Source organism: Cyprinus carpio, chromosome A13, assembly GCF_018340385.1.
Source record: "Cyprinus carpio isolate SPL01 chromosome A13, ASM1834038v1, whole genome shotgun sequence".
Classification (NCBI taxonomy): Eukaryota; Metazoa; Chordata; class Actinopteri; order Cypriniformes; family Cyprinidae; genus Cyprinus; species Cyprinus carpio.
Window position 1 is genome coordinate 1,073,612 of NC_056584.1, and position 141,766 is coordinate 1,215,377.

Genomic DNA, 141,766 nt, shown 5'->3' on the forward strand with positions numbered 1-141,766 from the left:
TTGAACATCATGACAGGTATAAGTAGCATTTCAAGGAAGAGTTTTCACTGTGTCAGCCAAGAGGGCATCCTTTTTGATTGTGTAGTCCAGCAATGAAAGGAAAAGGCCACTGCCTCCTGCAGACATGTTGTCAAAAACATCCAATTTCCCCTGTAAAGGTAGCTGATTTTCCACAAGAAAGCCAATAAAGTCTATTATGGAGGACATGTAGTACCTGTTCTTTTGCAGTTTGTCTGCATTTAGAAGAGTGGAGATCTCTTTTCCACTGCTTACATATCTCTCTCTCTCCTTCCACATTGTCTATGAAGAAAGGTGTTCTTTAGAAGTTTCGTGTTTGTGATCACTGGCATTCTTCCAGTTACGATAGCCAGCATTCACAAATGCATCAACACGGCTCTTGCCAACATTAAATTTACAACAGCAAAACGCAGAATTACTTTTTACGCTATACTCAAGCCAGTCTTGGTTAGTATACTAACTAGACACAAAAGCATGTTTTTTGCCAACGATTGTGTGCAAGGTACTGTTTTAATATTACTTGATTAGACTGATTGATCCCGAGATCATCCACGGCCCGTAGATTTGAAAATTCTGTCTCGGCCTCATTAGCCCTAATCTCCGAGTTTGAGCCAACCGGTGTTTGCGTGATGTCAGATGGAGTAGGCGGTGCTGGATGAGAAGGCAGGGTGCTAGTACGTTCTAAATGTGGAGAAGACCTTGGAGAAGCAGAAGGACATGTAGTACCTGTTCTTTTGCAGTTGGTCTGCATTTAGAAGAGTGGAGATTTAGAAGAGTGCAGAACCGATGAGCCATTTTCTAATATCCATATTTTACACAATCCATAAAATGCCATAAAAAAATACGTTGCTAGCATCAAGTCACATAAATATGCTAAAGACGTAAGGATGCATGAGTTGCCGCAATGCAACCAATCAGAGAAACAGGTCTATTTTAATAATAATAATAATAATAAAAAAAACAGATATGAACTATATATTTCTCATTTTATTACATTAAAATCATGGAATCATTTATTTAAATTATTCTTGATATATATTAAATTAATTAAAAACTGTGTAGGGGGCCACGGCCCGCAAGTGCCCCCTCTTGATATTGGCCCTGCGTGCGTCACCCACAGCAAGATGGCGGCAGCAGCCGGGAGGCATTGAGTATACCTCGCGGAGCTCCTCTTATAATAATTAAGTTGTTTTGGATTGCTTGCTGTTTGAACTACTGCTTTGTTTTTGAACTAGACAATTTTTTCCACCTCTCTTTGTAGCCTATTTTTTTTGTTGCTCTTGAATATACATATTTGAATGTAATTCTATGTGTCCTGTTGTGTTGAAAAGGTGATAATTATTATGGGTTTTGTGTAAGACAAATCAGATTGCACAAGATCTTTGTACGTTTTCTCTACTAGAAACTTAATTACTGACATAAATCCTGTCAGGCACCCCAGCAAAATACCCAAACACAAGAGTGGGAAACCGTTACATAAAAGTGGCACCCAAGATGGGACCCCAAAATATTAAACTTGTGAGAAGGAAATTACACTCAAATGAACTTTCACTTTATCATTCAAAAGACTAAAACACAACAACCAATTCTACAAACAAAATGGCTGCACCTCCGATCAAGTCTTTTCATGAAATGGAGGGAGATCAAACTCCAACAGAGGTCTTTAAAGAGGATCTTATGGGCATAATGACTTTGGAACAGGATGGAACTCAATCCATTCTTCCTAGTTCACTGGAAGGATTTCAGGTACCTTCATCTACTTATACTCTGCTGGATATGGACTTATCAGGAAGTTTTGATCTCAGACCCCCTTTATCACCTTCCTCTCAGCCCTCATTGGGAGTAACTGGATTCATGGACACTCTGACATTTCAGCAATTGAGTGAAATGACCAGCAAACAATACCAGAGTCTGAAAGACACCTTTTCCACTGAAATTGGTCAGTTGAAACATGCCATAGATACTTTCACTTTAAACATGAATACTGCATCGGTGAAACAAACAACAGAAATTACACAGCTTATGAGTAATCAGTTTGAACACTTCAGAAAGGAGTTTAATAACATGCAGCACGGGCAATTAAAGAATCAACATACAGAGGTATTGAAGGATTTTAATGCTGTCATGGAACCAATGGCTAACACTCTGGCTTTCATTCAAAAGGCCTCTGATCTATGTACTCAACAAATAAACATTTTTATTTCCCAGACAAGTTCAAATAGCAATTTACAGGATGAACTTCACCAGTGCACACAACATTTTCATAAATTAGCTCTGGACATGGAAGCTTTCAAGTCATCACAGCTGAGTTCAGTGAAAGCAAATGCAAACAATTACATCTTCATCCCTTTCAACTGTGGTGGAAACTCCGGTGGTGAATACCAGATTACAGTGACTCCATTTAACATTTCAAAATGGACTGAGTTTAATCCCATAAATGAATCTGCTACTGCCGAAGGCAGAGGATGTTTTATGGGGAAACAGCCCATTAAAATCAAGTTTCCTTTGGTTAGGTTTAGTTGACTAGAAGACTGTGAGGATCGTCTCAGGTTACGAATGTAACCATGGTTCCCTGAGTAGGGAACGAGACACTGCGTCCTCTAGGGGTCGCTATGGGGAACACCTCGTCGTGACCCGTGTCTGAAGCATACAAATGAAAAAACACCAACGAGTTGGCCGGCGACAGCCTCTGACGTCACTACCGGTGCGACTATAAAACAGGCATCGGGAAAACACGTCATTCACTTCTTTGTCTGAAGCTTGCGTCCGAAGCATGGCAGTGAGCTAGAGGACGCAGTGTCTCGTTCCCTACTCAGGTAACCATGGTTACATTCGTAACCTGAGACGTTCCCTTTCAAGGGAACTTCGAACTGCGTCCTCTAGGGGTCGCTATGGGGAACAGTATACCCACGCCGCCATGCTGAGGGGAGTGCAGGCCAGAATCATGGCGAACACTAAGTACCAACTCTACCATTTCAATGGGAGTTGCCCCCGGGACGTTTAGACGGCTGTCTGTGACAATACGCCTTACGGCCAAAGGCCTAAGCTACATACCCAACTTAATTGTTAGGGCCTCGGCCTGGTGGTAGAGCTAAAGGCTTGGAATCAGGAAAGATTCCTTTAAAGGGATACAGCTAGGAACCTAGCATTTTATACTAAGTCTAGCCTGTCACACAGGGGCTACAGCTTGCTTCCGCAAAAGCTTGCTGAAGGAGCTGTCTCAACAGATCTCCAGTAGCAACACCCTGTTTAGATAGGTATCCGAGGATACATGGGTGGAGTGGCGCCCAAGATGAACGGGGCTTTTACCAGCTCAAGAAAGGGCACGAAAGCAACCGCGCGAAGCCCTCACCATATAGGATTTTATAAAGTACGCAGAGTACTAGCGTGCGAACTTACCACAGTGTGGATTCAGAAAGTGTGCAAAGACTTCACGTGCACGCTTACCATATCATGGATTTTCAAATACTGTTCTAAGGAAGGGCTCTCGTCGGCACTCTGATAGAGCAGCTCATAGATGGAATGGTGCATCTCAAAAAAGTATGTTTGAGAGTCATCAACTCGATCTGTGGAAATAATGCTGGAGTGCTCTGGGAAAAAACAGTGAACTCAGTCTCATATGAGAGGAGAACTCCTGAATACAGAGAAGCACGCTCATAGGCGACCCTTCTTGGAAAAGGGGAGCGCTGTTAAACTACCACGAGAATCGCCCGAATAGCCCCTTCATGTTGAGGGAAGCGATGCTTGAGGTGTATAAACAAATACACACTGGCTGAATGGAGCCCAAGGAACCAAGATCTAATCATCTCAAGAAAGGGAACGAGGCGAGCGCGTAACCCTTACCATACAGGATTTCAGATTTCAGCCGCCTAATACCGGAACATGAAGCCGGATGGCTGGTGCTGACAAGTGTTTAGTAAACACTGTAACTGAGCACTGCAAAGGAAACTCACAGAGTTTATTAGTAGACACATAACAACCAGCAATTTACACATAAGTATATACAGAAAGGGTTATTTTTATACTCCCACCCTCCTGCACTGGAGCCCCGCTCAAGGGGCGCCTCCTTTTAGTCCGGACCATCAGTAAGTTGGTTGCTATGAACATAGAACCAGCCAAAAACATTATAGGTCCAGCATGGGAGACTGTTATGCGTTAGAGGTTTCCACCTAACCTCGATCAGGTGGAGAGCTGGTGGTTACAGGGGAATTAGGAAGGGGAGGATAAAAGCAGAAGTTAAAAATCCCTAAAGGGAACGAGTAGATACCTCAGTATCACTCTGACTCAGACGAGAACGCTGCCTCGTCTGGATCACATCCCTTAGGTTCTGCTTACCCCCTGTGACCCACAATTCCTCTTAACCCTGCCCGCAGGTGGGGGAGGAGCGTGAGTCGCGACACTAGCCTTCTGTGCCCGTCTTTGATCCTCAGATCGAGACAGGCCAGGACCCCTATGTTGTTCGGGCTCAGACCTGGACCTTCGTGGAACGAAGGATCTGAAAGCAGCGGAGTGCGCCTTCGTCTCCCCGAACTTCTCGATCACCGTCTCAACGGAAATACCGAAAAGTTCAGAAGGCGAAACCTGAGCATTGAGAAGAAAGCCTTTTCTTTCCTCCCGATGTCTGCCAGGTTCATCCACAGATGTCTCTCCGCCACCACCCATGGCCGCCATAGTCCTGCACTTGGCAGAGGCGGCCTGCTTGGTAGCCCGGAGAGAGGCCTGTGGTGCGGCGCAGCTCAGCTACCGGATCAGGAAAAAAGGCCTTCGCCTCTATCCAGGTCTCTCAGCAGATCAGTCTGATATGCTTGAAGCATTTATTTTGTAATAAAGCCACAGCCTGACCTGCTGCTGCGTATGCCTTGCCATTTAAAGCAAGATGCATTGCTTGAAGGGGCTTAGATGGCAAGGAGGGAGATTAAGAGAGGATGTCTCCCCCGCAGAATGAAAGCCCTTTCTGCAGGGGGCATCCTCTCATAGCCGTTTTCGCGCATCGCCTCGATGTCGGCAAAACTCTTATGCTGAAACCGATGGGATGCGAAGAAGAAACGGCCTCTTTCATTTCCTTTCGATCTCTGTATGGAGATCAGGCAGAAATGGAAGGCTCACCTGAGCTGGAGGGCTTATGGTCGGAAAGATAACGCTCATCGAGGCGCGATCCATAAACTCCAACAGCTCTACATACGCAGGGCAGGAGAATTGAGAAGGCTCAGCCTCAGCTTCTTCACCATCCTCAAATATCTCCTGCTTTTCCTGGGTAAAAACCCAGCAGAGCACTAACCTCAGTATCAGAAAGTGTTAAAGATATAACATCATCCTCCCGAGGCTCTCTCTCGTCCGCCGCCATTTTGAGCATAGCGAAAGGGAAAGTCCCTCTTTAAACCATTCAGACAGATCCACCTGAAATTCTCACGAGCTCATTCTCCTCCGTGCCTCAGCAACGGCGGGTCCTGAACCGCGGGAAGCAGATGGCTGCCTTTTTTTTTTTTTTTTTTCAGAAAGAGAGACGAACGAGAGCGGAGCTTTTTTTCTTGAAAAAAATGCTCGCAATGCACGCAGTTTGCCTCCTCAAAGACATCGCGTGCGTGCTCTTTACCCAAACAAATCACGTAAAGATCGTGTGTGTCATCAGGTGTCAAATAACGCCGACACGGATGCATACATTGTCTAAACGCTTGCTAGTAGTCGCCATGATAGACAGAGAAAGAGCGCTCTTACCGGTTCTTTCAGATGCACGCTTCAAACAAAACAGTCAGTGAAGACGAAGAAGAGAATGACGTGTTTTTCCGATGCCTGTTTTATAGTCGCACTGGTAGTGACGTCAGAGGCTGTCGCCGTCCAACTCGTTGGTGTGTTTTCATTTGTATGCTTCAGACACGGGTCACGACGAGGTGTTCCCCATAGCGACCCCTAGAGGACGCAGTTCGAAGTTCCCTTGAAAGGGAACCTTTGCTTTTCCTGGAGAAATGTTATGATGTTATGGCTCTCCACCCTCTTTCAGATGAAGAATTTATAGTGTTACATCCTACTCAAGGACGCAACAACAAAAAGGGTTCTAAGTCCCTTCTAAGTTCTAAGTATATTAATAAGAAAATATTTAAGTCCAGGGGTTTAAGTGCCAAAGATAATAAATGAACAGCAATAAAGAAACAAACAATTAACAAAGTGGAGGTCCAGCTTCGGAGCACATCTGCAGGATAAGGATGAAAGCTCCACCTCCAACAAAGACCAGACACCTTAAATAGATTCCCAAATTGGTAACAGGTGTAGATCCTTATCTGGTAACCTATAAAAGAGAAGAAAACGACAACAGAAAAGAAACACAAAACAAAACTGTAACTATAGCGACACTCAGGAATGTGCTCCATGAACTGCTAGAGACTGGTGGGATGTTGCTCAACTTGAAACAACCACTTGGCAGAAGTTTGAATCCAAGTTTCTTGCTGCTTTCTTGTCAGAAGTCTACGAGGATGAGTTAGCGGAGAGAGTAAGAAAACGTGTACAGCAGGAAGGTGAGAGCATAAGAGATTTTGCTTACATGTACCGAGCTCTGTGCAAATGCTGGAAGCCACAAGTTGCAGAGGATAAAGGCATTAAGCTGATTTTAAGGAACATCAATCCTCAGATGGCAAGTCAACTTCGAAGTAAGGGAGTTACTTCTGCTGAAAGTTTAGGAAAACAAAAAAGAACATTTTTAACACTACTGCAACAGAACTGTGATGTTTGTACAGATGTTTAAAACAAGTGTTTTAACTCACCGAATTTGTTAACCAAAATGTTCTTTTAAAATAAAAGCCTTATCGTGTTTCTCCTATGTAACAGAAGATTATCAAACAGCTCATCGATGAGATGTTAGCTGCTGATGTTATTGAACCTTCCTCATCAGCATGGGCCTACCCAGTTGCACTGATTCCCAAGAAAACTGGTGGGTACCGTTTCTGTGTGGACTATCAGAAGGGAAATTCAGTCTCTCAGTCAGATGCCTATCTGCTTCCTACAATCCAAATAATGATTGAGTCCTTGAGTGGTGCTTCCACCCTTGACCTGAACAGTGGATATTGTCAGGTTTGAATGGAAGAGGACAGTCCGGATAAAACTGCCTTCATTTGCAGAGTTGGCTCCGGTTCACAGATGGTGGCCAAAAACATCGGCAAGATGGCTGCCGAGAGCAGGGTTGGTTTTTTAGGCTCCACACCTGCTCTTTTGTACCAGCTTTTTTTGCTAATTCTGTTTAAACAGTTTTTCTGTTTTAATAGTTTTGGAATGTTTTAATAAATTTTGTTCTTGGAAAAAATTTTGTTTTTGGAAGTTATAAGGTTTGGGAAGTTATGTGATTTGAGATGGGATGTGACTGCACATGGCTGTGCATTTGGATTTCTGCTTTACCCTCTGTAACAGCTTTGTATACCAACTCTGGCTGGTTTGGCCTATATTTTTCAACAGTTTTATTCTGAGGAGAAAGAATCAATAATTTTCTGGTAAAAAACACAGAATTTGGAGACAAAGGATATGTTGGCACATGGTTGGCACATGGAGTTGTTTGCGGTTTCTCCAATTGCTTATGGATTATGCATTTAAACTACTACATTTCAACAAAAAGGACAGATACTATTAACAAAATCAAGACCAAAGTGAAAAACCAAACACCAACTTCAGAAATAAAAGGTATGTCTTCATATGGCTACTCTGTATGTGGTTTGTTTGTTTCCCCTTTGGTCATTGCTTGAGCCCGACTGAAGATGAAACATCAAGTATCCCTGTCCACGATTCACCTCTGACTAGTATATCAACACTGAACTTTTATGAGCTTGGATATAATGTTGTCTATTTAAATTTTTGGCAATGTGATCAAGAACTTTACATTACAAACAAGGTTAAACAACGTATAAAAGGCAGAAGGAAAGGACATGCTCTGAAAGTTCTGTTCTTTTTTGCTCTTGCTAAGCGGTGATATACAACTAAACCCAGGCCCTTCAACTAACATCAACTTAGGTTCGTCCATTGATATGTCGTCTGAAGGTCATCTTAATATACGTATAGTGTTTTATCAAAAAAAGAAGTTCAACAATTATTGAGTGAGTCAAAATTGGACTTCTTAGCACTGAATGAAACTTGGAAAAACACTAATATTTCTACAAATGTGATTGATGTCCCTGGTTGTACATGTTACAGGAAAGATAGAATTTCTGGTAAAGGAGGTGGGGTACTGGTTTATATCAGAGATATCTTTAAATGTTCTGTGATTGAACTGGAGACTTTTGGGTTAGAATGTTTAATTTTAAATATAATATTATCAGCGAGAATGAATTTTAATATTATGGTGTTATATAACCCTCCTTCTCATAATGCTTCATTTTACCATGATTTTGATCAACTGTTTAAATTGTTTAATTGTCACACTGAAACAATTTTACTGGAAGATTTTAATATAAATTGGTTGAATAACAGTAAGAAAAAAACAACTTAAAATTATTGCATCTAAATATAAATTGCATCAAATGATAATGAGCCCTAAAAGAATCACTCAAACTAGTAAAACACTGATAGATTTAATTATTAGAAAAAAACAGGGCTTACTAAAATTTATAATTTGTTAACAGGTCTGTCTGATCATTACGTGAACTTGATTGTCAGAAAATTAACAAAACAATGATTTAAGTGCCATTTATTAATGAAAAAGAGGAATCTGGCATTGAAAAAAATATCTACGAAACAACAAACAGAGATATTGATCTTTAAAGTATTAAGAAATAGGTTAGTGAACTTAGAAAAGCAAAGTCATCTTATTTCATGCAGTTGTTTGCTGAATCTCAGGGAAATAGTTCACTTATTTGGAAACACATGAATAAATTAACTAATCACAAATTTAGTCAAAGTAAAGGCATCTCAAAGCTGAATATGAATGGAAAGGTTAGCACTGATGCTTTGGAAATTGCAAATTAATTTAATACTTTTTTGTTAAATCAGTAGAAGAACTAGCAACAAATTTTAATTCTGTTTGTTTATCACATGATGTAGTAAGAAATTCATCATCTTTTTATATTTCACAGGTTGACAAAGATAAAATCTGTAAAATTATTAAAGGGGTCATGATGCGATTTCAATTTTCCTTTCTCTTTGGATTGTTACAAGCTCTTGGTGAATAAAGAAGATCTGTGAAGTTGCAAAGACTAAAGTTTCAAATCCAAAGAGATATTCTTTATAAAAGCTGAGACTCGTCCACACCCCCCCTAAAGAGATTCGTTCTAACACGCCCCCACATATCTACGTCAGTATGTGGTAAGATTTGCATAACGCCACCCAGATGTTCACGCAAAGAAAGAAGGCATACCTTTTTATTCTCGTTGAAGTATTGTTGTTGCTGCCACCGCCATGTCATATAGACGGTGTGTGTTTCACTGTGAGCTGGAGCTGATCCGTGCTGGTCACTCAGGAAATACATCAACTTTGCACTGTGGATCGCGAATCAACTTTCACCGTGAACGAGGCGGCGTCCAGCCCGGGGTCGTTACATGTGGTTGCTGCAAGACCAAGGTACGCTCCTTCGTAGAATCTGCCTGCCGCACCGTTCTCAAGCCGCCCACCTCTGCTCATTCAAGCCGGCGACGGCTCACTCTAGACCGCGGCTCACTCTAGGCCTCCGGCCTCTGCTCACTCAAGGCCGTGGTGTGTGACATTGTTTCCTTGAAAAAGTGAAACTACTTTGTTTTTGTTTTTCTGTGTTTCCCAGTGGCTGCAGGATAACTTTTTAACTTTAGATTATAATAAAACCATTTCATTTTGTTTTTAGGTTAATTTTTGTTGTATGGTTTGCATGTTTGTTTAAAGTTGCAATCAGCACTCACAGTTTTCTCCACAAAGCTGAAACAATGGCTGAAATCTTTACAGAGATGTGAACATTGAATACGTACCTCAGGCTTATTCAGGCTGGTTCAGTTTACATCTTTCTGTATGCAGGTTGATTTACTGTACATTTTATTGTTTTTGACTTGTATAAAGTTTCATATGGGCTTAGGTATGACAACATGTATAACATACACACACACAGTTATCTATATATATATATATATATATATATATATATATATATGTGTATGTGTGTATATACTATGTGTGTGTGTATAAATATACTGTGTGTGTGTGTGTGTATATATATATATATATATATATATATATATATATATATATATATATATATATCAAGTAACAGAGACATTCCCTTTCGACTAACTCAGCGCTGCATCCAATGGCTACGCTATGGTGGGGAACTGAATGTTTGCCATACTGACAAATGCCTGCCTTTGTGTGAATGAGTCTGAGCACAGTTTAGGATGAAAAAACTTGAGACCTTGGTGTGGGGTCTAAATCCAGGCTGTAAAACCTAATAAATGTGTGCTCTCACATGAACAGCAGGCCTCATCCTCTGCATACCATGAAGGAAACGGATTACCAAATGGTGTCTTCCCAAAGAGACATCACATGAAAGCATATTTGGCAACCACATAGACCTTAATAATAATAATAATACATTTTATTTGTAATGCGCTTTTCTTAAACCCAAAGCGCTACAGTAATAAAGTAATAAATAAAATAAAATAAAAACACCAAAGGCAATACAACAATTCATTAGAGAAAGACAGTCTTAAATAAATGTGTCTTAATCAACTTTTTAAAAATAACCCAACGTTGGTGCATTTCTGACGGGCAGAGGAAGGACATTCCATAGCTTAGGGGCTTTGTATGAAAAGGCTCTTTCCCCCATGGTCTTTAGCTTACATGATGGCTGGTGAAGTGAAAGAGAGTTAGTAGAGTGAAGAGAGCGTGATGGAGTATAAGGACTGATGAGATCACAAAGATACTCAGGTGCAGTCCCATGAAGTGCCTTGTAAGTTAAAATAAGAATTAAAATCAATTCTCACATTTACGGGAAGCCAGTGTAATTGTGAAAGAACCGGTGTAATGTGTTCACGAGGAGAAATACAAGTGAGCACACAAGCGGCAGAATTTTGTATATACTGAAGCTTGCTAAACGACTTAGCTGGAAGGCCAGAGAACAAGGCATTACAGTAATCTAACCTAGTTGTTATGAAGGCATGTATAAGCCTTTCTGTGTCTGCAAAAGAGAGAAAAGGTCTAAGTCGAGCTATGTTTCTCAGGTTGAAAAATGCAGTTTTAGAGATGTGTTTTATGTGTGCTTCAAATGATAATTGTGAATCAAAAATGACACCAAGATTTCGCACCTGTGAAGTGGGGATTACTGTACAGGAATCAACAATCAAACTGATGTGCTCGGCCTTACGAGTAGCTGCCACTGTACCAATCTGCATCAGTTCGGTTTTGGAGCCATTCAGCTTCAGGAAGTTGTTATGCATCCAGATACTGATCTCTGCTAAACAACCACGCAAAGCTATTAATGAGCAATGGACATCAGGACTAGTGGTGATGTAAATCTGCGTATCATCCGCATAGCAGTGATACCCAAGACCATGTTTCCTAATGATCTGCCCTAGTGGAAGCATATAAATGTTAAATAATATTGGACCCAATACTGAACCCTGAGGAACTCCATGTCGAACAGGCACGGTATCTGATTTGTAGTTACCCAAGCCAACGAACTGGGCACGATTCGTTAAATAAGACCGAAACCAATTGAGGACAGCTCCAGAAAGACCCAACCAATTTTTCAGCCTGTCAAGCAGAAGAGAGTGACATATAGTGTCAAAAGCAGCACTGAGGTCTAACAAGACCAAAATACTGCATGCACCGGAATCCGCCGCGATAAGAAGATCATTTACGACCCTAATTAAAGCGGTTTCAGTACTATGCCCTCTTCTGAACCCAGATTGAAAAGGTTCAAAGAGACTGTTCAGAGCTAGGTGATTATTTAACTGAACAGCCACAACACGCTCAAGAACTTTAGCCAAGAATGGGAGGTTAGAAATCGGCCTGTAATTGGATAATAAATCAGAAACATCACAACCAGTCTTCTTAGGAACTGGTGTAATGGCAGCTATTTTTAGTTCTGGAGGAACAATTCCAGAAGTCAATGACAAGTTCACAATTGAAGTCGTAAAAGGGCAGATTGATGCAAGGCAGAGTTCATAATGACCGAGCAGGGAACCGGATCTAAAATACTGGTTGTAGAGTTCATGGACTTCACTGTACTTATAATAAAATCATCTCCGACCATTTCAAAGTTTGAAAAGGTAGTAGTTGGGAAGTTTGTAGGCTGGATATTAACTAGCTCAAGAGGAGCGATGGTATTTAAAGTGCTATATATACCCTCAACCTTACCGGGTGAAATAATGAAGAAACTTATTACACTGGTCAACAGAGGAATGAACAACGGCCTTAGTTGGTTTGAGAAGATTGTCAACAGTCTTAAACAGCGATTAGAATTTGTTGCAGCGTTACCAATGATGCTTGAATAGTAGCTCTTACGTGCAGTATTCAAAGCAGAATGGTAAGTAGACTGTTGTTCAGTGTAAAGAAGCCTGTGCACTGTCAGGCCAGATTTTTTGTACTGCCGTTCTAATTGTCTTCTGGCGGCTTTCATTAAACGTAAATCCGGGGTAAACCATGGACAGGGTTTCCTAAAAGTAACAAGCCGTTCTCGCACAGGTGCAAACTCATCCAAAAGTGAGGTAAGCATGGAATTATAGTGCTCCACGGAGTTAGTAAGCATGGAATTATAGTGCTCCACGGAGTTAGTGAGTGAAGTCCATGTGCTTGATGTTACGAAATTTGATAGTGCGCTCAGAAATGGATCGTGAAGACATAACATTTATGTCAAAAGTAATAAGTCTATGGTCACTTATACTCATGTCGATACTATCCAGAGATTGGATACCAACACCAGCAGAACATACCACATCCAATATATGGCCCAGCCTATGTGTCGGAAAAGTAAACATGCTGTTTAAAGTCAAAACCATCCAAAATGTCCAAAAAGGTAGCAGTTTTTGACACAGTTTGGATTATCAATATGGAAATTGACATCACCAGTCAAGACCATAGACGGACAGAGTGGACTAAGAAGTGTCAGCAACTCAGTAAACTCAGAAAAAAAAATAAAGGATTAGGTTTTGGTGGACGATAAATGAGCAGCACAAGAACAGGTGAAGCACCATTGACTTTAAAAACCAAACATTCAAATGATGAAACAGTAGGAGCATCAATAACATCAAGTGATATATTTGATACAAATACTGCAGCCAAGCCACCACCCTTACCAGAAGCTCGAGGCACGTCAATATATTTATATCCAGATGGGGCACACATGTTCAAATTAAGATAGTCATTGTCTTTATGCACAAATTGACGCAACTCCAGGGACCCGCCCGATCCCACACGGAGACAGCAGCAACAGGCAGAGACAGTGCAGGTGAATCACGGCAAACAAATGCGACCAGCAGCAGACAGACCGGGGGGGGGGGACACTCCAAAGCGCTGGCTCAGACAAGGTAAATATGTGGAAGTCCAGCAGCAAGTTAAGACTCAAAAAGTTTAAAATTATTCAGAAGAGTTTAAAATTAATTAAAATAATAAACAACTAAACTACGGCAGGAGAAGTGGCAGCCAAACATGCACCAACGTCCTCTCCGAAGGAAGAGACATCACATGAAAGCATATTTGGCAACCACATAGACCTTAAGCATGGCCACCGTCTGTAAACTAGTTCCTTCCAGTGTTCTCTGCACCATAAAGTAAATACACCTCACTTTAGGGTTTATAGTTTCCTTGTGTAGAGTTTAGGATGGTCTCAACAACCTCAGTTGAGAGACCAGCATTTATGTGTTAAGCCTCTTCAGGGGCGAAACCCTTAGCCTTTTACCTCTCCGGCCTGAGTGGTGATTGTCCCCCTTGGTCTGTGAGATGAGGTCCCTTCTGACGAGAATCACAAGGTCAGCCTGGTAAGTCTAAAGGGCTCCCACAGTGTACAGACATGCACCAGCCTGACCTGCTGCCATATAAGCTTCGGCCACCAAAGCAGATGTTGTCCTGCAGGGTGTGGTGGGCAATGTTGGGGCCTTAAAGATATGATGCAAACTCAGGTGAGAAATATCTGGCTAGCTTCACTTCAGCCTTGGGCATTGCACCATACTCTTATTCCCACGTCCCTGTGACTGAGGTGAAATTTGTGGTGTGATATAACGACAGATACACAACCAACATGTGTGTGTGTATATATATATATAAATAAAAAACAGAATAACTGAGTTGGAAAAAGGATCACCCCTTGTGTCACCTTTTGCTTTAATTACAGGCTTTAGTCTGTTGGGATTTGTTGCATTTAGACTTTGCAATATTTGGCCACTCTTTGCAGAACTGCACAAGTTCAGTTAAATTTGAGCATTTGTGGACTGTAGTCTTCAAGTCATTCCACAGATTTTCAGTGGGGTTTAAGTCTGGACTCTGACTAGGCCATGCAAGGACGTTCACCTTTTTCTCCTTTAACCACTGTGTGCTCAGTTGTGCTGTGTTCTTTGGGTCATTGTAATATTGGAAGGTAAACCTTCTTCCCATTGACAACTTTATGGCATTCCTCAATAATTTGACCATATTTTGCCCCATCCATTTTTCCTTCTATCCTGACAAGTGCTCCAGTTTGTATTTATGTCATTACTTGTTAATTTGATCATATTTTTCCCGGTGATCTTTTGTGTTTTTGGAGAGAGGTGGTTCATTTTTTTGATCTTTGTGGAGAATCTTTTTTTGAAAATGCTGTCCTATTGGCGAAGGATGCAATGGGGCTGTCCCTCCAGCTGAGATAGTGTCTGGGTTTTACAGCCCTTACTTTATCGAGCCCAAGAAAGTGGTGGCCTTCAGCCAATCCTGGATCTGCGAGTCTAGAATTGGGCCCTTCATAAGCTTCCATTCAAGATGTTGATGCAGAAGCACATCATCAGATGCTCCTAGCCATAGGATTGGTTGGCAGTGGTCAACCCGAAGGACGCTTACTTTCATGTCTCGATTCTTTTGTGTTCGAGGGTCGGGCATGGCAGTACAGGGTCCTTCTTTTCAGGATTTCCATGTCCCCCTGTGTCTTTATGAAGGTCGTGGAGGGCGCATTGCCCCATTATGGGAAGTGGGTATCAAGATCCTCAACTCAGGCGTGACTCGAACAGTTGGGACTTCAGGTCAACTGGGAGAAGAGCAAGCTCTCCGCTGTTCAGAGAATCTCTTTTCTCTTTTCTCATCAGCAAGCGTGCCCAGTGAAGTTCCTTCAGAGGCAGGATGGTGGTACCATTGAAATACTTTCAGAGGCTCCTGGCACATATGGCATCCATGGCCGCAGCCTTAGCTTCCCGAGATGGGCATGGCACCGCGGTACAGTTTGCGTGACCTTCATGCTGATGTGTTGCTGATCCTTCAGCCCCTGGACAGACCTTGTCTTTCTACTTGTCTTTTCTCATGTCGTTATCATGATGGTTGCCTCCAGTGCAGGCTGGTGCGCTACATGCAATGGGCAGGCAGCCTCGGGGTTTGACAAGGCTTGACTTATTTGGCACATCAACTGCCTCGAATACTGGCAGTGCTACTAGCCTTGTGGTGGTTCCGGCCACTGCTGCTTTTGAAGCACGTGTTGGTCTGCATGGACAACACTGCGAACGTTTCGTACATTAACCGGCAGGGTTGTCTATGATCGCGTCGCATGCCATAGCTCGCCCGTCATCTCCTCTTATGGGGTTGTTAACTGGCAGGGCTGTCTATGATCACGTCGCATGCCATAGCTCGCCCTTCATGCTTTATTACTCCTTGACCGAGGCCCCCTCTGCATGGATTCACTGGCGCGCAGCTGGCCTCGGGCTTTATGCAAGTATGCATTTCCCCAGTGAGCCTTCTCGTGCAGACACTGTGCAAGGTAAGGGACAACAAGGAGCAGGTCCTGCTGGTTGCGCCGTATGGCCCACCTGGACCTGATTTTCAGAACTCATGATCCTCGTGACGGCCCTCCCTGGTGCATCCCTCTGAGGAAGGAACTCCTTTTTCAGGGTCTCAGCACCATTGGCACCTGCGCACAGATCACGGGACGTGGCAGACCAAGTGTTCTTCTACCGGTGGTGGAAGTCGTTATCACTCAGGCCAGAGCCCTTTTCTCTGGTGAGAAGACCCCCAGAGTTGCACGATTGGAGTAGTGCTTTCTTTCCTGCAAGAAAGGTTGGAGCGTAGGCTGTCACCCTCCACCTTGAAAATGTGTGTGACAGCTAGGTTGGAGCATAGGCTGTCTCAGTCTAATATAGCTTTAGAAAAACATTAGGTTGACTAATTATTTACTGGTTGTGAAGGGATAAATAAACAATAACTTGGAATTTGCTTAGGGCCCAAAAATCACTAAGTCCGCCCGTGCAGGTAAGCCCTACATAGTTGACACTACATTTTGAGACACCCAAAACAGTCTAGGATTACAGAGAGTTTGTGTATCAAGTAATTATTGTAATTTTTTCTATGAATCTGTTCAGAGGTAATCAACTATGTTTTGGTCTAATCTGCTTCTTTCATTTTCAAGCTTTCTTAAATTATGTGAGCTAAAATTTGTGTAATGGAGTTGACCAAAGAGATCATAATGGTATCCCACCAATTTTTTGGAGTTGATCAAAGAGATCATAATGGTATCCCACCAGTAAAAATCCTGTAAGGACAGTCTGTCAGGTATGAGACCTTCTTTAATGAGCTTTAATGAGCTTCCATTCACTTCATCTCATTTATTATCCTCAAAGTAGAAATTCAGCTTTTAAGCCCACCGTTTCTTTGTGGAATATCGAAGGTCTGTATTATAAGAAACAGTCTCAGGCCAGTCAATAGAGGTGTTAAGACTTAAACATTGCTGCAAGCCAGTCGACAGATAAAGAGTGAGACGTCGAGCGTGATGAACCTGGATAAGCGAAATTTAGAGCTTAAATCTGAGCTCAGAGTCAGACAGATCATTACATTTCCACTTGCGTATATGGGAACAGTAGAAGCCCTGCTATTTTAAAACAGCCAAGTTAGTTTAGATTAAACTCTTGCATAGTATACTGTTACGCATGAAGTCATATGTTTATTCTGCTGTGTACTTGTATACTTTGGTGTTTGGATGTTTTGCTCTGTTCTCTTTTCCTCTTTTTGCTATCTTTGCCCGGTTTTGGGGAATCATCTAAATTATCACCAGGAAAATATGGAGTGCCACAAGGATCTGTCCTAGGTCCTCTGCTATTTTCAATATACATGTTGACCATTTGAATTATTATTAGAAAATACAGGATTAGTTTCCACTGTAATGCTGATGATACTCAACTACTGTATATATTTAAACAAGACCAGATGAAACTTCTTATTCGGATAAGACAGAGACATTACAAGGAATCTCACAGAATTTGCAACTAGACGGATGCACTGTTAGTTCTTCTACAGTCAAAAGTCTGGGTGTTATATTAGACAACAACTTGTCTTTTGAAAATCATATTTCCCATGTTACAAAAACTGCATTCTTCCATCTTAGAAACATTGCCAAGCTACGAAACATGTTACCTGTTTCTGATGCAGAAAAGCTAGTTCATGCATTCATGACCTCTAGACTGGACTATTGTAACACACTGCTAGGTGGTTGTCCTGCATCTTCAATAAACAAGCTACAGGTAGTCCAAAAATGCAGCAGCTAAGAAACTTTTTCTGATAAGAAAATATGATCATATTACCCCAATTTTACAGTCTCTGCACTGGCTACCTATTAAGTTCTGTACCAGTTACAAAATATTATTATTTACCTACAAGGCCCTTAACAGTTTAGCTCCTGTGTACCTAACTAGTCTTCTACAATCCATCATGCTACCTAAGGTCACAAAACTCTGGTATTACCTAGGATAGAAAAGTCCACTAAAGGAGGTAGAGCTTTTTCGCATTTGGCTCCCAAACTCTGGAATAGCCTTCCTGATAATGTTCGGGGTTAAGTAAAAATTTCTATGTTTAAATATAAAATGTAATTGATATTTAAAATGAAGCATTCAAATAATGCATCTCATAATCTTGGACTGCAGTTATATTTGATCAAATACATTTTAATGATTTTGGATTGTGGTTATATTTGTTTTGGTCTGCAGTTATATTAGCAGCTACGCTAATTATGTCTCTCTTTGTTTCTCTGTTTCTGCGATTTTCACAAGCTTCAGTCTGAATCCAGAACACCTGAGAAGAGATGATGCCAACACCTCAAAGGACCTCAGATGATGCCAACCCTGAAACAACATACAGAAGTACCAAATTTTACTATAAGTTTGATTGCATCATATAATAATTGCTGTTAATAGCGTTCATCATCTGTTTGATTATGTCTTTAATTGATTTTTCTGTACATTTCTGCCATATGTACATAAACTGACAGTCACCACTGATAAGCTACTACTAAATGTACTTCTCAGGTAGAAACTTAATTTTCTGTAAAGTTGCACTGCAACGATTTGTATCCTAAAAAGCGTTATTCAAATAAACTTGAACTGAATATTGTGTGAATGCAGAATATTTAGTTTTTCAATTATATAAGTTGATTATATCATTTACACTGATTCATGAGAGTGGGTGGTTCTGTTACTGTAGCAACAGCAACTAATTGATTGGTGATTCTGTATTAAGGATTGGGGTAGTGTACTGTAGTTCTTCACTGGGAAGCAAAATAAAAAAAGAAATGAATATGAAATCTTTTTATATAATATAGTAGTAGGCCGTTTGTGTAGCATATATGGAATATGTAAAATATTGTCAAGATTTAAAATATTTAACCACAATTAATCTGATCATTTTTGTTGTATGTAGTTCTTGTATTAACACAATGTACACAGATATAAATAATATTTATAATAATATTATAGCAAAATCATGTATTATTTATATTTATATTGATTTAAATTCAATTATCTTTAATATTTTTTTAAAGTAATTATTGTTATTTGAAGTAATATTGATGAGTGGAGGATGAAATCACTTGGTCAGGTCTGTCGAATCTTTCAGTGAATTCTGAGCTAGATGCACACTTAAGATATACAATAGAAAACTGCCAAAAAGCAATGTTGAAAGATAATTATTTTGTTGTAAATATTGTACGTTTATTACAACAACAGAGCAAATTTTCTTAACTTTGAATCAAGCTTTGTTAATCAAATAAAGACTATGCAGTTCACCTAGCAAAGGTTTTGGCTGCTATGTTATGAAAAGGAAAGGGGACCCAATATAATTAATTCACTGAATTAGGGTGAACCAAAAAATCAGAGATCTGCTTTACATGAAGTTTTAATATTTTCCATTCATGGTGCCTCTCCAAATAAATAATTTGATCCTCCACTCTGCTGCACATTCTAAACCTGAACAGATGAGAGAGGTTTACATGGTGAGTGAGTCACAGGGAAAATATGGAAATCTGTTCACCATAGAAGAAAAAGGAAAGGGATGCATAACCAAATTTGAAAGGTGAATTTATTAAAGTCATGGACTTGTCAAAATGATCTAAGAAATTTTTGCTGAATCGTTACCTTGGATTTTCTATGGCTATATGACCACATCAGTTGAAATCATTAACATCAGCTGAAATGATAAAAGATTTAATAAATGATAATAAATATTTAAAGGGGTCATATGATGCTATATTTTTAAGATCATTATTGTGTGTATTTGGTGTAACAGAATATGTTGACATGCTTTAATGTTCAAAAAACATATTATTTTTTAAAATACTGTACATTATTTTAGGTTCTCTATGCCCCGCCTCTCTTAAACGTGTCATTTTCAACAAAGCCCCTCCTTCGGACAAGCAGCAGTCTGCTCTGATTGACCAGCTGACCCAGAGCATTGTGATTGACCGAACACCACAGGCAGGGGTCGGAAATGTAACGTCCTTTTTTTTTTAGAAATAGCCTTTGTGCACAGCCAGCCTCATACTCTCCTACATTTACAAAACTGTCGTCCATAAAATGCGCTGCACAAATTCAAACATTTGGGTTGTGCTGTTCTGTTGTAAACAGATCTTAACAATAATTCCTAATTGCATCTACTTCTGGAAGGTCAAATAAAGAGCTTTTGCTTTTGCACAGAAACACACAGTGTCTCCCTTAACATGACTGCATCAACACTACTGCGATTCCTGAAACCACGCCTTCTTTCTTTGCATGCATATTTGGGTGGCATTATGCAAATATTTCCACATCGTGACATAGACATGTGGGGCGTGTTTGAACAAGGCATTTTAGCCCGGTCTGGATCAGCCTTCTCTTTTAGATAGAATAAATCCTTTTGTGGGAGACTTTGAGCTTTGTAACTCTGCAGATCATATACATGCACAAACAGCTACACAACACATAAAAAAAGGAAAAATAGAAATCGCATCATATGACTCCTTTAAAGAAAAACTGTTCTTTAAAATAAAAATTTTGTTGCTTTGCAGCCTGAAATGAAGACACAGTTTTTGTTTTATCCAGCTGTATTTATTTCAATTTATTCAACTTCTTTACTTCCAAGATAGATACTATTAGAGAGAAAATTATAACCATGCAGCCGCCAGCCACAGTAGTGCATCAGATCGCACTGTAGTTCCCCTGAGGAACAATTCCACTCATTCTCTGCTATAGGAGAGGAAGAATTGTATAAGCTTGTCAAATCATCAAAACCTACAACATGTATGTTAGACCCTATTTCCATCTAAGCTGCTAAAAGAGGTGTTTTCAAAAGTCATAGATTCTCTTCTGAATATTATTAATTCATCATTGTCATTAGGATATGTCCATAAAACCGTCAAACTGGTTATTAAGCCTCTCATTAAAAAAACACAACTTCCTAGAGAATTAGTTAATTACAGAACAATCTCAAATCTCCCTTTTCTGTCAAAGATATTAGAAAAAGCAGTATTCTCTCAGCTATGTTCCTTCTTAGAGAGAAATGGTCTCTGAAGGTTTCCAGTCAGGATATAGACCGTATCATAGTACTGAGACTGCTCTCATCAGAGTTACAAATGATCTGCTCTTATAATCTGATCGTGGTTGTATTTCTCTATTAGTGTTACTGGAACTTAGCGCTGCATTTGACACTATCAACCACACCATTCTTTTGAGTAGACTACAAAATTATGTTGGAATTAGTGGAATTGAGGCCTACAGCAACTCTGAAGCAGTTACAGGAATTTAAGAGTGGTCATTGTGTGCATGTGACAGCAATATCACATATTCTCCACAAATGTGGTTTGTGTGGGAGGGATACAAGAAAAAAGCCACTCCTCAAGAAAGGCACGACTCAGATTTGCCAAAACGCACCTTGAAGATTCTGAGGCCACATGGAAAAAGTGTTATGGTCAGATGAGACTTAAATTTAATTATTTGGCCCCAACACCAAATGATATGGTGGAAATCCAATACAGCTCACCATCCAAATAACAGCATTCCTACAGTAAAGCATGGAGGTGGTAATATCCTGTTATGGGGTGTTTCTCTGCAGCACGGACTAGAGCACTTGTCAGGATAGAAGGAAAAATGGATGGAGCAAAATACAATCAATTTCTTGAGGAAAATCTGCTGCCCTCTGCCAGAAGGTTGACAATGGGAAGAAGGCTTACCTTCCAACATAACAATGACCCAAAGCACATCAAAACTGAGCACACAGTGGTTAAAGGAGAAAAAGGTGAATGTCCTTGCATGACCTAGTCAGAGCCCAGACTTAAACCCCACTGAAAATCTGCAGTCTTCATCAAATTTAACTGAACTTGTGCAGTTCAAATATTGGGCAAATATTGTGAAAACTAGATGTCCAAAGTTAGTAGAGACATATCCCAACAGACTAAAGGATGTAATTAAAGCAAAAGGTGGTTCAACAAAATATTGACACAAGGGTTGATTTTTTTTTCTAACTCAGTGATTGTGTATTTATTTATTTATTTTAATTTTTCTGACATGTTGGTGTTACATCTTTCACTTGGATGTTATAAGTTGCACTGAGTAAATACAGCTGGATAAAACAAAAACGGTGTCCGTCTTCATTTCAGGCTGCAAAGCAACAAACTGTTATTATTTTAAAGGGGTGGGGTGGGGGGTTTCTTTTCTATACCCACTGTACATTCTACAAAAATGTAAGTTCAGGAACAAGGAACAGAGATAATTGAACTGAGAATATGACATTTCGTAATATTGTAATATAGGATGACGACCACCCACCGTGCAGTATGTCAGAGACCCTGTCCCTGTCTGAACTTACATACAACATAAGCGGCCTGGAGCAATCAGGAGACCCAGAGTTCTCTGCAGTCCCGTGAGTATCAAAAATTGACTTTCAAGCATGTGAATTATTTTATTTTTTTTCTGCAATTGTCATTCCTGAGGTGGAATAAAAAGAGAATTGAACTGAATTGAACTGGTTCGTAATGTCACAAAGGGACCTTTGAATGAGGTTGGACATCCCACAGTACACAGGTGAGAGCAAATTAATCTTGAAGACTGTATCTCTGAGATTTCATATGACCTCAGCACTATTTTTCTTCAGAGCCATCACCTTGAAGATTCCGTTTTATTTTGTCCAAAACAAGCTGTCAAATCAGATTATAAGGTTATCTCTCAAAAACATATATATATAGAGAGAGAGATCTATAACCTTTTATTTTATAGTAGCAAATAACACGTGAGTTGGTGGGTGATGGTGGTGTGATTGTTTGAGTTTTAGTGGTAACACAACCCATGATTCCATTGTATGCGTTGCCATGACATGAAATAAAATTTCATGAAATATTTAAGCCAGTATCTGTTTGTGTGTGCGTTTGTGTTTGATACCAATTCACGTACATATACTATATAGAGAATCTTTAGGCACTGCTGGAAGATTACGTACCAATTGTAGTCTGTTACTGATTATAAATTATGTGACGAAAAATTTTAGATATTAATGTAATCTGTTGGATTACACTTGTATTCTGTAAATGCGTTCAGACAAATTTTTGATTACTTTCAGATTACTTTTTGTCCTAACATGTTTATCGCATAGATTTGAATGGGACTATTGTGTACCATATAGATAGAAAATAATAATAATAAAAATAAAATAAAATAAAATAATTAAAAAGAGAAGGAAAGCATATTTTATTCTTTGCTGTCATTAAGTGCAATAAGCATTCCACTATTCCACGGAATCCAAAATGGGTTTGTGAAAGAAATGTATAGGGTTTGTAGGTTGATTTAAAATAGACTTACTGAATGTGTATAAGCATTAAAATGTGTGTGTGTGTGTGTGTGTGTGTGTATAAGTAAAATTTAATTGAGAATTAGGAATTCAGAATTAATTAATAGTGTGAATCAATAATAATAATAAAAAAATACAATTGTGAAAAATATGAAATCATGCAATCCATAAAAAATAACTGTAATCTGATTATGAACATTTAATAATGTAATTACAAAAACATAATTTTTGGAATGTCATTATATAATCTCAGTTCAACCAGGGATGTACATGTAATCAGTAACCATTTACTGTCCAGTGTCTATGGGTATACTTTAGTCCTAAATATATTTTACTGACAATATAGACACACAGAAAGAGGTTTCAGGTTAATTGCCATAAGTGCCATAATTGATAAAAGCACCTATACATTTATTGATTCAGAAGATGATTTTATCCAAAACAACTTCACACCCATGCATACTGACCTACATGATGCATCTAATTGTTATTAACAGGGTAGGTGTTTGTACTGTCAATATAGTGTTGTAAGGAGTACGTTACATTTGCCATTTGAAATTGAATTAATTAATAACTGGTGGCAAGTGACTACATTGTAATATAAAAATCTACACAATTATAGTATGCCCACAGCTAATGCTAAGATACATTTGAAATGCGACTTGTTTTTGACTTACTGACATAAGCCATTGCATCTGTTGTTAAAATTAATGAAACGTCATACGAAATTTCAAATAAATTTGTCAAAGAATGTCATAAACTTACATACTATTGCACACATATCGTTCACTTTTTACCCAGACAAATTATAACACAGACCAACTCTCTCAGTCTTCAAATACAAACAAAAAAACTTTGCAAACAAAAACGTAAGTATGCCAAATGGCAACAGAGAAACAACACTTAGCTCTTCTAGAATCCATACAGGATAGGCTCAAGAGTGAATACAGCTCAATGAAACTGGCAAACTTAAACAGGACAAAATATCCACCTTATTTTTCACGTAAGCATGGGCACCGCCATTTTCGAGCTATAATGTGTTAGATTTCCGGTAAAGCACTTCTGCTAATCTGAAGTTGTATTGTGATTCAGTAGTTTCGCGGTCACTGTGTAGATTTTACAGGCTAGTTTACTTTTAATATGGGCCATAGAAAGACTGGCATACTTTGTGTAGTTAAGGGTGTCATAATAGCTGGTTCAAGAGTAAAAAACACCTGCATGACATTTGTTTTGACCCTAATCCACGCACCAGAGCTGAATGTGGATGGGGGCACCCTATGATTTGCACGCACCTCCAAAGGGAGATGCTCGTCGGCTTTGGTTAAAACTAAAAGCCTTAAAATTAAAGAAACCACCGAAACTTCCGTACATTTGTTCTTTCCACTTTGTTGATGGCAGACCCACGGAAAATCATCCATTCCCCGAGAAACCATGCTCAAGTGAAGACTACGAGGCGATGTCTCGTAAGGGTATACCCACTAATAGGTATGTTACAGCTTCTTGTAAAGTTACATGCTCTAACAAAAGACATTGTTTAAACTATTTATTTATCGATGACACTTCTATTGGGCATGAATAATATTTAGTGCTAAGATGAAGTTGTTGATAGAAGAAATCTGTTACAAAAAAGTGCATAGAGGGATAGCTAAAATTAAAATTCTGTCATTTACTTACTCTTGAGTTACTCTTTTTGCTGCTGAACACAAAGGAAGATATTTGGAAGAATGTTTGTAACCAAGCAAATCTTGGGTCCCATTCACTTCAATAGTAATAAGAAATAATACTATGGAAGTGAATAGGATCCAAGAATAGTTTGTATATTAACATTATTCCAAATATACTCCTTTGTGTCCAGTAGAACAAAGAAATTTGTACAGGTTTAGAACAAGTCGACGTTGAGTAAATGATGAAAATGTAAATTTTTGGGTGAACTATCACTTAAAGCCAGGTACCGTGATTGTACTGATTAAAAGTACAACTGTACTGGGACTGGAACGCCATGGTGCCATGTACAAAATACTTTTGCTACTTTTTGTAAATATGGGATGGAGAATTTATCAGTTTCTCCTTAGCATCTGACTGACTTCAGTGTTGTGTTTTGCAGATGATGAGCAAGGTGACCATGAGACCGCACGAACAGAGCCATTGCAGCTGCCCCTTCAGTACAGTGATGCCTGAAGTCCAGGCACTGACAGACCACACTTATGCCTCAGGGGATAAAATAATGTTACACAAGGCAACACAGTTCCACAGTGAAGATCCCTTAGCTCTTGCCATTCTCAAGAATGACACTAGCTCTTTATTGTACACTGTTAAATTCTACACTTCCAATTTTAAGATGCACATAATGGATCAAATTCTGATGACCACTATGAAGCTTAGATGGCATTCATCTGTGCAGACACGTTTTGAGCGTGTCGTCAGCCAATTAAGAGATTAACATGAACTTACTTCTGAAAATCCCGATAAATTTGATTGATTATTAGTTTAGTTATTCTTCTTCTACTGCGTGGTTTGTCAGGCCCATATGAGACAATTTTTGTGAGTGTAGAAACAGAGATAAGGCTCAGTCGACGAGATGGACACAGAAGAAGAATTTGCGACATCTTTTCTATGCACTCCGAGTAAAAGTCCACCAGGGAAAAAGGGGAAATTAAAGATGAACATTGATGAGAAAATTGATTCACTCATTAATGCTGTCGCTGAATTTACATCGAAATGTGGCGGTACGTTTCAGAGAGTTGAGTCCATGGAGAAGGTCTTGGAAAATACGGCTTCTTCTATTACCTCTCTTTCTACCACTGTAAGTGAACTGTTACGTGAGAGCATGTCCCAAAAGAGAAGATTCTGAAAATCGATGTTTGGAGAGTGTCTTGGGAAAAAGTGCTTATTGTAAGGAGGTATGTATGGGGTTGCAGAACTACAAAAGAAGATGGGATCTCAGGATTTACGGGGTAAAGGAAAGTAGTTCAGACAAGGAGAGTAACACACAAGATATTGTTATCAAGATCCTCTCCAAAGTGTCTCCAAAGATCGCGCACAAACTTCCAGATGTCGTGGATTCAGTTCATAGACTGGGACAGGGAAGAGGTGATGGTCACCCCAGAGTGATAATTATTCAGTTAGGCATGCGTCTTTATCGAGATAGGTGATGGTATTCAGTTAGGCATGCGTCTTTATCTGAAAGAAAATGGTCTACACATCAAAGAAGATCTGTCTTCGGAGGAACGAGCCGCAAGAAAAAAAGCATGGCCACTGGTGAAATGTGTGAGAGAAGAGGGCAAGAAGGCCGGCTTTTGAGGAGGATTTGCCTACACTGAAGGGGTGTGCATCATTGTTCCTGACATTACCTGAGCGGATGGTGCCCGTCAGCAGTTATGGATACATATTGGGGTCAACGCAAGTGTTGTGATTGACGTAATGTTTCATGCTTTCTCAGTTTTCACTTTCTCCCAAGGTACTTGTTCTATACTGTTTAATTAGTTAATTTCATTAGTCAAGTTCAAATTAATTTCTTTAAATGTTTGAGGCATTTGTGAGGCTGTTAAAAGAAAATCTATATTTCTTTTTGGAAGACATACAGGTGCTGGTCATATAATTAGAATATCATCAAAAAGTTGATTTATTTCACTAATTCCATTCAAAAAGTGAAACTTGTATATTATATTTATTCATTACACACAGACTGATATATTTCAAATGTTTATAGGAGAAGGGAAGGAAAAGATGTGATAGAAAAAAGTGTACAAGCAAAAGGTATAACCACACCCTGGAGAGGATTGTGAAACAAAACCCATTCAAAAATGTGGGGGAGATTCACAAAGAGTGGACTGAAGCTTGAGTCAGTGCTTTAAGAACCACTACACAAAGACGTATGCAAGACATGGGTTTCAGCTGTCGCATTCCTTGTGTCAAGCCACTCTTGAACAACAGACAGCGTCAGAAGCATCTCGCTTTAAAAAGGACTGGACTGCTGCTGAGTAGTCCAAAGTTATGTGCTCTGATGAAAGTAAATTTTGCATTTCCTTTGGATATCAGGGTCCCAGAGTCTGGAGGAAGAGAGGAGAGGCACACAATCCACATTTCTTGAGGTCCAGTGTAAAGTTTCCACAGTCAGTGATGGTTTGCGGTGCCATGTCATCCGCTGGTGTTGGTCCACTGTGTTTTCTGAGGTCCAAGGTCAACACAGCCGTATAACAGGAAGTTTTAGAGCACTTCATGCTTCCTTCTGCTGACCAACTTTATGGAGATGCAGATTTCATTTTCCAACAGGACTTGGCACCTGCACACAGTGCCAAAGTTTCCAGTACCTGGTTTAAGGACCATGGTATCCCTGTTCTTAAATGGCCAGCAAACTCGCCTGACCTTAACCCCATAGAAAATCTATGGGGTATTGGGAAGAGTAAGATGCGATATGCCAGACCCAACAATGCAGAAGAGCTGAAGGCCACTATCACAGCAACCTGGGCTCTCATAACACCTGAGCAGTGCCACAGACTGATCGACTCCATGCCACGCCGCATTGCTGCAGTAAATCAGGCAAAAGGAGCCCCAACTTAGTATTGAGTGCTGTACATGCTCATACTTATCTTTTTTTATACTTTTTAGTTGGCCAAGATTTCTAAAAATCTTTACTTTGTATTGGTCTTAACTTATATTCTAATTTTCTGAGATACTGAATTTGGGATTTTCCTTAGTTGTCAGTTATAATCATAAAAATTAAAAGAAATAAACATTTGAAATATATCAGTCTGTGTGTTATGAATGAATATAATATACAAGTTTCACTTTTTGAATGTAATTAATGAAATAAATCAACTTTTTGATGATATTCTAATTATATGACCAGCACCTGTACAGAAGCTCAAATACTTTTTTTTTTCAAGAAACTCATTCTTGTGACTCTGATTCGAATTGTTGGAAAACCCAATGGGGAGATTATGCAATTTTTAGTCATGGATCCAATCACTCAGCAGGTGTTGCAATTTTCTTTAACAAATTCAAAGGCAATGTTTTGGAGTCTATTCATTCAGATAATGGAAGATGGATTATACTGACTGTTAAACTTGACAATTCCACTTTAATAATCTGCAATGTCTATGGATTTAATGTTCGAGTACACAATTTAGAAATGTTTAAGAAGATTTGTGATACAATAACAGGTTTAAAAAAGAAGTATAAGGATGGATATGTAATTATTGGTGGTGATTTTAACCATGCGCCAGATGATTCTGTTGACCGCTTTCCACCCAAACATAGTTCACGAATTTCAGATTTATTTGATTTTATAACTGACATATTACAAGATTCTGATGTGTGGAGATATTTGAATCCCAATTGCTGTGACTATACTTGGAATAATAGCACTTTTTCTTTAAAATCAAGAATAGATTACTGGTTGATTTCTTATGACATAACTATGTTTCAGAAACAAAAATTACTTGTGCCCCTCTATCAGATCACAAATTGATATCAATCTTTTTTGATGGGTGTAAGAGTAGTATGATTTGTGGATACTGGAAATTTAACAACAGTCTACTTTCTGACAATTGTTTTGTGGAACAAGTTAAATTGATAGCAAATATTTTTGAAAATAATAATTTAAATTTTACTCAAAAGTGGGAGTTATTTATGTTTAAAGTCAGGGTAATTGCTATGAGAAGAGGTAAAGAATTAAAGAAAAATAAACTTAGGAAGATTACAGAGATAACAGAGCAACTTAATACTTTAAACAAAATACTCTATCCGAGGATGACAAGTTTAAATTATATCTTCTTAATTTAGAAATAGATTATCTATATATAGAACTAGCTAAAGGTGCTTATGTGAGATCAAGAGCCAAATGGTTTGAGGAAGGGAAAAATAATACTAGTTATTTCTTTTCTCTTGAAAAAAGAAATTATACAAGAAACTCTATTTCATCTTTGAATATAAATGAAAGAATCTCTAATAATCCTTCAGATATAGCATCTTTTGTGTATTCCTTTTATGAAAAACTTTATACTTCCCATTCTGACAATGAAAAAATCAGCACTTTTTTACAAACAGTTAAACATTTTGTTCCAGCAGTGTCTAATGATTATAGTGAATATTGTGAAGATGATATTTCCAAAGCTGAGATCTCTGAAGTATTTTTTCAATGAAAAAAGGAAAATCCCCTGGATCAGACGGGTTAACAGTTGAATTTGATTGCGCCTTTTGGGATCTGATAGAAAACCCTTTATTTAGCATGTACAAAGAATGTTTAGAACAGAAAGAAATGAGTACAACAATGAAACAAGGTGTTATCAGTTTAATTCCAAAATCAGACAAAGGCCCCTTGATCATTGACAACTGGAGACCAATAACATTATTAAACATTGATTATAAAATTTTAGCCTTAGTTTATGCCACTAGATTAAAGAGTGGTTTGAATAAAAAAAAACTGGTTTTATGCAGAAAAAAAACATATTAGTTCAAATGTTAGGCTTATATTGGACGTGTTAGATTATAACCAATTTGTTAATTCAGATGCACTCATTCTATTCCTCAACTTTTATAAGGCGTTTGACACAATTGATCAGAAACAAATTTGATCGCCAATTTTTGAGTTTACATGCATTTGGTTTTGGAAATAAATTCATTCAGACTGTTAAAATGTTTTACAAAGGCATTAATAGTTCTGTTATATTACAGAATAATACTTCTAGAAGATTCTTCATCAACAGAGGAGTGAGTCAGGGTTGCCCAATTTCCCCATTTTTGTTTTTAATTGTTGTGGAACTATTAGCAATTAGTGTAGTTAAAAATCCAAATTTACATGGTATAACATTATTTAATAGAGAAATAAAAATATCACAATTGGCTGATGATACAACTTTATTTCTAAAAGATAAGAATCAAATTAAGAATGAATCAAATTAGTTCAAACTTTTTCTGATGCCTTGGGTCTCCAGTTAAATATTACAAAGTGTGAAATTCTTCCAGTGTATGATTCTTCTGAACATTCAGTGTTTAACATTCCAGTGAAAGAATATGTTAATTATTTAGGAATTTATATATCAAAAAATTTGACAGTTAGACAGCATCTTAATTTTAATAACAAGATTAAGAAAACAAAAAATATTTTTGACAATTGGTTAAGAATGGATTTATCTATTATAGGCATAATCTTATTAACAAAAGTAGAAGGTTGTCTTTATTTGTTCAAGATTCTACTTGTAAAGAATTGAATAGATTATAAGTTATTTTTTGCTGGAAAAATAAAAAAAAAAGGAAAAAAAATAGTTGGAAAGAAATCTGAAGGAGGTTTTGAAATGCTGGATTATGTAGACATGAACAATACTTTTAAGATTAATTGGATCAAAAGGTGTGTTGTTGATACTGATTCAGTTTTTTTTTTTTATTCCAAATAATATTTTTAAGAAGGTCAGTGGTCTTAAATTTCTTTTAACTTGCAATTTTGTACCATCTAAATTACCTATAAAACTGTCTAAATTCCATGAGCAAGCACTCTTGGCCTGAAAATTGTGCTTTGTGCATAATTTTTCTCCCTTACAGAATGAAATTATGGAACAACAAATTGATAACAGTTAATCAATTCCCTCTGGGCTTATTAATTTAATATGCAGCCACCTGACTTATTATAAAGTTGAAAATAAAGATTACGATCTCCTTATAAATGGTAAATATGTGTTTGATAAAAAATGTACTAACAAAGATATAAGACAAGTATTAATGAACAAAAGAGAGTTACTCCAAGAGGTAAATTTTACTGGAATTCCATCTTAAGAGATGTTAATTGGAGAAAAGAATGGCTGCTTCCTTACAAATTTTGTATTTCAAACAAGGTAAGAGAAATTCACCTGAAGATCTTACACCAAATATATCCAACTAATATGTGGCTTTCTTATTTTATGGATTTTGGGAAAGAATTTTCCATTGAAGTTATTTGTGGATTTATATTTTTATGGTTTTTGGCTTTCTAATTTTATGGATATTGGGAAAGAATGAAGTCTCTTAAAATAGTCAAAAAAAAATAAAAATAAAAATCTTAATCAACTTTGGAGTTTGTTTTTGATGCCTATTTTTTTTCTGTAATATTGTTTACATGTTCTCAATAAAAAAATAAATAAAAAAAATTAAGGTGGATAGGTTGGACAAATTAACTTGATGAGCAGTCCTAACAAGAGCACACAGCAGGTCGTGCCATCTACTGGCTGGGATAGTCATCGCAGCAGGAGTCTTAAATCGTTTCAGGGTGAAATATGAGTCAAAAATTGTTCTTGAAAGGTTTTGAGAGATAGAAAAAAAAACCCTACTGTAATTTGAGAGCCAAATACATTAATTCTCAGCCTACTTTCTTTACATGTTAGTCTGCCTGTTATTAATGATTGGAAATCTTGATTCTCCTTTAAGTCCATGGGAACACAGATAAACAGTCCACAAACATTTAAATAATCTCATTTAGGCAGATGAGTAAGATTATTTTCCATCATCCACACTATTGAAGAAATGCTTGCTGGAACAAGCCCACACAAAACGCGATACAGTTCAGGTGACGTATATTACAGTGTGGGCTGCTTGCATTAAGATTTCCTTTCGGATAGCATTACTCAACTGTGATGCAGCTACCTTAAGGGACAGAAACCCATTGTGAATGTGCTAATGTGCCTAATGTGGCCTGAAAGACTGCAACTGCTTCTGAAATCCTCAAGCCATAGCCAAACAATACAGCCAAATGATATGCCTCTCTCCACTTAGAAAGGCCCCTGGTGAAAGAATGCAAAGAATGCATTTCCTAAGCAAGTATTTTTGACCATTTTGAGTGTTTTTGACTATTTTTGACCATTTCAAAAGAAAAACAAAGAATAGATATGTTAAAAAAAGGTATTTCTTTATGATCTTTGTATTGAGTTGTTTGTATTCTGGTCTTTCTCTTGCATCACATTTGATTATTACAGCAAGCTGATCTCTCAAGACAAAAACCTATTGTAATCAAAGAAAATATCTCAACCAGGGCCGCATCTTGTACTCACAAGCAAAACTGGGTGCTCCAGAAGGTGAACAAAATATCAAAAACAGTAGGTGGATCCTGTTGCAGAACAAGAAAATCCATGTCCAGGCACTCACATAGTTAGAAGGGTAAAAAGCCTTTATTATAAGACAGGGCTACTTCTTAAATAAAAAGCCAATGCATATCAGCCCAAACAGTACTTTGTCAGGGTTCAAAAAACAATTGCTTTTGCTATTGCGCTGGAGATTCAGTAACGCCTTCAAGCAAAAACACTCAACAGCAGTCACAGAAAACAGCATTAGAGTACTACATGTTCTGTCCGAATCGGGAAACAAAACAAAGTTTCATGATTCAGTTATTTTCTTCAGAAATTAAATGGTTCTAAATTCTCAATCCTACAAATGAAACATTACAATACAAAATGCTCACATACAAAAGAGGGTGTATGGGGGTAAACTGACAAAACCGCTCACATGAAACTCCCTGTGTTCCTTCCACACAAAGGACTGTTGAATAAGCAGTGCACCCCACTGAAGTAGAGATGCGATCATTTATGGCAAGCACATGTGTCCCAGAAGCTTTTTGAGAGCTTTCTCTCTGATCTTTGGAGGCCTGGAAATTTGAGGACAACAGAACATAGATAGTAAGGAGCATTTTGATAGACCAAAACGTGCCTCCAAAAATAAATAAATTCATTCATAAAAAAAGATTTCCTCTCAGCAAGACACCAACATTAGCATGCCTTGCCTTCCTACACGCTGAGATTTTGTACAACAAGAAAGAAGTCATTGAAACATTGTGCGTGTCACATTTACAAAACATCACTGCTGTCAGTGAGAAGATGATAGAATCTGGCAGAAATAGAAACTGTCACATTTATCTGAGTGAACTAGGAACTCTCTGAAAGGATAGAGGCACAGGACAAATGATAGAGGGGAAGAGGCGTGTCTTCAGTATGCCAGACAGGTTTACTGCCTCTGGCCAACGAGACGCTCTCATTATTTGCATGTGAAAACTTGAGTTCCCACCCTTCACCAGGTTCTCAGCACTTCTCCTGTTCAGACACATTCAGGTTCAGAGACTAACTAATCTCCTTCATCTTGCAACATAGCTCATCCATACTGGTACAACGCGGAATAAGAATGCTAAGAGACACAGCATAATGATTTCCTCTTAAGTAAGTAACTTTTTTACAAATGGCAAAGACTTGAATGTCATACTCAGTGTTACTGAAGTACTAAATTGTTTGGAGCAAGTGAAAGAAAGCTGCAGAGTATAGATGACAGGTTACTTTGCTATATGTCTGCCTGTATTGATTCTGCATATTGAAAGATACATTTCACAATGTCAGTGCACGACACTGTAACAGATTATTTCTGAGAAAGGTGCTCAGTGAACTAAATAGGGTTCTTACAAACAAACAGTCTTTTGCTAAACATGGATTTTAGTTTTATCTTTGGAATGTGCTGATGTCTTATGATCTCTAAGACAAACACATATTTGAAAAGTTGCCTGGAATCTCTCAAAATTAGTTTTTTTTTAAATTTTATTTTTTTTGTTTTCTTTCTGAATGAAGAGAAATTGCAAGCAAAATAAAGTTGTTTTTAAATACAATATAAATCAGCGAATCATACAGCAATAATAATAATAAAAAAAAATGTTATTGTAGTAACATATAACTCTCATAGAACCACAAAACGAGTTGTTTAACACCTGCATTAAGTTTTAGTTAACTAAAACTGCCTTTGCTATTCAGTCAGTGTATTAATCAGAGCAGGTGGAGCTCTGAATGACTTAAAGTGTTGCATGCCAACCCCTTCAGAATGCTTTAGGCCTGTGGAGATTTCAGCACCTGCTGATCAAGTCAAGTCAAGTTGAATAAATGAATTATGCCTGATAGAATGAATTTGAAATATGATGAACCTTGATGGATTCTGGGAACCAACCTTTTTAATGACATCAAGGTTATGTAGTGTGTGGTTTTGACCTGAATGCATATGTTACAGTTTTGTTCACCTGTAATTAATTGGTAACTTGTAGATATACCATCTATAACTAACTGTCCTGTACCCAGCAAACAGAAAGAGCAAGTATTGTTTTCCAAATGAATGACCCATTTCTTTCTGTAGAACTCTATTAATATGCAAGTGATTGACAGTTGTTGTTGTTGTTTTGTTGTTGTTGTTGTTTTTGTTTTGTTTAGATTTACTCAACAATTCACTATTAAAACCTCAAAGCTTGATTTTTTTTTTTCAGCTTTAATTTGTTTCTTTAAAGATTAACATAACTAACATAATTTCTGTGCCAGGAGATTTTTTTTTTTTTCATCTTAAATATTTCATTACATTATAATAGATGATTTGGCCAATATATATATATATATATATATATATATATATATATATATATATATATATATTTACCGACTAGTTGTTTTTTAGTGAGAGTTATGGCTTATGCAACTGGTTCAAACAGTTGTGTCTGAGTAGCCATTAGCAGGCTTGAAGGGTTCTGCGACTATTGACATGATTGGAATAACTTTATTTTTCTTCGGGGCTTATAGACATACTTAGCGAGCAACATTTAGAGAGTGTTAACTAACTAAACTAAGTGTCCTGCACCCAGAAAACATTAAGTTGGAAGTAATTAAGTTGGAAATGAAATGTTCTGGTTGTTACTTTAGGCCTGACTCAGTAACAAAGCTGGACAGTGCAATAACATCATAACATTTTCTAACATTTTCAGTGGAAGAAAAATAATTACAGGGTAGCTTCTTCATTATAGGAACAGTGAGTCACTCACAGTTTCATCATAAGCAGAACATGTTACATCTGGAAAGTTTGCTCACTGCTGCTGCTCAGTATTTTAAATGTGCACTCATTAAAAAAAAAAAAAAAAGAAAGAAAGAAAGAAATTTTTTACACATAATTTACTACTTCTATATTATGTTTAAAATGATGTAGACTTACATGAGGTAAATACTGTAGTCATTTCATTGACCTAATATAAATTTATTTATTTATTTATTTACATGTTTATTTATTGGCTTTTTGCTTTATAACAAGCAAACTGGTCTTAAAAATATCTGTAGGCATTTGAAATTAGAGGCAACCACTACATCTTAATCATGATCCAAACAAAGATGCTACACACGTTGCATGAGCAGTTATTTTTGAATGATATTTGAATTGCATTGTATAATTTCAGGATTTAAAGCAAAAAAAATATAAAATAAAATAAAAAAATAAAAAAACATTGGTCTGACTTTAGCCTTGTATTTATTTATTTATTTATTTATTTGTTATTTCTTTTGGCTTCATAAATCATCAGCATGAAACAAATCAGAGGAAGGTCTGAATGAGATGCAAATTCACTCTAATGTTGCACTAGCAGTTGTTTTTGGTTAGACATAGAAATAAATTTTAGGATTTAAAACAAAAACAGAATGGTCTGACTTTAGCCTTTTTTGCTACATAAAACACATTTGCATGAAACAAAAACAGCAGGTCTGAATGAGACGCAAATTCACTCTCTGACAGCTGAAGGTGCTGCTTATGAACCAGCCGAGATATAGCATTTCCTTGGTTATGTATGTAAACATAGCAGAGCTGCGCTTTATACAAAGAGAAGAAAATGCCATCATTGCCATCGAAACGTTTCTCAAGACAGTTCCTTTCAGTGATATATTGATATAACCCCATACCCCGAATTCAGTATTTTCTTCATATACTGTATTTTGACCATCGTGAACACAGTGAGCTGTTGTTCTCTGCCTGCTACAGTATTTTCTCCTCTTTGCGCTCATCTTCAGCGTCTCTGGCCTCTGTTCACTGTCCTAGTAGCTCCTGAAAATAACAGAAAAATAAGTACTAAAAATACAGTACAAAGAATGGAGAAGTGTAATGCATTTTTGTACTTATTTTACTGTTATTTTCGGGATCTACTGGGACAGTGATAAAGATCTACCAGTCGATCGCGATTGGTCTAGAGTGATGGCACTGATGCATGGGATCCATCATTCCAAAACAAATGTGTGTGGAGAAGTAACATGTTCAAACAAGCAGTTCCTACAATCATAGCCTGAGCGTTAAGACAAACGGCAGGACCTCAAACTTGTATACAAGCCAGTGATGACTGTTCTTTGAGGTTCGTATTGGAAACATTTTACACAAGCGGCTGAAACCAAAAAGCTAAAACGTGCAAAGCTTGCCAAACCAGGCCTTGGTAGCCAAGAAGAGGCTCCTAACAAGCATTTAATGCTATTCAGGATGCTTTCATGCATGTATCTAGGTGCTTTGTAACAGAATATTGTTGATGTACAGAATTGTCCTAGTTAAACATCATGTGTTTTGTTTCTTAGGTGACAAAGGCTGTACAGTGTTTTGAGGAATCCAAATGAACACCGTTATGGAATCCGAATTTTCACTGCTGTCCTCCTCAAAGGGAGAGTTCAAGGCCGAAAATTACATACAGCCGCATTACAAGGAAGCGTATCGGTTAGCCATTGACTGCCTAGTCAAAGAGGGAGAAGATTCTTATCGAAATTTCATCAAAGAGGAGGGCATATGCGGTTTCCTCTCTGAGGAAGAAATCAGCCATATTACAGAGAGCGCTGTGCAGCCCCCCACCAGCATCCACTCAGAGGAAGTGGACTGTAAACAGGATGACACATCCTCCACGGGCACATACTGGCCCACTCACTCGGACACTGACCCACCAAACCTGGATTTAGGCTGGCCAGAAGTCCCACACAGAAGGCTCAAGACCAGCATAGACTTGCTCTTCCACCCGCCAAGGCAAAACAGCCCCACTATAAAGGAAGTGATCCGCAAACATATACAGGATGCCAGGCAGGTAATGTTGATAAAAAAGCATGCTGAAAAAGGACTGAAACCAGTCCTTCTGTAGATCATGTGCTTTTGAACTATGCTGAGAGTTAAGAAACACATAGCTGCTCACATAGAGCTACACACATAGCTCAAGAATGTCCTAGAATCAAAACTGAGCTTTTGAATGGTGTTGCAGCCTAGTGGTAACAGATCTGGTTGGCAACTGAAAGGTTGTGGGTTCAAAACCCACAAGGGGTGATCCATGAACTTGCATCATTGTGCCCTTGAACAAAGCTCTTAACCTCAGGTTGCTCCAGGGAGACTGCTCTACACCTTTCAATTTCCACAATCTAAGATGGTGCAGCATGTTGATAAGATCACTCTTTTGAAAATGAGTTTCACTGTCACTCTGTTGAGCTTGCAATAAATAAATGAGCAAATCTTTGAAAGTCTGAAAGGCTAATAGAGTGCAGAGTCAGATTTTGCATGTCCCATTCATTATGTACATAAAGTAATTGATTTTAAGCAATAATGTTTAAACATAGTCAGGCCAGCCATGAGCTCCAAGGCTTAAGCTCCTGACATAAGCTCCTGTAGAAACCATAAGTCAGTGTTTATTTTCCAAATTTCAGTGAAGAACACTAGCCTTACTCGTGATGCAAGAATTGTAGTCGAACAACTTTCATATTTGTGTTTATATATATATATATATATATATATATATATTGCATTTCACTGTATACCTATAATTAGTGAATTTCACTGTAATCCACAAAGCTTCGTGGAATGAGTAGTACGCAGTAGGTATGAGTATAGAGTAAGCAATTTGTCTTAAGAAACCTTGTCTTTTTTTTATCATTTTCAAATAATTTTTTTGATTTAAATATTTTTTTATTTTTATTGTTTAATAGCTAGCAAAATGTGCCAATAAACAAAAAAGCCAAATCTTTAACTTTTCATCCACCAGGCTGGTCTTAACAATTGTGTCTTACAGGGCATATTTCACGCAATATGAATAAATTATTTTCCTCAAATAAAGCCAGTGTCAGTACTTTGGCCTCTATGGTAAAAAGGTATTTTCTAGGCATCTTCGGCTGTTGTAATTGTAGCTTGCTGTTTTTCTTTAGGGTCTAATAGATCTAACAGATCGTGGCTACATGAGCGAAGATCTTTAAAATCTAGAGATACAAAGTTTGTCTTTGATCTTCACTGGAATCACCTATCATACACACATGTTCAGCCTTGCAGACAGCTTCTACCTTTAGAGTAAAGTGAACATACCCCCCAAAGACATGTCTTTCTAAATAAATTATGTTAACACAACTACTTAAAAACAGCATAGAAGCTCTCAAAGCACTCTGGGGCTGAAATAAAATCCATTTTCAGTTAGGCTACATCATTTTGTTTATCTTCAGTTGGATACATTTAGCTAAGGTTCGACATGCCTGACACTGTGGAATTAAAGTCTTTGCGCCTAGCACTGCTATGCAATTGTTAGTAAGAGAAAAAGAGATAAAGAAAGGAAATATGGCCAGCTTAGATTTCACTCCAAAATCAAAAGATTAATGGTAGATTATCTCTAGTTCAATGTGACATTATTTTCATGATAATTAAGTATATTCCCCATATTATTATTATTATTATTATTATTATTATTATTATTATTATTTTAAAATTATTTTATTCTTGCACTGATGAGAGCAGCATTGTTGTCTGTCAGACCAAAAAATGTTGCACTGTCACACCGGTATAGGAAAAGTGACAACCATTTTCACCCCACGATCCCTGCTTGTTCACCTCACGATTCCCTCATAAACACAGAGGATGCTATTGATTGATTTCATTTAAATCATGGCTATTGTGAGCAGCCCCACAGTTATGACACCTTGAACTCTTGCTAAAGAAGTGATAAGGACAGGTACATCATTTTCTCCCTCAGGCATCAGTCATGTACAAATTACAGCAGTCTCTCCTCAGCAACAGTGGCAGCTAACCTGTGCTGAACAAACACAGAGCAAACAATGGAACTAGTTGTGCAATATGCAATGCTGAAATGATCGCTCCCTTTACAGTTGACGAGACAGGAGTGCCAGAAACAACTAGGTGTGCCTATGAGAAGCAAGCTTTACAACATAAAAAAAAAAAAAAAAAAAAAGTCATGCAAAGACTTCCTTGCTACTCGGGTGTGGAGCACTCTTTATTAGTAATAAGTGACAATGCATTGCCTCCTTTCTGAGAAATACAAGCTTTGTATTTTGTTCATGAGAGATGATTATATAATAATGTGGCAGCATGTCTAAGAGCTTCTACTGAACATTGTACACAGATGGACTAAGATAGATCCTTGTGATTGAGAACAATACTGTCAACATAAGCTCCCATTAATTCAGTGCTGGCCAAACTTTGTGGTCTTAACTTCTTGGTCTTGTAAAAAAAAAAAAAAAAAAAAAAAAAACTAAATTCTAACACAAAAACACACAACCCCACACACCCACAATCTAATTTCTTCCAAATATTGTCCCAGATAGTAATACTATGGAAGTCTGTTTCACCTATGAATAAAAAATAATAATGGCAATTGCGACTTTTTATCTCCCAATTCTGACTTTTTTTGTCTCGCAATTGCATGATATAAACTCGCAATTCTGAATTTTTTCTCGCAATTGTGAGTTTATATCATGTAATTCTGCCTATTTTCTCACAGCTTTAACTTACTTTCTCAGAATTGTGACATATAATCAATTGTGAGTTATAAAGTGTAACAGTTCTGATAAAAAAAGTCAATTTTATTACAATTGTGAGTTTGCATCATGCAATTCTTGACTTTATTTTTTTTTCTAGAATTGCAAGCTCCTAACATGCATTATAACATTATAGATTACGTGATTACTGGCGTATTGTTTTGTTGTTTGTTGAGTCAATTTTATTTGTATAGCACTTTTTTACAATACAGTTGTTTCAAAGCAGCTTTACAGAAAATCATGATGTTAATGTTTATAATATCGTAATATAGTCACATTAAGAAGATTAGAGCTAGGTGATAATAATATAGTTTACATTTTGCAGTGATACAAGCAATCACGCTGTTGAGATTTGTTAAATAGTATATATTGTCCTATGTGAGTATACTATATATATGCAGATAAAGTTGGATATACTATATATCAAACTTTACATATAGAGCTGAGCGATAATATTTGGTAGTATATACCACTTAACGTGTACAGTATGTATCTGCTTAAAGTTGGATATGCTTATGGTAGTATAATTCATTATTAATGATTAATTGGTTAATAAATTAAAGTTATTCATTCATTATGTAGTGATACTGAGAATTATGAAACCAGTGAGGTATTGTTCTGTTAACCATTTAGCTGTTGTGCTTATTTTTTCGTGTAATGATGCTCAAGAAAATTGTAGTTGCCTTTACACACTGTAAAAAGTGGCAACCTACAGACAAATATATATATATATATATATATATATATATATATATATATATATATATATTTGTTGGTATGATTCAGTGATGCTATTATTTTTAGGTTTCCATTTTCAGTGCAAGAAGCATGACTTTGAGTGTCAACAAATGTATGTTTTCTCAAAAATCGTAATAGATCATGGATCACATTTCAGTTTGTTTGTTTGTTTTTTCCAGAGCAGAGCAGAGCAGAGTCAGACCCATTAGGCGAGATAGGCGACCACCTAGGACAGCATCTCACGAGGGTGTGGATTTACCAAACCAGTTTCATTGTGCTGAATGAACTGCACCTTGTGTGGCTCTGGCGCTCTGATTATATGTACTCCCTTGAGTCGACTAACAGCATGAAACACTTGAGCAATGTATACAGTATCTCGTCAGGTGTGTTTGGGGGTGGAGGGTCTCATCTAGGGTGTCAAATCATATCCACTGATATACTAGCCTCTGACAAGATTCAATCAAACTGAAAGCAGTTTCATTTATGTCGACAAGAGAACATTATACAATAGAATACATCAACCGCAATATATCAAGGTGTTGATGGGGTTTTTGTATAAAAGAGTGGAAGCAGGTGTGAGAAAAGTCGTTTTTCTTACAAGCTTTTAAAATCATAATTGCCATTATAAGAGTTTACTTGTATTTCCAAGTGAAATGTTGCGTGCACTTTACTTGTACGCATGTTTTTTAGAACAAAGGAATTTTAAAAGCAGTAAAAAGTATTATTAGCTTTGATTCTGCCTGGCAGTAATGAAGCCTTTTCAGTATTTCAGTGACACATGGACAAGTAAATTAGAAAGGATCAATGGCTTCTTAAGGTGAAGGATGAGAGGAGACACTTGGAATAAGAATTCATGAGGACTCTTAATGCGAAAAGTACAGCATGTAATAAAACACATGGACTATTATGTCTAAGTAAACAAGATATCCTTGGTTTAAAAATGGCAGTGTGTATGGATGTGATGAGCTTAACAAATAAAATTGAAGGCTTCCTTATTTTCAACCTTTATTGTATAAAACAGATCATGGCATCTTTTGTCATATTGCTGTTTTACCCTGTTATGCATCTTTGAGTGGTACCTAACAACCTTAGTCATGGTAAAATCTCCCATAAGGCCTCTCATGGCCTATTGCTTTATTGAAATACAAAACTCTAAAGGTCAGACAAGATTATATGCTGTACACCATTGATCACACTGATCTCATCAAATTCTGTAGAAATTATTTATTAATCATTTGTTAATGAGTACACGTTGTACAGGGTGTGGTGAGATATGACAAGACTTGTTGTCATCTGGCATTAATGGAACATCTTAAACCTGCCAAGGCTTGAATCATGGAATGCCGGTCTTCATGAAATACAAAGCTAACCCTAATCCTAACCTTTAAATAATACAAACCGTCTTACAAATACAAAAACTTATCCCCTGACTTCTTTCTGTTTAATATTAGGCAAAAGGCCAAAGAAAATACATAGCATCCCCTGTTGGTTTCATGAATGGCGTCTTTCAAGTTATTGAATGTGACTTTTGAATACGCAGAAAAACAGCGGGTGCCGTTTTAATAAACTGAAGATGCTTCTTGGCTGACACCTCTGGTTCACACCTCTGCTTTGTTCAGCTTTGTGTAACTGACAGGGATGTCATTGATTTAAGAGAGTATCAGAGACGGCCTGTTCTGATGGTGAATACCCAAAAATCCTCTGAGGCTGATGTTTCTATTATGTTTTCATTTTTATGTCTATACAGGTCATAGCAATCGCTATGGATGTTTTCACCGATGTAGACATCTTCAAAGAAGTGGTGGATGCCTCAGTCAGAGGTGTTCCTGTCTACATTCTCCTTGACCATAATCACTTCAAAAGCTTTCTCAATATGGTAGAAAAACAAGACATCCAAATCCAAAAACTCAGGGTAAGTGTCCATATTCTACTGTATATTGCCTTCAAGTCTTGACATCCATTCCAAAACAGCATAATTTACTATGTTAATTTCCTTTACTTATGTTTGCTAGAAAACAAACATGGAAAAAATAATAATAAATAAAATAAAATACAATAAATATAGAGATGGAAAAACATTCCAAAACACCTTTATGTTATGCTTTGGTCAAGTGATACTGAAACGCAGAGCAGGCAGCGGAGCTAAGTGCAGTGTATGTCGGAGAGGGACGAGGCTTCCCGTTCTGCTTAAGAGAACAGTGGCACTCTAGACAAATATGTTGCCTCTACCATTAACAAGAGAGAAGCCTACTGCTTAATGTATGAACCTGTGCATGAAAAGGTTTTCTCGATTGAGTGTGCTCGCTAAAGGAGACAGAATGTGTGTACTGGATCAAAACATACTCTCAGTACTGGAACATACAGGAAACTGACAAACAAACAAATACAGAGAAGTGGTAACACTTACCAGAAAATACTAAAAATTCACCAGATTTATTTATTTATTTATAAACTACAATTTTCTAAACATGGTGCAGTTCAGTTTCATTTCTCATCATATTTCATCATGGCTTTTGCATCATGATCAAATGTACTTGAGAGGGAATGAGACACAGTTTACCTCAAGCTCCAACATCAGCCAAGCATGTGTGCGTCAGCCGAGAGAAAGAGAGATACAGTATGAAGCTACTCCCGTTGGACAAGCATCCCTGTTCTCTGTGGAAGCATGAAAATAAATAAATAAATATTTATTTATGTGAGCCAAAATCATCACAATTTAAAAGAACCAAAGACTTAAACTACTTCAGTCTGTGTGCATTGAATTTATTTAATACACAAGTTTCACAATTTGAGTTGAATTACTGAAATAAATGAACATTTCCATGAAATTATAATTTATTGAGATGCACATGCATATCTGTGACCATGTTGATTCAAGAGCTTCGAATTGCAGGTGTCAAGGACAACAAATGCAATTTTTGTTATTGCATACATATATATCTGATTCCTGAGTGTGACCAGATTTTCTCATCTATCTGCATTATGTTCTTCTAGCTGATGGTTGGGGCTGCTGTCAGTGTAAACATTTGACTGACATAATGAATAACCAGAAAAACAAAACATCAAGAGCAATCTGCAAACCTGTCATGCTGTTACTCTTGTTATTTTTTTTTATTTTATTTTATTTTTTTACGGAGCTTTCCTCTCTCAGAACTTTTCTTTCTTTGTTCAGGGTGATAAAGGAAACGAAAGTTGTTGAAATGAAAGAATCATTCTTTGATAAACTTACACATATACTGTACATGATCACTAAAAGAAAATTCTAAAAAAAAAATTCTACATGATCAATTTCAACTAAATACTGTCTTTGCTCTTTGTAAGCAAATCATTTTTATTTATTCACACTGAGTTTCTTGTCACGTATGACGACATCTGGAAGTATTCATGTACTGATCATGAGCCTTATAAAAAAACTATGAACTGGAAGCACCGTCCCTCCCACTTCTTCCCAGAGGGCATTTATTATTACATGTAAAACAAGCTGCAATTAAGATTTTTCTCACCACACCAGTGCCATCATCAGGGTATTTTTCTGCTACTGACATTTTCTGTTACTCAGTATATTTAAATGTCACTACAGAGCATAGCAACATTTATTGAAGCAGATCCTGACATTTCTATGGCTAATTTATTATTTTAAATTAAATTGAACCGACTTTCTTCACTGTAGACACAAGAACCTTTCATTTTACAGTTTAATGTTGTTTGGGTGCACACAGATGGTACATATAAACTTTAACAGCTTTGTCGATTTAGCAGCAGTGATAAGAACTGACCCTTGGCTTCAACAGACATACTTTTTTTTGATTTTGTAATACAAAAAGATTAGATTTTTTTTTTTTTTTTTTTTTTTTTTTTGTAATTTTAAAAGATTAGTGTTTTTTTTTTTTTTTTTTTTTTTTTTTTTTTTTAAGAATAGAATTGGAATAGAGAGTGCTAGAGTTAGAGGGTCAAATAAATATGGAAGAGATGTGTTTTAGCCGGCCGATTCTTGAAGATGCTGCTCAGATTGAGTTGGGCAGGTCATTCCACCTGGAGGTAATATTTAAAAGTCAGTGAAAGTGATTTTTTGTCTCTTTGGGATGGCACAATAAAGTGACATTCACTTACACAACGCATGCTTGTAGAGGGCACATAAGTCTGAAATAATGAATTTAGGTAAAGGGGTGCAGAGCCAGTGGTGGTTTTGTAAGCAAAAATTAATGCCTTGAATTTTATGCGAGCAGCTATTGGTAGCTAGTGCAAATTGATAAACAGAGGTGTGACATGCATTCTTTTCGGCTTGTTAAAAATTAATCTTGCTGCCACGTTCTGAATTAATTGTAAAGGCTTAATAGAAATGTCTGGAAGACCTGCCAAGAGAGCATTGCAATAGTCCATCCTGGACAGAACAAGAGCTTGAACAAGAAGTTATGAAGCATGTTCCTAAATAAAGGGCCTGATCTTCGTGATGTTAAATAAAGCAAATCTGCAGGACTGGGCAGTTTTATCATAACCCCAAGGTTTCTGGCTGTTTTTAAAGGAGTTATGGTTGATGTGCCAAACTTGATGGTGAAATTGTAATGAAACTATGGGTTTGATGGAACCACAAGCAGTTCTGTCTTGGCAAGGTTGATTTGAAGGTGATGGTCTTTCATCCAGCAAGAAAAGTCTGTTAGACAAGCTGAGATGGAGCAGCTATTTTCGGATCATCAGGATGGAATGAAAGGTAGAGTTGAGTGTCATCGGCATAGCAATGATATAAAAAGCCATGTTTCTGAATGACAGAACCTAGTGATGCCATGTAGACAGAGAAGAGAAGTGGACAGCTACTGGCACCCCAGTAGTTAGATGTTGCGATTTGGACACCTCTCCAAGATACCTTGAAGGACCTACCTGAGAGATAAGACTCAAACCACTGGAGTGCAGTTCCTGAGATGCACTTTGCCAATAGGGTCAACAGGAGGATCTGGTGGTTAACCGTGTCAAAAGCAGCTGACATATCCAGCAAGATAAGTATTGAATATTTGTAATCCGCTTTTGCCAGTCTTAGGTCTTCAACAACTGAGAGCAAGGCAGTCTCGGTTGAATGTCCACTTCTGAATCCAGACTGTTGCTGTCGAGGAGATTGTTCTGTGTGAGAAAGGCAGAGACTTGGTTAAACACAACTCGTTCAAGTGTTTTTGCAATGAAAGGATGAAGGGAAACCGGTCTGTAGTTCTCTAAAAGAGATGGGTTAAGGGTGGGTTTCTTAAATAGTCGGGGTTGTAGTTGCCTGTCTAAATGCTGAGGGAAAAACACCAGTGTGAAGGGAAGTGTTAATGATATGGGTGAGTGCAGGTACAACTGCAGGAGAAATGGCTTGAAGGAGATGAGATGGAATAAGATCAAGCGGACAAGTAGTAGGATGATTAGAAAGGATGAGTTTGGAGACTTCCGTCTCAGAGAGTGAAGAGAAGGATGTGAACCAGTGTATGTTTGCTGGTAAGATGTGCTTGACAGATTGTGGTGTGGAAAAGTGTGCACTGATGGTTTTAATTTTATTAATTAAGAACGTGGCAAAGTTGTCAGCTGTTAAAATTGATGAAGGAGGGGGAGGAGGAGGACAAAGAAGGGAGAACATTTTTTTAAAGAGCATGCGAGAATTGTTAATTTTGTTATGATAGTATGTCCTTTTAGCAGTGGAGACATTAGCAGAGAAGGAAGAGAGGAGTGTCTGATACACATTAAGGTCAGTAGTATTTTTTAATTTGCGCCACACCCTTTCAGCAGCCCTGAGCTTAGAACGATGTTTGCTTACTAACTTACTGTGATTATCTTTGTTTGCAAAGCAATAATAAGATTTGTTTGCCTTTGACTTTTTTTTTTTTTTTGCTAAACAGACTTAATAATATCTCTTCATAATTTCACATAAAATCAAGGTGAAGCACCAAATACAACATATGAGTAAAACAATAGTAAAATCTCCTTGTTGATGTATGCCATATCTTCTCATTCCTCGCTCCTCCTGTAGGCAACCGTGGCAGAATACCTGACCAAAAATAGAAAGTGAGCGGCGCCCCTTCTCCACATTTTATTTCCAGTTTTTAAATTTTTTTATTTTGCTTGTTTTTCTCCCCCACGATCATGGAATTTGACGCATGTTTCTACACCCTAGTCTGCAGAGATCTAGGGTGTAGAAAGGGTCGCTGTCCCTATGTCTGGCCCACAGAGGGCCTTGGAGCCCATAATCTTCTCCAAGTATTTTTTTGGGGGGGGGATGGATGGGGATTAGTAGGGCTCCAGCCATAGAGGTCAGGGCGGGGGCCGGGGCCACAGCCTCGGAGGCTGCTCCGACATGGCCTCCTGAACTGTCTGCTCCGCCATGGTCTCCTAGTCTGCCTGCTCTGCCATGGAGCCCCGAGCCGCCTGCTCTGTCATGGCTCCACCAAGCTGCCTGCTCCTCCATTGTGCTCCGAACGGTCTGCTCCACAATGGCTCCCTGAGCTGCCTGCTCCACCATGATGCCCTGAACTGCCTGTTCTGCCATGCTGCCCCGAATAAGTACCATACTAGAGCGCCCCCCCCCCCCCCCCCCCCCCCCCGCCCCCCCCCCCCCCCATTGTGTGGCATGAGGACGCGCCTTCCGGGAGGGGGGAGTAATGTGTAGCAATTGGACCAATAAGACACACAACTGTTCATTAGATTTAACAAATCAATTATTCATTAGATTATCAAATAATCACAGACCCCTCTCCCAATAAACATACTGGGTGCCAGGATGTCTGCAAATGACCCCAGGCCAGACCAGATAAATTTTATGACCTAAAAATACAGAGAGAATCTTCCTCCCTACTTAATTCTCTCAAACAGACATATACTGCTATAAGAAATGATTCACATTAATTCATAGACAAATTATTCTATCCATATGCATATGCAGTGTTGGGGTAGTTACTCAAAAAAAAAATTTAATTAGTTACTAGTTACTTCTGTAAATTGTAATGAGATTACTTTACTAGTTACTGCATTTGAAAAGTAACTTCACTACTTATTACTTTACTTTCCTTTTTTAGGGCCCTATGAAATCCGTTTTATTTTTTCCAAATTCCGTTTTTTTTTTTTTTTTTTTCAAATTCCGTTTTTCCGTTTTAATTTTTCTGGATTCCATTTTTTTCTGTTTTATTTTTTCTCAACTCCTTTTTAATGGTTCAGTTTAATTGTATTTAGCAAAAAGCATGTCTAATTAATTTAAATCATAACACATAAATTTTCACAACAATTTATTAAAAGTTTAACAAAAATTACATGTTTAGGGCTCTATGAAATGTTTTATTTTTTCTTCACCATATGTTTTATTGTTACCAAATTCTGTGTTTTAGCATGTCTAATTATTTAAATGCATAAAACAACTTAATTTGTTCATTTATTCATTTTTTTGCTTCTTAAAATAGCCTTATTTTAATGCATGTAAATATGTCAATGACTTGCTGAAGTGCACAAACCCAGCTATGTATGTATTAGACCGGAAATAATTTCTCTCTCTCTCTCTCTCTCTCTCTCTTTACTGTATAAAAAGTACATTATATATTATTATGTATAATATAATATAATATAATATAATATAATATAATATTATATAATATTGTATTGTATTATAGTTATTATATCCAAGTTGTCTGTCTGGAATGCAGCATTAGGTTAACGTCAATAAACTATTGTTTACTACAATTAAGAGCCATTCTTTAAAGTGACGTTTCAGCACTTGACAAACGGATAGGGACTCCTAAGTAGCACTTAAAGCACAGCTACGTGCGATTGCTTTACGTGCATTGTTGGGAAACGCACATGAAACAATAACGAACAATCGTAAAATTACTCGTAGAAAACGTTCTTAAGCGCTAAAATCAATCGTTATCGGGAAACCCGGCCCAGAACTTTACACACAGGCAAACATGGCTTGTGTAACACAGGAAAGCGCGTTCCTATAGTGTAGTACAGTAGCGTAGTTACCAATATTATTAGTGTAATGCATTACTTTACTTCGTTACCCAAAAAAGTAATATAGTTACTGTAATCCGTTACTTTGTAACTCGTTACCCCCAACACTGTGCATATCCTCAGGTCAATGATGTTACTGTTCTTGTAAATTTTTTTTTTTTTTTTTTTTTTTGTATTGTATACTGTTTTATGCATGCTTATGATATAACCACTCATTCATGTAATCTTACCTATATGAAATCTTATTTATGAATTTGTATATAGTCTTCTAAGAATCTAAGGTTATTTTGCATTAACACCCTAATCAAGTTCCATATGCAAATTACCATGATCTCAGACAAAGGGCCATAAAACTCTCCAGTATTTCCAACCTCCAGTTTGGAATTTCAGCCTTTCTTATTGGACAACCCATCCTGAGAGGCGTGAATCTTTTCAGACCTTAAAGGCCTCACACCAGTGACCCGCCTTCAGTCTTTGGTTCTGTTAGATTCTGAGAAGATAGAGATGCTGATCTAGTCTTCTAAGGACACCCTAAGTTCCTGCAAGGCCTTGGCCTTGACTTTCCATTCACCAAAGATCCTAGGATCTCAGCTGATGTCTCTCTTAGCTCTTTTTCACTTTCCACTGGGAAGAAACTCCCAATCACCATCGAGTCAGAACATCTTTGGAATTTATTACTCCTTAAACCCGGAAATACGTGATCACAAGTCCAAAACCTTGAAACCATCAAGACTTTCCTCCCAGACTGCATCCAGGCAATACAAGTATCATACATTTAACTAAACGAAACAGAGGTTTAGTATAAGCTATAGACCCCGTTATAAGCAGCGCTGATGGTTTTACTCAGGTGGTTAACTTACTCTTTCCATAACTGCATTCTCTGGTTTCTCTAATGGCTTCATTTATCCACTTTAGCTCCCCTTTTGTATGCACGCATGAGTGTATGTATGTTTGTTTGTTTGTTTGATAGACTAGTTTGTGTTAGCGTTTAGTTAATAAAACTTTTGTGCACAAAATTACACGAATTTCTGATTCTGCCTTGGTACATGCTCTAATGCAGGGTTCCTCAATTAGTTTTAGCCGGGGGCCGAATTCTGCCAACGATACCAAGCCAAGGGCCAATGACCTATATATATATATATATACACTACCGTTCGAAAGTTTGGGGTCAGTAAGACTTGTAATGTTTTTTTTTAAAAAAGTATCTTATGCTCATCAGGCCTGCATTTTTTTTTTTGATCAAAAATACAGAAAAAAAAAAAAAAAAAAAAAAACAGTAATCTGCCAAAAATGTTATTACAATATGAAATAATGTTTTCTATTTTAATATCCTTTAAAATATCATTTATTTCTGTGATGCAAAGCTGAATTTAAATCAGCCATTACTCCAGTATAAAGTGTCACATGATCCTTCAGAAATCATTCCAATATGCTGATTTATTATTAGAATTATCAATGTTGGCAACAGTTGTACTGCCAAATATTTTTTTGGAAACTGCAATACTTTTTTCAGAATTCTTTGATGAATAAAAAGTTAAAATGAACATAATTTATCTTTTCTAACAATATAAATCTTTTCTATCATTTCTTATCAATTTAACACATCCTTGCTGAATGAAAGTTTTAATTTCTTTCAAAAAAAGAAAGAATAAAAATGTACTGACCCCCAAACTTTTGAATGGTAGTGTATATTGTTAAAAAAGATTTATATTTTAAATAAATGCTCTTCTTTTTAAGTTTTTATTCATCAAAGAATCCCAAAAAAAAAAGTATCACATGTTCCAAAAAATTATTAAGCAGCACAACAGTTTCCAGCACTGATAATAAATCAGCATATTAGTATGATTTCTGAAGGATCATGTGACACTGGTTAATGAGGCTGAAAAATCAGCTTTGCATCACAGCAATAAATTAGATTTTGATGTATATTAACATAGAAAAACTTTATTTTACATCATAATAATATTTCACAATATTATATTTTTTTCCTGTATTTTTAATCATATATATATTAGGGCTGTCAAATGATTAATCACGATTAATCACATCCAAAATAAAAGTTTTGTTTACATAATATATGTGTGTATACTTTATTTATTTATTATGTATATATAAATACACACACATGCATGTATATATTTAAGAAGAATATGTTATGTTTATATATTAAATATAATTATATATAATATAAAATATAAGAATATAAATATATAAATGTATATACATGTAAATATTTTCTAAATATATAATTTATGTGTGTGTATTTATATATACATAATAAATATACCCTGTACACCATACATATATTATGTAAACAAAACTTTTATTTTGGATGTGATTAATCGTGATTAATCATTTGACAGCCCTAATATATATATATATATATATATATATATATATATATATATATATATATTATTATTATTATTATTATTATTATTATTATTATTAGTATAAGTATTATATTGTTGCTTTTGTTAAAATAATCACAAGATAAATATTCAGATTTTTTTCCTTCAGTAGTCTGTTTTATTCAAACAATTATGAACATTTTTGCATTGAGATACAGAAGAACTTTGCCTGTTGAATATTAAAAACAAATGAACAAACAAAAAATCTGGATCTCCACCATGTCTGCCATGGAAATCAACTTTTCTTGCTCACCTCCAGCCTGGATCTCTTCTCTCCACTTTCCCTAATTGCAGATTCAATTATTAGATCTGTCAGCATTAATATTTTTATACTTATATTTTTGGGGGGATCAAACTGTGACACCATGTGTCCCAATCAGATGTTATGTGATGCAGTAAAAAGTAAGCACCCATGACAGCGACACGTGACAATAAGCAACACGGAATTCTATTTTAGAAATGTTTTTTTTTTTTTTTTTTTTTTTCTGTGACGTCACGGCACGAACAACATAAAAATAAATTAATCTTAGGTAATGATTATGTGCTTTATTCAATGTTAAGAGTGCATAATGTGAGTTTGAATATTATTTTGGGTGATCTTTATAGCCATAGTGAAAGCAACAATAGATATTTTACCTCAGATCTTGAAAATAAATGATGCTAAAGCAAACTTAAAACTATGCATTGCTCGCATTTGCATTTGAATTTTCATGCCACTTTACTTGAAATTAGCGCGGGCCAAACATTTTTCTCTCGCAGGCCGGATGTGGCCCGTGGGCCGCCTATTGAGGAACCCTGCTCTAATGCATTATTAGGCTACTGTAAGAAGGTTGTTTTCTGTGGCCATGAAAATATCCTTTCTTAGAGTTGATATGAAAAATGTTCGCTGGACGAACAGATTAGTTGATGGCAGTTTAATTTTGCTACAGTTACTACTGGCAGCTCATATAAATAATTGTAATTAATCATAATTAATTGTAATTATTTATATATATTTCCCTTTTGATCTAATTTACTCCAAATGTCAGACTCTGTTCCATGTCTCGTGTTGTGTTTTCCTCCCTCATGTGCTCCATGTTGATGACCTTATTTGGTTTTTCTTGTTCCTGTCACCATTTAGTTATATCAGTTCCAGGTGTTCCCTATTATGATAATTTGTTCCCAGGTGTGTCCCATTAGTTCCCCTGTTCTTAAGCCTTGTGTTTCCTTGTCTCCAGCATCAGTTATTATACGTTGATGTTGTGCTACAAGATGTCTCCCCTTCTAAAGTTCATTAAAAGTTGTTGATGTTCTCCATGTTTCCTCATTCCTCGCTCCTCCTGTAGGCAACCGTGACAGTTAACTAGTTGCTATTAGTACTTATAAAGCACATATTAATGGCTTATTCTGCATGATCACATTTTAGGTTCTTTAATACACCCCATGCCTAAACTTAAAAACTACCTTACTAACTGTTAATGAGCAGCAAATTAGCAGTATATACACAATAGTAAATATATATACAGCCAACTTACTTTTGTTCCACGACAGTTTTCTGGCATTCCTCCTCCACCTAAACTCCTCAATTTGGGAAGTCGTTGCCTAGTGGTTAGAGAGTTTGACTCCTAACCCTAAGGTTGTGGGTTCGAGTGTCGGGGTGGCAATACCATGACTGAGGTGCCCATGAGCAAGGCACCGAACCCCCAACTGCTCCCCTGGCGCCGCAGCATAAATGGCTACCGACTGCTCCGGGTGTGCGTTCATGGTGTGTGTGTGTTCACTGCTCTGTGTGTGCATTTTGGATGGGTTAAATGCAGAGCACAAATTCTGAGTATGGGTCACCATAGTTTGCTGTATGTCACTTCACTTCACTTCACTTCACTTCACTTCACTTCACTCCGGAGGAAGAAATGGTGAATTCAGGGGTTGAGCAATCAGGCTTGAGTTCTTTCATGCCGGCACAGGTCCCACATGCTTCACTCTCCCCATAGCACTTTGATCTGTCAGTGTTTTTTACATGAGAGGATCAGCACCCCTCATCTGCACCGAGCGGTGGGATTTTTTTTAGGTGGATTAGAGGAGAATGCTGTCACCAATGATTTCATATCGCTGACAGCTTCGGATTTGAGTGCGCCGCTTACCTGGGTCATGCCCACGCTGCGCTTACTGAGAAAGACCTCTTTCACTATGAGAGCATGTCTCGCTCTGTTTGCATTCATGGTTTGCCTTCTTCAATGAAGGCAGCCTGACAACTCCGGCTCTCACGTTCTCCCCTCCCAGCTGCCTTGGAGGATGAAATGGTTAAGTTGAGGGGCTGAGCAACCGGGCTTGAGTGATCACATGCTGACACAGGTACCGCGTGCTTCACTCTCGCCATAGTGCTCTGATCCATCAGTGTGTTTTAGGCGGATCTAAAGAGAGCACTTTGATCCGCAAATGTGTTTGCACATGAGGATCATCAGCACCCCTCATTTAATGACTGGTGTGATCTGTTTAGGTGGATTGAAAGAGAATGCTGTCACTGGCAGCTTCAGATTTAGATGCCTCTGGGCCACAGCCATGGTGAAGCTGCACTCACGGGGGCTGGCTGCTCTCACTGCGAGAGAACATTGAGTCTAGCGAAGCATTTTTGAGAGGAAAAGGAAAGGATTAGTTCTCACCAGAACTCCCTTGAAGAAAGCTTGTGCTCACTCTCCATCCCTCCATTCAACAGTGAGTAATGGAAGATCTGTTCAAGCTGGGCACGTCCATCTCATTCAGTGCGCACCCATGCAAGCTACCACTGTGATAGCAGACCCACAAGAGAAATTCTCCTCTCCTCATTACCACAAAAGTCAGTTCCCTGCCCCATGGCGGTAAACTACAATTCGTAAAATAGAACCACTTGCCACCTGGCTCCAGGCTGAGAACCCATACCAGATGTTTCAAGCTTGGTTCTAAACACTATAATTCAAGGTTACTCGCTCCAGTTCACTCTCAGACAGCCTCGGTCAGAGAGCATTATTCAGACTTTGGTACGGGACAATGAAGTGCATATTCTTTGGTCTGAAGTACAAACAAAGCATGCAAAATATGCTGTAGGATGGTACCTCTAGCAAACATTGAGTCAGTCTTTTTCAGCCGCTTATTCCTTGTTCCCAAGAAGATGGCAGGCTCAGACCTATTCTTAAACTCAGGCATCTGAATCGTTGACTTATGAGATAGCCATTCAACTCTAAAACTGATCCTTGCGCAAATATGCCCAGAGGACTGGTCTTCGATGGTGGATCTGAAAGACTTTCATATCCACATAACCCCTGTCACAGACTGTTCTTGAGATTCGCATTCGAGGGAGTGGCCTAACAATATACAGTCCTGCCATTCGGATTGTCTCTGGCCCCACTCACTTTTACAAAGTGCATAGGTATGGTTCTTTCCCCTTCTGAGACAGATGGGAATCTGCATTTTGAACTACCTCGATGATTGGCTGGTTTTAGCCAGATCAGAATGGGAACTGGTCGCTTACAGGATGCTGCTGCATCAGCCACCTGGACCACCTTGGGTTGAGAATCAACCTAGCCGACCGAGTCATTTGTCACCTAGACAACTAGCTGTCTTTCTAGGGATGATTATAGATTCTGGCCAGATGTGGGCTTGGATTAGGCTGGAACGGTGCCTGACCATTCAGCGACTGGTGTCATCTTTCAAACTAGGGACTTTATGTCCCCTCAGGGCCTTTCAGAAGATGCTTGGCCTCATAGCGGCCACCACCTCTGTGATTCTTCTAGGCCTGCTCCATATGCAGCCTATACAACTTTGGCTCAAAGCCTGTGTCCCGTCCCACGCCTGGCACCTGGGCTGGTTTTACATCAGGGTAACCCATTGCTGCATCAGAGCCATTGCCCCCTGTATAACTCTTCATCTGTTTCAATCAGGTGTGCTGTTGGGACTGACATCCAAGAGTAAGGTAGTCACGACAGATGTCTCCAACTCGGGATGGAGAGCTCTGTTCGAGGGCAATCTGGCATTCGGCTCCTGCTCAGTCCTGGAGCAATAGCTGCATATCAACTGCCTCTAGATGATGACAGTCTTCATGGCCCTAAAAGCCTTCCTGCCAAACTTAAAAGGGCACCACATCCTGGTCTGGCAGACAACATGACATTGGTAGCATACATCAATAACCAAGGCAGTCCCAGGTCACATTCCCTTTACAGGATGACTCAGCACCTCCTATTTTGGGCACAGAGCAAACTCTTCTCACTAAAAGTGGTTCATGTGCTAGGCAGTCTGAACCTTGGAGCAGACATGCTTTCCAGAGGCAACGTGGCTCCGGGAGAATGGATCGTACATCCTCAGATGGTTCAGGAAATTTTGTCTGTCTTTGGGAGGGTAGAGGTCGACCTCTACACCTCAGAAGACAACTTTCACTGCCCAATTTATTTCTCAAAGCAGTGAGATGCCCTGGCCCAAGACTGGCCTAGTGCTCGACTACAGTAGGTGGACAACCAGAATGGGTATTACTGCCATGTGTACCCCTGCTGCAGGGCCGTGGCATTAACTGCAAGTCAGTCACTTGTTAAAATCATTCCCGAAATTACCGGCAGATGGCACAAAGGGACGGATTGGAAACTGAATGTAATTGTACAATGTTGGTTTGCAAATGAAGATGAAAGGACGAAGTAAAGCAACAATAACATTATAATATAACATTGTAACATCCTTAAAAACCATTAGAAAATTTACAGTGACGATAGTGGGATAGTCTTATGCTACAGTCTACCCATCAAAAATTTAAAGAAAGACCTTTACACAAAGGCTCTTATGCATGCTATTGTTATTAAACAGTCATTATGTATTATATATATATATATATATATATATATATATATATATACGGATTAAAAGCTAAATGTTTTCATTTCAGTTCATTCTTGGTTAAAAAAATCTTCAGGTTCCATGTGCCGTGCAAAGTGACAACGGTCCAGCATTTAGAAATAATTCTTATTACCTTAGTTATTATTCTTGATTTTTCAAACTGCTAACACTTTTAGCATTTTCGATTTATGCCTTTACTGTGTGACCAAAAATTGAGTATTATCTGTTTCAGCTGTTTGATCATGATGGTGTCTCACGCGCACATATTCATTGGAAACAGCAGCCATTCACCGTGCCATCTGGTGCGAGCAGCAGTCCACTTTGGCATATTTTTGCTAATTATGATTTTTTTTCCATCGATACTGAAACATGCATGAACTACAAAGCCAAATTTACCTCATGAATAGTAGTTAAGCTTCAAATGGGCAACTTCACGAATATGGAAACATTTGGATTTGTCCCGAATGAGAGAGCCCAACCATACCTATGTTTCGCTTTAAATTATTATTAATTATTATTATTATTATTATAATTTTTTTGTTTATAGCTATGCCTTTATTATTGTAATGCCATGCCAGCAGAGGGAGCTCTCACCTGAGTATTGACTGTTCACCGGGCCCTCTGCTTCTACAGTCATTTCCTGTTTGGGACTATTTAACATGAGTCAGCATGTTACTTCACTGCGAAGTATTGCCAGTTTACCTGCCTTACCGAGCGTTTTCCTTGTGATTATTCTGACTCCCTGTTTGTTTACGATTCTGCCTGTTTCCTCGTTCACGTCTCTTGGATTGCCCTATTGGATTTACTGCATGATTGGACTGATGTTTGTGTTTGACCTGTTTGCCTGCCTACTCGTCTCTGCCTATTGGATTACACCTGTGCATGTTGAAAGATCGGAATGCCATTACGGAACTAACACTTTGCCTGGTTTCACAACTCTGATTGTAAGATCTTCCCTTAATAAACTCCTGCAAATGGATTCTCATACTGCCTCAGCCTCGTCGTTACAATTATTATATACAGCAATTATATTTATCTATTAAAATTATATATTTTAAATTATTGTTCTGTTCTGATAAATTTGTTAAATTTAAAGAATTTGTCGTAAAGTGAAGGGAACTAAAAATATAATGTTGGAACATTATAACATTATTAGGCCTGCTGTTTGTATTTCTGAATGCAATAAAATGCAACTTATACACGACTTATATATCAATTTATTTTTAAGCATGTTAAAAAAAAAAAAAAAACATGCAGCAAACACAAATATGCAATTAATCAGTATTTTGCTACTGTGGGTTAACAAATTTACATTATATACTTAATAACAGAGTCTGGGTCTAATCTAGGCTATGTTGTGAAGTATTTACAAGTTTTATGTATGTTTTTATACAGAGGTTTTTTTTTTTTTTTTTTTTCTCCAATGCATCTGAAAATGACTGGGCATCACATTCACTTCGCGCGCTCTGGTGCAGAACCTGCCTCCCGCGTTGCTTAGCTGTGGACGATTTCAAAATGTTTGACATAAAGGTTGCTGTCCCATTTTATACAGGAATTATTCATTAAAAAAAAAAGGAATAAGTTTTAGTTTTATGCTAACATGCAATCAAGGTCTTCAGACACTTTACACCATACAAGTTCATTTAGGCTATTTAACATGCGCTGTGACATTTTACCGTTTCAATTTATAAACTCCTTGAGATTTTAAAGTCAGCTTAATAGTATTGAAATTTAAGTTGAATCTAGTATAAAAAAAGGTTTTAATTGTTTAAATTGCTTAAATTATTTCTATCAATTAATAATATGTTATCATGTTTATTCTTGTAGAAAATAAGTTTTTATTATTTAAGAAAATAAGGGAAAGAATAAGGGATGATCCAAATATTTGTAATGCACAATAATATAGGCCTATATCTGCCTGCAGTTAAAAAGTTATCATATTTGTTTTGCTTCACCCATTTATGTAGGCTAGAATTATTCTAAAAAAATAAAAATAAAAATAAAAATAAGTAAAAAATAAATAAATAATGTCAATAAAAAAATGCCATCGGCCTGAGTAAATTTTTACCATTATAGAATTGGGGTAGTAATTTAGGAGCTGAAATACTGTGAAATTACAAATGGCATGGGATTTTAAAACATAACAACTGAAGGTCTGTGAAACATTAGTCAATAAAGCATTTTTTTAAACAATGGCACTTATATTTTTGAACTAATATATTATTTCAACCATATAGCCTGTGAATAAACAAAATGCATACTTTTCAATGAAAGAACACTTAGAGAGTGTAGATTGCTTCTGGTGTTTGGATTTGTACTTCAATATAATGAGGTCCAAGTTTAAGAATAACCTACAGTAGGTTTTTTTTTTTTTCTCTTAAAAGTCTCTATCTACAGCATTAACTTACAATGAAATACGTCTTCCTTCAGGTAGACTGAATGGTTTCTGACTTGCTAAATGTTGGGCTCATGATCAATAAGTTGTATTTGCCTCAAACTGATTTTGTAAAATCAAAACTTGCAGACTGTGAACCTGGGTGCAGTTAGCTCGAGTCTGTGAAGCGGGAGCAGCTGACAGAGGATTCCGCTTGGTCTTAAAGCCTTCCTCAAATGCCTACATTTACAAAAAAAAAACAAAGATTTTCACAAAAAGAATGGTTAATTATCAATTGATAATTTGTTATTAGGATTGTGAAAATAATAATATGGGCTGCGAGAAAATAATGAATAAAAAGAGTGTAGACAGCATATTTCAACTCGGTAGCATGACAAAACACCGTTCCTCGCAGCCAAAAAATAGAACGAATTCAGTTCAGCTGGAGGGTGTTGTTTTTTTTTTTTGGGGGGGGGGGGGGGGGTAGTTCTGTATAGCTTGTGGGGGTTGATCAGCAAATAAAGGTATTTTGATATTTTGTTTCGTCTAAACAATATTTTTTAGACTGTGAAATATAAATTCTCACAGAATGTAGCCTATTCATTACCAATATATTGAACCATCTCTTTATGTTTTTCTAAATCCCAAACAGAGTCCAGACATCAGTGGATTATCCGTCTATGAACATGTTTTATAGACTATTTAAGATTTTGGAAATACACATGCGTTACACATGCATGTTTTTTTTTTATTGTTGTTGTTGTATTTACAATGCACAAACCAGAAGCACCAATATCTGCAGAGAAGGGTTGGCCATTCTCAAAACATAGAATATCAATTTTATTCATTTTTTGTTTTTGTGTTTCAGAGGAAATATCATTGGTAATGTATCTCTCCGTTACGGACCGTTTAGAAAGCAGAATTTATGCAAATGCGTATAAAATGCTTTAAAAACTTTAACAGAGATGTCTAGAGGAGATTTAATAAGTCTGCCCCCCACTTAAGATTTTCGAGTTACTAGTCGTTCATTTGACATTATTCAACTAACCACAGGTCTATATTAAATTAACATCTATAATACAGCCTTAATATATTTTGCGCTCAAGCACACGCATTAAGTTTGCCACAAAACACAGGCAGAAGTAGCTGTGAAAATAATTGTGAAAAAGGAGACATTTTAATTATTTATTAATAAACAAATGTTTTCTTGTCGGCTGCAAGATGAAATTCACAGTGCTGACTCTTTCCTCATGGACACACCTTTAGAGAGAAATGCAACCTTCACAGATTACATAATCATGGAGTATTTGCTTTCGTTTTGAATTGATTTGTTTAAAAGTAGACATTTCAAGATTTCTGTAGATATATTTCTCATGTATGTGAGACCACAATTTTAAGGAATCAGAAAAAAATTAAAGTGATCGAGAGGGCGCCTCCCTGTCATGCATGCGCATTAATAATTTTCGCACAAACACTTGCATATGAATAATAATTCACATTTTGCATATGCATTACAAAGTAAATAATTTTTTACATGCAATTATCCAGAATACAACCAAACAAGATTTGTAATGAAGAGAAAATCATTTTCATTATCATTTTCGCACTTCGTATCTGATTGTGCACTGATATTTTACACACCTGCATTTAAATGCGGCTGCATTTTTTTTACTCAACTTAAATTATATGAATACAAGTAAAGAAGGCTCCCTTTAAAATCACTAAAGTTGTCAATTAATGAAGCTCTTGTTTACATCGTGTACATTTTGTTGATTGTAATGAGAGAACTTGAGTTTAAACGTGAGGACGTTTTATTAATCAGTCCATTCTTTAGAGTTTTCTTTAGAGTTTCAATGATTTAGCCAAATTGTGCAGGTTTAATTTATTCGTTTCTTGTTTTAATTAGGCCTAAATAATGTGAGCGAAATTATACAGTGCCTCACGTTTTACTAAAATAAAGGAAATCATTTATAAAACACGCAACAATTTCTTGATCAGTGTACAGACAAGTATATTTTCCCCAATAAGTTATCTGTCAAAATAAAGGACAGGTAACAAATAACATATTAGTGTGTGACAAAAATGCATGTTTTATTAAAGGAATTTTAAAATATAAATTAAAATATAGGCCTAATATGTGAGAAAATTGACATTTTGCATATAAATTCATGTAGCCAAGCTCTCTAAAATAGGCTACCACTTTTAATTCTCCGATGCAAAGTAAACCACAATTTATTTAGAATAATATAACACATAATTCATATTATTTAAATGATACTGCACACCTATTAAATGTGTCAAATCTAAAATATGGTGTAATAATGTGTAGCTTAGAGAAAATATAAGCACAGGCGCTTGACATTTATCCTGCTTGAATTCATTTTTAGAAACGAAGCATAACTTCATAAATACTAAACTTTCATCTGTGAATATTAAATATTTTAACTACACTGTTTTTCTTTCATTTTCCCTGACTGCAGCCGTCAAATGTAACACATCGGTGAGGCAAAGCTGATGGCTATTTGCGAAAATGTGCTTTGATGCGCTTGTTTGATAACTTGTGGATAAAGCGCCACTCAGCGGTCAAAAGCTGTAAATGCACTTTGCAGACACGGCAGCGGCACTAGCGGCAGCAGAACAATCATTTTGGTTGGCCACCTACTGTATATGCTTCCCCCCAATTGCCCTGCTTCCTCAGGTCATCAGATGGGTCAGGGAAGTCAAATGCTCAATCCTCCTGGTGACTCCACTCTGGGTTAGTAAAGCTGTCATCAGCAGCCCTTGTTGCCAATACCATTGAGGATGGACCTTCTCTCGCAGGCAAAGGGTATGATTTGGCATCCCCGGCTGGAGCTGTGGAGCCTTCATGTATGGAACCTCGATGGTAGCCTGTACAGCTCCCAGAAAGAGTGAGCAACAACATTTTAGAGGCTAGAGTACCACCTACAAGATGCCTTTATGCCCTTAAATGGTCAGTCTTTCGTGACTGATGTTCTGCACGAAGCCTGGATCCGGTCTCTTGTGACATGTCTCGCATACATGTCTCGCATACATCTCCTACATGCTTTCTTACAAGAGTTGCTGGACAACACCGCTTCCACACTCAAAGTTTATGTGGCAACTATCACAATGAAACATTCCCTCTAAGCTGGCCAATCGACTGGCAGAAACAATCTGATTGTTAAGTTCTTGAAGGGTGCTCGGAGATTGAATCCTCTTTGTCACCAGACTGTGGCAACCTGAGACTTGTCAATAGTCCTAAGCCATGTCGCTTAAGACCGCCCTCCTATTTGCATATAGTGTCGGCCAAGAGAGTGGGTGACTTGCAGGCATTGTCAGCCAGTGCTTCCTGTCTTGAGTTCGGTAATGACTGTAAAGTCGTCCTTAGGCCAAGACATGGTTATGTACCAAAGTTTACATACCGAAGTTATCAAACTCCTGACACTCTGTACTGCAGACGTAGAGTCAGTGACCCAGTGAGGGTTCTTAGAGTGTACTTTGAGTGCTCTACTGTGTTTAGACAATCAGAGCAGCTCTATGTTTGCTTCGGAGGCCAATTTAAGGGGCTGTCAGTTATGAGACTTTCTCACTGGATAGTGGATTATATAGCCTTGACTTAAGTCTCGGAAGGCTTACAGTGCCTTTATAGGTGTGTGGGCCCACTCCACCAGAGGAATGGCTTCCTCCTGGGCTTGGTACAGCGGGATTTCTATTGATGAGATTTGTGCAGACGCCAACTGATTGTCACCATCCACATTTGCCAGATTCTATTATTTAGACTTACCTGCCCTGCAGGCATGGATCTTATCTGCTTAATCTGCCTATTTCTCCCTAAAGGGAGGAAATGGTTACATCTGTAATCCTCTGTGTCACGGATCTGCTGGTGTGCCCTAGTTGGCCACCAGATGTCACTTTGTGTTTGTTTGACCACATGGCTTGTTGTGTGTTTGTTGGTGCCATGTGTTGTGTTGTCCTGTCCATGTTATATCATTGTTTTAGTTACTCCACCTGTGTCTCCCTCATAACTCTCCTTGTTTGTCTCCCTATTTATTATCCTTGTGTCTACACTCGTGTGCTGTTTTGTTGTTTAATGTTCAAGTGTCTTGTGGAATATGTTGTGTCTTGTTTCTGGCCTGCCTGCCTGTTCTTTCCTCTTGTGGTGGTTTTTGTTAGTTTTGTTTTTATAATTAATAAAGGGCCCAGACTTCCTGCATTTGAATCCCCGCTTCTTCCACTCACTCTTCCCATGACAGAACAAAACAGCCAATAGCTCTCCTGTCTTTTGTTTTACCCCAGCCTTCTTGTTACCTCATTATTGTTTTAGTTACTCCACCTGTGTCTCCCTCGTTATCCTCCTTGTTTGTCTCCTTATTTATTTTCCTTATGTCTGCAGTCCTTTGCTGTTTCGTTGATTATTGTCCGAGTTTCTTGTGGAATGTTTTGGGTCTTGTTTCTGGTCTGCCTGCCTGTTTTTCCCCCTCGGGGTGTTTTTTATTTATTCTTTTTTTCTTTTTGGTCTTATCATTAATAAAGAGCCCAGACTTCCTGCATTTGAGTCCACACCTCATCTCTATTCCGACCCGTAACACTCTGCCAATTGGCTCGGAATTCAGTTTTGCTCATATTCTTTAGGAGATTCGGCTTGCAGAGTAAGTCAAACTGTATCTGCTCATAGCATGGCGGGACTGGATGCATTCCCCTTACTGCGTTAAACACAACAGAAGAGACCGTTCAATAGGGAATGCTCTGGTTACTGATGTTGCATTACCTGCCGTGCGATAAGTGGCATGCGAGTGTTATGAACATTTATGAAGACAAATAAGTGAAGTGTCAAATAAGTGACGTGACATACAGCCAAGAATGGTGACCCAAACTCAGAATTCGTGCACTGCATTTAACCCATCCAAAGTGCACACACACAGCAGTGAACACACACAAACACACCGTGAATACACACCCGGAGCAGTGGGCAGCCATTTATGCTGCGGCACCCAGGGAACAGTTGGGGGTTCAGTGCCTTGCTCAAGGGCACCTCAGTCATGGGGTTGCCAGCTAGGGACTCGAACCCACAACCTTAGGGTTAGGAGTCAAACTCTCTAACCATTAGGCCACGACTTCCCCGTATATGTGTTTTATTTGAAAGAATGGGTACAGATGACTTGTGCAGAGTAAAAATTTGAATTGAAGTAGTTAAGATGTTGTTTCAAATCCAAGGATATTTATATTTGCTTGGTTTCTTGCTAAAATATATCTAACTTTTTTTTTCCCCTTCTTGGCTATAGAATATGAGGATACGCACAGTGAAAGGCCAGGAATATTGTTGCAGATCTGGGGTAAAGTTCCATGGAGGAATGGGGCAGAAATTTCTTCTTGTTGACTGCCAAAAAGTGTTTTATGGATCATATAGGTGAGGCGGCATTTAAATAATATTAATAATAATGATAATTTATTATTAAATATATTAAAATTAAATATATGTATATAAAAAATACTATAAAATATATTCTTTCTTTTTTTCCTCTTTGGGTTTCCTTCAGGTTCCTTCATGTGCCCTTGAAAAACAACCTTAGTTGTAGTTTATCACATTAACTGTAGACATATTCTACAGTACATTTAACAACCAGAAAGTGGTCATATACTTTTGTATTATTCTTTTTTTTATGTGCAATTATTGTTAAGTGATTTGCTCAAATTTAAATAAATGGCTATTGCTTTGATATGATTATAAAATCAAAAGGCATTCATGCTTTTTAAAAAATGTGGCTTAAGTCTCTATATAGTTCTCTATGCCACTTTATCGACTCAAAAAACATTTAACATATGTCAACAAACAGTGCAGAAATGGCTGGCTTTCAAAAGCATTTTTCAAAAGTTTGCAGTCATTTATAACTTACCTAAGATAAACTGCATTCCAACACACTTGCATATGTTGCTAGAACTTACATTCAATCACTATGTTTATGTTTATTTCTTGTTTGACAGCTTCATGTGGTCCTACGAGAAGATAAACCTTAGCATGGTTCAGGTTATAACAGGCCAATTAGTGGAGACTTACGATGAGGAATTTCGGACATTGTATGCTCGATCGACAGTCACAGCTCAGTTTCATACTGCCAGCGTGAACCAGTGTGAGATGAAGCCCAATGGGAAAATGGATGGTTATCTGATTCATTCCAGCAACCCCTTTGAAAGAAAAGATCATTTAAGGCATACACTTGATGCTGTTTACCGGCAAGCCTGTGAAAGGAGATCAGGATTTTCGGCAATGAGAGACGTTGAAGAAAGACCACTTGTCACACCACATGCTCGATTCCTTCAAGACACATCAGAGTTTTACAAAAGACACAGCTATGCAGGAAAGCGGCAGGAGCCTGTGTATCTGCCAAAATTGCCCAATTATGGCTCTAGTAATTGGAACGTGGCAGCAGAGAGCAACCGTTATGGCGGTTTCGCCAACAATATGGACAAGCAGTATGAAAGTTACGTCATCAACCCAATGTTCAGAGGCTCAAACATTCGCCAATCTTACCACGGCCACGACAAACAAGTACTCAACATGAGGCAAAACCTGCCCAGTTTAGCAAGTACTTCTAAGTCTTTCCTTCGCACATGGAGGATAGAGTCTTACCTCAACAACAACAACGATGCACCTTACGATGAGAACTATGATTATCTGGACCAATTTGAGGAGAATAAAATGGCTCCTCCACAACACTCCCGCATCAGGTCATCAGTTGTTTTAACGTCCACCATACCAGAACAACCAGAGATGCACAGCTACTCCAATAATTCAGCATCCTCCAACTATGATCCAGCACAAACTCAGTCAAACACTCAGATGTATTCTTCAACCCAGTGGAATCAGACAGCACAGCACGATGACTACATGTTAAAAAGGCGCAGTTTACAGATTTTAGAAAACTCAGAAAGTAAATCAACCTGTGGCTCTGGACAGGATGCAGTATATACAAGTTTAAACAGAGCCAAAAATAAATTTGCAAACAAGGAGCATGTCTACCAGCAAGAGGACCGATACAAAAGGCACAGCGTGGCCGATCCCAGGTGCAATACATATAATAGTGACTTAAATGAGCCCTCTAGTTACATGTATACATCTTTACCTAGAAGACAGAACATGTCTGCAAATGAGAATCCCAGAAACGAAGCATACACATCAAATTTCAAAGAGGATCAGAGGTCCGTCTCACATCATGATTTCAAAAAAACAGATGAGAGCACATCAACCTCAGGAAACATATGGCAAGAGCTTCCCTCAAGAACTGTGTCAGCAACGCTTCTGGACGGAGAGGACAATCAGCTTTCAAAACCAAACAGCACATCATCGCAGCACTTCTTGAAAAGGAGCACCAAGAAAATAAAATCCCTTCTAAACATCCCACAAAAGGGGGACAGCTCATTGAAAGGAAAGAACTCAGAAAGTCTTAAAATGGGAAGCAGTACTGATACAATTCTCTCAGATTATGATGACACCTCACAAGGCAAGAAATACCAGGATAGCATTGCCAATTCCACCAAGTCCGTTGAGAGCAGCAGACTGAAGCAAGCTAATGGGAAGATCTCTGGAGCTGAGAATGACTCACCTGGCCTGGCGGGAGAGACATCTGCACCCCGGTTCAACACCGAAGAGCTTCATCCCTCTCACACCCCTGCACGTGTTGAGACTTCCAAAACACAGGAACAATCCACGGTCATTTCTCAGAATGAGAAGACGGACTCAACACTAACCTTTTCAAAGCAACAAGTATCAGCAAACAGGCTGTATAGCAGATTTGAGCCGCTTTGCTCATTTGAAAGCAGGCCTCTCACAGCAGACCAGCCTGCCTATGTATCTGCACAGAGTCACATAAGCGAGAAAACAAGGAATTCTGTCTTTTTAAGACAGCCAATGAATGATAATATCAGTTATACAAACCAGCAGACGCAGGGACATGACAATAGAATTGGCCGTTTCTTTCAGAGGGTTGGAAATTTAATACACAAGAATAAGTACTGAAACAATTAATGAAATGACGTTGAAGCGGAACCGTATCATTTCTGCTCCACTATAGTGACCAAATGGAATTGCAAAAATTGCAAAAATTATTTTCAAACAGGTCTCTTAAGCACTATTTTCCACGTTTCAATGGTCAGACGAACAGATAGTCCTGCCCCTAACTAATGCCAAGATTATGTCAGACTGATCAAATGGCTTGTTTAAACTGTCTCTGCATATTAAACTGGTATAAAAGAAAGTATTTTAAGGTCCTAAAAATTACACATTTTGGCTTTCAAGATGTGCAACAATGATGTTTACTTGAATGCATTATTGCTAAAACCAGTGTTGAAGGTTTGCAAATAACTGGTAATAAATATGCTGCAAGCACTGTTAAACTGTTACTTTGTAGTAGATTTTATTTTATTAATATCATTTGTAAATTTAAAAGTAATGTTTTGAGTAGGGATAATGGGCAGATTGGGTTAATAATTTCTGTCACTTGAGTAATTGCTATTACCTATCTATAGGTCATGATGTTGTTGGTGTCGTGATTGACCCAAAACTGTTTGCTATTAAATATGTGAATTAATGACTCACATATCAAACAAGTGCACATGTACAGTTCAGTTTTCTGGACAAACAATATCAAAATGCTTTTCTCTTACTACATGGGACCTTTATTAATATTATTTATTTATTTTTATTTTTTGCACATATGTAATCAATGTTGCTTGTGTCCCAACAGGGTACTTAACAAATAAATGAATGTTCATGAAACTGATTGATGTTGAAACTGTGTTATATGTGAGAAAGGGGCTATTACATGCCACAAGAAAAAGAACAAACAAACAAAAAAAAAGAAAGCCATTTGGCTACAGGAAGATAAACATTCAATTTATTCACTTGTTTGGGTTTACTAACAACCCTTAAATAACAATTTATATTATATAACATATAAAACAGCTTTAATCAATGTGGTCAGTATTCCTGGATTTTATACTGACACCTACTGGTGAGGATGCAGCATCATGCAAAAGCAAACGTCATTCAAGGGGATATTAAGGAGAATAGGCTGGTCACAGGATCTCAACATGGCGGCATTCCTGAGGCGATTCACCCCAAAAGCCAAACCACTTTTATTAGGCTACTGACATGACTGGACTCCTCATCTCATGTGCACATCAGTTTTTGCATATCTGTTAAATTTACTATTAATTTCTTAAAAGGTAAAACATTTTTAATGACAAAAGTGCACCTATTCTGTTGATATGAATTACAGTCTTCTTTTGTCAACATATAAAGGTCAAATGAAAAAAAAAAAAAGCTAATTCAATTTATTTTTTAAGCATACAGTTATGTCGGTGAAACTGCTTTAGCGGGTTATAGCATTAGCACAATATTCAACAAACTCTCATGACATGAGTTTTTATTTTAAAGGGGTCATATGACATTGCTAAAAATAACATTATATTGTGTATTTGGTGTAATGCAATGTGTTTATGTGGTTTAAGGTCCAAAAAACACATTATTTTCCATATAATGTACATTATTGTTGCTCCTTTATGCCCCACCTTTCTGAAACACGTCAATTTTTACAAAGCTCATTGTTCTAAAAAAGTGAGGCATATGCCGATTGGCCAGCTATCCAGTGTGTTGTGATTGGATGAATGCCTCAAGCGTGTGACGGAAATGTTACGCCCCTTACCATACTGAAAAACTGAAATCGCATCATATGACCCCTTTAAAATGAGTTTCCATGTTAAAATTGGGTAAATTTTATTTTTATTTGTTTAAAATGCATACACTATACAAATAATTTATTTGAATTCTTAAGAAATGTAAAAGTTTTTACAAACTCGATGGCTCTGGAGGTAAAGTGTTGGGGTATAGTTGTGGACTTGGAACCTGAATTCTCTTGGAACCTCGATTCTCAAGACCAGCAGGAAATGTAGGTGGGGGGAGTGAATGAACAGCACTCTCTTCCACCCTTGAGCAAGGCACCAAACCCGCCATTGCTCACCAGGCACTGTAGCAAAACTGGCTGCCCACTGCTCCAGGTGTGTGCTCACTGTGTGTGTGTGTGTGTGTGTGTGTGTGTAGGTGGACAGTACTGAAGTATTTTTACTCTGCAGTAAAAGTACTTTTGAAGTGTCAGTAATTTATCAGAGTTTTTCTTTAGAATTCAAATCATAATATTGTACTTTTTACTGCACTACGTTACATATTAAATATAATTTAATACTTAATTACATTAGAAATCTATAACTCAAGTAAAAGAAATTCAAAGATTTACTTGAGTACAAGAACATACTACATTTTTTAATGTTCTTAAGTATTAATGGTAAAACAACAACAACAACAACTTTAATTTATGAAATGTAGTGCAGTAAAAAGTATGACATTATTCTGTGGAATGTAGTGAAGTAAAGTTTTCCAAAGAAAAACACTATGATAAACTACATATACTTATTAAATTTACTTGAGTAAAGTAAAAAATACTTCACTACAGTTCACCTCTGGCTACATGTTACTTCACTTCACTTCAATATGGTATGTATATTCATGATGTTACTGTTAATGTTTAGAATACCGTTATAGCTAATTGTCCACATATAGCAGTAACAATATAGCTTTGAGGAACATCCAGGAATGAATGGTAAAGTCCAGATAGATGCGGTGTTCATCCAAAAGCTGAAGTAGTTCATCTCATGGTTTATGGAAGGCCAAGAGATGCAAATGTTGATCCACTGAAATGCCAAGTGATTGCTTGGCACAGGTCGTAATTTGTAGACATTGGGCAGCAACATCAAGCTGAGCTGGATGTGGTAAGCTCTAGTACCCTCTGGATATGTATCTAGTATTAGTGTAAGATACCATTCAGTTAATTTAATTAAAAAGCAGAGCTTGCGATTTTGCACTTAATCAGATATACAGTAGTACAGAATATGCATCTTGGTGTACTGTCTGAGGAGAGGGCTCTGAGCTCAAAATTTGACCCGAACCCATAGTACTCCCCCCATCCTTGGGTAGGATAGGAATAATCAAGAGTGAAGAGTTGGTGTGGAGGAGGGATGCTGGAAACCTGTTGTGCAACAGAGCTAAGTTGAGCTGATTGGGTAGATTATTTGAACATGCTCCTCTTGAACTTGGTTAATAAAACATAATTTGTAGGGAATTGGTTTCTAATTTGTATTAATTCTTAAGAAATCTCAATTGTATGTTCTGCTTATGCCCCTCTGAGGCTTAGGTTTCGGGGTGTGCTGTCACAGTGCCATTTTACAAATAAACCTCATGTTTTTGTATTATTTTGTCATTACATACATATTCTTGTTAGATCAGTTTACATCATTATGCAACCCTAACCCAGCTAATCATTCCAGATAATTTTGTGAAATTAAAATATTTTCATCCAATATGACAATTATACTCATAATAATGATTATTTACTTTGCACAACCTTTACTTTGCAAAATAATAATGCTCCAGGTGGGAACCAAGAGGCAGGTGTTGTGCACAAATGTGTTGACCTTTCTGTGAGTTAGGTGATGTGCATCCAGTACCAAAGTGAGAGACTGCATTCGTCATTTCTGATGGAGTTAGTGTAAGTCAAGGGATAAAATGCATGGTACATATGAATAACAAACTAAATAACAACCATATGAATAATAATCAGGATAAATTTGCCTTTACATGAAAATGGAAACATAAAGTACATTTACAGTAGTTCTACGAATGCTAACATTTTGGGAATCTGAATAATTTCAGGGCAGCTGTAATGGTGAATAACAGAAATCACTTTTCAAAAACTACAAGGAACGACTCGTTTGGACTACAACACATATTTTTATATGTGTTTTTTATATGGGGATTTATGGTATCACAAATACCAACTAATGGGATGAGACCTGGTCGAGCTGCACTAAAGAAGGCAACGAGTGTTATCACTATGTCAGAGACACGCTAGCTTTCCCAAGGCAGACAAATTTAGAGTGATTACAATCATCTGGGTTTAAATCGCACTCAAACTGATTTGATTTTAACGCAATATTTACAATGAAGAAGGTGGGCCTTCATTTGATACAATAACTATTCTAGCCGTTCATGCCAGACTGGGGAGAGAGGTGTTGTAATAATGTAAAATATGTGAAAAAGAATGTGTTTTTCGAACAACCTAGTATGAGAGCCTGTTCTAGTACACCCCCAAAACAAAATCAAAGCTTTGTGAAAGAGCATAATAGGACCCCTTTAAGGGAATGCCAGTCATTCTCATATATTTGATTTCATTTATATGACCACATCACATATTTCTACCAACATCGGACTAGAAACATAAATGCTTACAAGATTCCCCTTGGTGTATCACAGAGGTCATGAATGCACTGACTAGATAATCAGTCAATGCATTCATGACCCCATGTGTCTCTGCTTGTTTTATCTGGATAGCTTTTGTATGTTTCACATTACGGCATTTGCACTGATAGACTACGACAGTATTCCCTCAATGTCATATAACCAAATTCACTGACTTATGTAACAATATGTTGGCCTAAGCCAAAGTAAAATAATAATAATGTTATAATTTACAAATATTTATTACAATAATTTTTAAGTATTTCTTAAATAAAAATGCTTTTCCAGACACAATGAAATTCTGTCTATGGAACACTTGTTTTAATAGAGCTAAGGGTAAATGTAGTAAATGTAAAGAATGTGAAATCCAATTTGTATTCACAGAATACAATTCATATGGGTGGTAGTGGGCCAGTTAAGTACCAAGTACCAATTAGGTAAAAATCCATACCTAAGACCAAGTCGGCCTTAATTGTACGGCTCCTTTCACAACCTATATTGTATTAATTCAAACACATATTTACAGAGAGCAATGCAGGGTACACAGGAAAACAGCACTTTAGACCAAATTAAAAATAATAAATCAATAAATAAATTATCATTCTAAATGAGTTATATGCTGTTTTCCTCATGGGGACCAAAAACAAATATAAGATATTACTATCCTTGTGGGGACATGTGGACCCCGTAGGCAGGGAATACCAGATACAGTACACACACATCAATCTCATTTGTTACAGCCATTATTTTTCTCAAATTATATTAATGGTTTACAGTTAAAACCTTACATTTTCATTTAATATTAATCAAAAGATTTACTTTCCAAAATACAAAAACATTGATACAAAGTGAAAAGGGGGTGCCAAACTACTAGAGGGCAACGGTCCTGCAGAGTTAAGTTCCAACCTGATCCAGTACCTGGACTTTTCAAATAATCCAGGCCTTGATTAGCTGGATCAGATGCATTTAATCAGGGCTGAAGCTAAACTCTCCAAGTGCTGAGGGTACAGTACGTTTACACAACAATGGTTTTCTACAAAAAAAAAAAAAAAATAAACTCTCCCAGTGTTGCAAAAAAAAAAAAAAAAAAAAAAAAAAAAAAAAAGTTTTTTGATTATTTTTGTTTATAAATTTTAGTGTTGTTTAATTTAAAACACTGTATTCATGTCAGCTGGGTAGTTGGCAATGTTGCTTTGTAAAGAAACACTACGCACCTACACAAATGCATTACATTATTTTCACAAATTCATGCTTTTGTAGTTTACACAGAGACGATAACAGTATATATCGGTTTCAGAAACTTGCACTTTGAAACCCATTTTCAAAAGTTTGCATTTTCAGGTCCCCAAAATGCTGTTGTTGTGTAAATGAACAGCTAACAATGCATAACAAGCTTTCCATTTTTAGTGTAAATGGCCCAAGTTTGGCATCCCTGCCAAAGTGTGTTGGATTTACATGGTTTGATAATGTACTGTACATCAGTTCCACATGAATCAATTAACAGAAACATTGTTCATGTAACTTGCACATCATCAAATTAAGTTACTTTGAAGTGACCACATTAAGAAATCTCAACGTGATTTTATATGGTTCCCTGAGAAGATTTAATCCATTAAAGTTTACATCTGCCCTCAGCCTAAAAAAAGTTCCTCTCTTCACCACAGTGGTATTCCAATGTAACTGAAATGGATCTAAATCTCAACATAACTGAACACTAAACTCTATGAAGTCTCCCTCTTTTCTCATCTTGCCTAAACACACACATACACACACACACACTCACATGCGTGCACATGGAGCCATTCCAAAGGCGGAAAGTTTATATATATATATATATATATATATATATATATATATATATATATATATATATATATATATATATATATAGATATATATATATATATATGTATATATATATATACGGTACAAATTGTATTTTCCTTACCCAAACCTGAACCCTAAACCTACATCTTACACAAGACTTTCTGATTTTTTTGTTTTTTTTTAAAGATAATTATGGATGATTTATATGCTTTTGCCTCATAGGGACCACAAAAAGGGGGGAAAAAAGAAAAAGAAGAAAAAAATGTCCACAGAAGTCCACAAGTTTAAAATTTACTAGTATTATTAGCCTTGTGGGGACATTTAGACCACATAACATAGGGAATACCAGGTACACACACACACTGACAAGGCATACTGTAAGCCTGTTTGTTGGCTTTGTTTGCCTTGCTTTTGTTGGTGGGTGAGGCCAGTGTTAATAAATTCTGCAGACGAATGTGAGTCTGCAGCCTGCTTTTTTCTAAACGCTACAGTATGTAAATTTTGTTTGTTATGTACAACATACATACATACCTACATTTATACATAGGCTACGTAAAACCGCACAGTCAATAAAGCTTTAGCCAGTATGTGTTCTGCACATAGATACCTACATTTATACATAGGCTAATTTAAACAAATTAGTATTTATTACTATCATTGTTATTGTTATTGCTATTGTTATTATTATTATTATTATTATTATATAGGGAGAGCTATTTTGTTTTATTCAAAACGGAAATCATGTTTTTGATTAATGACACTGTCGTTTGACCTTTTTCAGTGTATGACAGGTATAACAGTGCGACTCGTGATGTTTAACATCATTTAATCTAGAAGAGAACTAAAATAAGATTGTTTGACTGTGTATGGGCTTAAGTCTGGCAGCTATATTTGAATAAACACGACTATCCTCATGAAATATAAAGAACCGTGCAGCAAGCACTTGATGGATTCTGTAGGTTCATACTCTGACTTCAAAACGCTTCACTGTCTTGCAAACTAATTGGTTATATGCTGCGAGGTCCACACTGCGTCACGACGCAATCCAACTCTCAGTTTTATCCCCCTTCTCCTTCTCTGTCTCCGTTCACTCGCGCGGTGTCAGTCATCCGCGATGCTGGAGAGAGAGCCCGGGTCCGCGCGAAACATGTCTGGGATCACCGCTAATGACGCTTGTAATGACTGTTTAACATCAGCGCAGCATCTCAACTCCACGGAAATTTACTCCCATTCGCATATTGATGAAGATGACGAACTTCTCAAGTACATCTGGAGGGAATATTTGCATCCTAAACAATATGAATGGGTGCTCATAGCTGGATATATCATAGTTTTCCTTGTATCTCTGGTCGGAAACACCTTGGGTAAGTAAGTTTGAAACCCGTAAGCTAAGTAACTCTTTTTTTCTTTTCCTTTCATCAGTGCTTTGGAATGTTTTACAGTCTAAAGGTTTGCTATATTGTTTTGCGCATGAGATCATATTCATAAAATGTTATAGAAAAATAACTGATCTTCTCTGCTTAAAAAAAAAAAAAAAAACAGTGATATTCATTATGCGTACAATTAGTGAATTCAGATCTTTATAGTCATTAATGCTGCTAATGAATTTTAATTGGGGTTCACTTATTTATTTTGATAATTTGCAGTTTCCGCAAATTTTAGATTTACGAATATTTGCATTCTTACATGCACACTTTACGGACCATAAATGCATCTACAGTTTTAACAAAATGTCAAGCCTTCAGGATTCTTTCTTCACTGACATTCATCTGTTTTACACACACACACACACACACACACACACACACCACACACACAGAGAGAGAGAGAGAGAGAGAGAGAGAGAGAGAGAGAGAGAAAGAGAGAGAGAGAGAGAGAGAGAGAGAGTCCTCAGGCAAATCAAATCAAGTGCCGCATTGCTTTTACGCCATTCTACATGTGATGGATTTGTGGAATTTTGGTTGAAAGACAATATGAATGTAATGTTGTGCTTAAAAATATATTTGTATGCCACTGAGGATGGCTCAGAATCATTAATTTTCTCAAAATAAATTTTGACATTTGGAGTTTTCACACGAAATTTAGAAATGCGATGAACGCCCCAGTGATCTAAATATCCGAAGTAATTTGTTTAAAATTTTTTGGCATATTCTGGCATTTCCCTATAATTGTTGCTTTACTTAGAATTTTTGATTCACATCTTTCATGCGCTATTCTATTCTCTTTAAAGGTGCAGTGAGGTTTTTTTTTTTTTTTTTTCAATCAAACAGAATTGCAGTCTACCTCAGTCAATGAGTTTTGGACCTGTCGTCCAACAAACAGGACGGTTTGAAACAACACTGTTCACTTTAATGGAATGTTTGGCACAATTTGGCTGAGATTTTTTTTTTTTTTTTTTGTGCGAAACTAAACGTCGTTATTTGGTGGTAATATTTCCCTTCACTGGAGCTCTCAAATCATGTATTGTACTTGAAACTCTAGTTTTATTTTTATTTATCCTTTACTTAGCCTATATGGGCAAGTTTATTTGTGAAACAAGACCTCTGCCAGGGAGTCCTGTTCAAGAAGTCAACAACAGTTTCATATAAAAATAACATAATATTTATGAATAAATGCAAACATAGAAGCAACACAGGAATAGTAAAAAAAATAAAAGATATATATATATATATATATATATATATATATATATATATATAAAATACAAATAAAAATAGAAATAGTAAAAGAAGAAAGACACGCAGGCCATACCAGCAATATCCATAAAACTTTTCACCTCAGGTCAAAGATTATGAAAAACAGCAACAAGTTTCCTGTAGGAAGTTTGTAAGAATATTCAAAGAGGAGAGTGCTTGTAAGGTAACAGTATGCTGCAGCTCATTCCATGTGCAGGGAACATAAAGAGAGAGTTTAATCTCACCCAGGAGACATTTCAGTGAACCGGGGTGTAGATGAAGTGCTTTAATTGCAAGGATAAAAGGCTAGGGATATAAGTAGCTGCTTTATCTAATAATGTCTTGCCAATAAATTGTAACATGTTGCTCTTCATTGATATAAAGAGGAGCACCCTATAGAGATTAAAATACAGCGTTGAATGCAGGCATTTGTTACAAAGTGTAATGCAGAATCCAATTTTTAAGAAGGGATGAAATTTCATGCATGTTAATCATATTACCATAGTGTAACACGGGTGTGAAATCTGCTTTGCACAATTTTCTTCCTGGCCCTAAATGTGTCACTGACATCAAATGTTGTTGGTTGTCTTGTGATCAAATGTCACTGATGTCAGACTTAATGCAACATGTCTAAGACCGTCATATTTGATTTAAGAGCTGCAACGGAATACAAGATTTTAATCAAATAACAGCCTAAATGTTGCCTACTCCTGTATGTATGACTTCAAAAGAGTTTACTTTTTTGTAGCTTGACTGATGTGTTCACTAACACCGGAAAAAAAGGTAACCCAAAAATGGTTACATCTAAATTAAATGGGTTTTATTTAAGTCAAAAATAATATTTACCTTCACTGAACCAACATATTTATATCAATATACAGACAAAAGTAAATTTTATGGGTTAAATCAGGTAGAATCAGGTCTAATGTATAATTGCAGATTACCTCTTTTTACAATTTACACAAAAAGCTACATAAAAATTATTTTGTATACAGTAGCATGGAGAAAATAGCAGTACATGTCTTCAGAATGATGTGCGTGGGTTCAGTATGACAGAATTTTCATTCTGAGATGATCTATTCCCTTACATTTGCTCTGATATGAGATGTCATTTCCCTATGATATAGCAGTTAAACAAATTTGTTTTCAACGTGGACACACTGTTGTATACAATATTACAATATCTCTAAAATAGGTTATTACTTTGATAAATGCATGTGAAAGGAAAACTGTGTCATATCAGAAATATTCAGAGTTATGAAATTAAATTGAACGAATCACATTATTCAAATGCAATCACATTGAATGGTTTTGTTAAGTGAGTGGAGATTTATTTGATATGTATGTTGTTGGTGGTGGAGATTTTCATTTTAATTTTTTTTTATTTTCATCCTGATGTGATTGATTGAATTGAATTTGTTTCACTTTGTTTTAACCTGTAAATGAACTGGTTACAACTTTAAAAGATATGAAACTGATGTCATTTAATTTAGTTTAATTTATTTAAAATGAATATGTATGTGTTTTTCGGTGATTTTTTTTGTTTATCTTTGTTTATGTTGGTTTACGTTACTGTCCAACCTAACCCAATCCCTACCCCTAAACCTATCCCTACCCATAATTTATTGCTAAAATCAAAGGGAAATGATAGGTGAATAACAACAGTTTAGAAGCATCTAATTCAAGTCAAATCACCTTTATTTATATAGCGCTTTTGTGTCAAAGCACTTTACAGTATTAAAAAGGAAAATAGTGTGTCAATAATGCAAAATGACAATAGTAAAAACTCAATTTTCATTTAAAGGCAGTTCATCATTGACTTCAGTGATGTCATCATCCAGCTCAGTTCAGTTTAACAGTAGGCTATCTGTGCAATCAAGTCAACGATATCGCTGGGATATTAAAACTGTCCGCGCGAACAGCCTAAGCAAAGCAGAGGCGATCCCAGCGTGAATGGAGAAAAAAACCTTTGGAGAAACCAGGCTCAGTACCGGGGGGCCAGTCTTCTCCTCTGGCCAGACGAAAACCAGTAGCGCAGTTCAATTCCCGTCCCCTGCATTCATTGTCTGTAGGAGGTCCTTCTCTAGTAGGTGCTGATCCAGGCCCCGTCGCCATCTGATCTGGATACGGACTGGATCCGGGTGACTGCAGTGACCATCTGATCTGGATACGGACTGGATCTGGTTGCGGTGGTGACCTCGGAATAAGAAAGAAACAGACTAATATTAGCGTAGATGCCATTCTTCTAACCCTGACTGTAAACATAAAACTCATATTTTTTGATAATGTATCCCTTTATTCTGATTGGTTGAATGGAATATGCCATTCTTCTAACCCTGACTGTAAACATAAAACTCATATTTTTTGATAATGTATCCCTTTACACACCTAAATTTATAGCCTAACTACCTAAATTTAAATAGCCTACTAAAAACAAACAGTACTACAAAATACACATTTAAGCATACCAGTACATATTTGCTCCTTAGATAAACACTGATAAGTTAAAGTTAACGATAACTAAGAATGAAATTATTTGTTCTGACCATCTAAGCACCTGAACATTCCCGGTGGGCTGATTGCTGTGTTATGCAGTCATGTGATATGAGAACATTAGAGGTTCTGTAGTGATAATGACCAGTGCTTGAAGTGGGAAAAATAAGTGTTTTGTGTTACACAGAAGAAAGTAAGTCATACAGGTTTGGAACAACATGATGGTGAGGAAATGATGACAGCAGTATTTAATAGCAGTACTTTTCTGCATTCTAGCTCAAAATCAATGCTTTACTGTTGTGTACATTTCTATGTGACAAAAATGCATTATAAGTTTGTTGCATTTGCCATGAATTCAGTTTGTTGCATTTGCCATGATCTCTATCATTATTTGCTTCTGTCCTGTTTTATTCATTTATTCACTCCAATGAAACGCCCTATAACCCAGCAAAACATTCACGGGGAACTTGTGAGCCGGATGGGTTGGATTTGTCCAGGGCCGAAATTTCATCCCCAGTCCAGCTCTGTATGTTGCTTTAGAGACACAATTTAACAGACCATCTGATGACTGGTTGGAGTTCAGTACTCAGATAAAATCCCATATTGCATTAATGAATAAAAATGATTTGAATCAAAATTATGATAAAATTTGTCTCAAAAAGACCATTGGCAAATTTATTTATATAAATGTAATTTGCATGTTTCAACTGAATGATGAATTAATAATTAGCAATTTTGTCAGTGCTGTCACAATGGTTCTTACCAGTCTTTAGAAATTACACATGACCCTCATATCATCCTGTGTGATTTCTAAAAAAAAAAAAGAAATATGTGTGTGTTTGCACCATGAGGTTTTTGCAAATGTTTAATAATTTGATTAGATGCTTGAAATCTTGTGCAGTATTCAGACGTGTGAAATCCAGATCTAGTTGTAGCCATCATGGCTTTTTTTCTGGCATAGACAGGTGACCATCTTTGATAGATTAATGTGTCAACATTATGTCCTGTTCTGTGATTACTTCTACCGGTAATTCCATTGTTAAAAAAAAAAAAAAAAATAGTAAAAATTATTAGGTGATTGTTTTGGGTTGTTTTTTGGGGTTGATGAGTTTTAAACATTAGTTCTTCTCATTCTATGCCCTCTCTTCAAGGGTTACTTGTATCATCTTACAGCAATTGTGCAATTATGCAATACTCTGGCAGGTGAGAGTTCTGCCGCAAAGCTACTGCAGAGCTTTGATAAGTGTAATTTTTTTTTCTTGGAAGTGCAGCATTGTGCTGGGGCGGGGGGGGTCATCAAACAACCAGAGCAGGGGTGGTCATGTGATGGACACATGAAACAAGTGGAAAGAAAGAAATAGAGCTAGACGTACTACCACTGTGAGGATGCTTTGAAAATGCCCTATGTGCAGTAACGGTGCCTCTGCACTGCCACTAAATCAAAGCATCTTCATGCGCCAACTGGAAATCCCCAAATCTCAAGTCCAGATTTTCCTGGCAAGAGGATGCACTATAACTAGAATGTTGTGAACACTGGGGGTGGGGGTGGGGGGTTCTTTTTATTTAAGGGAATAAAATAAAGGATTTAAATGGATTTAAGGGAATAAAGAAAAATAAGTAGTTTTTTGTAATCAGTTTGAACTATTTGCCAATGATATTTTTATTTTCAGTAGGCTGATAAACGATAAGAGTGAATGTGTGCATAATACAGTTTACTGAAAACACAAAACTGCAAAACGTTTCTTGTCTCATCAGATTCAGTTATGATTTACATGAATCACGCAAATGATTCACTCTATATCTTCAGTCCTAAGTGGCGAAATTTGACAAAAAAGTAAAGTTTTACATCATAGATATTGGTCATTTCACATTTCTGTTATAAAAAAGTAGTCAAATATTTAATGTTTTGCTACTTGAATCTTACCTCACACTATTTCACTAAATCATTGCTTTGGAGTTCATGTTCTGTCTCTGTGAACGTTAAAGCCCGCCTTCTTTGATTTATTTGACTAGTCATTTTGGCATTGATGACTTTTGGCTATTTTTAACTTAATTTAACTTCATTTTGGCATTGATGACTTTTTGTTGTTTTTTACTTAATTTATGTATTAAATTTGATTCTCTGACCTCTGGGCATGTCCTTCGGGAATGAGGAAAGTTGGCAGCCAAACTGTGAAATGTGCCAACACTAATATTGCCTGGGGCTGCAGGTCATTACATCACTCCATCTTCTGGTCTGCTCTCTAAGGCTGATTCAACAGCTGTGTCTTCATTCATTCTCAGGTTGCTTCACAAGTCCCAGTTTTGGGGACAAAACATTCATTTGGTTAACTTCACAAACCTCTCTGTAGGTTAATGGGTTTCACAAAGGAAACAGTGATAAGAAAAGAGCCTTGAAAGACCAGACTGTTCAGATAAACAAGAAAAAAAAGGAAGATTTGCCATCTATCATATATTATGTAAGAATGGGTTATCAAGATAATTTAGGACTGAGTCACAATTCAGACCATTAATAATGAAAGCAGACAAATATGTGTTTGTCACTGGGGGCTTTTGTGAATGACATAATCTTCAATTGAATGTTGAGAAGCAACCCAGCAATAAGATATTAATAGTCTTCTCGTATTTCACCAATCACATGTGAAATACAGGGAGGCCAGGGCTAGTTGTCACTTACAGCATATTGTATTCTAAAGGGACGACTCAGTTTTCTGTGCATTGTGACAATTTCCCAGAGTGTCAACTTGACCTAGTCTTTTACCTTATATGGCCCATATTGTATTATGAGTTAATTCTTAACTGTAGACGAATGCTGGGTTTCTTAATGTTTTGGTACAGTACACATTAAGTTTGTGTCTGATATCTGTGTTGACACATATTGAGTAATAGCAATATGGAGTTTGCATCAAAACATAAATATGAACATATTTATGAGCAATTTTTGTCAGGTGTTTTTGTGTGATTTTTTTTGCTGTTGTTTTTTGGTTCTGTATTAAGTGATGCATGTTTCATTGCTGATTTCCTTCTATTTGAATTGTTGTTTTGAATTGTTGATTCTAAATTTTCTGAATAAAATCAACATTAATCAGCTGATGACACTTGGCTGCTTATCTGTGACTGTGTCAAGGAAGCTGGTAATCCACAGCTATTTAATATGTTATTTGTGAGCCAGCCAGTCCTATATTTTCATTTACATTTATTTTCTGCACAAATGCTTTCTAAACAAACCCATTTACAGGAATGTTCATATAGCTTCACAACAATTACTCATCATCTGATAGAACAACACACAAATCAAGATGGCACAGATAGTCTTTGGTGATAGATAATGAGTATTTTCAATCATATCTTACAGTATGTTAGTGCAATTTTCTTTAGATGCCTTCAAAACCCAAACACAGTTCATGTAAATCAAGCTTTTCAAATCAAGTAAAAATCCACATATTGATTAAAGTCCTTGGACCTTTTTTTTAAGTGAAATGTCCAGTGAGTGGCACAAAAAAACTAAAAATATTTCCTAAAAACGAAAAGCATTTTCTCTCAAACAGATTTTACATTTTATTAGGGTGTTTTTTTGTATGTGTCCCAGCAGTTCAGTAAGTAAATATCTGGTGAGTGATGCTGAAAGGTTAATGCTCTATTGCGTTTTTGAGTTTGATAAATTTCATAATATTCTAAATACATTAAATAATTCAGTACAGATGATGTTATAATGTTAAGCAAACGTGAGATAAGCAAAGCATTTTCTGAAGCATTTCCATTTAATCTTGTTTCTGCAAGTCTTTCAGCTTTTTTTGTTGCGTGTCATGACTAGTGTTTCACAGAATTTGTTTAATCTTGTTTGTGCATGTCTTTCATTTTTTATGCTTTATGCACAAGGATGTTTTTGGAGCTTAAATCTAGGTACAGCCACGTTTTTCCAATGAGCAAATTCTGCTGTTCATCACTCTGTTATTTTTTCATTCTGTTTAAAATTACACCCTAATTGAGATCCTTTCTAGTTTTCTAGTTGTGCTAGAAAAATAGGTCTAATCCTGTTTTATTTTAAAAATATACCACCTGCTTTAATAACTTAAATATAGTTAAAAATTTAGTACTTGTTACATTTGGCTATGGTTTTTACAGCCGCGATGTATTCTTCAAGGCGTTTTTCTTTTCAGTTTGTTTTGCAGTTTGGAAAAACCATCACATGCGCACAGTGACCAACTACTTCATAGTGAACCTGTCCTTTGCAGACATCCTGGTCACAATCACATGTCTTCCTGCAAGTCTTGTTGTGGACATCACAGAAACCTGGTTCTTCGGACAGACCCTGTGCAAGATACTACCTTACTTACAGGTAAGGAAACTGACAACATATGTACTTTTGGTACCATATTTTAGTTTATTTTTGTAGGGAAGCCTTCTCAAAATGAAGTTTCAAATGTTTTGAGATCTGTACATTTGGGAATTATGACACCTTTGATCTTGAACATCTATTACTTCTGACACATCAGTAGACCTACCAGCAGATTCTACTGCTAGAGGCTGTGTGCGCTTTTTAAGTGAATGCTTTGCTTCCCCGTCAATAAATCACATCAGCAGTTTAAGCTCTTTGAAATTATTTTTTTATTTTATTTTCTTTCTTTTTTTTTTTTTTGAGCTGCAGATGTACTGCCAAAATATTACATACTTGTCAACATCAATAGATGGAACCAATGGAGTTCCTGAGGATGACAACATGCTCCTCTGGTCATTTTTTAAGAACACATTTACTCAACCTTCTTTCATGGAAGGACCTGATGGTTGGGATTTTTGTATTTTAGTTTTTATGCTGTTTTCAGTTTTTGGGCTTTTGGTTGCGTTTGTTTCTTCTACATTCCAGATAGGTATGATTATCTTCCCTATTTGGATGACTGAATATTAATGAGAGTTTTGAAGTTATCAAGACTGAAGAAGCAGCTGTGAGCCTTGGCTGCAGTTGCTTCAAGTGCTGATATGTGCCTGAATAAAATCACTTGTTTTTAATCACATTCATGGCTTTTGACTCTCAAAGAAAGTCAAGTTGATTGATGCCAATATAATGTAGGATGCTTGCATCTTGCAAATGTGTGCCAGACACTTAAGCTCAAAATTCTTTGAGCTGATGTTTAGAACAAAGCCAGAACATCAAAAGTAATTCTACTTGAGCAGCACTAGAGTATGGAAAAGTCTAATATAGATGCTATGCCAAAGCGTTCAGACATTCGCCGTATGGAGCACTTCAGAAGCATATCTGTTGGAAATTGACCAACTTGCACAGAAGACATGCATTGAAAATCAAGCAATAATCATGTCATCTGATGTCCTATTGTTTTTTAATAGGGTACTGTTGTTTTTAGATATCTTACACCACAACTGAACATATATCTTTGTCAGTAAATCAAAGCAATCCAATCCATAATGCTTTAGCCACTGCGCAATACATGCATGCATTCATGATGATCATCGATGGTGGTTGTCATTTCAAATTTTCTAGGCCATTTTATGGGTTTAAATTTATGCATTTGATGGCATGATTATCACTGTTCCACTGATTTTAGCAAGTTGATGTTGTAGACCAGGGCTTTCCCAATGGGGGGGGGGGGGGGGTTGTGGGACTGCAGGGGGTTTTGTGAGTTGATGAAAAACTAATTAATAATTACCCTGAATTTGTAAAATTTAAACTAAATAAATTTTTTTTGCATTATTTTTTTGGAAAGAATTTTGTGGAATTTAGTTTGTATTTTTTAACTAGTATTTAAGATCTAGGGTTTGAGTTTTTGGGTTTGTGTGTTTATAGGTGAATTAGAGTTCACTTTTAAAGTGAAGCTACCAAGTCAAAATGCAAACATTTACTAATAAAAGATTAAATATTTTGAATACTATTTAATTTGCATGTCATAAGAACCATTTACCAACACCAACATCCGAGAACCATGTTGACCCACCACCAACTACACGCCCAATTCTCTGCCAGCTGGCCACCCCAATTCTGAAGCTAAAAAACAACAACAACAAAAAAAGAGACAGAGTGAAACAGACAAACACACACTGAACTAATTAGTTAAAACACTTTAGTCAGGGTGACCAAGAACACCTCACACAGTTTTAAAAAACAATAATTCACCAAACGGTTTCGGTCCAGTAATCGAGGTGCAGCAACCTCGACAAGGCAATTACAAGAAAAAATTACCTCAAAAGAAACAACAAGAAAAGAACTCCTAAAAGACAAAGCAACGTTAATTATACAAAATAAACAGAAAGTAAGAAAGAGACATGAATGCACAAAAAAAAAAAAAAATGCATTTTTTTTTTTTAATTCCTTGAGAATCAAATAAACAAATAACAAAAACTGCGCTAAATGACTTGGTGACAGCTAGGAGGCTGATCATTTTTACGCTCATCCACTTAATGTTTTATTATCATCAAATTTTGTTTCCTTACTCATGGCACATTACCAGCCAATGAGCTGCAACAGAAACGACTTTATAAACTTAAATACCCCAAAAGGATCCCAACAAGGTTACAATATGCTTGGGATATGCCGTACTGTTAGCTGTAACAACAGTCATCAGAGAAACCCCAAACTACAATTTTATTAGATCCCAAAGAAGTTAGAGTCGGTAGAATAAAATGTTTGGCTTCAGTCAGAAGAAACCGCTGGCAGCTAGGGTTGCCAACTTCAGAAAAGGGAAATAAGGGACATTGGAATTGTGATTCTTTATAGGAGAATAAGGGACAGAATATAGGACAAAAAAATATTTGTACCCACTTCGCGGACGTGACCGTGTGGCCAAGTATGGTGCCCCATACTCAAGAATTTGCGCTGCTGCATTTCACCCAACCCAAGTGCACACAAACAGCAGTGAGTAGTGAACACACACACACCGCGAACACAAACACAACAAGGAAGCCCCAGTGTGGGAAACACCAGAAAAAAGAAAACAACCATATTGTTGCAGTGCCCAGGAAGCAGTCGTTGGGTTCAGTGCCTTGCTCAAGGGTCTCACGCAGTTCAGTGCCTTGCTCAAGGGTCTCACGCACAGGTCTGATCACATTTTGTTTTGCTTAAACCCATTTGTGTACAGTTATTCTAAAAAAATAATTTTATATGTCATGCCATAAAAAACAAAAATAAATAAAAATCACACGCTACACACAGAAAACCACCTTTGCAAACGCTCGGCCTGAGTAAATTGTACCATTGTAAAATTGGGACTGGCTGCTGCAAAGTGGTGTAGTAATTTTAGGAGGTGAATATACTGTGAAATTACTTAGCCTAGATACATATACTGTTTATATGGCATAAAATTCGAAACATCAATCAGTAAAGCAATTTTTTTTAAATCAATTTGATCTAAAATGTTATTGCAGCCATAGCCTATGAATGAATGAAAATGCATATTTTAATTAAAGAGAACAGCTTTTGCTGCTTGAATTTGTGCTTCACTAATGAGATTTAAGTTTAAGAATACATTAGAAGTGAAAGAGGTCATCCCTCCGGTAGGACTGCATGTTTTCTTGGCTTGCTGGATGTTTCACAATAATTCATGTGGTTATTTGCATTCACACAAACGGATTTTGCTGAAATCAAATCGTGGATGGTGAAGGGAATTGCATTCAGCACAAGTTCCGCACTGTGAAGCGGGAGCGACCCACAGGCAGAGAGAGGATTCTTCAAGCCTTCCTCGCATCCAGCTTACATTCACAAATAAAACAATGCTTTGTCCAAAAATAATGATTAATTATCAAATTGTGCTAATGTTAGCTAAATGCTAAATTACATGTAGATCATGTAGAAGGCTAACAATATCTTTTTACACTATTATTGACTGAAAAGTGCTTTTTGAGCTGATGTCAGTTTTAAATTTACAAGTATATCAGCACTTTTACAAATTATTATGGCCGAACTTGTTTACACTTGCTATACCCATGTTAGGGTCCTAAAAATACAATCAAGTCCAATTCAGTGTGGGAAATGGTAGTACCAAAAGGTAATTTATTATTTATAAATACATTATTATGTTTTATTAAATCTCCATTGTAGATTTGGATGTATTCTTTGTCAAATCGGACACAAAAATGAGTTTTTTGGCGAGCAGTGACGGTCCTTATGCGTTTGGTACCTAAGCAGATTTTAAAAAAGGATCCCACATACTAAAGTTTCACCTAAATCATTTGCATCCCAATCCCAATGTACTTTCATCATCCACTGAAACTACTTGTAAAGTTTTATACAATTTTTGTTTTGCCTCAACTATTATTTATCTTTCACGCTTTTTTATGGAAATGTTGCTATTAAATATATGTGCGTAGTTGACCAAGTTTTTTCTAACATGGGTAAGTAAGAGAAATACATTTAAATGATGACAATATTTAATTATTATTATTATTATTAAACATCAATGAGGGACCAATGGGTTCCACCTGAGATGACAACATGCTCGCTCGGTCTTGTTTAAGAACACATTTACTCAACCTTCTTTCATGGAAGGACCTGATGGTTGGACTTTAATATTTCAGCTGTCATACCCTTTACAGTTTGAGGGCTACAAGTTCCGTTTGTTTCTTCTACATTCCAGATAGGTATGATTATCTTCCCTATTTGGATGACTGAATATTAATGAGAGTTTTGAAGTAGCAAGACTGAAGAAGCGCTGTGAGCCTTGGCTGGCAGTTTGCTTCAAGTGCGTGATATGTGCCTGAATAAAATCACTTGTTTTTAATCACATTCATGGCTTTTGACTCTCAAAGAAAGTCAAGTTGATTGATGCCAATATAATGTAGGATGCTTGCATCTTGCAAATGTGTGCCAGACACTTAAGCTCAAAATTCTTTGAGCTGATGTTTAGAACAAAGCCAGAACATCAAAAGTAATTCTACTTGAGCAGCACTAGAGTACGGAAAAGTCTAAGATAGGATGCTATGCCAAAGCGCTTTCAGAACATTCGATGTATGGAGCACTTCAGAAGCTCATCTGTGGAATTGACCAACTTGCACAGAAGACATGCATTGAAAATCAAGCAATAATCATGTCATCTGATGTCCTATTGTTTTTTAATAGGGTACTGTTGTTTTAGATATCTTACACCACAACTGAACATATATCTTTGTCAGTAAATCAAAGCAATCCAATCCATAATGCTTTAGCCACTGCGCAATACATGCATGCATTCATGATGATCATCGATGGTGGTTGGTCATTTCAATTTCTTTCCTAGGCCATTTTTTGGTTTAAATTTATGCATTTGATGGCATGATTATCACTGTTCCACTGATTTTAGCAAGTTGATGTTGTAGACCAGGGCTTCCCAAATGGGGGGGGGGGGGGGGGGGTTGTGGGACTGCAGGGGGTTTGTGAGTTGATGAAAAACTAATAATTAATTACCCTGAATGTAAAATTTAAACTAAATAAAACTAAATAAAAGCTCAAGGGTTTGAATGTTTCAAAGTGAAGAAATCGATGCATAAAAAAAAGGCATAGGCATAAAAAAAATGACTAGACTTTATCACAAATATAAAGAGAGTTCACTTTAGAGTGAAGCTACAAAGTCAAAATAAAACATTTACTAATAAAAGATTAAATATTTATACTATTTAATTGCATGTCATAAGACCATTTACCAACATCCGAGAACCATGTTGACCCACCACCAACACACGCCAATTCTCTGCAGCTGGCCACCCCAATTCTGAAGCTAAAAACAACAACAACAAAAAAAGAGACAGAGTGAAACAGACAAACACACACTGAACTAATTAGTTAAAACACTTTAGTCAGGGTGACAAGCACCTCACACAGTTTTAAAACAATAATTCACCAAACCGGTTCGGTCCAGTAATCGAGGTGCAGCAACCTCGACAAGGCAATGCAAGAAAATTACCTCAAATAAACAACAAGAAAAGAAATATAAAAGACAAAGCAACGTAATTCATACAAAATAAAAGAAAGTAAGAAAGAGACATGAATGCACAAAAAAAAAAAAAATGCATTTTTTTTTTTAATTCCCTTGAGAATCAAATAAACAAAATAACAAAAACTGCAGAAATGACTGGTGACAGCTAGGAGGCTGATCATCTTTTACGCTCCACTTAATGTTTTAATTCAAATTTGTTACTCATGGCACATTACAGCCAATGAGCTGCAACAGACGACTTAATAAACTTAAATACCCAAAAGGATCCCAACAAGGTTACAATATGCTCGGGATGTTGTGCTGTTAGCTGTATAACAGTCGTCAGAGAAACCCCAAACTACAATTTTATTAGATCCCAAAGGAGTTAGATCGGTAGAATAAATGTTTGGCTTCAGTCAGAAGAAACCGCTGGCAGCTAGGGTTGCCAACTTCAGAAAAGGGAAATAAGGGACAATTGTGATTCTTTATAGGAGAATAAGGGACAGAATATAGGACAAAAAAATATTTGTACTCTACCACTTCGCGGACGTGACGTGTGGCCAAGTATGGTGCCCCATACTCAGAATTTGCGCTCTGCATTTCACCCAACCAAGTGCACACAAACAGCAGTGAGTAGTGAACACACACACCGCGAACAAACACACCCGGAGCAGTGGGCAGCCATATTGTTGCAGTGCCCAGGAAGCAGTCGGGGGTTCAGTGCCTTGCTCAAGGGTCTCACGCACCTCAGTCGTGGTATTGAGGGTTCTCAAAAATGATCACATTTGTTTTGCTTAACCCATTTGTGTACAGTTATTCTAAAAAATAATTTTAATGTCATGCCAATAAAAAACAAAAATAAATAAAAATCACACGCTACACACAAACCATCGGCCTGAGTAAATTGTACCATTGTAAATTGTGACTGGCTGCTGCACAAGTGGTGTAGTAATTTAGGAGGTGAATATACTGTGAAATTACTTAGCCTAGATACATATACTGTTTATATGGCATAAAATTCGAAACATCAATCAGTATAACAATTTTTTTTAAATCAATTTGATCTAAAATGTTACTGCAGCCATAGCCTATGAATGAATGAAAATGCATATTTTAATTAAAGAGAACAGCTTTTGCTGCTTGAATTTGTGCTTCACTAATGAGATTTAAGTTTAAGAATACATTAGAAGTGAAAGAGGTCATCCCTCAGGTAGACTGCATGTTTTCTTGGCTTGCTGGATGTTTCTCAACAATAATCATGGTATTTGCATTCACACAAACGGATTTGCTGAAATCAAATCGTGGATGGTGAAGGGAATTGCATTCAGCACAAGTTCCGCACTGTGAAGCGGGAGCGACCAACAGGCAGAGGATTCTTCAAGCCTTCCTCGATCAGCTACATTCACAAATAAAACAATGCTTTGTCCAAAAATTAATGATTAATTATCAATTGTGCTTATGTTAGCTAAATTAACATTACATTTAGATCATGTAGAAGGCTAACAATATCTTTTTACACTATTATTGACTGAAAAGTGCTTTGAGCTGATTTAAATTTACAAGTAATCAGCACTTTTACAAAATTATTATGGCCGAACTTGTTACACTTGCTATACCCATGTTAGGGTCCTAAAAATACAATCAAGTCCAAATCTCAGTGTGGGAAATGGTAGTAAAAGGTAATTTATGATTTTAATACATTATTATTTATTAAATCTCATTTAGATTTGGTGTATTCTTTGTCAAATCGGACACAAAAATGGTGGCGAGCAGTGCCGGCCTTAGCGTTTTGGGTACCCTAAGCAGATTTTAAAAAGGATCCCCCATACCTACCATTTGCATCCCATCCCAATGTACACATCATACACTGAAAACTAATTGTAAAGTTTTATCAATTTGTTTTACTCAATATATTTATCTTTCAAGATATGGACAGGAAAATATATTTGCGTAGTTGACAATTGTTTTTATAACAATGGGTCCAAGTAAGAGAAATACATTTTAAATGATGACAATATTAATTATTATTATTATTATTATTATTATTATTATTATTATTATTATTATTATTATTTTTTTATTGTTTTGTGGTGAGTGTGGATTGCTTATGTCAACAAACCATTTATGCAAACTTTTAAAACTAAAGAGTTTAAAATGTAAAATTAAAGTGTTTAACGATTGCTTAAGGGAAATGTATAAAAATTTAGTGAGATTAATGCTTAAAGCAAAAACACCTGATTATTAAAATTACATTAGAGAACAGAATAATAATAATAATAATAATAATAATAATAATTAATCTTCTGGGAAAATGCAACGCAAAATGCAAAAATAATCAAATAAAAGTGTAAACACGCTGAAACAGATTTAAGCAACATCAAAGTGAAGGCAAAAATGTGAGACCAGACACAAGACAGAGTTCACAAGAATGAGACTAGACAATATTTTTACAATATTTTAAGAATTCTCAACTGATGAAAAACATGACTGGAAAAATAGTCTGCAGGTGCATTTTAAATCTTGCAATAAATGCTTTCTGAGTATGAATTATAATATGCAATAACAGACAATACTCAAGCACTGTAAAATATTTTGCAACAAACTCAACTGACTTCTCTTTCGTATGATTTCATGAGCCTCTTCAGACCTATAGAATTGTACTTGCAGGCTATGAGTTTTTAGAATGTTTGACCTCCTATCTGAACTTTTTTCCACAAATTGATAATAAAAAAATGGAAAAAAAGTTATTATTAAGTGCAACCATAATCAAAGTAGGCTACTCTCTCAATATTCAAATCAAAGTGCAAACAGAAACCAACATTTTCTTCAAGCAAGATACAGAGCTAAAAGAAGGTTATAACTATACATCATATTATAATGTGCATACTTACACAGCCTAGATATTGTATGCAGCCTAATTTGCATGTGTCAGGGAGCCGCAGCCACTCTCAAACTGTTGATATTGAAATTGCGTTTGAATGCTCGCACACATCCTTTTTAGTTTCACTTTCGATTTCGCGATCGGCACCGGAAGAGCTGAGCACGCATTGCATTCTACAAGATTTGTCAGACACTTACAGTGCGTGTCCACAAACATTTTTAATTAATTCCTATGGGAGTACAGCTTCAGAGAACTCTCCAGCTTAGCTCTGCTGTTGCCATCTTCACCATCATCTCGCCTTACTCCCGTGATTGCTGTCTAAACTCCTGACACAGGGCCCCCTGGTGGCCACGGGCCCTTTGCAGCCGCATTTATATTGCTTATTTAGTAGGGCCGGCACTGGTGGCGAGCATAGTGGAAGTGACGTCTTTAGTACCCAGGAATGGGCACATTCATATGCGCTGAATACTTACAAAGATTATGTCGTATTTATAGGCTAAAATTAAAAATGAGCTCAGTTTTGTTGAATTGTTACTGAATTTTGAATTCAGCAAAAGTCGAGTTACACCTAATAATGACCTGTCATTGTTTACATTACAAAAACTCATGCACATCCCTAGTCCTACTATGTATTGTACTGTAGTTACTGTTGTTGTAATGCTTAAATACAACAATTAATTTGAAATAACACAATAAATTCATTAAATCAATCTTACTATTTGGAATTTAAGACAAATCTGGGGCTATCCTAACTTTAAGAAGTTATTTACGATTTTTAAGAACATCTTACGAAAAAAAGATATGAACATTCTTGAGAAGAATTTTTGGGAATTCAAAATAATAATTTTTTTCTCAAGTTAAAAAATATTAAGAAAATGGCAGTTAAGAAAACTTTTTGAGTGTTTGGTGTCTCAGGTTTCTACCTTCACTCTCAAAAGAGTGTTTGGTGAATCTGGCCACAGCAAGTTTGTAAAAAAAAAATGACAGCTTAAGTATTTCTAAAGCTCTCTCATTTACATTTATAGCCTCATGTATTTAGAATGTACATTCTTTGTCTGTTCCACACTGTGGGTTCTGAGATTATATTCTCTGTTGTCTTTCAGACAATCTCTGTGTCTGTATCAGTTCTGACACTGAGCTGCATTGCCCAAGATCGCTGGTATGCTATATGCCACCCCCTGAAGTTCAAGAGTACTGCCAAAAGAGCCCGCAAGAGTATTGTTCTGATCTGGCTGGTTTCCTGCGTGATCATGATTCCACAAGCCATAGTCATGGAATGCAGCAGTCTGCTCCCAGAGCTCACCAACAAAACCAGCCTGTTCACCGTGTGTGATGAACAGTGGGCAGGTAAGTGATCCTTTTGCTGCTGAAACCTCTCTTATCAAGGCATAGTGTGACTATATACCATTTTAGACAGGCCATTTATATTTGCAGTGTAAGTCTAGAGAGATAGTAAGGTTCAAGCACTTATCGACTGCAACCTGTAGAAAACAGTTTGTGGCTGAAATGGTCTTCTCTCCACAGCAGTGTTCAGTTAAAATACACTTAATCAAAGATTTTGAGAACAACATTGTAAAACAACATGTATGAACTCTTAATATTTTGAGAATATTTCCAATTTTTTTGAGAATAATCCCCTTTTATAAGAATAAAGTCATAACATTATGAGATTAAGTCTTAAATGTGAAAACTACTGTAAGCCTTGCAAACTGAATGCACTGTAAAGAAATAAAAAAAATAAAAGAAAGAAAGAAAGAAAATAAAAAAATAAATCGCGTCATTTATTTAAAACACATTTTTTTTTTATATTGGTAAAAAATTGGCAGAACACACCAGAAAATCTTTTACTGGATTTCAATTATTCGGACGTTTTACTGAACGTTGTTGTTGGTGGAGCAGCGGCGCTGATCAAACGCTTCAAAAAGCGCAAACGGGGAAAGCGAGCCGGTGCGCTTGTTAGACTCAGGAAGCGCGGATTTCGAACGCCGTTGCCTAGCATCCATCTGGCAAATCTCAGCTCTCTACCCAACAAAACGGACGAAATCCTTCTGCTTTCCCGATCTAATAAGGATTTATCACACTCTCTGCTTCTGCTCTGTGTTTCACGGAAACCTGGCTCAGTGACGCCATACCGGATAGCGCGCTCCATCTGCCGGGCTTTCAGCTGTTCAGAGCGGACCGCGGCGCAGAATCAACGGGGCGGGGAAAACGCGCGGCGGCGGGACATGCTTTTATATCAATGAACGGTGGTGCACAGATGTAACTGTGTTAAAGAAGATGTGCTGTTCAGATCTAGAAGTGCTTTTTGTCAAATGCAAGCCGTTATATTCACCGCGGGAGTTTCACTCATTCATTCTGGTGAGCGTTTACATCCCTCCGCAAGCGCACATAAGCCTGGCTTTACAGAAACTCGCTGATCAGATCACAGAGACAGAATAACAACACCCTGACTCCATTTTAATCATTCTTGGGGACTTTAATAAAGCCAATCTCTCCCGTGAACTGCCAAAATACAGACAGCATGTTAAATGTCCCACCAGAGACAGTAATATATTGGATCAGTGTTACACCACAATAAAGGATGCATATCACTCTGTTCCACGAGCAGCTTTGGGACTGTCTGATCACTGTCTGGTTCATCTTTATACCGACCTACAGGCAAAAACTTAAATCTGCTAAACCTGTAGTAAAGACTGTAAAGAGATGGACCAACGAAACAGAGCAGGATTTAAAAGCCTGTTTTGACCTCATTGATTGGAGTGTTTTTGAAGCTGCTACCACCGATCTGGATGAACTCACAGAGACTGTAACATCCTTTATTAGTTTCTGTGAGGATATATGCATTCCTACCAGGACTTATTTAACATTCAACAACGATAAGCCATTGTTTTACAGCAAAACTCAGACATCTTCGTCAGGCCAAAGAGGATGCCTACAGAAATGGGGACAGAGTCTTGTATAATCAGGCCAGAAACACACTGAACAAAGAGATTAGAGCGGCTAAAAGGACCTACTCTAAAGAGTTAGAAGACCAGTTTACTTCCAACGACTCAACTTCAGTATGGAAAGGACTGAGAGCCATTACCAACTACAAGACACCATCCCCCCTGCACTGAGGCTAATCAACGATTTGCTAACGACCTGAATGAGTTTTATTGTAGATTTGAAACACCCCACATCCATTCTGATCATCTCCCTACACAACCGTTAACACCTCCTGCAATCCCCCTCTCCACACCTCCTGCTCTTCAAGTTAGTGAAAACGATGTGCGCCAGGTCTTCAGGAAGAACAAAAGAAGAAAAGCACCGGGCCCAGATGGTGTTACACCAGCCTGTCTGAGAACCTGTGCTGACCAATTGGCCCCCATCTTTTCACAAATCTTCAACAGATCTCTGGAGTTGTGTAAAGTGCCGTCCTGCTTCAAACGCTCCACCATCATCCCCGTTCCAAAGAAAACCCAAGATTACAGGACTTAACGACTACAGACCTGTGGCTCTAACGTCTGTCGTCATGAAGTCATTTGAAAAAAACTGGTTCTGGCTTATCTGAAGGACATCACTGGACCCTTACTGGACCCCCTGGAGTTTGCTTACCGAGCAAACAGGTCCGTGGATGATGCAATCAACATGGGATTGCACTTAATCCTGCAAACATCTGGACAAAACAGGGACTTATGTGAGGATCCTGTTTGTGGACTTTAGTTCGGCTTTCAACACCATCATCCCAACAGCCCTCCAGACCAAACTGACCCAGCTCTCTGTTCCTAGCTCTATCTGTCAGTGGATCACCAGCTTTCTGACAGATAGGCAACAGCTAGTGAGATTGGGGAAATTCATGTCAAACAACTGCTCCACCAACACTGGTGCCTCTCAGGGATGTGTTCTCTCCCCACTGCTCTTCTCCCTCTACACCAACGACTGCACCTCTAAAGACCCCTCTGTCAAGCTCCTGAAGTTTGCAGACGACACTACGGTCATTGGTCTCATTCAGGACGGTGACGAGTCTGCTTACAGACAAGAGGTTGAGCAGCTGGCTGCCTGGTGCAGTCTTAACAACCTGGAGCTGAACACTCCCAAAACAGTGGAGATGATTGTGGACTTCAGGAGAAACCACCCTGCACTCCCCCCCCCACTCACCATCATAGACAGCACTGTGGCTGCAGTGGAGTCATTCAGATTCCTGGGAACCACCATCTCTCAGGACCTGAAGTGGGACAATCACATTGACTTCATTGTTAAAAAGGCCTAACAAAGGTTGTACTTCTTTCGCCAGCTGAGGAAGTTTAACCTGCCACAGGAGCTGCTGAAGCAGTTCTATTCTGCCATCATTGAGTCTGTCCTGTGTACTTCAATAACTGTCTGGTTTGGTTCAGCTACAAAATCAGACATCAGAAGACTACAGAGAACGGTTCGGACTGCTGAAAGAATTATTGGTGCTCCCCTACCCACCCTTCAAGAACTGTATACATCCAGAGTGAGGAAAAGGGCTCAGAAAATCACTCTGGATCCCTCTAATCCAAGTTACCCCCTTTTTGAACTTTTGCCATCTGGCCGGTGCTTCAGAGCCGCAAATACCAGGACAGTCAGGCACAAGAACAGTTTTTTCCCCCAGGCAATCTACCTCATGAACAGTTAAATGTTCACCACTTATGAAAAAATGTGCAATATTCTTATATTTATTTGTTACCCCTCCATCCAAGTACATCTCTGCAGGCTATTTTATTCTTGTACATTTTAATCTATAGCACAACTGTTCATACAATTTATTTATTTGCAATTTGTTTTTTGTTTTTTGTTGTTGTTGTCTCTGTGTACTGGAAGCTTATGTCACTAAAACAAATTCCTTGTATGCGTAAGCATACTTGGCAATAAAGCTCTTTCTGATTCTGATTCTGATTCTGAATAGTAAAATAGTATTTTAGCTTGACACCATGTATTGGTCCGAGTAACTGACTGCAGAAATTATTGTGAGTTTAATTAATTTTTCTTTCTTTTTTATGTTGTTACATAACAAAATATTATGCATATTTTAAAAAAGACTTATTAAACTTTGGCTAATAAAATGTTTTTACTTTTATCTGAAAAAAAAAAAAATCTACATTCAAATAATAGCTAATTTATCTTTTGTTTATGGTGAAATTAAGTTGTATATATACACAAAATATTAGTTATACTGTACTTTGCATTCATATAAATCAGTTAAATGGCAGTGAAACCATCATGTCCTCTTTTTTGTTTTAGAATTAGTCACTTCTTATCAACATACTGTTATGAATAATGAACATCTCATACTGGCAGTTGTTTGTGCATATTTTTCAGTAAATTCTCCTTTCAGTTTTATAAACTGTGAAGCAGCACTTCCAAGTCAATGAAGCCCAAAGGCACTTTTATTCTCTTTTTCTCCCAGATGCAGTACCATCTTGAACTGCATGTTGCTACCGTAAAAATAAATCAAACTCTTGTATGGAATCAAACATTTATAGTGCTGTGCAACATATTCCCTTAAAAAGATTAAATCTGTTTGCATTGATCGTTGCCCTTGATGAGCAAAAAGACACCATGACAGATGAAAAGACATCAAAGGCATAGAGCGGCTCCCTGATGAGAAACGTGGGCTGTCCCCCCGATGAGTTCTCACAATGGCCCCCAATGAGTCAGTTATGCCACAATGACAGCAGCCTGTATGAAGAGGAGGTGAGGCCCCATGAGACGATTATTGGGCCAAACAGTAATCTCCCTTGTGGCAGACAATTTGCTGGACCTTAAATCACCTTTTGCAATATCGATCAAGTAGAATTTTATAACACCAAGTCAAGGATTTCACTTGCAAGGTTACAACTGCTATTACAACAACAAAGCGAATGAGGTTGAAATTCAGATTACTAAATAGGAATATTTAGATGAGAATAGAATAAAGGAGTTAAGCTTGTCCCTGACTTCCCCTATAAGAAATACTTAATAAAGCAGACTTGGATAGAATTTTATTTTTATCTTAATATTACATTCTTTAAATTTTATATTAAAACATGGAGACTTTTAAGAATTTTTTTTTTTTTTACGTCAAAGTGCAGGGAAGTTCATAATATAAAACAAAACATTCAACACAATAAATAAACTTTTTTTTTTTTTTTTTTTTTTTAATTATTAGCTAAAGTCTTTGCATAAACCATTTTGAACTAAACATTTTTGCCCAATTTAAGATGCCAACCTCATTGTATATGCCATAGCACTATAAATATAAGATTAAAGTGAAATCAAAAGTGGATCTCAGAAATCGACATCTCCAATCTTTTGGGAGCTGCCAACATAAAAAATGTCTTAAAAGAGTCTTCTCAATAATTCTCTGACTCTCCAAAGACTTTGATGCTCTGTCACTATTTCGGAACTGCTCTCTGTAGGCTGTAATGAATCAAATATGTCATGAAGCTGAAAGTATGACAACCAATGCAATTTTGGCCCTTTGTGATGTCGTACTGTCATTGCAGGTCACAGGCTTGGATTTAGCCACAGGTGTCTGAACAAATCACTGTGCTCAGAGCAGATGTCTATCACAATAAATTCAAGCAGATTTGCTAAAGGTCTCGTTGTCATTGCCTGCTAGAATACCACTTTATAAAGTTCTCCCTGGGGTTGCCACACAATTATTGTGATAAAACCCAGTTCTGCTAAATATTACAAACCTGGGCTGTCAATCTAAACAGCATGAGATGCTTTTGAAGAAATTTGTCACTCTCCATAGGATGTTTGTTGAAGTGGGAAGAGTAATTTTAAAGACCCACACTGATAATAAGACTGCCAAGTGCTCTTAACGCTTACTACTTGTACAGCACACACAGGAAATGATTGTTTATTTTTAAATTCAGAGAGCCCATTTTCAGAGATAATCACAGTGTCTCAAGTTTCTAACATGCCTCTCAGTGATAATGGAGAGATGATTCAAAACACATTTCTGTCTCCATTAAATTAGTTTGTTATCGTATGTTCTCATTTGCTGCTTTTCCTAGTAATGAGAAATGAAGTTCAGCAAAGAAAACATTTCTTCTAGTCAGGGGTTAAATTGGGATGTGATATAAATATTAGTGCTGTCAAATGATTAATTGCGATTTATCACATCCAAAATAAACTATGTGTATATTTATTATGTATATGTAACTTTTATTTTGAATGTGTTTCATCTTTTGACAGCACTAATATACAGTATATATTCAAAAAATAATATAAAATATTCTGAAGCAATATTCTTATCAGTTTTCTATCAGCTGTGATCTATAAATGTGCATGTTTTTTATGTTTAATCCAAGGGCATTTTTTACCTTTATAGAGGGCATTTTCCCCCAACCTCATTAATACTTAATCTTTCATTTCAAATTCTTACATTTAATCTATAAATTCAATTATAATAACGTGATTATTGTTATCTCTGCGTTATCAAAAAATACAGTTGCATTGAATGATGTTATGAGATTGTTTTAAATATTTTTTGGAATATACAAACAAGAAATGATTTGTTCAAATGGCTGATTCATCAGGATCCATATTCACAAAACATCTTAAGGCTAAAAGTAGCTTATATCTCGCTGATTAAGAAGAAAATCTTAAACATAATGGGCATGTCAGTCCTAAATTTAGGATTCCTGATTTTTTTTTTTCTAAGATTATTTCACAAAGCGTTTTAGCGCTAAAATTAGCTTCTAAATCTATGAAATGTTAGGAGTAGTGAAGAGAACTCCTAAATCACAAATACCAAATCTGAACTCTCCTAAAATGGCTGTTGCCAGCAATCTACCTCGGAATAAAAACATTTTAGAAACATTTGACGATAATGAGCTTTCAAAAAGGTATCGGCTTTGGTTTGGAGGTTATCTCAACTCCAAATTCCCCAGAGTCCCCCACAGTCAATGTGCTGGTCCAACTTAATGTCCCAGCTGAATTTAAACCTTGCTTCTAGCTGACATTGCTAAAAATTGCAGCAAAATAAACCCCCCCCCCATCCATTTGCATGTCCTTAATTTTACTGCTGATTGTTTATATATACGTGTGTGTGTTTGTATATATATACATATATTTAAAAGTAATAGTGCTGAAGCATGAGCTGAAATCAGCATCTTTGATCTGCCAAAATGTTTATTTCCAAATGGTTTATGCTAAGATTTGAAATAAAAATCTAGTGTATAAAATATTCATAATTTGTTCATTTCACTCCCAACACATATGTCTTCCAAACTCTTTTTTTCCTGTAGTTACAATGAATAAGGACTGAGGCTTCTCTGAAAATCTCAGGTTCTTTGAAATTTTGTGAATACAGTACATACGCTTGTCCCTGTCCCTCAATAAGATGACCTTAAATGAAATGACCCGATTCACAAAACTGATCTGACTGAAATTGTTCATAAATTGGTTTATCATTTCGAGGGGAGGATTTTAAAAACTGTTCTTCATTAATGTATGGTTTCAGAAGACTTGAAATATATAGGGACTATTTTAATGATATTTTAAGCTTGAAAGCCTCAAGTCCAAACGATGAGCTCTTCTTTTTGAGCAAAATAACATGACAAAATCTCTCCTGCTCTGAATTGCATTTACATAGTTCATATACTGTACATAAAATAAAGCTTATGCTGTGAAATAAGTGTGCCTTTTCTCATTTGCAGTGGATGTAATTAGGTTTAATATCCCAATATTGAACATAATATAGAAATTACTAAAAAAGTTGATATCCATTTTAAAAGGTTAAATAGTGTCCAAGCCTGTTACATTCAATTCATGGAAGGTTCAAGTCTCCATTAAGTGATTAGGCTCAAGTTGAAACCATGGATTCTGACTTGTCAATACAGCATTCTTATTATGCAATGTTATACAACATATATGCTAACATTTCCATCATACCCAAAAGCTCCATTTAACTTTCCTAAAAACTCTTTTCTGCTTTTAGTTACAGAGTGCCATGTACATTTGAATGATGCTGTTGTTTGATTCTCCCTTTTGCAGATGAAATCTACCCCAAAGTGTACCACACCTGCTTCTTTATTGTCACTTATTTTGCTCCATTATGTTTGATGGTCCTGGCATACATTCAAATCTGTCACAAACTCTGGTGTCAACAGGTATGTAATTGATCTTGACACCCAACTGAATTTATAATGGACATATATATATATATATATATATATATATATATATATATATATATATATATATATATATATATATATATATATATATATATATATATATATATATATATATTTTTTTTTTTTTTTTTTTTTTTTGTTTTTTTTTTTTTTTTTTTTTTTTTTTTTGTAAATTCTTTTTTTGTAAGTTCTGTTCCAACACATAATGATCTGTCTATCTGTCTCCTGCCTATATGTGCAGCTGCATGTTATTTTTTTTTTTTTTTTTTTGTATATTATTTTTTTGTGAGTTTTGTTGTTAAGGTAGCATTGCACAGTGCTTTATCCCTGAGCAGATTCCTGGAACATCATCGGTGCTTCAAAGGAAATGGAAGTCACTGCAGTGTTCCGCCCATGCTGTAGGTTCAGGAGAATCAGTGAAAGTGAGAACCAGGACTGTCTCAGCAGAGATTAAACAGGTGAAAGCCCGACGGAAGACAGCACGCATGCTGATGGTGGTGCTGTTTGTGTTTGCACTCTGTTACCTGCCCATCAGTGTTCTCAACATCATGAAGAGGTAAGTGCATGTGCTTATTATAACACAATTATGCTTACACCTCCTCCTCTGTCCCTGTGTCTCAAAACATCTGTCAAGAACATGGCTGGATAATAAAAGTAAAAAAAAAAAAATAATAATAATAATAATAAAAAAAAAAATGTTACATTTCACATCAAGACATAATAAAATTCTTTTCTTTTCTTTTCTTATTTAGCCATTAATGTTTTGGGTTGTGACAATTCTAATGGAAATTCATGAGGACTGTTTTGTGATTATTCTCAACTGTGATCCACATTAGTTCCCTTTTGAGTGGAACTCAATGCTGCATCATTGTGGATGCTATGGGAATGCTTCTGCATAGGCCAGTGTCTGAAGCAAATGTGAAAACACATCATTAGCTGATCTTGATTGGCTCAATGTGAGATCAGGTGAGGTAGCATGGAACGTCAGCAAAACTTAAGATGGAGCCAAGACCCCTGTTGTGTTTGGAATGGCATACTACCATAAAGCTCTTACTATAGTGCAGTATGCAATGTGTATACTGTGAATAGTATGTGAATTTTCTGTATGCATGGAATTTCTGGATTACCTGCTACATGTATGCCTCTAAGGATCACTGCATGGGATACTGTTTCCCATCTTCAAATGTGAGAGTGAACTGGAGATGGAGGATAGTAATTATAAATATAAATTTTTTATATGTATTTATATACATATTACTGTTAACTACAAGCTATTGTTCTGTATCTAAAAACAATATCATTAGTAGGACATAAAATGTACTGTACCTTAATATATATGGCACGTTTCAAGTCAAGTGACATCACCTTTATCGCTAAGCGTTTTATACAGTACAGATTGTTTCGAAGATATTAAATAAAAATAATATTGCAGTAATATAATATATAAATAACATAAGTAAAGATTGTTTTTAAGTTATTAAATAATAATTATGTTGAGTTAGTGTGTTATTTAAGTGACATATATTTAAGTATGGTGACCCATACTCAGAATTGGAGTACTTTTGAGTAATTTGAACACAGTGCCCCTCTTGTGTATGTGAGTTTGTTTATTGTCTACAGTGTGATTGTCTATGTAGCAGTGGTGAAAAGAGTATTGAACATTTGTACTCAAGTACAAGTACTGTTACATTGCTGAAATAATACTCAATTACAAGTAAAAGTGTGTTGGTGAAAAGAGTATTTAAGTTTTGTTATAAATTATTATTATCAAAAACTACTCAGAGTACTATTTACTAGTTATTTTTTACATTGCTGAAATAATACTCAATTACAAGTAAAAGTTTTAGCTGACGATATTTAATGAATTACCAAATAATATTTATTTTTATCATAGATCTCTTTTATCTTATTGACAAATTACGTAAAATTGGTGGTCACGATACAGGAATTTCTAACTTCAATACCTTGAAAAATATCAATATTAAAGTACCCGTTAACAAAAAGTTGCAACTGACTTCAATGTTGTGATGTATTTCCAAGTGAAACAGAATATTGAATAAAGGGCGTTGTTGTTTTTTTTTTTTTTTTTTTTTTGTGATGTATTTCCACTCAACCTCTTGCTCATAGCAGATTCACAGCTGGATAGGAGTGGTTAAGAATATCTGTACTGATTTTTTTTTTTAACCCTAACCTTATCTTCATACCGAAATCCTAGATGGCCAGACATTGATTCAGCTAAAATATTAGTGTCTGAGACACTGTGAGCACGGAGAAGACTGTAGTCAGCACAGCAAGTTTTTTAAAGTTTAGCTTAAATATGTCATATTACTGTAATTACATAGTGCTCATAAATGGCTGTTGAAAATAGTATTCTCAAGTAAAATAAATAGAGGCATTGGGACCCGCAAACAGCAGTCCTTACATCATGAATTAACAAGAGGATTCTTCCCAAGCCGTCAAAACTGACGTCATCAGATCCAGAATGCCATTCCAGAGTGGAAGCCAACTTTCAGTTTTGATTTAAGATTACGATTGTTTTTTTTTTTTTTTTTTTTTTTTTTTTTTTTTTGGTGCATCAGTATATTGACTTGCCCAGTTTAATTGTTCACCAAAGTGGTTTGAGTTGCGTGAAATAATGGTGCCCATTACTCAGAATTTGTGCTCTGCATTTAACCCATCCAAAGTGCACACACACAGCAGTGAACACACACACACCTTGAAGTGGATTTAAATATAGGTGGGCTCGGTGCACAAGATGGCGCCGGTGAGCTTTGACATCGCACGAAACTTGGCTAGATGGATATAATTAATGTTTTTTTTATTTTTTTTTTTTAAATTAAACAGCGGATATTGGTATATCAAAGACATGAGAAAACATCCTCCCTACATTGTTGCGTACCTCTGTGTGGAAATTCACCAAGATACAACGCGGAGATTGCTTTATTCTTTCTTCTGCTGATGCGGTTCAGCATCAGCGGTTAATCAGACCACGGGGATCTTTTCATTTAAACACAAACCACTCAAATGTGCTATACTTTACATTTTCGGAGAGCTGATTTTGTTCTGACTGTTATCTATAAGATCATAAGGTTTCAGACTGTCAAACAAGACAGATTTCTGATAAAACATGTATGTTTTATTAACTTTATTTGATAACATAATATATAGCTGTAACTGTACAATTTAACCTAATGTAATTATGGTAGGTTTGCATTAATTAAATGATCGGTGTTTGCGTTCATGTGTGTTTTTATGAATGTTTATCTGTTTTGTGAAACATCTGCAGCATAAATCATCTGTCTATAAGCAGCGCATGCATATTTTTACGATTTCTTTTGCATTAATTATCAGATAAAACAAATATTAAAATTAGCCATGTATTAGTTGTATCATTTTACAGTCGTTTTTTTCCATTTAAAAATATATTTTTGATGCTAAGTTAATGGTGCAAAATATTAAAATATATGTGTACAATTGAGAAATGGATATTTATGAAGATAAATCGCAGCCCACGTCTCACAAGGTAAATTGTAAATTTGTTTTTTGTGTATTTATCAAACATTTTCGAGAATTAAGTAATTTGTACATTTACATAATTGGTAAGGGAAAAATACATTATGTAGCTGTGTGTACACAACATGAGTTCAACTTTCATTTCGAGAACAATAGGGATTAACATAAGTGTATTTAATTAATTCACCGGACCCAAGTTTAAAATACGTAAGTTTAAAATGCACTGGCTCAGTTAACATTTATAGTATAGTAATAATAGCGGTGTAGATCTTATTTGCATTTGGAGATATGCAACTAGCCCATTACTGTTACAAAAATCTCAGTCTTAAACATTTGCTCATTCTGTGTATTTGTGTCTTTAAAATAGGCTAACTTTGTTGCAGTTAAGTTATTTGATATATGACAACACTGAATTTTTAAATGCAGAGATTTAGAGCCATATATGTTATTTTTTAGATAAATGGAACATCAAATGGCTTTGGCCTTTAATATTTGTACAATGTAGTGATGCAGTTAGACAATATATATATATATATATATATATATATATATATATATATATATATATATATATATATATATATATATACAAATCAGACAAATATCCCATTCCAAAACATGCCTACCATAAACTTACATTGTAAAGAAATTAAAGCTCCATCTTTGATTGTTGAAAGACTTTCTGGTGCATTTCACTTACAGCTAATAAAATGTCTAGCAGCATTTTCATCAGTTTTTGATGATATAATATTTTCATAAAAAATACTGTAATTCACCAAAAGTGTTTTTATTAATGTTCCAAAGCTCATGGTACATTCCTAGTTTTAATAATAACTTACAATAGGTGACATTTTACCAATACCTCCTTTACTGTATGTACAGTACACAAATATTTTGACAAAATTATAGCAATTTACCATTTTTTCCCACACTCCAAAGGTTGTAGTACATTCCTAGATACAAGATTGACTTACTACATATGACATTTTGCCAATATCTCCCTCACTGTACATACTATACATATTTGTTCTTAGAAGACAGTGCTAAAATTCACCTTTTTTTTCATATTCCAAAGGCTGTAGTACGTTTGCAGTTACAAGACTGACTTGGTGAGATGTTGCCAATGTCTGTCTTACTGTACATACAGTACTTAATTATTCTTAGAAGAAAATACTGTAATTCATTAAGTGTTTTTTCCATATTCCAAAGGCTGTAGAATATTTGTACATACAAGACTGACTTTCTACAAGTTAAATTTTGCCAATATCTTCCTTACTGTATGTATAGTACACAATTTTATTTATGAAAAATTACTTTAATTCAACAAAAGGTTTTTTTTTTTCATGTTCCAAAGGCTGTAGTATGTTTGTAGTTACAAGACTGACTTATTACAGGAGAACTTTTGCCAATATCTCCCTTACTGTACGTACAGTACATAATCATCTTTTTAAAAACAATTACTGTAAATAACCAAAAGGTTTTTTTTTTCATGTTCCAAGGGTTGTCGTACATTTGTAGTTACAAGACTGACTTACAACAGGTGAAATTTTGCCAACATCTTTTTTACTGTACATGCAGTACATAATTTATCTTCAAAAAAATTACTGTAATTGACCAAAAGGATTTTTTTTTATTTTCCAAAGGCTGTGAGTTTTTTTTTTTCATGTTCCAAGGGTTGTCGAGGTGAAATTTTGCCAACATCTTTTTTACTGTACATGCAGTACATAATTTATCTTCAAAAAAATTACTGTAATTGACCAAAAGGATTTTTTTTTATTTTCCAAAGGCTGTGATACATTTGTAGTTACAAGCCTGACTTACTACAGGTGAAAGTTTGCCAATATCACCCTTACTGTACATGCAGTACATAATTAATCTTTTTAAAAACCATTACTGTAATTGAACAAAACTATTTTTTCATGTTCCAAAGGCTATAGTACATTTGTAGTTGCAAGACTGACTTACTACAGGTGCTATTTTCCCAATATCTTCCTTACTGTACATACAGTACATAATTATTCTAAGAAAACAATTACTGTAGTTCACCATAAGGTTTTTTTTTTCATGTTCCAAAGGTTGTAGTGCATTCCTAGAGGCCAGACTGACTTACTACATGTGACATTTTGCCAATTTATTTCTTACTGTATGTACAGTACATACTTATTCTTAAAAAACATACTGTAAATCACCAAAATGGCTTTTTCACGTCCCAAAGGCTGTAGTATGTTTGTAGTTACAAGACTGATTTACTACAGGTGAAATTTTGCCAACATCTCCCTTACTGTACATACAATACATAATTATTCTTAGAAATCAATTACTGTAATTCACCATAAGGGCTTTTTTATGTTCCAAAGGTTGTAGTACATTCCTAGTGTCCAGACTGACTTACTACAGGTGACATTTTGCCAAAATCACCCTTACTGTACATACAGTACATAATAATTCTAAGAAAACAATTACTGTAATTCAACAAATAGTAGTTTTTATGTTCCAAATGTTAAAATACATTTCTAGTGGCCAGACTGAGTTACTACAGTGGAAATTTTGCCAATATCAACCTTACTGTACATACAGTACATAATTATTCTTAGTAAACAATTACTGTAATTTACCAAATGATTTTTTTTTTCATGTTCCAAATGTTGTAGTAGATTAGTAATTAAAAGACTGACTTACTACAGGTGAAATTTTGCCAATATCTCCTTTACTGTACATGCAGTACATAATAAATCTTCAAAAACCATTACTGTAATTGACCAAAATGATTTTTTCATGTACCAAATGCTGTGATACATTTGTAGTTACAAGACTGACTTAATACAGAAATTTTGCTAACATCTCCGTTACTGTACATACAGTACATAATTATTCTTAGAAAACAATTACTGTAATTCACCATAAGGGTTTCTTTTTATGTTCCAAGGGTGGAGTACATTTGTAGTTACAAGACTGACTTACTACAGGTGTGATTTTGCCAATATCTTCCTTACTGTACATACAGTACATAATAATTCTCAGAAAAAAAAAATACCATAGTTCACCAAAAAGGTTTTTTTTTTTTTTTTAAATGTTCCAAAGGCTGTCGTACATTTGTAGTTACAAGACTGATTTACTACAGGTGAAATTTTGCCAATTTCTATCTTACTGTACGTACAGTACATAATTATTCTTTGAAAACAATTACTGTAATTCAACAAAAGGTTTTTTTTTTTTCATGTTCCAAAGGCTGTAGTATGTTAGTAGTTACAAGATTGATTTACTACAGGTGAACTTTTGCCAATATCTTCCTTACTGTACACACAGTACATAATTATTCTTAGAAAACAATTACTCTAATTCAACAAATGGTTTTTTTTTTTTTCCCAAAGGTTTTAGTACGTTCGTAGTGACCAGACTGACTTTCTACAGGTGATTTTTTTTTTACAATAACACCCTTACTGTATGTACAGCACACAACTATTTTATTTTTTTTATTATTAAAAACTAATTCACCTACAACCTTTTTTTCATGTTCTAAAGGTTGTAGTACTCTCCTAATGGCCTTGGATTTTATAGCAAATTATTCATATTTATTCATGTAAGGATGTGTGTGTTTGTGTGTGTGTTTGTGCTTGTGTTTGTATGTACAGTTGTTGCATAATTATTAGGCAAGTTGATATTCCGATCATAGTATTTATTTTAACAAGCACATTTAACAAATTCTAAACCACATCAATCTTAATAACTACTATTAATTTTTTATTTAATCATTTATGAGTGATATATAATTGTCCATGAAGGCTGGAAGTAAAAACATTCATATATCCAGGTGTGCATAATTCTTAGGTAGATTTTCTTTTACCAATAAAATTATTAAGACTGATGTGGTTTGGAATTTGTAAAATGTGCTTGGTTTAAAAAATATGATCATAATATCAACTTGCCTAATAATCATGCATGCACACGCATGCACACACACACACACACACACACACACACACACACGTTTGTTTGTTTTTGTGAATTGTGGGGACATTCCATAGGCATAATGTTTTTTATACTTTACAAACTGTATGTGCTATTGCCCTACACCAACCCTACACCTAACCCTACCCCTTACAGGAAACTTTGTACATTTTTACTTTCTCAGAAAAACTCATTCTGTATGGTTTATAAGCATTTTGAAAAAATGGGGACATGGGTTATGTCCTCATAAGTCACCCTCTCCACGTAATACCATTACGTCATACCATTATACAAAGTTTTGTCCTGATATGTCACACACACACACACACACACACACACACACACACACACACACACACACACTGGTATACTGTATATGGTTTATGAGGACACAAATGAGTATAATGTCATGGGTACTACAACATAAACATTGTTTATGAGGACACAAATGTGTCCCAGTAAAACAAAAGGCTTTATTAAAACATTTGAACATAAACAATTTAAGTGTAAACAGCACTTGTTAGGCTTATAATAAGGGGTAGGTTTAGGTGTAGGGTTGGTGTAGGGTGATAGAAAATACAGTTTATATAGTATAAAAACTATTACACCTATGGAGAGTCCCCACAAACCACAAATGCAAGTATGTGTGTACACATACAAAGCAATAAATAAATAATAAATGAATAAATATGAATATAAATATAAATAATCTGCTGTAGAATCAAACACCACTAGGTGCGTACTACAAGCTTTAAAACATGAAAAAATAGTGAATTAGGTGAATTTTCATGAATTCATTTTTAATAAAAATATTTGTGTGCTGTACAAGCAGTAAGGGTGTTATTGTGGAAATTTAACCTATAGTAAGTCAGCCTGGTCACTATGAACATACAGAAACCTTTGAAAAAAAAAAAAAAAAAGCATGGTGTATTTCAGTATTTTTTTTTTCTAAGAATAATTATGCACTGTTTGTACAGTAATGGAGATATTGACAAAGTTTCACCTGTAGCAAGTCAGTCTTGTAACTAGGAATATACTACAGCCTTTGGAACATGAAAAAAAAAACAAAAAACTTTTGATCAATTACACTTATAGTTTTCTTAGATTAATTATGTACTGTACATAGAGTAAGGGAGATATTGGCAAAATTTCACTTGTAGTAAATCAGTCTCGTCACTAGGAATGTGCTACAACCTTTGGGGGGAAAACACTTTTGGGCAATTACAGTAATGTTTTGCTAAGAGCAATTATTTACTGTATGTACAGTAAGGGAGATATTGGGAAAATGTCTCCTGTAGTAAGTCATTCTGCCCACTAGGAATGTACTACAACCTTGGGAACATAAACAAACCCTTGTGGTGAATTACAGTAATTGTTTTCTAAGAATAATTATGTACTGTATGTAAAGTAAGGAAGATATTGGCAAATTGTCCCCTGTAGTAAGTCAGTCTGGCCACTAGTGATGTACTACAACTTTTGGAACATAAAAAACCTTTTGGTCAATTACAGTAATTGTTTTCTAAGAATAATTATGTACTGTACATACAGTAAGGGAGATATCGGCAAACTTTCACCTGTAGTAAGTCAGTCTTGAAACTACAAACGTACTACAACCTTTGGAACATAAAAAAAGCCCTTATGGTTAATTAGAGTAATTGTTTTCTAAGAATAATTATTTACTGTATGTACAGTTAGTGAGATATTGGCAAAATTTCACCTTTAGTAAGTCAGTCTTGTAACTACAAACGTACTACAACCTTTGTAATATGAAAAAAAAAAACCTTTTGGTGATTTACAGTAATTGTTTTTAAGAATAATTATGTACTGTGTGTACAGTAGGAAAGGAATTTGCAAAATTTAATCTGTAGTAAATCAGCCTTTTAAATACAAATGTACTACAACCTTTGGAACATGAATATATATATATATATATATATATATATATATATATATATATATATATATATATATATATATAGGTGAATTACATTAATTTTTTTTTTTTTAAGAATAATTATGTACTGCACGTACAGTAAGGGAGATATTCACAAAATTTCACCTGTAGTAAGTCAGTCTTGTAACTACAAACGTACTACAATCTTTGGACCATGAAAAAACCCTTTTGGTCAATTACAGTAATTGTTTTCAAAGATTAATTATGTACTGTATGTACAGTAAGGGTGATATTGGCAAACTTTTAACGAATTACACTTGAAACTGGACCTCTGAGAAATACTAAAAATATTACTATAAATTGTAGCAACACCTCCCCCTTTACCCTTTGAACGCGGCACATGTTTATAACAGTAATCATTGGGCGATAGACTCATTTAAAGTAATGTTTTTGCATTTGTTAGCTTGGGGAACAGACATAGTCTCTGTAGTTTGATATCTGGGTGAAAGAGTATCTATGTGCTGAGAATTAACTGACTTCTGTGACATGAGGCGACTAGCAGACAGTCGGTTTAGCCAGTCTGTCTGCTTCCTGACCTGGGCCCCAGTTAGTCAAGTACATACTCTAAGACTATGTGTCATATTTCTAGAGAGAAGAGCGGCACCACCCCAGGAGGGATGAAGACCATCTCTTTTCAACAGGTCAGGTCTGCCCCAAAAACTCCATTTGTCTATAAATGCTTCTCTATGTTATTCTGCGGGCACCACTTAGACATCCATCCATTGAGTGACAATAGTCTGCTATGTATCTTGTCACCACGGTAAGCAGGGAGGGGACCAAAGAATATTACAGTGTCTGACATAAAGTTCACACACCTCTTTGATGTTATTTTATTTTATTACTTTTACATTTAATCATTTAGCAGACGCTTTTATTCAAAGCGACTTACAAATGAGAACAATAGAAGCAGTCAGACCAACGAGAGAACAACAACAGTGTACAAGTGCCATGACAAGTCTCAGTTAGTCTTTAGATGAGTCTTTAGATGTTTTTTGAAAATGGGTAAAGACTCAGCTGTTCGAATTACGATTGGGAGGTCATTCCACCAGCTGGGCACAGTCCAGGAAAAGGTCAGTGAGAGATTTTTCAGCTGTTCGAATTACGATTGGGAGGTCATGTTCCCTTGCAGAACTCAAGTTTCTGGAGGGCGCATAAGTTTGAACTAGTGAGTTTAGGTACAGTATATTGGTGCTGTGCCAGTGGTCATCTTGGTCAGTACCTTGAATTTGATGCAAGCGGCTACTGGTAGCCAGTGTAACCTGATGAGGAGAGGAGTAACGTGAGCTTTTTTTGGATCATTGAAGATAACCCTCGCTGCTGCATTCTGGATCAGTTGTAGAGGCTTGATAGTACATGCAGGAAGGCCTACCAGGAGAGCATTACAATCGCCCAGTCTGGAGAGAACAAGAGCTTGGACAAGAAGTTGGGTGGCTTGCTCTGACAGGAAGAGTCTAATCTTCCTAATGTTGTATAAGGCAAATCTGCAGGACCGGTCCGTAGTAGCAATATGGTCTGTGAAGCTTAACTGATGATTGATCACAAATACTAGGTTTCTGGCTGTCCTGGAAGGAGTTATGGTTGACGAACCCAGCTGTATAGAGTAGTTGTGATGAAACGACGGGTTAGCTGGAACCACCAGCAGTTCTGTCTTAGTAAGGTTGAGCTGAAGGTGATGGTCATTCATCCAGCTAGAAATGTCACTCAGACAGGCTGCAATGCGAGCAGCTGCTGTAGGATCATCTGGTTGGAATGAGAAGTAGAGTTGAGTGTCATCAGCATAGCAGTAATAGGAAAAGCCATGCTTCTGAATGACAGATCCTAATGGCGTCATGTAGATGGAGAAGAGAAGTGGTCTAAGTACTGAGCCTTGAGGAACCCCAGTAGCAAGAAGTTGTGACTTAGAAATTTCACCCCTCCAAGACACCCTGAAGGATCTATCTGAGAGGTAGGACCACAGTAGTGCGTTTCCAGAGATGCCTATCTTTCTGAGGGTGGACAGTAGAATCTGGTGATTAACTGTGTCAAAAGCAGCAGACAGATCCAGCAAGATTTTTAGTGATCTTGAACTGGTGAATTAGAACATCAGTAGTGCCGACGTCAATAACAATCTTACTGAATTTACTTTTAGCATCAGGCAACATTTTTAAATTTGCCAAGATGTTAGATGTCTCTGGCTTCTGGCAAACATTCCACTATGGTGGCTGGTGTCTCTATTTTTACGTTCCGTACAATAGAATTGCCAAAAACTAGAGCACTTTCATCACGCTTTTCAGTGGCTGCATCACTGAGTGGGGGGAACATGTTTAATGTTTTGATCTGAAGGGAAGAGCAGTGTTTTATTCCGCGACTATGCCACCTCACAGTCACCCAGTACCACTGCTGTGGGCAAAAAAACAAATAAAATAGTACTAAAATTGTCTTAAATTTCTTTACACAAGTTTTTTTGTTGTTGTTGTTGTTTTTTTTTTTTGAATTTGGGGTGAAATGTGTCCTAGGCATGTTTTTGTGATATTCACTCACTACTTAGGTATACATTAGAAAGTATTTGAACAGACTGCTCAGATAATATTTAATTATGTGGCCCTTTGTGCTCTGAATTCTGTTCAAACCAAGAATCTATATCTATAATGAATTCTGATCTAGTAATGTTTTTGAAAAAAATCAACATATTAGCATGGATAATTTTCCCCTCACTAGTTTAAATGTCTATAAAAATCTGCTCCTTTTAATTTTTTTTGTTTGTTTGTTTGTTTTCAGATGAGGGTCCAAGTGTATTCGAAAGCCCCAACTCTATAATACATGCTCTATTTATTCAAAATGTTAGAAGCTGTTTTTGATGGTTGCATTTTTTCTTTTGTTTTTGTCCACTTGTCTGCAGAGTATTTGGTGCTTTTAAGAACACAGACAACAGAGAGATTGTCTATGCCTGGTTCACATTCTCACACTGGCTTATATACGCCAACAGTGCCGCCAATCCAATTATCTACAATTTCCTCAGTGGTGAGTATTTGACACCTTTCCGCTACATCAGAGGTTTCTGGTTTTGGAGACCCCTCAGCAATGAATATTTTAAGTGTCTTTCTTTTTTACACACCAGACTGAAATTATCATGTTAGCGGCGAGCTGTATGAATTGATCTGGTCGTGTCAGATAAAACGGACATATAGATGACCAGAGTTGAGAAAAACTGCACTACATGTCAATCCCTCCATCTGCTGGTCACACTAAAGCATCGCACCTTTCATTCCCTACACTGCCTGCAAACAGAGAAAACTTCAAAGCTTTGAAATGCCGTTTGCCCTCCAGAAACATCCTGCACCTTTTCATTCCAAATGAGCACACTAATTATTTCTTCATTACCATTGCAATATTCTCTTTGTGCACCATGGTACAGGTTTGATAATACTGAGTACATCATTACCTGGTCAAGGACGCTATAGACGTCATTTAGAGCAGCATGGATGATTTAGTGCACCCACTGAAGATGAATTAATACATTTAATCCCACCAGTCGGTGGGAACAAAATTTATTTTTTAAATTTGAAAGAGTTTAGATTTTTTTATTTATTTAGTTATTTTAATTATCATTATCAGAATTGTCCTTTTTGTCATACTGCGCCATTGACAGGCTGTTGGACCCTTAGAGGTACAGTTTTTGTCATTGTTCTTCTGAGAGTTTATAAAAAACTGTCATTTTAAAATGGGTGATGTACTCACATGACTAGAGGCATTTCCAGGTTGCTCTTTCTGAAAGATGATGTTTGTGTTAAACTATAAAGACTTCCCGTTATCTGTCCGTTATTTGTTCTGGCTTATATAAGCATGCCCACAGGCCATGTAAACCTGTCAGTGATCACAGTGGTGAATGTAAATAAAACAACATTAAATTATTAACAGTAGTTTACACTGAAGCAAGTGTAGGTGTTCTTACTGATGTTCATTTGGGAATGATGGATGAGACGGTGTAATTCAGAGCATGTGCTCACTTATTTGTGAAAAATGTGGATTTAAATGGATTTTTAAAACGCTTAAGGTTCATTTGACTCTTTAAATCAAATCCTGAATATTTTTCCTTGCAGGTAAATTTCGAGAGGAGTTCAAAGCAGCGTTCATCTGTCATTGCTCCGGTAGAGATGAGATACACAAGGAGAGAGTCAGAGCAAGAACCAGCACAGATAGCCGCAAATCCCTGTCTACCCAAGTAAACCATTTTGACAACATCTCCAGGATATCTGACCAGGCTGTGTAGCTCCATCATGACAAGGGTTTGCCGGGTTAATCCTACTGGATGCCACCCACTTGACCCAGTCATGACCGCTGACTAGAAGATCACAGACGTGCCATATGTTTTGACCTGCGAGACTTACAGATGGAAGGATTGAATAGACCTATTAGCCCCTGAAAAATTGCCACACTTTTTGAAAATGACATTGTGTCTAACGTAAGAGCACATGAACCTTCTGTGGAATTGAAATTTTTACCCTCTGAGCCAAGGGGTTATTTTTCTGCTCATCCGCAACAGGTGACATAATCCCCAGAGGTGATGTGCATGAAAATAATGGCATGTCTCTGAAACACATCGTTGATGTTAGACTGCATTCCTCAACTCAAGATTGAAAGCCAATGGCAATAGAAGGGAAGCACAAAAAAAAGACATTTTTAAAGGTGACGTGTGTAATTATTCCAGTGTTAAAATACTCTCCTATCAAATCTTATGTAGAGACAACTATAAGTAATTTGCGAGTTATCTGAAAAGTGTAAATACTGCAGCATCGCTGGTCTGTATGTTTGAGCATCCTCTAACCAGCTGAACACAGTGATACTGGCTCATCAGTCATGTGAATTTTGGATGGTACTATTTGTTTGAATGGCCAGTGGCAGATGCATACAGGAAGCCTATTTGAAATCAAATAGTATTTTTTGGAATTCATCCCCTAGCAGTGCAGAAATAAGACACTCCAGAGAACAGGTCACACTTTACACAATGCATGCATAAACTGCTTCAAGTACTCGTGAATAAAATTTATATTGTGTGTGTGTGTGTATATATATATATATATATATATATATATATATATGTATATATATATATATATATATATATATATATATATATATATATATATATATATATATATATATAAAACTATTGTTCCATGTTTAAACAATGTGCAATTTGTAATGTTTCTCTATAAGTATTCTTTTTGTCATCTTTTCAGGAACAGTTCGCTCTAATTTCTCAGTCAGGTACTCAAAAAAACATCAGGTCGTTCACTTAGTGTAAGTTTTGATAGTTATGCTTACAGATAAAAGTCTGTTTTATTTCCAGTGTTAGGCATCTGTATTGTGTAGTGTTTGCATTTATTTCTAAAGGAGTTGTTTTGACGTTTTGCACAGCTCAGCAGTAATTATGTTTGAGTAATTATGAGTGTTTGCTTGTTGGGTCAGGAAGCCTGGAGCACTGGCTGTTGTGACTATTATTAGTCAAAATATTAGAGTCATATAACAGAACTATGGCACAATAAAGCATCTTTGTTCAAGTGGGGTAGACGTCACAAGCACAAACAGATGAACAACAGGGCATAGAACTACTTATGATGTATATCTCTCAGGTGCTTGCTTCGAGGGCTTGTGTAATTTATTAAAAATGTGTACTTGCTGCTACTTATGACATTCATACATAAATACATTGCATGTGTTAACGTGTTTGAAATTATGTTTGTATATGGACTCCAATTTTCCTTTAAAAATGCACTAAAAAAGCCACTCATCATTTTTGCCAATTGCTTTAGTTGATGATTTTCATGCTGACTTTTAAACAATGTTTACACAGAAAAAAAAAAAAGTGAATTACTTTTGTCGTATATAGGTGCAATCCAAATATAAATAAACAATAGCTACACAAGTAATTGCTTTTTGATAATTGTTTTGCCAGCACTAAACTAGCACTAACACTTACATAAGTATTCTGAACCAGCATGGAAATATATGATGTTCTGAGTTGGTCTTTTCAGGGTTTTCATGCCTTTTCGTGCCATTAATTATAGGATATGAACTGACTTGAGAACTGGCCCCAATCACATAAGTGAGCCGTGCATGTGTGTGACATTCAACACAGAGAGCGTCACACCTGAGAGGGATTATTCATTAGCACCGTGACGTCACGTTGGGGTGAATAGAGTGTGGTGAAGCGGAGCTGTTCACTCGCACAGGTGCTTAACACTGATACTCAACCAACCCCCCGTCATACACATGAAGGCCATGAAAGCAGCATTTCTCATTGGTGAGTAGAGGATCTATTTTAAGGATTAGTGAGCTTTTAGCAGTTCAGTGCTTCATTGATCTTGGGAGTTATTTCTGATGGAGTTATTGAAATTGATTTCTCATGTGCATGTGCCTGAACATTTGCCAGGTGTTTCTATATTGCTCTTGGAGTGAAACAGGGTCTAAAATAAAATGGAATCAAATCGATCTGTTCTTACTTAATTGCAAGTGCAATAACAAGTGCAAATAATAAGCTAAAGATGCTCTTTAAAACATTCTCATTATCATAATGGATGATATGGATCATGAGGTTTTGTCCTACCTGCTGTTGCTGTCATTAAAGTGGGAAAAATAAACGGGAAACATTGCATATATTCTTGTCAGGTTTTCACAAAGATATATTTTATTAGGAAAGAATATTTTCAAAAACATTTTTACAAAACTTTTGGAGCCTAATGGCTTTGAAAAGCTTAAGACTATGTAGTAAATACTGTGTGCATCTATGCTGAACAGGTAGATTGTCTGCATTAAGCTGATGTCAGGACGAGCCAATTATGAATGCTATTTCCATTCCAGTGTCTCATTTGCTGCACCAGCTAGTTTGCATTGACACAGCAAGATCTACAGACTGCATTTCGCACATGGACGCTTGTGTTTCTCCACACGTCTGCAAAAGTGAACAGGCTGTTCTCAGAAATATCTGTCATTTTAAAGGTACTGAATTCTTATTTAAACTTCTATGAGTGCAATCAATTTTGTTTTTGTTTAATGGGATAGGACCAGGGTTGGCTGGTCGCATTGGGTTAATAACTGTTCTTACAAAAAATTTACAAATTGAATGTTTGCCCTCTTGATCCATACAAGTTGATTCTGTTAAGGCATTAAAAATTAAAACCTTTCAAGTTGAGGACAACTTTTCAATTTGTCACAAAAGTGTGTGAGTGGGGGAGGTCGGCACACTGGTTTCAAGGTTTTGGTTGCACGTGGAGTGCAATATAAGAATAATGAATAATTTATAGCAAATTATTTCTATATAAACAGACAGACATAAAACATCCCCACATGACTTTTCCAATTTTAAATCAAAAATGTTGCCATTTCAACTGAGCTGGGTTATCTTAATTTTGACAAAGATATTCAACAAAGAAAATCCTGTCAGCAATACCTGTCTCCTCTACCCCTGGAAATGTCTCATCACTGTGGTGGCAGTAATTGGATTTAAGCACAATAGCATTGAGCAAACTGCATGACTCAAACTGAGGCTTTATGTCCATCCAGGGAAGAAGAAAGGTCTAGCTTGAGGGGATATTGAAGTTGTTTGTTGGTAGTGCCTGAATACAAGAAAGAAAGAGAGAGAGAGAGAGAGAGAGAGAGAGAAACACACTGGCCTCAGGCAAGCAAAGGATATAAGCAAACAATATATGAGATCATCAGTCCATATTCACATTATGCTATTGACTGTCATGTTGATACATTTAAACAAGAGACCATGATAACCATTTTAGAAAAATCGTAGCAAACTTTAAAACTTGTAGATAATTATATGCTTCAATTCCCAATTAAAGGATTAAATGCTTGATAAACAGTCAAACACAATAGCCATTTACTTCAGCTATTAAAAATTCATGCACACATTGAGACTCAGATGTATAGAGTTCACTCATTAAAAGCTGATGGTAAGCTCATTTCAAAGCAGTGGCGTTGAAATTGCCTCTAGTAAAGGTTGCTTTGCTGCTGTCTCTTTTCATCCCTGTGGAAAGATGGAGACTGCCACATGACTGACGCAAAGGTCTGTAAGGCCACTCTTCAGATGATGTTAAGCCGCTCACCTGCATTGGGACAGTGTGTTTGTTCTGGGACAGATCCATGCAGCACTCTACAACAGCTGTACTCTCAGTGCCAGCATCATTGGGGTACTGTATACCACACACATTAAATATTACAATTTACCATGCAATTTGCCATGCAAAAATTGCATGTACAGTAACATGCTAAAAGGGATAGTAATTATTATTATTATTATTATTATTATTATTATTATTTTCTGTGGAAAACAAAAGTGGAGCTTTTGAATGATCTTCATTTAGTTGTTTTTCATGCAAAGCAGGAATCATAAAAGTATTATAAAAGTTCCTTTTCCAAGGAACAGACCAAAATGGACTTGGTGTGATGCATGTGTCACTGTCATTTTTAATTTGAAAGAATTCTGTGCTTTGGCAAAAGGAAAGATTATCAGTGAATAAGAACTTACATACAGGTTTGCAGTGGCACGAGGCAGATTAAATGCCAACAGAATTCTCAGTTAACTATTCACATATTGTTTCCCAGCTAAATGTGTTATAAATGATTTGTATACAGTAAATATACAAATATTTTGTAACCGGTAAGAAAGGTCTACAAATGATATGTAACACATTTACAAGTGATGAATAGTTTACACTTTAGATTAGGGGAAGCAGAAAGCTTTGCAAATGATTTATTCATGCGTTTACACATCATCTATAACAGGTGTTAAACACTTTGTAGTGTGTACTAAGTACTGACAGGTGAGGGTATAGAAAGCTGTCTTCTCTGACACACATGGAGTCTTTAACTCTGTGCACCTGATGTGAGCTTCAGTGGAAGGTAAATCCGGTTGAGAGGTTAACTTCATCACTAGATCCACACACTCCACACAGAACACAAGTCTGTGCTGTTGAGTGAAAGGATTTAACACAAGCCACTGGAATCACCTGACTAAGGCATTTATAAATGTGTATCCACTTCGAAACAAATGAATTACTCTTCTTAAAAATAGTGCTTTAGCATACCTGCATGTTTGTGCTTTTGAACACAGACCAGCTTACAACTTCTTCAATAAATCATACAGTGATCATTTACTAATGGTTTATTCATCATTTGTTCATGATTAACAATTGTTTATTGAGATAATTATACAAAACAATTTTGACAGAAATACTTCAATGATTTATAAGTGATAAGTAATGTATCAACTAATAACTTATAAACCATCTACTAATGATCAGTTTGATTTATTTCATGATTTTAACTTTTTTTTAAGATAACTTACAACACATTTGTAAATCATTAGCATACCACTAATTAATCATTTATGAACATATAGTCATGTTTTGTAAATGATTCGTTCATCATTAACCAATAACTTATAAGCGACTTATAACTGAATTAATAAAACATTACTAAAATGTTAACTTATTACTTATTAATCATTTATGAACATACAGTCATGTTTTGTAAATGATTAGTTAACGTAATTATAAAGTGTAACCAAAAAAAAAACAAAAAACGCAACCCAAGGCAGAACAGCAAACCAGTGATCACAAAGTCAGTAGAGGCTGGTCACATGGTCAGCAGAGGCTTTTCAGTTGGAGGCCATGAAGGTATAGCCTACTCAAAATTTTGAGGTGGAAAAAAATTGAAAAAAGTAGCTTACAATTTAATGTTAATAAAATCTCAGGTTATCAACTTAATGTCTTCAGAATACGTATTTCTTTATTTCAATTTCACCGTTGAAAGTCTGAATCCCCTGTGTTTTACTGCCAACCGAATGTGCAGTTTTAGAAATTAATTATTTAGCAATACCGAATGGCTAATGGATATTTCTTCAAGTAATAGGTGAGTGAAATTTTTAATTTATTGTCTTGTTGTATAAGTCGGCTATAATGTAATTAACATAAACATGAACAAAAAGAAGGCTTTTATTAAGCAGTTTACATACATAAATAATAATAAAAAGCTACAATTAAGTGTGCCTCCTCTATTTTAACATCCACGAGTCGCCACTGGACAAGTCCTTAGTCTGTACATTGTGCACCAAATCCTTCTGTAAACTCATTATTGCATGCATGCTGTGATTCCCTCATTGTACACTCTCATACCCTCAATCCAGTACATCACACCAACCGATCCTGTCTTGAAGAGATAGTGGCTTGTCTTGGGGAGAAAGCCTGTAACAGCCGGATGGTGCCATTTGTTCAGGAATGCAACGCTTACCAATGCAACCCCAGCCAGTGCAGAGAGGGACTGAGGCAGTTCTACTCGGCTCTTCCTTACAATGTGGCTGAGAAACTGGTGTTCTGTGACTGTGAAAGAGAAGACCAGGAATGCCAGCAGATGAAGGCCTCTCTACACTCTGGATCCTGTGTGAGTGACCAGTCGCAGACACCCTGGACCTGCCTGGAGGCTTTGGACAGCTGTTCTGAAGATATATTGTGCAGGTTAGCACTGAACATTGATGGCATAGCATTGACAAAACGATTTGCACTAGGATATGTTTATAGAACATAATTTTTATCAACCAGTTATAGCCCAGGTAATTTTTATTTATTTATTTATTTATTTATTTATTTATTTATTTATATTATATTATTATTATTATTATTATTATTATTATTTTTTGCATGGCTGCATTTGTGCTTAACTGGTTTGGGGGGGAAATCACATTCTTCCTCTTCGGAGGTTTCCTTTGACACTATCAAATTTGGCTTTTACTGCTGCTTTGGAACAGAATCTATTGCGGTAAGCGCTAAATGTAGTCAACTGGGTACAAATTCACATAAATCCACCACAAATGAGCTAAACTGTAAAGTACCCAAAGGACGAGTGTGTGTTGGTATAGATGTGCTGTTCCCCAGATGATGAAGCTGGTTGACCATAGGGTCTTACTCTTTCCGGTTGACTGGAGAAGTTTTAGGTAACTAGTTAAGTGACATTGTGGGAACAATGGCACCAGAGATTTTAACAGACTACTGCTGATAAAAAAAAAAAAAAAAAAAAAAAACTATTTTTTATTGGCAGGTATTTATTTGGTAGGTGTCTGTATGTTTTTTTTGGGGGGAATGTGTATGTGTTTGGTTCGGTGAATGGCTAAGTTGTCTGGACCCCTACTTCTTTCTTGGGCACGACCTCCAATGCAGGGTGGCATTTGTTGAAACAATGGGTTCAATACTTCATCAACCATGCACTTGTGATGGATTAAATCATCATGATCAGTATAAGTGCAATGAGCTGAAACACATTTTCCAAGACAAGTCCCTATTCAGTAAGTACTTTCACAAATTAAAAGGTTGTTGGCTAGTTTAACTACCGTGCATTTGTGTAGTCTCATTCTGATTGATGTATTCTGATTTAACCATTCAAATCATATCACTCTCAGGGACCAAAGAAAATTTCAGACATGGAGGAGAATCCCCTGAAATAAACACTGGGCACCAGCCAACCAGTGAAACAAGCACTGGGCAGCAGTGGTTAAGTAGTGAAAATGTCCGATATGGACAATTCGATGATTCAAGCAATGGGCAGCGACCAACCAATGAATCAAGCATTAAGCAGCAATGGTTGAGTGGTGAGTTGACTGACTTAAAATGCACTTTTTTTTTTTTTTCATTACATTATTGCTGATGTAATTAAACGTATCCTCTTTGTTTACCAGATCAACCATTCTACTTACTGATATATATCTCTGCTTTAATGGTGGTGGTATTGTTCGTGGTCAGCCTTGTTTTGCACAGACTGTGGTAAGTTGTCATTAGTTTAATGCATACCAAATTATGTAGATGTTTTAATAATGTTTTAATGGCTTGTCTTTTAGGAGAATACACCAAGCTGCTAGTAAACCAACTTTTGAGGCCCATCAGTCAAAGTCTCTGATGTTGTCTTCTGTTATTATTTGAGTGATGTGAAGTGGCAGTGATATGTATACTTTGCACAATGTAGTTACATCTTTCACTGTGAATTTGAAATATTCTGGCTCATGCTATGATATCTTATTATATTGGATGAAAAAAGAAACTGTTGGGCATAACTTGATTTTATCCATATGGTATTCACAACATACAGGTGTTGTTGATTTGTTTTGTGTTTCATTGTAAAGTTTATTTTTTTAAATAATTAAATTCAAAAAGTGAAACTTGTATATTATGTTTATTCATTACACACAGACTGATATATTTCAAATGTTTATTTCTTTTAATTTTGATGATTATAACTGACAACTAAGGAAAAAATCCCAAATTCAGTATCTCAGAAAATTTGAATATTACTTAAGACCAATACAAAGAAAGGATTTTTAGAAATCTTGGCCAACTGAAAAGTATGAACAAAGTATGAGGATGTACAGAACTCAATACTTAGTTGGAGCTCCTTTTGCCTGAATTACTGCAGCAATGCGGCGTGGCATGGAGTCGATCAGTCTATGGCACTGCTCAGGTGTTATGAGAGCCCAGGTTGCTCTGATAGTGGCCTTCAGCTCTTCTGCATTCTTGGTTCTGGCATATCGCATCTTCCTCTTCCCAGTACGTAAGGTCAGGTGAGTTTGCTGGCCAAATAAGAACAGGGATACCATGGTCCTTAAACCAGGCACTGGAAGCTTTGGCACTGTGTGCAGGTCCCAAGTCCTGTTGGAAAATTAAATCTGCATCTCCATAAAGTTGGTCAGCAGCAGGAAGCATGAAGTGCTCTAAAACTTCCTGGTATACGGCTGCGTTGACCTTGGACCTCAGAAAACACATTGGACCAACACCAGCAGATGACATGCCACCCCAAACCATCACTGACTGTGGAAACTTTACACTGGACCTCAAGCAACGTGGATTGTGTGCCTCTCCTCTCTTCCTCCAGACTCTGGGACCCTGATTTCCAAAGGAAATGCAAAATTTACTTTCATCAGAGAACATAACTTTGTACCACTCAGCAGCAGTCCAGTCCTTTTTGAAGCGAGATTCTTCTGATGCTGTCTGTTGTTGAAGAGTGGCTTGACACAAGAAATGCGACAGCTGAAACCCATGTCTTGTATACGCCTGTGCGTAGTGATTCTTGAAGCACTGAATCCAGCTGCAGTCCACTCTTTTGTGAATCTCCCCCACATTTTTGAATGGGTTTTGTTTCACAATCCTCTCCAGGGTGCGGTTATCCCTATTGCTTGTACATCTTTTTTTCTTCCACATCTTTTCCTTCCCTTCACCTCTCTATTAATGTGCTTGGACACAGAGCTCTGTGAACAGCCATTCTACCACATCTTTTCCTTCCCTTTATTTCTCTATTTGTGTGATTTGTCAATGGTCTTTTTTTGGAGAACTGTCAAGTCAGCAGTCTTCCCCATGATTGTGTAGCCTACAGAACTAGACTGAGACCATTTAAAGGCCTTTGCAGGTGTTTTGAGTTAATTAGCTGATTAGAGTGTGGCACCAGGTGTCTTCAATATTGAACCATTTCACAATATTCTAATTTTCTGAGATAGTGAATTTGGGATTTTTCTTAGGTGTCAGTTATAACCATCAAAATTAAAAGAAATTAACATTTGAAATATATCAGTCTGTGTGTAATGCATGAATATAATATACAAGTTTCACTTTTTGAATGAAATTAGTAAAATAAATATACTTTTTGATGATATTCTAATTATATGACCAGCACCTGTATATTGGATTATTATTATTTATAATTGAAAAAATATTTGTTTTCAAAAATGTTGTCATTTGGTATTATTGCCATAAGAATGTTGGAATGTGTCAAAATATGAAGAATTTAATTTTCCTTAATTATGTGGCATATAAGATGCCATTGTACTGAAGATAAATATATGTATAGCAAGTTTCAGACCTCACAAATAAAAGCTTGTAATTGATAAGAAGTAATAATCTTGTGTAATAAGTGTAATAATAATACTCTCATTGCGCTCTTTGTAGTTCATGTTGCACACTATCATGCAATTTTTTTTTTTTTTTTTTTTTGCAATGTGCTAAACTGATTCTGTTTCAGGGCATAAACTATAAATAAAGTCTTAATGAGCAACATTCAGCATCTCTGATGTCAGTTCTCTCATTTAACTAAGCTTTGGAAGAGGAACCTTCTCCCAAGGTTTTTTCTCCATTTCTGTCACCGATGGAGTTTTGGTTCCTTGCCACTGTCACCTTTGGCTTGCTTTGATGGGGACGCTTAACTGATTGCAAAGACACTATTGGAAAAGAGCTGAACTGGATGATGACATCACTAAAACATCAATGAACTGACTTTAGTTGAAAAAAACAAAAACAAAAAAAGACTGTTATTGTCTTCTTGCATCATTTACAAACTATTGTCCTGTTTAACACTGTAAAGCTGCTTTGACACATTCAGTATTGTATAAAGTGCTGTACAAATAAAGGTGACTTGACTTGACAACAACACACTGAATATATTTGATTAGGATGTGCTTATGTAACATGTTTACTTTATGCCTGTGTATACAATGCATTATAATACATATTTTAATTAATTATATTTTTCATAAATGTAGCCATAGTTATAATACATCATAATACGTAATCTTGCAGTATCTATTCATGGTTACACGTTTTAAGAGATTAATGTGGTATAACATATAATACAACAAGAAAATGGGAGTAGTTTATGTGTTTTGTACTCTTTATATATACAGTACATATGGACAAAAGCATTGGGCCACACCTCTTAATTACTGAATTCAGGAGCCTTATTTATAAAATGCGCGTACACACTTATTTGATCATAAAGTGTGCAAAATCCATGACAGTATTCAAATTTATTATAATAACAGTTTTATTGATGCTAAAAAGCGCTGAGCACTATGAAGGGCTGTACAAAGCACACATTCATAAATATTTGCATTCAGTCACACGTTCATACATTTTCCTATTATATTCATTTATTTTACGCACACATTAATACATTCATACAAATGTATTCAAAGTATAGGCTACATTTAATATTACACAAAATAAATATATGTAAGAAGAAAATGCATTTATGTCTAAAGAAAATTGTCTGTGTATGTAAGATAAGAATGTAGCCTATGTGTGAGAGAGCATAGTGGAAACCGAAGATGTATGATGAAAACGGAAGGCAGGTTAGGTGCAGGTCCTGAGGTAGATGAGGTGGCAAGCTATTTATTTTATTTATTTATTTTAATAAATAAATTAAAAAATATAATAATAACAATAATAATAAAATAAGATATCATTTGTTCTCTTCCCTAGAGCGAGTTGTGTTCATTGAGGGTGACACCGTGTTGCCAGATACACTTATTTCAAGGTTTCCACGGGTCCTTAAAAAGGCTTAAAAACACTTAAATTTAGTTCATAAGTCCATAAAAGTTCTTAAAAGGTACAAGAAATTATTAATTATGATTTCAAGAGGTCTTCAATTTGGGGACAAAAGACAGAATTGCGATGTAGATTTATGTGATGATTAAACTTCAAAAGGCTGTGATTTTATTGATTAAATATGATTGCTGCACATTTCAAGGTCAGGTGCTGCACTTCTTTGTGTACAGCCTTTACGGGGGAACCACTATATTTCTGCCATTCAGAAAGCCCCACCTGTTGGCAGAAAATAAATGTGCAGTTTCAATAACTCCATAGGCCTATGCTGTTCTTGTTTAGACCAATGTGAAAATCAACCCATGTTTTTACGCTGCAAACATGCAGAGTTTTAGAACTGATGGATCGACAAGAAGATAACGCATTATAAAAACCCAAACAATTAAGATATATGTAGATAGAATGTAGGTATGTAAGAATAAAGAACGCATACTGTATGTGTGGAAGCATAAATATATGTGCGTGAAAGTCAGAATATATATGTGTTGAAAAGTAAAAGTGTATAAATATGTAAGCAGAAACATATGCATGTGAAACAAGAATGTAAGTGTGTGAGAGTAGAAATATATATATATATATATATATATATATATATATATATATATATATATATATATATATATATATATATATATATATATATATATATGCGAAAGGAGAATGTAAGTGTATTAGAGTGCCAGAATGAATTATGGTTTGTTCGGCCTCTCATATTATTTTCTAAGTAGGTGTACATGCATTTCAATCAGACCAATTGCCACAGGTGTATAAAATCAAGCATCTAGCCATGCAGTCTGCATTTACAAACATTTGTGGGAAAAAAATGGCTCATTCTGAAGAGCTAAGTGATTTCTAAATTGGTACTGTGATAGAATGTCATCTTTGCAGTAAATCTGTTATCTGTTATATTAGATATTTCATGGGCCACAGTAGACCTTCTGTTGTCTCGGAACAGATGGGATAAACCTTTGTTGCCCTTGTGGATCGATTAGCCTTGAGTGCCCAACACACTGCCGGTTTGTGGCTTGTCCCTCCTCAGATCATTGTTAGTAAATGCTCACCACTTCTGACCAGGAGCAACCCACAAGCCATGCCACTTCAGAGACACTCATACCCAGTAGCCTAGCAATTTGCAACACACTCAGGCCCGCAGATATTAATGATGTAGTCTTGAGTTTGATTGTAAATGCTTGAAATATACAGTCACACTGGAGAAGAAATTGAGAGAGATAAAGAGGACAGGTGTAAAACACAAAAAGACAGGAAGAACAATGGCAAGGGGGAGAAAATAAATTACATTTACACATCAGTTTGCTATGTCAATGTAATTCTGTGTTTTCTATAATAGGCTTGGCCTTGCCTTCACTTGTTAAATTGTCTAGGGATCAAGTCATGGCTCTGTGCTGTAATAAACAGCTGCATCCATCTGTTTGCTTTCACTTGTATACACCTGAGAGAGAAAAGGGGATGAATATCTATTACCTTCTCAAATATAGGTAATACAGGCAAACAGAGTGCTGCACTCACCCAAAACAATTTGAGCACTTGATAAGCATGGCAAGTAGAGAAGGTTAAATAATTCCAGACCACAAGTGATAAAGTGAAATGTGTTTATTTAGAGCACATCCCACATGTTCTTAAACTAGATCCAAAGAAATATTTTTTTGTTTCTTAATTCTAAACATTTCATTTATATAGTGAAGTTTTTGTAGGGTGTTTTAAAAGCTGTAAAAGATATTGGTAAAGATATGTGATGTTAGTACACAGACAGAAATAAACGATTTAGTACAAAGGCAATGAGGAACAGCAATAAGAATTATTTTTGACCCCCCCCCCCCACAAACTCACACACACACACACACACACACCCGTTCGAAAGTTTGGGGTCAATAAGACTTGTAATGTTTTTTTTTTTTGTTTTTTTTAAAGTCTCTTATGCTCATCAGGCCTGCATTTATTTGATCAAAAATACAGAAAAAAAAAGTAATCTGCCAGAATGTTATTACAATATGAAATAATGTTTTCTATTTTAATATCCTTTAAAATATCATTTACAGTTTTTTTGGATTGCTTAAGCACGATTTTCAAAACAGGGCCCGTGTTTTCAAAACACTACACAATTAGCAAAACACTACAGATCCTTTGCATAATTAAACACTCTTGTAAAAACGATACACTTCTGTTTAAAAACCACACTTTGTTACCATATGGAACACACACGTTTCACATTACTATACTCTGTTTGCACGAGTTACACTCTGCTGTGATAAACCTAAAACACTTTTAGCACTTCTACTTCCCTATGATTAGAGTAGGCTACCATCAACAAAGTACAAATATAATGTAAATTCACCGAACACTACACATGACCAATGTTGCAGACTAAAGCAACTCATTTATTTGTCAACACGCCCAAAATGTTGACATGGAGATTCATAATACTATAACAAAATGTCACTTTACGTATTGTACTGTAAGTTTACGGTAAAAAAAAAAAACAAAAACACTAGACATTGTCTCTTCGCCTAGCTGGATCTGGCCAGAAAATTTCATCAACATCACAGGCAATGTTGTCATTAGCAAGACACCTTGGAAAGAAACGTCTTGAATGACGAATCCATCCTTGCATTGCTGCTATCTGGTCACAGGCCTCCTCCATGGCTTGGATGAGGGGTACCTCAGCCTGGAGATGGAGATCATATACTTTCCACCGCCATGCCGAGAAAAACTCTTCTATAGGTTTGAGGAATGGAGAGTATGGTGGAAGATATAGGACGGTGAAATGTGGATGTTGCTGAAACCAGTTCTTAACCAGAGCAGAGCGGTGGAAAGACACATTGTCCCAGACAACAATGTATTGCATATGATCGATTTGATTTGCTGCTGTTATGTTGTGCAATTGGTCCAAGAATGTAAGTATGAGTGCTGTGTTGTAAGGGCCCATATGGGTATGGCGGTGGAGGACCCCATTCTGTGTAATGGCTGCACAGAGTGTTATATTACCCCCACGTTGCCCTTGTCACGGTTGGTAAACCGTGATCTCTGGGTTTTTCACTATGTGGGTGAAGTTTGTGTGTTTAGCGCCAGCACTGATTGTTTCATGTGGGCGTCTCCGCTAATTGTTATCAGCAGCAGCTGTCACTCATTACTTCTCCCTATATATTGCCCTGTCTAGCGTCTTGTGTTTGTCAGAGCATTGTTTCGGTTCCGTGTCTCATGTTCTGCCCTCCTTGTGTTTGTTTCTTCGTTGGATTGTCTTGTCTCCCCGGAACCCCGTCCACTCATCTCATCTCATCTCACCGCTGGATTCTACACTTACCTTTTCAGCTCGCTTCCCCGCAGTTCCTCTCCTGCTGCCAACTCACCACCGCACCACGGATCCTCTGTACACCTGCTTGTTCAAGGTTTGTTTTTTCACTGACATATATTGCATGTTTTCATGTTTTGTTTTGCCTTGTTTGTTTTATTTGTTTAAGTTTTCTTGTTCACACTTGCTTCCTGCCAATCCTTTCACCAGTCGTTACAGAACGCTCTGACCATCATGGAAGCAGCGAGCACCACTTCTCTCTCCGAGTTCATCCATCACAGCGTCACCCACATGGATCAGCAGCAGGAGAGTATTGTCAACACCGGACGCGCTGGTGACACAGGTGTCCGAGCTCACCCAGCAGATCCAACAGCTGACCTCTCCCGCTGCGCCACCCGCACCGCCTGCACCGCCCGCCCCCCGGGACATCTCCCATGACCACTTCCGGCCTGAACCGTGACTTCCGGCACCGGAGAGCTATTCCGGTGAGCCTGACTTTTGCAGAACTTATCTTAAACACCTTCGCAACAGAAGAGTCCAACCGGCAGGGCTGCGTTATGGGGGACGGCGTTGTGGGAGAATCACCATCCATGTTGCACCTCGTTCCACGCCCTTTCCGAGGAGATGAAGAGGGTCTTCGACCGGGCCGTGCCCGGCAAGGAAGCCGCTCGTCAGCTAGCAGACCTTCGACAAGAGGACCTGTCGGTGGCGGACTATTCCATCCAGTTCCGCACCTTGGCGGCCGCATGCCAGTGGAACGAGGAGGCGCAGTGGGATCGATTCCTGCATGGGCTGGCCGACCGTGTTCACAAAGAGATCTACCTCCTCGAGTTACCCACAAGTCTCAATAGTCTCATCGACTTGTGGACTTGTGGACGATTAATCGTCTTGGTAAACAGACCAGTCATTCACGCCTTCACAACTCTCATGGTAAAGAATACCTATCCTTTGCCGTTGATGTCTTCAGCTTTCGAGAGGTTACAGGGAGCATCCATATTCACAAAACTGGATTTACGTAATGCTTATCATTTGGTCCGCATCATGAAGGGGGGTGAGTGGGAAAACCTTCTTTAACACCCCTAGAGGGCACTTTGAATATTTGGTGATGCCGTTCGGGCTCTCCAACTCGCCAGGGGTTTTCCAAGCACTCGTTAATGACATGTTGAGAGACATGGTAGATCAGTTTATATATGTTTACCTGGATGACATACTGATCTTTTCTTCATCTCTCCAGGAACATGTACAACACGTCAGACGAGTGTTCCAGCGATTACTTGAGAACTGTCTTTTTGTCAAGGCGGAGAAATGCGTATTCCATTGCACAGTCAGTTCCCTTCCTAGGATATATCATCTCGTCTGAGGGAATACGTATGGATCCTGACAAGGTTAAGGCTGTGATAGATTGGCCAAGTACAGATTCCCGTAAGGCCGTACAGCGGTTTCTGGGGTTCGCCAATTTTTATCGACGTTTTATTTGTAATTTCAGCCAACTAGTCTCACTTCTGACCGCCTTGACCTCCCCATTGGCCAACAGTTCAGGTGGTCTAATACAGCCGAAACTGTATTTACCAACCTCAAGAGCCGCATCGTTTCGGCTCCCATCTTAGTAGCCCCTGATCCCACATGGCAGTTCGTGGTGGAGGTCGACGCATCAGAGGTGGGAGTAGGTGCAGTTATTTCTCAACGTGCTGCCTCAGACGATAAGATGCATCCCTGCGCGTTTTTCTCCCATCGTTTATCACCTGCTGAACGTAATTATGACATTGGTAACAGAGAATTGTTGGCTGTCAAATTAGCTTTAGAGGAGTGGCGTCACTGGTTGGAAGGGTCAGGGGTACCTTTCATTGTTTGGACCGATCACAAGAACTTTGAGTACATTAGAACTGCCAAAAGACTCAATTCCAGGAAGGCTCGGTGGGCAATTTTTTTCAGTCATTTTGATTTTTCTCTGTCGTACCGCCTGGGTTCCAAAAACGTTAAACCCGATTCTTTGTCACGTCTTTTTGATCCTTCCAAACGCCCGGTGACTCCAGAGTGTATTTTACCTGAGAATATAGTCATCTCAGCACTCGTATGGGAGGTTGAATCGAAGGTCAAGACGGCCTTAGAAGGGGTGACGCCTCTGCCTGGATGCCCACCGAATCGTTTATTTGTGCCGGAGGAGTTACGGTCCGAAGTTATTCAGTGGGGTCACTGCTCTAATGTAGCTTGTCATCCAGGGATAAGCCAAACCAAGGGTTTAGTAAAGCAACGATTCTGGTGGCCACTTATGGCTCACAACGTTCACGATTTTGTTTTGGCTTGCTCAGTTTGCGCTAGTGGTAAGTCATCTAACCGACCTCTGGATGGGCTTCTTCAACTGCTGTCTGTCCCTTCGAGACCCTGGTCACATATCGCTCTAGATTTTTGTTACCACCCTCCCGCCCTCTAATGACATGACGGTCGTTTTGACCACAGTGGACCGGTTCTCGAAGGCGGCACATTTCATTCCCTTGCCCAAATTACCTACAGCCAAGGAGACAGCGGTCACTGTCATTGATCACGTCTTTCGGTTACATGGCCTCCTGGTAGACGTAGTTTCTGACAGGGGATCCCAATTTATATCCAAATTTTGGAAGGAATTTTGCAATTTGCTAGGAGCGACGGTTAGTCTGTCTTCGGGTTATCACCCTCAGAGAAACGGGCAATCTGAGCGAGCCAACCAGGATTTAGAGAGAACGTTGCAATGTTTAGTCTTCAAGAATCCTTCTTCCTGGAGCCAACAACTCTCTATGGTTGAGTGCGCTCATAACTCGTTACCAGTGTCAGCCACGGGCCTCTCTCCGTTTCAGTGTAGCATAGGTTACCAGCCACCTGTTTTTCCTAGTCTGGAATCTTTAGTCGTGGTCCCCTCTGCTCACGCATTTGTCCAGCGGTGCCACCGCACCTGGACCAGAGCCCGCGAGACTCTGCTCCAGATGAGGGAGCGCACTAAGGCCAAGGCCGATCGCCACCGTTCGAAGCCTCCCGTATACGTCGTGGGTCAAAAAGTGTGGCTTTCTACTAACAACATTCCGCTCCGTTCCGTTTCTAATAAATTAGCTCCCAAATTTATTGGCCCGTTTCCTGTCACCAAGATCATTAGTCCGCCTCAAATTACCTCCGGCATACAGGAGGACTCATCCCACCTTCCATGTGTCCAAAATTAAGCCCGTGTTTTCATTCACGCATTAATCCGCCTACTGTGTCACGCATTGGTTCCCCCACCGCTGCATCTCGTAGATGGGGAGCCGACTTATTCGGTTAATCGGATTCTGGACTCGAGATGGAGGGGACAGGATTCCAGTACTTGGTGGACTGGGAAGGTTACGGTCTGGAGGAGAGGAGTTGGGTACCTGCTAGGGACATACTGGATCAATCCCTGATTGATGATTACAATCAGCAGGCAGGCCCATCTGGGAACTCCAGGAGGCGTTCCTAGAGGGGAGGGTACTGTCACGGTTGGTAAACCGTAATCTCAGGGTTTTTCCCTATGTGGGTGAAGTTTGTGTGTTTCACGTCAGCACTGATTGTTTCATGTGGGCGTCTCCACTAATTGTTATCAGCAGCAGCTGTCACTCATTACTTCTCCCTATATATTGCCCTGTCTAGCGTCTTGTGTTTGTCAGAGCGTTGTTTCAGTTCCGTGTCTCATGTTCTGCCCTGCTTGTGTTTGTTTCTTCATTGGATTGTCTTGTCTCCCCGGAACCCCGTCCACTCATCTCATCTCATCTCACCGCTGGATTCTCCATTTACCTTCTCGGCTCGCTTCCCCACAGTTCCTGTGTCACCCTCTCCTGCTGCCAACTCACCACCGCACCCTGGATCCTCTGTACACCTGCATCTTCCCGGACTGGGTATCCCCCGCCAAGTATCACCTGTGTTCCTGTCTTCATGTGCCTTGTTTATTTTATTCATTAAAAATCACAAACTTGCACTTGCTTCCTGCCAATCCTTTCACCAGTCGTTACAGCCCTGGGACATTGACTATAGCCCTGTGGCCAATGATGTTTCTTCCCCTCCTTCGTGTTCTCGTCAGATGGAACCCAGCCTCATCTGCGTAAATGAACTCATGCTGGATCTCCTCTCCATCCATTCGTAAAACTCTGAAGAACAGTGTCAGGCAAAATTGTGTAGTTCAGTGTAGATCTAGTATACATATTACAGTACAGTAAAAGATTATGAGACACTATGCAAGATCACACTGCTAAAGTGAATACATACCTCTGCATAATCATGCCGCAGTCGTTTCACCCTTTCGGAATTGCGCTCGAAAGGCACTCGATAAAATTGCCTCATTTGAATATGTTCTTTTTAGGATGCATGCCAATGTTGAGACCTGATGGATATCGTTGAAACTGGCGTGGTTATTGACAATGTTAGCTTGGATCTGATTGAGTGTTAAAGCATTGTTGGCCAAAACCATGTTTACTATCTCCCTCTCTTGCTGTTCTGTGAACATAGGAGGCCTTCCCCTTGTCGTTCCTGACCCTCAATCCTATGTAGAGAAAAACAAAAACAGTATACAACAGTACAGTAATTTCACAGGAAAAGGTAACAGAAGTGCTGATAGTGCATAGAATACAGTACTGTAAGCAGTTACTGAAACCGTGCAGATGTTTTGATGATATTTTTACAATACCCATTTTCCAGTCGAAATGTTCTTATCACACTTGCCACTGTGTATTGGTTTAGATTTGGCAGTACTCACAGTCCAGCCTCCCTCAGCGTCAGGCCCTGGTTGACAACGCAGTCAACCAGTGTTGCGCAGATCTCATTTGTCAGATTCGGTCCTCTTTGAGCATCTTCTTGTCTTACTCTTCCTCTTCCTCTACCTCCAGCATGGCCTCCATCTCTTCCTCTTCCTCTGTTGATTCCTCCTCTGTTGATTCCTCTTCCTCCCCTTCCTCCTCCTCCTTGTCCTCCCCCTTATTCTCCTCATTCACCTCCTCATCTTACTCTTTTTCTGACTCTTTCCTTTGTGGTTGAAGACTGATGAACTCACCTGCTGCTTTTTATAGTGCTTATACACCTGATTGGTGTGTCTACAATTAAGCAAACAAGTGTTTGCACACCTGATGACTGTGTTGAACCAATTGGTTGGATGGTGCGGTAGTTTGACAGTCAGTGCTTTGGTATTGCAAGGAAGTGACTTCATGATAGATTTTTGTGTGTAATGTATGTTGTGTGTTTAGTGTTTTGCAAATCACTGTGTGTAGAGTTTTGCAACAAGTGTGAGGTTGACAATGTGCTTATAGTTGTGAAAATATGGGCTGATGTTTTGCTTCTTGAGTGTAAGGTTTTGCTAATAGTGTACTACTTTTAATTTTAGTGTGTAAGTGTCACGGTTGGTAAACCGTGGTCTCGGGTTTGCACTATGTGGGTGGAGTTTGTGTGTGTCGCTCGTCAGCACTGATTGTTTCATGTGGGCATCTCCGTTGATTGTTCATTTGCACCAGCTGTTACTCATTACCCGATCCCTACTTATTGCCCTGTCTTTTGTCTTGTGTTTGTCAGAGCGTTGTATGAAGTCTCCCGTTTGTTTGCCTGGTTTCTCGTTCCTGTTTCGCTGTGCTTTATTCATCGCTGTTTGTCTGACCCTGGAACCCCGTCCACTCTTCACCACCGGATGCAACAACTCACCACCACGGACTGCTCATCTCAGGCCTGTGTCACGCTCTCCTGCTGCCTCACCTCACTGCCACTTCCTGGATCACCTTCTGTCATCGCTGCGACCATCCGTTGTTCCACCTGGACTCATTTGTATTTCTGCCTTTAATAAACATTTTGATTTCACTCTTGCACTTGCTTCCTCACCCTTTGTTGCCGTTACAGTAAGCAATCCAAAAAAAACGGTATTTCTGTGATGCAAAGCTAAATTTACTTCAGTCATTACTCCAGTATAAAGTGTCACATGATCATTCAGAAATCATTCCAATATGCTGATTTATTATTAGAATTATCAGTGTTGGCAACAGTTGTACTGCCAAATATATATATATATTTTTTGGAAACTGCAATACTTTTTTCAGGATTCTTTGATGAATAAAAAGTTAAAATAACAGCATTTATTCAAAATAGAAATCTTTTCTAACAATATAAATCTTTTCTATCACTTTTTATCTATTTAACACATCCTTGCTGAATGAAAGTTTTAATTTCTTTCAAAAAAAGAAAGAATAAAAATTTTCTGACCCCCAAACTTTTATATGATAGTGTATATTGTTAAAAAGATTTCTATTTTAAATAAATGCTCTTCTTTTTAAGTTTTTATTCATCAATGAGTCCCGAAAAAAAAAAAAAAAAAAAGTATCACAGGTTCCAAAATATTATTAAGCAGCACAACAGCAGCACGGATAATAAATCTGCATATTAGAATGATTTCTGAAGGATCATGTGACACTGGATTAATGAGGCTGAAAAATCAGCTTTGCATCACAGCAATAAATTAGATTTTGATGTATATTAACATAGAAAAACTTTATTTTACATCATAATAATATTTCACAAAATTGTATATTTTTTTCCTGTATTTTTAATCATATAAATGCAGCCTTGATGAGCATAAGAAACATTCAAAACCGTTCTGATCCCAAACTTTTGACCGGTAGTGTGTGTGTGTGTGTGTGTGTGTGTGTGTGTGTGTGTTTGTTTTTATGCATATGCAATATGACGGAATAGTCCCGCCTTCTAAATGAAAAAGCCAGTTGCTGATCGGTAACGTGATCGTGTCACTGCAGTGGGCGTAAGAAGCAGTGTTGCTAACTTAGCGTCTTTTCATACCCCTTTAGCGACTTTTTCCAAAAAAGCTCCTAGGGAAAAATCTAGCGACTTCTTGGACAAACCTTATTTAGTTTCTGAGACTCGCCGGAACTGCCACTCCAGCGCAAGGTTTCACCATTGTCACAACCATTGTGTTAATCTTATGTGTATTTGATTTCATTAGACGACGTCCTGATTTTGAATCAGGTTTTTTGTGCAGATTAACATCTAAGGGAGAGCTGGTTATGTAAGGCAAGGCAAGGCAAGTTTATTTATATAGCACATTTCATACACAATGGTAATTCAAAGTGCTTTACATAAAAGAAAGTAAAATAGTCATGAAAAAAAATTATCACAAAAATAAAACAAGGAATTTAAAAACTTAAAAAAATGATTGTAGTCTTAATGGACTGCATCACAATTTCATATTCTTCCCATTGTCTGACAACAGAAACAGAAAAACATATCAAAGAAAACATTTATATTGAGAATTTGCCATTGAGAATTTGGCTGCACTAAAATACAGTTTGTGAGCACAGATGTAAACAAATTTAAAAGGCATATATGAAACAATGATGTTGTGAATATGCTAATTAGTGTATGACGTCATCTAGTGACATTTAAACTTTTCAAGCAGGGTTTAGCTACTTTCAGTTGAAAGAAGTTGGCAACACTGGTAAGAAGCACCGGTTCCCAAAGAAACCTGAAGCTAGATCAACTAATGCGCATGCACAGTCATAAGTGCATTATGACTCTGCATGCACATTGGCTGGAATAGCCTAAAAAATCATTATCATTTAAGATTTTTTAACGCTATTTGAGCATAAGAAACAACATTCATGGGGCAGTTAATTTCAGATTTTGTTGCTGATTTAAAATGTGTAATTTATTTTTGAGTTCAAAGGGCAGTTTTTGAGATTTCAAGATTCCTCCATTCATTTAGATAGTACTTGGTCTTGGATGAGCTGCGTGGAGGCGTTGCAATTATAGCCGGCGAATGAACAGACTTTCCTTGAAAGGGACTTTGATATTACTAGCATATTGGCTGTTTAATAGTACTTATAAAGAACATATTAATGCCTTATTGTCATGAATCCAGTCTATGAACTTCCGTTCACTCACCACCAGAGGTCACCCGCTCACATGAACTCTTACACTACACAGATTGTGACACTATACACTGGACTACATTTTCCATTATCCATTGCACTGATTGCACACAGCTGTCACCTCTCTCACACTCATCTGAAAGTGATTACACGCACTATATAACACCCACCCAGATCCTTCTGAAGGAGTATTGTTTAGCTTATATCACTCTTCTAGCGATTATGGAGTCATTCCATGTTTCCGTTTCCGTTTTCGTTTCCAGTTCTAATATAAGTCTAGTAATTTCATGTTGCCTTGTTGTCTGTTTCCTGACCTTTTTCCTGTGTATCTTGGATTAACCCTTTGCCTGCTGTTTGGGACTGTGTTTGCACCTTGCCTGGACTATTGATTGTGTTATTGGATAACCCCTCGTGTCAAGCCCTCTGGATATTGTTCACCGATCAAAGACCCAGGCTTGCCCCTAGGAATACTCTTTGTCTTGCCTGAATTGTACCTGTTTGCCACTGTTTGACCCATGCCTGTCATGACCACGTCTCTGTTTAATAAAAGCCTTTAAATGGATCCAAACCTCTCTTGTCTCTTCACCTCTGTAACAGAATACTCAGCCATACAACGATCCAGTGGCTTCTCGGATGGACATTGGCCAGGTATGGATACAGCAAAAATATTGTTAGCCCTTAGACAGGGCACACGATCGCTGGAGGGCTATATTCAAGAGTATTTAGCCATCACTCATTATTCAGATCTGCTGGACTGTGTTTTGATAGACTTTTTCTCTGAGGGCATTAATCAACCCCTAAAATCTAAACTCATTCACGAGGGTCCGCATTCATCTCTAAGTCAGTTTATGGACTATGCTTTGTTGTGAGGAGGAGGAATGCGACACTGCGTCTGTGACTAAAATGGCAGCCGCACAGGAACGTGCTCGCATAGTGGTGGCAACAGCGGGGCCTGTTTGCAAAATGGAGGCGTCAACAAAACTCTGTCATGTCACAACTGCCATTTCTGAGTCAAATCAAGTAACGGCTGATCTTCATAAGTCAAGTCTCAGTTGATGTTCATGAGTCAAGTCAAGTCACAGTTAAACATCATGAATCAAGTCAAGTCACAGCTGTTCTTCATGAGTCAAGTCAAGTCACAGTTAAACATCATGAGTCAAGTCAAATCACAGTTAAACATCATGAGTCAAGTCAAGTCACAGTCATCATGAGTCAAGTCAAAGTGGATTGTCATGAATCGAGTCATGTCAAGTCATGTCACAGTTGACCTTCATGAGTCAAGTCACAGTTGATCTTCATGAGTCAATTCAGGTCACTATTGATCTTCATGAGTCAAGTCAAGTCACAGTTAATCATCATGAGTAAAGTCACAGTGGATCGTCATGAGTCAAGTCACTATTGATCTTCATGAGTCAAGTCAAGTGACTATTGATCTTCATAAGTCAAGTCACAGTGGATCGTCATGAGTCAAGTCAAGTCATAGTTGATCTTCCTGAGTCAAGTCACAGTTAATCTTCATAAGTCAAGTCACAGTGGATCGTCATGAGTCAAGTCAAGTCATAGTTGATCTTCCTGAGTCAAGTCACAGTTAATAATCATGAGTCAAGTCACAGTTGATCTTCATGAGTCAAGTCAAGTCACAGTTAATCATCATGAGTCAAGTCAAAGTGGATCGTCATGAGTCGAGTCAAGTCAAGTCACAGTTGATCTTCATGAGTCAAGTCAAGTCACCTATTGATCTTCATGAGTCAAGTCACAGTTAATCATCATGAGTCAAGTCACAGTGGATCGTCATGAGTCAAGTCAAGTCAAGTCACAGTTGATCTTCATGAGTCAAGTCAAGTCACTATTGATCTTCATTAGTCAAGTCACAGTGGATCGTCATGAGTCAAGTCAAGTCAAAGTTGATCTTCATGAGTCAAGCCACTATTGATCTTCATGAGTCAAGTCACTATTGATCTTCATAAGTCAAGTCACTATTGATCTTCATAGTTAAGTCACAGTGGATCGTCATGAGTCAAGTCAAGTCACAGTGGATCTTTGGGAGTCAAGTCACGGTTAATCATCATGAGTCAAGTCACAGTGGATCGTCATGAGTCAAGTCAAGTCACTATTGATCTTCATAAGTCAAGTCACAGTGGATCGTCACGAGTCAAGTCAAGTCACAGTGGATCTTTGTGAGTCAAGTCACAGTTAATCTTCATGAGTCAAGCCACTATTGATCTTCATGAGTCAAGTCACTATTGATCTTCATAAGTCAAGTCACTATTGATCTTCATAAGTTAAGTCACAGTGGATCGTCATGAGTCAAGTCAAGTCACAGTGGATCTTTGTGAGTCAAGTCACGGTTAATCATCATGAGTCAAGTCACAGTGGATCGTCATGAGTCAAGTCAAGTCACTATTGATCTTCATAAGTCAAGTCACAGTGGATCGTCACGAGTCAAGTCAAGTAACAGTGCATCTTTGTGAGTCAAGTCACAGTTAATCATCATGAGTCAAGTCACAGTTGATCTTCATGAGTCAAGTCAAGTCACAGTTGATCTTCATGAGTCAAGTCAAGTCACAGTTAATCATCATTAGTCAAGTCACAGTAGATCGTCATGAGTCCAGTCAAGTCACAGTGGATCATCATGAGTCAAGTCACAGTTGTTCTTCATGAGTCAAGTCAAGTCACAGTTGATCTTCATGAGTCAAGTTACAGTTGATCTTCATGAGTCAAGTCAAGTTACAGTTGATCTTCATGAGTCAAGTAGTCACTATTGATCTTCATGAGTCAAGTCACAGTTAATCATCATGAGTCAAGTTACTATTGATCAAGCCAAGTCTCAGCTGTTCGTCCAGAGTCATTTCACATCACCGCTGTTCGTCAAGAGTCACGTCACATCACCGCTGATCATCCGGAGTCACGTCACATCACAGCTGATCATCCGGAGAAACATCACATCACAGCTGATCATCCGGAATCACGTCACATCACAGCTGATCATCCTGAGTCATGTCACGTCCTGTCTGTTGCACCCAGTTTATCAAGGTCAGTCCTTTCATATCCCAGTCTGGTATCCAGTGTGAGGAATGCACTGCTGGTGTCTGCACATGCAACTGGTACCCCCAAACCCACTCACTCTAGCCCTTCTATTCCTGAACTGATTCCCCTGTCTGAAGTGCTTCCCATAATAGCGATCGCTTTAGGGTGTGTTTGGGCTGCATAAATCACCACAGAAATCCCAGAGGGGTGGCCACTATGATGTTTCCAGAGGCGGCGGCTGACGCTGCAGAACCTTCTGATGTAGTGGCCCCAGAGGCGATGGCACCTGCTGCGGTTTCTGCAGAACCACCCAAAGTGGCAGCGCCTGCTTCAGCTTCTTGCCCGGTGGTGGCATCCAGTAATGAACTCTCTCTGTTTCCTTATGATACTGATGTAGAACCTCCAGAGGTGGTGGCAACCACTGCAGAACCTCCAGAGGTGTCAGTGGTATCCATCTATGAATTCTCTGCCTGTTCCGTCACGGTTATGGAGGCCATCTGTGAACTCTCTGCCTGTCCTGTCATGGCTATGGAGGCCATCTGTGAACTCTCTGCCTGTCCTGTCAAGGATATGGAGGCCATTTGTGAACTTTTATCCTGCTCTGAACCAGCTGAGGAGGCCATCCCTGAACTCTCGCTGTGTTCTGAAACAGCTTTGTTGGCTGATTGTGAACAGTCTGTCTGTCTCGTCTCTACTAAGGTGTCTGATTTTGAACTGTCTGTCTTGCCCATTTCTGTCAATGAGTTCGATTCTCAGGTGTCTGTCTGTCCGGTTTCAACCTATGAGTCCGAGTTTGCCTTTTCAGTTGTCACTAATACTCTTGATTTTGAACTATCTGTCTGTGCTGTTTCAACGAATGAATCTGACTTTGAACTGTCTGCTGATCTGGTTTCTGTTAATGCCAAGTCTAATTTCAAACCATATGTCGGTCACATGTTAATTAATGAGCCTGCCTATGTACTGTCTGTTCATCCAGTTTTAGTCAGTGAGTCTGCTTATGAACTGTTTGCCTCTCCAGTTCCTTTCAGTGAGCCTGCTTATGAACTGTTTGCCTCTCAAGTTTCTTTCAGTGAGCCTGCTTATATACCATCTTTCCATTCAGTTGTCACCAGGGGAACTTTTGATTAACTTTTTGTGTACCCTTCCTCGGCCCTTGGGGCCATAAATGCTCCTTCTCTGTCTGTCTTGTGTGTATCAGTTTACCCCAGGCCCCAGTCCCCGCCATGGGATCCAGATCAATCTGGTCCACCGTGGTGGTCTGCTGACACGCCCTGGTGGTCTTCTGCTCCACCGTGGTGTTCTCCTGTCTGGCTGTCATGGTCTGCTGCTCTGTCTGCTCTGTTGAGGTGGTACTGATTTCCTGCTTCGCCGGTTCAGCCTGTGTACCCTGCTCTGCCCCAGTCTTCAGTCTCTCCACTTCCACGTGGACATGGCCCTCCATCCCTCCACCTGTTCCACCTCTGCTCCACCGCCCTCCGGGATTATTTTGAATTAGGAGCTTCTAGAAGCATATATGACTCTTCAAGCGATAGCTACATTACGGAGCCATTCTAAGTTTCCGTTCTAGTCTAAGTCTAGTAATTTTTGTGTTGTCTTGTTGTCTGTTTCCTGACCTTCTGCCTGTGTATCTTGGATTAACCCTTTGCCTGCTATTTGGGACTGTGTTTGCACATTGCCTGGACTATTGCTCGTGTTATTGGATAGCACCTTGTGTCAAGCCCCCTGGATATTGTTCGCTGATCTTAAACCCACGTTTGCCCTAGGAATACTCTTTGTCTTGCCTGAAATGTACCTGTTTGCCACTGTTTGACCCATGCCTGTTATGACCACATCTCTGTTTAATAAAAGCCTGCAAATGGATCCACATGTCTCTCATCTCATCACCTCCGTAACACTTATTCTGCATGACGATATTTTAGATCCCACATTCCTACCCCTTACTAACTATCATTAAGCAGCAATTTGGGAGTATTGAGGCAAAAGTCGTAGTTATAGTTAATAGTGAGAATTTGACCTTAAAATAAAGTGTGTCTAAAATAACTTTTATTTTTGATATGCACAAATATGCACACTATACTAATGTGATTTAAAACAGTATGAATGCAATTACTTTCACAGATTGGGTGTTTATCAGCCTCATGTCATGTCACATTTTCTTGGCTATCTATTTTTTTTATTTCTGTTTGACAGAAACTACAAAAGACATTGGCTCATTTCTTGGCATAAATGCCCATGTTTCCTGTATAGGCACAGTGTATTGTAGCTATTATGTATTTGAATATGGCATCAGCAGTTCTGAAAATGGCAAACAAAGTAAAAGCATTTAGCAGAGGCCAAAAGTCTGAGAGCATTTTTTAATGAGGTTTACAGTACATTGGTTGAATGTGGTTTTAGACTTTTGGACCACATTGTATGTATTTTCACTTAGAATGAAAAAGGCTGGATGGTTTCAGTAGCTTGGCTGACCTTGGAGTTAATCTTACGATTTAAGGCTCAGAAGATGAATTCTCCTGCTTCCATTACTTTCAACAGGTCCACCCCCCTGCATCACAAACACAAACAGCCACCAAGAGTTAACAGTCACAACAGACACCAGGGGGTGCAATAGCAAAAGAAAATGCAAGCCTAAGGTTAGTGTTGCTGAGATGTTATCTGTGTGAGGATTAAGAAGAGGAGGCAGTTAAAGAAGAAAAAAAAAAAACTGTAGAACATAATTACTGCAAATGTGCTACCACCAGAATATCAGATATATCAGGACTGGTATCTACATTTTTACCCAAATAATACGCTCCAGACACCCTTTCACACACCCATGTAAATGTTGTGTATATACTAAAACGAAAACAGTTTTCCATTTTGTTCAATTGTCCTTGAGACAACAGGAACAACTGAGTAATAGAAAAACTGGCAATGTAGTCGAAGTGTGTGTATAAACATATACAGTAACCACAAAGTATTTGGATGCAAAAGTCAAACATGAAACTGTGTTCATGTATTTGCATGATGTAACAAAATATCTGAGTGTCATTTATTTTAAACAGATTTTGTGCAAAATTTTCATAAAGAGATAGTTAGGAATAAAATCATACAATAGACATTAAGATGTTTTTTGATAGTAGAAAGTAATTAACATTGTGAATTTCCATGTGAGGGGAACTGCACTCCGAAAAAAAGATCTGTGAATATAGGGTGCACTATACTGTATTTATATGAAGAGATTGTCTGTGTTTTTGTTTGTTTGTTTGTTTGTTTTTTTTTTTTGTTTGTTTGTTTGTTTTTTTGTTTGTTTGTTTGTTTGTTTTGTACAGGTGTTTTATCTGTGTTTTTAATTTTGCACTGCATTGTGTTTTAGAATTAATGGAAATGTCAGTAAAATTAATGTTCTGAATTCTGAGAAAAATT

The 141,766-nt window shown here is 37.3% G+C and overlaps 3 protein-coding genes across 3 annotated transcripts; all 3 read left to right on the forward strand.

Moving 5' to 3' along the window:
- Positions 1-33,193: 33,193 nt before the first annotated feature.
- On the forward strand, positions 33,194-66,853 carry LOC109069876 (protein FAM83B-like). The gene is made up of 5 exons (XM_042768351.1): positions 33,194-33,368; positions 36,552-37,045; positions 42,247-42,411; positions 63,359-63,483; positions 64,059-66,853. The coding sequence occupies exons 2-5, from the start codon at positions 36,587-36,589 to the stop codon at positions 66,088-66,090; spliced, it is 2,781 nt and encodes a 926-aa protein (XP_042624285.1). The 5' UTR covers positions 33,194-33,368; positions 36,552-36,586; the 3' UTR covers positions 66,091-66,853.
- Positions 66,854-73,206: 6,353 nt separating this feature from the next.
- On the forward strand, positions 73,207-113,771 carry LOC109099860 (orexin receptor type 2-like). Its single transcript, XM_042768352.1, has 7 exons — positions 73,207-73,613; positions 81,578-81,756; positions 91,298-91,541; positions 99,183-99,298; positions 99,661-99,881; positions 111,619-111,740; positions 112,820-113,771. The coding sequence occupies exons 1-7, from the start codon at positions 73,364-73,366 to the stop codon at positions 112,987-112,989; spliced, it is 1,302 nt and encodes a 433-aa protein (XP_042624286.1). The 5' UTR covers positions 73,207-73,363; the 3' UTR covers positions 112,990-113,771.
- Positions 113,772-115,558: 1,787 nt separating this feature from the next.
- On the forward strand, positions 115,559-120,860 carry LOC122147139 (GDNF family receptor alpha-like). The gene is made up of 8 exons (XM_042768287.1): positions 115,559-115,718; positions 116,765-116,917; positions 118,915-119,297; positions 119,533-119,543; positions 119,897-120,066; positions 120,181-120,369; positions 120,457-120,541; positions 120,616-120,860. Exons 1-8 carry the CDS (start codon positions 115,559-115,561, stop codon positions 120,695-120,697), a joined length of 1,233 nt encoding a protein of 410 aa, XP_042624221.1. The 3' UTR covers positions 120,698-120,860.
- The last annotated feature ends 20,906 nt before the right edge of the window (positions 120,861-141,766 follow it).

What these genes read in the sequence shown, in the direction of transcription:
- LOC109069876 (XM_042768351.1), top strand. Translation starts at nt 36,587, where the DNA reads ATGAACACCGTTATGGAATCCGAATTTTCACTGCTGTCCTCCTCAAAG. An exon ending in ATATACAGGATGCCAGGCAG is followed by an intron (nt 37,046 to 42,246) that starts GTAATGTTGATA and finishes ATGTCTATACAG; the next exon opens with GTCATAGCAATCGCTATGGA. An exon ending in GTGTTTTATGGATCATATAG is followed by an intron (nt 63,484 to 64,058) that starts GTGAGGCGGCAT and finishes CTTGTTTGACAG; the next exon opens with CTTCATGTGGTCCTACGAGA.
- LOC109099860 (XM_042768352.1), top strand. Translation starts at nt 73,364, where the DNA reads ATGCTGGAGAGAGAGCCCGGGTCCGCGCGAAACATGTCTGGGATCACC. An exon ending in GTTCTCAACATCATGAAGAG is followed by an intron (nt 99,882 to 111,618) that starts GTAAGTGCATGT and finishes ACTTGTCTGCAG; the next exon opens with AGTATTTGGTGCTTTTAAGA. An exon ending in TATCTACAATTTCCTCAGTG is followed by an intron (nt 111,741 to 112,819) that starts GTGAGTATTTGA and finishes TTTTCCTTGCAG; the next exon opens with GTAAATTTCGAGAGGAGTTC.
- LOC122147139 (XM_042768287.1), top strand. Translation starts at nt 115,559, where the DNA reads ATGAATGCTATTTCCATTCCAGTGTCTCATTTGCTGCACCAGCTAGTT. An exon ending in CCAAGACAAGTCCCTATTCA is followed by an intron (nt 120,067 to 120,180) that starts GTAAGTACTTTC and finishes TATCACTCTCAG; the next exon opens with GGACCAAAGAAAATTTCAGA. An exon ending in CTTGTTTTGCACAGACTGTG is followed by an intron (nt 120,542 to 120,615) that starts GTAAGTTGTCAT and finishes CTTGTCTTTTAG; the next exon opens with GAGAATACACCAAGCTGCTA.